This window comes from Eumetopias jubatus, unplaced genomic scaffold (assembly GCF_037043125.1).
Source record: "Eumetopias jubatus isolate StellerSeaLion01/CBP00866 unplaced genomic scaffold, mEumJub1_p1.0 scaffold_4, whole genome shotgun sequence".
Classification (NCBI taxonomy): Eukaryota; Metazoa; Chordata; class Mammalia; order Carnivora; family Otariidae; genus Eumetopias; species Eumetopias jubatus.
In genome coordinates, this window is record NW_028274810.1 from 165924266 (window position 1) to 166068444 (window position 144179).

A 144179-nucleotide genomic window follows, 5' to 3' on the forward strand; every position below is an offset into this window, starting at 1 on the left:
TATCTTTGCTTAGGAAAGAAAATTTTGCAAGGGGGAGGGGGGAATAAAACCCTGACTGATAAACACAGCTTGGAAATTTGGCAAATGTTGAGTTTCCCACTGCTGTGTGTTGGGAATGTCCAAATGTGACAAGAACACTTGAAGATTCTCACTTGCCTCCATCCCTTCACTCTTCCTACTAAGACACTCCTGTGCTGTGATGTGAAGGGGACTACATGACAAACCACAGATATGCCTATTAAGTATACAATGATACAGGGGCACAAGTGACATCTCCTGGAAAGTAACTATATACAGATTTTCTAAATGAAGAACATAGACACATAAATAACTAATTACCACATGCACTACAAGATGCCCCAAAGGGGAGTGACTCTGACTTTACCACTAGCCCCTATTCATTGCCAGTCAGTCAGGCTAGTCTTCACCATGGCTCAAAATCCCTCCATGTTAGCGCTCACCTGGCTGATCATCTGCACTTGGCAATCGTTCGACTCTAGCTTTGCTAACACGACTCTTCAGGCTTCATGCACCATGACACAAATCACATCTGTGATGGACATGGAAGCAGAAAACATAGGGGAGGCAGTGGGTTGCAAGAGCAGCGCGAGGGGGCTGCAGAGCCAGTCACCTGGGCGTGAAGCCCCGCTCAGTCAAGCTTCCATTCCTCTATAAAATCAGGATGATAGGAGTAGCCCCCTCAGGGGTTGTTGTGAGAACTAAATGAGAAAACTGTACGGAAACACAGACAGACTCAAAGGCTGAGAACAGGAGCAGAGAAATTTAACGTCACTCTAGCACATTTCCTTTGAATGAGTTGTGGTTCACCTCCAGTCTGGGCTGCTCACTCTGAGAAGGTCAATACGCAGGAGTTGTGCTCCAGATTTGGATGCTTCTGGCTGCCAGCCGGGGAACTACCTTTTCAATACCCAGAGGAGTATTTAAAGTGTACTATCAGCTGTCAGCTTGGAGAGTTTTCACCTGAAAAGTCCACACATTATAGAGCTTTTTAAATAGAAGCACCTAAAACAAGGCCTGATTCTTAGTGTTAAGAAAGTGATAGAAATATATATTATCTGTGTAGCTTTTTTGCCCTGATTTGTGTTTTTGTCTTTCCTCCCTCTTTTCGGTTGCGTATTTCTGCATTCATTTCCACTGACAGCAGAATAACAAAATGGAGACCCATTTCCACCCATTTCCTCTTAATTTTGTCCCTTTCATGGTAATTCAGGCACCTCCCGGTCTGATACAAATCTCTTTGGGGTAAATATTCAAGTCTCCATTCTCCCTCTCTCTGGTGGTGGGAGTGCACGTGGGGAATAGGTCTAATTTTCTGGTGCATTAGTATTCCCCTGACCTCAACAAAAGGGACATTGGGTTTGAGAGCCTCTGTCCTCACTGGTCTGCCCTGAAGTGTCTTGCCCCACTGGGTCTTTGGGACTTGAGCTCTGGCTTTGCCGCATGTGCTAAAGGGCTCATGTCTGAGGCCAGCACGGTCCAGCCCCAACAGCGTGTGGCCATCTACCCCTCCCCAACGCTGACTCAATCTTGGCTCTAACTGATCCTCTGGAATTCAACCACATCTTCTGTCCAGTCCCTGCTCTTAGTCCCTCATCTATCCTGTTGCAGATGGATGGGAAGACTTGCGACAACTTTGAACCGTAAAATTTAGTTGACATTCCATATATATTAACCTGATCAATTAACAACAGTTGACTCCATCATCTTCTGCCTTGTCAGGAAATGCACATTGATTTTACTGCCTGCTCTTTGCATTTGGAAAATTATACAAACGGCCCAGTTTTACAGAGTCCCCACTCAAATTTCTTTGAAAGCTGTTCTCCATGTGCATGAGGGCAGGGCTAAGCTTTCCCAGAACCCTTAATATTTTCTTCCCACACTCCAAGGGATGGGTTTGTGTACCTGCCTTAGGAGGCTAGTGCTATAAGCCTTTTTCAGCCACAAGACCCGGGAAGCAGAGACCTCTGTGTTGCCTCTTTCTGATCTTGTCTGTCCCAAGTGCCATAAGCAGGAACCATGGGGACTTGGGACCACGTCCCAGTTGGTCTCTCCTTACACTCAAATCTTAATGATCTCTCTTGACTCCACACCAAACCTTGGATTCCAATGAACCCTTATGAGACCGTTAAAAGAAACAATTCATCCTGTCCCCATGGCTCTATGAGAAGGAATGGTTTCCTCTAGAAAGTCTCTGGGAACAATCCACTCTCATTTAGAATGGTCTTCCAAACAAGTCCACATAGCCATGGGAGTTCACCCAAGTATTCTAAGGGGTCTGGTAACTCCAGAATTTCCCATGGACTATTACCTGGTTTCAGTGGCTGATCTTGTATTAAAGTTTAGGCTAAGTTTGGCACTGAGTCTTTCTACTTTAATTGTTTCTGACTAATGAGAAGAGAGGCAGACCTAATGGTAAATGAGGCATCTCCACCAAGCAATAGTCAAATAGTATGCCAGGACACTGTACAAGGAAAGGCTTCCTAACAGATCCCGTAAGGAGTCCCCAAAGGCATCAGCATGTGCTGAGTCAGGAGAAGCTATGCCTCTGTGGGAAGTGTTCTAATTTTTTAAAATGCAAGCAGTGATTTCAATTCATCGAAACATCATCTGTCACATTAAATTCAGGTTGTTAATTTCAATATTGTTTTCAATTTATATTGGCTTATGTTGTAACTCAGCTAGAAGTATACCTTGTTTTAGGGTTTATATATTTAAGCACACATATACAATGATCACACATTTAGATAAAAATAAAATTATTTAAACCCCCGTGGGAGGGAGGTCTAGATAAATTTTTATTTTCCTTCAAAAGCTATTTGTACATTTCTCAAGATTGAAAAACACTGGTCTGTTAGTAAGAGGGGGTCACATCTTGCTTCAGGGTGTGTATCACAATCCACAAGGAGGGGCTGGTGTTTGGCACCAGTTTCATATTTTCTTTCCAATACTACCCTTCTTCCTCTCTTTTTTTTTTTCTCTGCCCTACCCCCAGCTATGGGGTAAGTTATAAAATAGTCACCGTTTCTTACTGACCTCTTAGAATAAGATCACAAACAGGCCCTCCTCCCTGCCTCCTTCCCCATCAACATCTCTCACCAAGATCTTCTCCCTTGCTCAGTGAGCCTCAGCATATTGTCCCGTTTCAGTTCCTTTTATGTGCCAAGCTCTTTTCTACCTCACAGTTGTTTCCTCTTCTCCAGCTGATCTCCTACATATTTTCCAGGCTATTTCCTACTCATCCTTCAGAGCTTAGCTTAAATGTCACTTTGTTAGGGAAGTATCTGAGCAGTATCTGTTGGAGTGATGGATGGATGAGTGGGTGGGTGGATAGGGAGGCCTTTCCTGACCTTACAATCTAAATGAAAGTGTCACTTGATATTCCTTTCTATAGCATTACTTTTTGTCACTAATGACTTCATACACATTAGAAAGAATTCCATTCAGAAGGCACTCCCTAGGGCGCCTGGGTGGCTCAGATGGTTAAGCGGCTGCCTTCGGCTCAGGTCATGATCCCAGGGTCCTGGAATCGAGTCCCGCATCATGCTCCTTGCTCCTTGGGAGCCTGCTTCTCCCTCTGCTTCTCTCTCTCCCTCTCTCTCTGTCTCTCATGAATAAATAAAATCTTAAAAAAAAAAGAAGGCACTGTGTGTGTGTGTGTGTGTGTGTGTGTGTGTGTGTGTGTGTTGAGTAAATGAACAAAAGGAAAACCTGAAGATTACCTTCACATCACTAAGTAACTGTAAACATTTTAAAGTCTTTTAATTAATGGATTACATTAACATGGGACAATCCAAAGAATGATTAAATTTTGAAGAAAATGATACATTTTGGCTTTTGAGATGAAAGAGAATCTCAAGCTGAAACAGCTCTTGCATACCGCCAGCCTCCTGGGACTCTAATCAAAGACAAAATATACACTATAATCAGTATGAAAGTGACTGTAAAGGCTACAGACTTTTTAGTGAAATTCAGTTATTGCTCAGACACAATGGCTCTTAAGATATGTATGATTCAGTAGTCACCAAACCATTTTCACATAATAGTAGATTCTTTTTTTTTTCCATTTAACTGACATAATGATTAAAAAAGAAAAAATCTAAAAGAGGTGGTTCCAGGATCATCTGAACACATATTCTTCCTGTGTGTTTAACCCTAAGGCCCTCCTATTTCAACAGAGCTCTAAACCCCCAGGAGTGACAGACAGAAAAACCAGCTAATCCAGGTGCCAATAATCAGGAATGAGCAGGGGGCAGGCCCGTGTGTCCGGCCGCCACAGTGCCCAGCTAGTCCAGGGCCACAAGGAACTTGCCAGCAGTAAGGCTATAATTCTAAACTGTCTGGAAACTTCAGGAGCTGGGGCTTGGGATACTTTGCTATATGGTAACCCTCAGGCCTTCCCAGCTTAGCCCAGACCCTGTGCCCTGCTGCTTCTCCAAGACGGATGAAGGAGACAAGCCTCTCAAGGCCAGTGATCCTCGAGTCAATGCTCCAGGGATGTTGGGGAAGGAATGGAGACCTTACAAGTCCACCAACTGATTTGGTCTAGAGTTATCAGATTTTTGTTAAGGTCTAGATTTCAAGGCCACACCATTCATGCCTTGCTTTATTTTAGAAGTACTGTCTATTGTACACTTCTCCTCAGGAGACATGCTCTTACATAATACTTTTGAATTTTGCTTTTTAAAATGACAAGGAGAATATTATTTTCAATTGTCAAAGCATTCCGAAAGAGAATTCATGCAAGAAAGACAAACTAATGTTAGGATCTCTAGTGTCAGGCAACATTGAATTTATCAATTTATGGACTGTAAGGCAGTCCACGGGAAGGGATTACCCTACAATAATGTGTCTCTGAAGAACGCTATGAGTATTTATTAAAAATACAGATTCCTGAGCCCCAACACAAACCCACTAAGTCAGAATTCACCAAGGGAGAGACCTGGGCATGGGTATATTTCACAAGTATCCCCTGGTAATTGCCATGCGGGGAGTTTTGAAAATTGCCCTACAAAAATGATTTTTCATCAGAGAAATACACTGGGATCATGGGAAAGCTCTCAGAATGTGTGTGATGGGGCTTCTCTCGGAGATTTTGTGAGGGAAGGGTAGAGCCTGAACAAGCATCTTTTGAAAATGTTTACCAAGGGATTCTTACCTGCATTTTGACGAAGTATCAGTCCTAAAGGAATATTTACTATGGATCTGAGGTGTGGAAACGAGGCATAATTTAGCCTAGGCTGTTAACACTGAAGAAGAAAATGGTGGGGCATACTTCCTTTTAGAAGTAGCAAACCTTCTGGAGCAGCAAACACAGCAGGACTGACACACCAGTATACAGCTGGAGGTTTCTAAGTGTCCACTCTGCCACAGTCAGGCAGACAGCCTATGAATTATTCAATCAGCGGGTGAGTCAGAAATCACTCATGCCATCTGGATTACCCAGACAGTCTTTTTCCATTTGGGACACTGTTTTTGAGGGTCGTAAAATTCATTAGGTCCACTCAGAACTGCACATGTTACTGCGTCATATGCCAACTAGAATATGTGATTCTAGTCCATCACATATAAAGTATTGATTTTTAAGATAACATGCTAAGATGAGGTTGATTACAATTTAATTATCAATAGGTAGTACAATTTCAAGGTTCAAAATAATAGCAAATCAAAATGCTCTTCAGGGAGCACTGTCACCCCCTCCCTTTATTTTTCTCTGTATCTTTACAGGTTTTTACACACATACAAATAAAGATAAATACAGCACGTTACATACACTATTCTGTACTTTGCTTCTTTCCAGCTAATAGATCCTGGGGATTTTTCCATATCAGTTCATAGAGAACTTCCTCATTCTGTTTTAAAGACCATGAAATCTGAATCTCAATTCAATTTTAAGTTCGGAGTCAGACACTCGTCTTTCTTTGACCAAGGCCCCCCTGTAATAAGTGTGTGAGTATGTGTGTGTGCATGTGTATGTTTATTTTTAAAAGATCACTGGGATGATCAGTTCACCTGTCGGTTCAGGGCCTCTAAGAAGCAGATGCCGGGGCAGAAGTAGACATACAAGAGAATTACTGGGGGAACACACATGAAGGATAGAGGCCAAAGGAAGCCGGAGTAGGTGGGGAAAGCTTAGAGGTCACGGTGCAGGTGTGAAACGAGGGAATGGAGGAGGCTTGGGTAGAGAAGCCTCAGACCGAAGTGTAGCCCTGGAAAGTTTCGGCCATTGCTAGGGAGCAGAGGAAATGTCAGCCTGGCAGACGCCGTGTTGAGAAGGAATGTCCAGCACTAGCAATCCCATTGGTCTCAGTTATTGGCTAGTGACGGTCTAGGTGGAGCATGGCCATAGCATGAATACCGCCGGGATCCAAAGTTACAGCAGCTGGAGGCTGCTGAGCAATCTCCCTCCTTGCAGCAAGTTCTCTCGAAGGAAGATCTGGCAGTACACAGCCATGGCACTACCATCTCTCCTTGTATTGAAAAAGGTCATCTTCTCTACGCACATTTGGGGAGCTCCCTTCTTAAGGGAAAGCTTAGGGAAGGGAAGGGAAGTCAGTGTGACAAAAGATACCCTGTCACTGTGGCAGGTCTTGGGGCTGTGAACAGTTATCTTCCCTCTCTTCCTCTCACCATTCTAAACCCCCTTACCCTGAGCTACCACATCAGCAGGTTTGGGTGGTTTCCCTGGTGGCATGACCCAAAATTTTATCCCTGGAGGGTCTGAACCTTGGTAAACTATGCCCTTCTCAGACCAGGGCTGCTGAAAGCGTGCATCCATAGTTACAAGGGATCAGTGCAGCACTGGGAAGTACCCAAAGGACCACCTGTGTTCCACACATATTCCCTTCTGAATATGGGACTATAAAATATAAAATATGGGAATATAAAATATGGGAATATAAAAGCCTCCTCTCCTGACTCCTGAGAGTCAACAGGACTCTCATTTTGTCCTCTTACAAAGGTACTTCCCCACTGGAGACCCTGTGGAGACCAGAGTTACATGGGTAGGAGAAACAAAGACCCTGAATAGGTCATTGGATATGATGTTGAGTGAAGTACTCTTGCATCCACCGCTTAGCTCCCAGGCCTATGGGTTCACCCTACTGAGCATATTGTGCTACATAGGAGCTGACTGAGTGAATATACTGCATCCTGCAGGACACTACTCAATCTCTGCAGATTATTACCAGCAAACTGGAACTTGAGCTGTGCCTTTAGGAGACCATACCATCATTCTATGAGGCTGGCTCCTCACAGATAATAGAGGCATGCAGTATGTAATATGTAATGCAGCATGTAATAAGATCAATGGATCCCATCATCAGGGCTCACTTTAGGACCTCGTTCATTCTGAAGTAGATCCCCTGATCATTCGTGATGTTATGTGAAATTCCATGATGTGCATCAGGTATCCCATAAGCTCCTGGATAGTGGTGATACTGGCTGAGGTTCTGTGGGCAGAACAGGTAAACCCATACCCAGAATAGGTGTCTATCCCTAGAGAGGATAAACCACTGGCTCTTCCAGGCTGGAAAGGGCCCAATATGTAGTCACCAAGTAGATGATGGGTGTTCTCAAGGACTAGTCTCTGTTGCTGGCAGGTTGGACATTCAGAGGCAGCATTTGTTAAATTGGCCTTGATAAATGTGAGTCCTTCCTGTTGGGCCCATGTATAACCTCCATCTCTGCCACTGAGGCCACTAAGTTCACATGTCCCTTGTTCCAGGTCTAGGATGGTTGGCAAGGAAGGATGGCTGACATCAACTGGCTGAGTCCTTTTGTCTGCTCGGGTTTTCAGTGCCTCCCCAATGGAAGGTGATGACATGCAACACAAAACTCATCACATGTCATGCCCATTCCCATGCCTCTACCCTAGAGCTCCATGTCTCCAACCTTCCAGTCCTTTTCCTTCCAGGCCTCTAACTATATGGCCAGGTTGTTGGCCATTACCCAAAAATCCACATACATTTCTACCTCATGCCACTCTTCCTTCCATACAAAACAGATGACCAGGTTTACCACTCACAACCTGCCCCTCAGGAAGATTTTCCCTCTCTAGAGGCTTTCAAGACCACTCCCAAGTGCAGCTGCCATTCATTTTCAGCTTCCTCCACATACTGTGCCTGTCCATCTATAAACCAAGTGGAGGCTTCTCTTCCTTTTTCAGCTTGTTATATGGAATTTCAATCTTCCCACAGGTGAGAGCCAAGGAAGGGGTGCTTAGTGCAACACTAGGGGACACAGAGGTCTGGGCAACCTGCTCTGGTAGCTTATCATGTCCTCTGCTCCCACTCAGCTTGATTCTGGATATACCGTGTCCAACCTACAGTAGACTGCTTTGGGTCCTTGTGAATTTGTCTTGGCCGGTTCAACAAGATCCCGCTTATAATGGGAAATTCTAGATGACTGGTCAGTTGCTGTCCCATGGTCAAGCATTCCTCTTCTACCAAGGTCAAGCAACTTACCAGGACCTATTTCTCAAAAGAGAGATAGTTCTCTTTTGCAGATGATATAGCCTTGCTTCAGATCCCCCATAGACCTGTATGGTGATTCTTCCACTGGTGCTTGCCATAATCTCCCTATTGTATCTTTTCACACCACTGACACCAAACACCCACACGAAAAGATCTGCCTGATCGTATGGCCCAAGAGGCAGGGCTGTTTGCAGTGCAGCCTGAGCCTCCTGCAAAACTCTTTCCTGCTCTGAGCCCTCTCAAAGCTGGTAGCTTCCACCCATGGCTCTTATCACATAGGCTGCAGCAGTTTCTAAGCGTGATCTGTGTTGCTTCTGGGACCCAAGAGGGCTACCTCTTTTGTAGTAGAGCCACAAGATGCAGCCATTTGCCTTTTACTTTGGAGGGGGCGTCCCAGGCAGAATGTGGCCTTGTTATGGGAGGTCTCCCACAACAGACCCGAAGTTGTGGGAGCCGGAGGCTGGCTGCCAAGTACCCTCCTCACTGCAGGGCCTCTCTAAGGAGAATTGGAGCGGTGCCCTGTATGGCCACCCCATTGGAGCGGTGCCCTGTATGGTCCTACTTCTCGGTAAGCTTTACAAAGTGCTTGCCATGTGGAAGTCATAAGTAAAATGCAAAAGATGACAAAAATGCTAGGGCATGTTTAAGGAGACGACGAGGAATTGAAGTTTTATCTGGAATGCAATCAGCATCTGAGGAATCCAACAAGGCTTCGGAGGTGTGCCCGTTGAGGCAGGCTGTGGATTGGAACAACAACACTTGGCAAGGATAACACAAGTCAGAGGACAGCCTTTCCTACTGCTGGCTATTGTTCCAAATCCCATTCCAGGGCTCTTGGAACGATTCATTCACCAACTGTAACTTACTTTTCTTTTACTGCCTAATTGATTTTTTCCCCTCTCCTTCAGCTATCACGCATTTAGCTGCTACTTACCCCTTAGCTGTATTTTCCACAAATTGTGTGCCTCCCTTCTTAATTCAACTTGTTACCAAAAGGTTAGCGCATCAGTTTTCGCAACTTTTAACTTCTTAAGACCAGCACGCCCGTCAGCCCCAGGTGATGTGTGGCAGTGTTGAATCACGATATTGTACACCTGAAACTAATATTTCACTGGGTTAACTAATAGGAATTTAAATAAAAACTTGACCAAAAATACAACTCTTCCAAATACGCTTTTATATTCCTTTGCGACCCTCAATTGTGCTATTTCCAATGTTGAGTTGCCTCAGTATCTTCTCATTTTCAGAATAAAGCAGCATGACAGAGCTGCGCCCATCACCTTGTGTGCGCACGTCCCAGGAGGTCTCCTTTCCTCACAATCACAGGCATGGGTCCCCTTCATTCCCTCCCTCTGTAGGGTGGCTCTTCATGCAAACAGGTCATCCCGTGTCGACACTGGAGGGACAGCCCTTCTACCCACATGCTTCCTACAAACTATCATAGCCAACAAAACCCCTCTGTCCTCTGAGCTCCTAGGACACTTGCCACTTATTTGCAGCTTGTAGCTGTCTCCCTTGTCCCTTTATTTTCTTTTTTCATCTCCTGCCTCTTTAGAGATACTCTATACCGTTAGGAGCAAGGTCTGAGCCTTATACTTCTCTCTGTCTCCAAACGGAACCCAGGAATCATACATATATTCACACAGACGCATGCACACACGTGCACTTTATGTTTTGCTGCGGGTACTGGGGCCTCAGTACAGACCTGCAACCCACTCTGTGTCTTCAAGCTTACTGCCACTTTTAAGTCTCTCTTTTTAATCTGTTTTTATCTTTGTCATTGTGAGAACTTTCCTGAAGCCCTCCCTGAGCCTCATCATTGGACACGTAGGCTAAGTCCACGTGGATCTCTGCCCATTAGGAAGAGCAGGCAGAGCGCCACAAGGGACAAGCCATGGGAAGAAACCAAAGCACTGCCCTTGAGACTTAAAAAAGGCTCAGCTGGTGTTTTTATATCTGAATTAGACTATTTCTAAATTAGACTCTTAGCCCCTAGGGCAGGATTGCCTAGTGTAAGATAAGCCAACAAGTATCCAGCAATTATACAAAATCCTGGTACCAACAGGCTAATGCGTAGAACACAAAAGCCAGCCTCAAATTAAGGAGACCAGGAAGGGATAAGAAGAACACACAGGGAATGAGACAGCTGAAGTGACGGCAGAACAAGAGAGCGAGCAGAGGTAAAAGACATGGCTTTTTCAGAAGCTGAGGGAGAGTGCTCACAAGTTTCAAATTCACAGCTGCCACTAGTAGGATAGAAACTGAAGAGATGGGGCGCCTGGGTGGCTCAGTCGGTTAAGTGTCTGCCTTCGGCTCAGGTCATGATCCCAGGGTCCTGGGATCGAGTCCCACTTCGGGCTCCTTGCTCAGCGGGGAGCCTGCTTCTCCTTCTCCCTCTGCTGTTCCCCCTGCTCGTGCATGCACATGTGCGTGCTCTCTCTCTTTCCAACAAATAAATAAAAATCTTAAAAGCACTACCTTAAAAAAAAAAAGAAAGAAAGAAACTGAAGAGATGCCCTCATATCTGTCAGCTAGGAGGTCCCTCCTGGCTAGATAAGCTTCACCAGACTAATGAGGACAGAACCCAAATCGAGTGGCATAAGAATGAGAGGTGGGATATGTGAATGTATATGATATATATGTACGATACTTGAATATATAGATTTATGAGTGTAATACACTTTCAAGGAGGTCAGCAGTTTCGATAAGAACACACACAGAGGACATGAGGTGAAAGCACCAAGAAAATTAGGACTGTTTTGATGTGGAGGACACAAGAGCATGGTTGTTGGATGGAAAAAAAAGAAATTACAGCATATTCAAATGAGAGAAGGAATTGACCCAGAACAAGGAGAGGAAAAAGATATCTTTTCCTCTGGGATGGAGTGGGTGGGGAAAGGAAGAAAATGAGAACCATTGATAAGTTTTGTAGAAAGGAGAAAAGAGGGAGGATGTTCCTGAGTTAGCTCTCCTCCTCTTGAGGGAGAAGACAAGGCCTCTGCTCAGTAGGAGAGAGCTGGGGCTGAGCGGGGCTCAGGTGACAGGCATCTGGAAGTTGCCTGGGAAGAGATCTGCTGTGTGTGTGTGTGTGTGTGTGTGTGTGTGTGTGTGTGTGTGTGTGTGTGTGTGTGTGTGTGGAGGGATTGACCTGAGGCTTGCCCCCAGGGTTTGCAATGGCAACTGGCACATCACGTGATTGCCTCCAAAAGGGGCTTCCTAGGAGCAGGGGATGAGATTAGGGATGGGGCGGGCATCAGGAGGTCGCTATGGAAAGCACAGTGTGATATGGCCTTTAGGCAGAGGAGAACTAAGAGGCCACGTAGCATATGGAAGGCGTAGAGACTCTGGCAAGTCAATGGTTTGTTCAGTGAGTGGGAAAGACCAGAGAGTGTTGTCAAAGAGTGGGACTGTAAACTTCCAGTTTTCAAAGCTGGCCTACATCTTGGTCTAAGTAAGGTCCAGGCTGGGTCTGAGGACTTTAAGATAAAGGTCATGGCACTGGGAAAGACAATGGACTGTGAGGCAGGATGAACCTGCTCAAGACAATGACAGGGGACAGCGTGTGGGGCAAAGAGAGCATGGGCCGCCAGTCCTGGATGCACATGGGGGGAGCAACCTGGAGAAGATAGAGACAAAAGTGGACCACGGGTAGAATGAGTGCACCATGCAAGTCTCCAAAGGAGGCACTACTGAATGGCTGCCAGAGAGAAGAGAAAATCAAGGATTATTTACTTATTGACTAATTTATTTCTCGTTTTCGACCTGTGTTACCCAACTGCCTTCTGAACATCTCCTCTGGGATATATTTCTGGATCTTCTCCTTAATGAACCTAACTTCCTACCTCTCTAATTTACTCTTCTTTCTCCACTTCTTTAATTCTAGACGGTAGCATCACCATTCATCTGGCCAGCTGCTCTAAAAAAATAAGAAAAGTCCCCTTCACCAGCCCTGCCTGCTCTCTATCCAGCCTGCTTCCTTCCCCCATTTGAAAGCTCATCCTTGCTCCAATAAAGGATAGTAATAAAGAGAACCACCTGTAGAGTCAGACAGACCTGGTTTGAATCCCAGCCAGACCACTTCTACCTGGAATGATCTTGGGCACATAAATGTCTTAAACCTGATTTTATTCTTTGTAAAAAGGTTATAATTCTAGTATTAATCCCATGGGTTATTATGAGATTTAAATGAAGTAATGCTTGTAAAGAACTGAGCACAGAATCTGGCACTCAGTAATTGCCTTCAAAGTTGTGAAGACCATTAATTTTAGAATTTTCTTCCTCTTTTGACATCAAGTATTCTACAAAGCTTATAACCATATTTCTTTTGTGTTTATTGTGGATGAATTTCTTAAGTCATTACGAATGCTTTATTACAAATGTGCTAATAATAATTTTGATTTACTTAATCCAGTAATTTTAATTGTATGTGTTTTTTACACATCTTGAAGAAACACACTTTAGACAATAAACACCTACAGATTAGTTGTCATTTGTAAATTTTTATCAAGGATTTCAATAATTAACTCTAATATGTAAATAAAATGAAGTCACCGATACATTTGGCAACATGCCTTCATTAGAAAATACTAAATTCTAAACAAAACATCCTCACCAAAAAGTTGTTCTTAGACATTCTCACTCAAAACGGCTTAAGTTGTGTTACAAAATTTTGGAGAATGGAAGCCTATAATAGCTGAGTTTTGAGCATGGGGGAAAAGAAACTGCTCAAGTGGTTGTCAGCCCCTGGGTTTCAATGGCCTCCCCCATCCCACCTGTCAAACCAACGTTCACATTCTCTTCTTACTAATCCCTCCTCAAAGCTAAATTCAACTCCCCCTTATCCAGGGCAAAGGTTCAGAGCGAGAGGGAAAATAAGGACATGACTAACCCTGACTAGTGAATTGCAACATTATTCCACTGCCTACTATCTGCTCCGCCATCATCCTCAGCACCTCTTCCTCTTCCTAGTTCTCCTTCCCAGTCTTCTCCCACCATTGCTATTGAACCTGAACGCTTACATGAATGAACACATCAGTGTGATTGGGGAAACATTCCATTGTGATGGCAGCACGTAAATGGAAGCATGGCTTGCTTGCATGGTTACTTTGTCAAAAGTTCTAGAAGCTACCAAAAACTCAATACTAATTTTCTTCCATGAAGAGAGCCAATGGCAGACTCAGGTTAGGATTACGATTAGTTGAAATTTTGTATCAGATGTTTGGTGTATCAGATATCTTCTTTTAATGAAGATGCCTTCCAAGGAAGACATCTATTATGGATAGCAAGAGATAGATTAAGAGATAAATGGCCCTATCTTTTTGGCTCCCCAAATCTCCATATTCTATCCAAATATATGTGCATCATCATCCTTTGCCCACCCACCACAGATGGACTAGACATCCGTCACAGAAGCCAGAAATTTTCTCTATGCTAGTTTATTTCAGAAAATCTATCATTTGCATGAGAGCTCATTAGGAAAGGTAAAAAAAAAAAAGTTTCCACCATATTTGCAAACAAAAACTTAGCCCTGAAATATTCATATGTGGATCCTAACACATATGTGTGAAGATTAAATAAAACAACAAAAAACGGAGAGGACAAAGGTTACTTCATGAAAAACTTCAGTTTAAAAAGAGGAAAAAGATGTTGGCTTGAGCAACCACACTGTTTTTCATATCAAATAGAACACCAAAATAGATGGCAATGTGTCCATCTATGCTAGCTCCTGATCCTGGTGTATCCCATAACAGAGAAATGGAATTATGGTTCAGCAGCAAAGACCTGGGCCCTCGTTTTCCCAATGGCCTAAATCAATCCCTAGTCTAGGACAAGATGCTGAGCAAGATGCGTAATTATTTCAGGCCACTAGGGTAAGCACTATTCCTGGCAACTCTGCAGGCAGTGCCATGGATGAGGGTTTCTAATTCTCTTTGGTGATTTGGTTCTGTGTAAACTGAGATTTTTCTTTCAGTATTTCAGCCAGATAAGCAGGAAAGGCCAGCTCCAGTCCTGAGATAGAGCCAATCAAGGTCAATATTCCGTTCCTTTTTCTGCACAGTTTAGTCTATTTTTCCCCTGCTCCCTATCCTGACATCAGATCATTTTTATCTGATTATCAAATACCTACTGAGAGAAACTTTGGCAGCCTCTGGTGCTCCCCCAGTATCCAAAAGCCTCTCAGCCTAAGGAATATCATGAAATCCCTGCAAAGCACTATCCTCAAGAGGCCAGCCTCAGACCCCAGGCTATGAACCACAGAAAGGTGTCCCCATAAGTATGTTGGTGGTTGAGACCAATGTCTGCTTTCACCAGAGACAATACTGATTTAACTTGCCTACTACCAAATCTCTAATTCTTAGCTTTGCACTGCACCACAACATACTCAAGTTAGTATCTCACATAGGAAGAGAAAAACAAATCTTGTCACTCCCATTTGGCAGATGGTGAAATAGAGGTTTGCAAGTTTAAAAGAGTTGCCTAAAATGAATTCAACAAAACAGTGTTGTAGCTGGAAAGTAGATCAGCTGACACCTGTCCCCAGTTTTTTAGGTCACGGGCTTTTTGTAAGTTTAGAGCAGTGTTTTACTTACCATATTCCTCCTTGAGATCTTCTATTTACTTTGTTTAACTGTGGATACCAGTGGAGAGGTACCAGGTGTACATTCCAGACACTTACACAATATCCACAGACTGAGCCGTCTGCCTGTTGGGTACATAGCTCCTGGCTGAAGAATTTCTAAGGTTGTCAGAAGAACAAAGGAGGCATTAGGGGCTCTGATGTGAAAGGAAATTGCATATACCCCTGCAAAGACAGATTAAAAACTTCCTCTTCATTATTACCAATAAAAAGCTGACCGATTTAGTCTGTGCTTTTTCAAATTACATTGCTCTCCCCCTGTATCTTCATTAAATAAATGCAAACACATGTGCTTAGAAATGGGTAGGTGTAAAAGAACATTCTGCGCAATTATATCTAGGCTGCCAGAGATTTATATCACATGCACACATATATCTAGGAGATGTTAATTCATGATGACAGCTGAGCATGACAAATGCAACAGTACACAAGTTGGAATGCCGAGAAAAAAAAAATGCAACTACAAACCCCATGCAAACAAACACGCATACAAGAGTTTTCCCTCCACACACGTGGCCGCACTTACAGGATCTTAACCACTTTGATAAACCCCAAACACAAACACTGGAGGCTCCGCCGCCCGCGAGCTGCCCCCACACATGCAGCCGCGCCTTCGTCTACCCGCAGGGATTCTCGCGCGTCCCCGGGTACACTCGCCCTCCCACCGGCATCCCACTGCCCGAACACACGCGCGCCAACCGCTCCCCGCGCCCGCCCGCCGGGGAAGCGTTGGCTCCAGGGGCTGGGGGCAGGGCCGGGTGGGGCCGGAGCGCCGCGGGGCCGGGCCTCCGCGCCCGGGGAGGGGACGAGGGGCGGGCGCGGGGCGGCGCCCGGCTCACGTGGGCGGGCGGGAGCAGCTGAAGGTCCGTTCCGGAGCCTGGGCTGTCCTCTCGCGCGCGGCGCTGGCCCGGGCGGCGACGGGGAAGGAGGCGGAGGAGGAGGAGGAGGAGGAGGAAGGCGGCGGTGGCGGCGGCGAAAGAAGAGGGGAGGACGGGGGCGGCGTCGGACTGGAGCCGAGCGGCGGCGCGAGCTGCCCGGGGCGCTGTCGTGAGCTCGCCCGCCGGGCCCCCATCCCCGAGCTACACCCTGCCGTGCCCAGCTCTGCCCGCGTCCGTGCCCCCGCGGGGAGCGCGCCGGGGCTGCCCCCCGAATGACGGGCGGAAGGTTCGACTTCGACGATGGCGGCACCTACTGCGGCGGCTGGGAGGAGGGCAAGGCGCACGGGCATGGCATCTGCACGGGGCCCAAGGGCCAGGGCGAGTACTCGGGCTCCTGGTCGCACGGCTTCGAGGTGGCTGGAGGCTACACCTGGCCCAGCGGCAACACCTACCAGGGCTACTGGGCGCAGGGCAAGCGGCACGGGCTGGGGGTGGAGACGAAGGGCAAGTGGATGTACCGGGGGGAGTGGTCACATGGTTTCAAGGGGCGCTACGGGGTCCGGCAGAGCCTGTGCACCCCCGCTCGCTACGAGGGTACCTGGAGTAACGGGCTGCAGGACGGGTACGGCGTGGAGACCTACGGGGACGGAGGTGAGCAGCGTCGCAGGCGGCTCGGCTGCTCCCTGAGCTGGTGCGGTGGGCTTTGCCCAGGCTGCGGGGAAGCGGGGAGGACGAGAGGCGCACGTGTCCGGAAACCCGCCAAAACACCTGGGGAAGCCTCCCACCCATCTCCCGGGCCAGCGCTGAGACGCGACTGGTGCGCGGGGGTTTTGATCTGACCCGGTTCTTGGAACGGGCAGTGTGTCCACACCCGGGGGAGCAAGGCGTGAATATACCTGGCGGGCGCCAGCGCTGCACTGCCACCAGGAGGGAGCGCCGCCCGGGTGGGTTGGGCAGGAGAGAGGACGCTGTCACTTGAGCCCGTCACATTACGTTCCTGATCCCTCCCTCTCCCGGCCGGGTTTGAAAACGCCACTCGCGTGGAGTTAGAGCGAACGCCCTGGGCTTGTGAAGCTGGCGGTCGGTGCTGACCGCTCCCCGGATTGGTTTCACGTGGAGTCGTATTTCGCTTCTGGTCCTCTAGTTGCCTAAAGATAGAAGCCAGAACCCCATAACTAGGATGTAGGGGAATTGTACCTTATTTGGAGTGCATTTGGAAACATCCTAGCTATGGAAGTGAAGAGGCCACCTGATGCAGGTGGGTCTCAGAGGGTGTGGGTTTCCCTTCCCGGTTTTCATTCGGTTCCTTAAAGTAGTGGTTTTCCATCAGGGGAAACGTAGTCCTTGTTGACCTGGAGATCTCTGGGCAAGTTACTAGGAAAATGTCTTAGAAATGAACAATGAAGTCTTCGTTTTAAGAAATACATTCGAACGATACATTCCTACAGTTGCTAAGTTAGCAGCCACTTTACTCCAGAGAATGGCAATATGGAATCACCAAATTGCACTAAGGTTGTATGACCTCAGCATGCTAGCTATGAACAAAATTCACCCGATTTTAATATTTAACAATTTTGCAAAATAAATTTTGTAGAATAGGGCTGAGTTCCTCCCCCTTTTTATTTAGAAAAAGAATCCATTACTGAAACAGGTGTCAAAACCTGATGAATTTACTTGTGTAATAAGCTGAGAAGGATGAATGGCTTATGCTTTGGCAAAATACATTTTCTGATGATAAACATAATCATAGTTAATTGAAAAAGGTTAAGGGAGGCAGTGTCAACTTTTGTCATTACACAGCTTAGAGTTGAAGGGAATTAAAAGGATCCAATTAAAAGTTTCTCCAGTCCACTGCATAAAAGCTTATACAATTTGTACACTTCACTTACTCAGAACACTTGGGCTGTATTTCAAATGCAAAATGGTAGGATTCAATGGTAGAATTTGATAAAAAAAAAAAAAAAGGACATCTCTTCGTCCAACGGTATAAATAAAGGATATGGTTCTCATGGATTAAAAGAAGGGGAAAAAACTTTCTCTAATACTTTTATATGAGCTCCAGGAGTCTTGAGTTTCACTGTAGTTAATTAGGGCCCTTAAATGTTCTGAATGGGCATATAGTGACAGCCCTATGATATGTTAGCTTGTGACTGGATTTTACTGGAGGCCCTAGGTCTAATATAACTAAATTGTAGAACGCAAAATTAGTTTTTAAATGTGCGTGTTTATAACTTCTTAAGAAGGCCAAGGATAGTTCTCTTCAGTTTGGGAAGGTTAAAACTAAATTAGTCTTAAATAAATAATAAATAAAATAAGTCTTTTAAAGTTACTACTCATTAAACAAAATCTCTTGGTTTAAAGGATTCATTACACTTAGCAAATACACACACACACGCACACATATGGCACAATGAAGATCCTCTATGTATGTTGCAGAAGCTCAAATGAGTGACCAGGATGACTTTATGGATAATCTGCCATCTGGTTTAAAACTAAAAAAAAATTTTAAACCCTTAAAATTTGTCATCACTTTAGGACTGGTTTTCCTTTTCTACCAAAAAAAAAAAAAAGAAAAAGGAAATCAAATATGCTTCCAATCAGGAAGGAAAAAGAAAACCCTTAAAAATCACTTTGTCTACTATGTGCTAGTTGATTTTCTGCTTTCTTTCATAAGTCACTTCATTTAATTAGAAAGTCCCTAATCATAAAGTGGGGGTCTAAGTGGAAGTGTATTGCTATAACTTATTTTATACAAAAGTTTTGACCAAGATAGGAAATTTCACCTTCCCTATTCTTACTTAAGAATGAGTTTGTTTTTGTCTCTGCACTACCACCTGTCCATCCCTGTGCACCCTTTGTCAAACTTAGGGATAATCTGATTCCATGTATTTTGTGACAACATTAAACTAGAAGATTAAGTATTAATTCCATAAATAATTGTATCACCTGACTTAGTAGTGATTTGTGTGTGAAGTGTTGCCAAAACTGCCTGAATATTAATTAAAAATAAATTAGTATTGTACTAATGAAATCTAAATCTAGGTGCCCAGAATTTTTTGCAAAAATTCTGATCTGCTGTACCTCATTTTTTTCCCCACCAGTCATAAACTACTGAAAATATCTAGGAAGACACATTGTTTTATTAACTATGTGCATACTTGCATATACCCATTCATTGCACATGAATATAAGTTTGGCATAGCGCAGTCTACATTTGACTGGAACTCATTCTGAACTGGATGCCTTCCACTACAAGATTATGTAGTTAAAATGGCTGTATCTAGAAAACCAGCTCCCAGATGAAAAAGTCATAGAACATAATTTAAAGCAAAACCCGTAAAAATAATTTTTACACTTGTGAAATATGCATCTTTATTTGAGGAATGGAGAGGAACTAATTAGAACTTTATTTGGACAGCAGAGAGAAGTTGGAAACCACCTGCTTCATAAAAAAAAGTAGAAGCCCCTTTTTTTTTCCCCTAAGTTCATTGACTAAACCTATTTTAAATTTCAGATGAACTACTAACAGTTCGACTGTAAATTGGTTTTAGCAATTCCATGGAAGAAGTCTTCTATATACTGTGATTTAACAAAATAGGATGGGAACATGGCCAGTGCAGTTGCCCCTCATCCCTTTCCTGTTTGACAATTAAGCAGAGACCTAAACTTTCTAATTACCACTGTTGCCTTAAACTGCTTGGATTTTCAAGCAATACTTATTTGGAAATTCTAAATACTCTTCTTACTTTTGGAGATACCAGTTTAAGGAAACTACTTGTTAATTTTCCCTCAGTGTTAAACATTTACTAAGATGGTATGGTTGCATTTTCAAAGTATAAAACTTTTATCAAATAGCACCTTTGGAAACGTTCTTGCAAAATTAACGTGTCATTATGTAGAAAGGTAGGAGATGATGATAGCATTACTTGTTTATTTAAACAAAATATTTTAAAAACAAGGTTGTTTTAGTATGTGTAAGTCAGGTTGTGGAACTTTTATCCTAGAACTTGTATTTTATCTAAATAGGCAGAGGGAGAGTCAAAGTTGAAATTTCCTGATAATTTAATTCCCTTCCCTGTTAAGGTGATGGTATTTGGAAAAGGCTAATATTCAGTAGGAACCTTATTAACCTGGAATGTTCTATGTGACTACCTTATCCTTTGGGGTTTAATCCTTTTGAGAAGGCTGTGGCCCACCTACCTCCTCAGAAGTTCATAAATGTCAGGTTAAGACTTTTACATTTACCCAGAATAGGACATTCATAGTACCAGACCTACTTAGAATTTCATTGTTGACCTGCTGTTGTCCGTTTATACGACATAAATATATCAGACTAAACAGAAAGAGAAGATAGTCTTGAAATTTGTCAAAACTTTTGATTTTGGAGCCATTACAGTTTTAAATGCATTGAAATAATCAGCCCGTATTAACACAATGATATAAAACCACTAGCATAAATAGCTCAAGTATTGAAAAAGTAAACAAATCTAAAATGAAATGAGAGGTGACTGCAAGGTAGATCTATATAATCAGAAACTGAAAGAGGTCAAAAAAGACTGTAATCATGATTTATTTTCTATTGTGAGTTACGATGAATAATACAGAAGTACGTCTTAAAATCTCCACATAGCTTCTTTTGGGGGAGATACTATAATTTAAAATGTGCCTTTAATTAAAGGAAATCACCTTGATTTTGAAAATTCTAAGTTCCCTCTTATTTTTCCCCTAAATTCCCTAATTTTAATATTCAGTTTTTCATGTGATTTAAAAGGCCACACCTTTAGGTTATTTAGCTAATTTATTTAATAGAAAAACTTACCGAACACAAATGCTTTAGAGATTATCCTATTCCTAAAACAGCATAATATTCATTGAAAAAGTGATCTGGTATCAATAAAATTTTAAGGAACATGGTCAAACACACCTTTGCTCTGAGATTGAATTCTATACTGGTAGGAGTGGAAGTTTTATTCTGGCCTTAATCTCAGTTTTTCTGGGAGTAAATAGTATATTCTTTTGAGTCACCATAGCTATTTACTATGAAGTCATCAAACACCTACAGACCACAGGGCACCATAAGCCATGAGACTGGAAATTTTGTGTTTGCTTAGGAGGTAATTCCTGCCCTCAGAGTGCTTCTAGTCCAAGATGTGTTTCATTATGTAGTGTCAGAGACTAGGGGAATCTGTGAAGAGAATGGCGAGGAGAAAGCAGAAATTTGGCCAGTAGTACAGGACGAATGTTGACCGTTTCACCTGAAAGTACAAAATCTTAAATTGCCCATTTTTTTCATAATGGTCCACTATGTTCCCGATACATATAGTATTTGTCAAATCACTCTTAGCTCCAAAAATTTCTCCCAAATCTACATAACAAGCCTAAATATTAAACAGTTTTCCCTACCCTAAAAAAAATGGTAAACATGAAAGAAAAAAAAAAGTAAGATAATCTGATGGCCCACGTCCCAAGTATTAAGATCACCAATAATGTTAAGTCTTTGAGCCTGTTGGAATGTTACAGTGACAGGCCTAGAGTTTTTAAAGGTTTTCAGCTAAATGAGTAAAATTAGAATAAAATTAACAAATAGAACTCATTTCATCTTCTGTGACACTGCCTTCCTTTGGGGGATTTTGATGTGTTAATTTCAGGGGAGAAAAGTTGTCTAATGATCACTCTTTTTGTATTAGAAAGTAGTGGTTTCATCTGAAACACTCGTATAAATTTTTAAATGAAAAGCAAAGTTACCAGACTATTGGAAAATGCTATGCAATTACATTAAAACCATAGACACAAAATTACAGGGCAGGAATTCACAAATGGATGAAAAGTAGCGCTTAGAGTTGACTTGGAAATGTGTGGGATTTGACCGTGGGCCTGCCTGCTCTATGCGCCAGGCTCTCCCAGGGCGCACCCGGGTGCTTGCAGCCAAGAGGGCACCCTTTCTGCCCCCGACTCACGCTGTGCTTTCTCACGGTCTCTCGAAGGTACCTACCAGGGCCAGTGGGCCGGCGGCATGCGGCATGGCTACGGCGTGCGCCAGAGCGTGCCCTACGGCATGGCCACCGTGATCCGCTCGCCGCTGCGCACGTCCATGGCCTCGCTGCGCAGCGAGCAGAGCAATGGCAGCGTGCTCCACGACGCTGCGGCTGCTGCCGACAGTCCCGCGGGCACCCGCGGCGGCTTCGTGCTCAACTTCCATGCCGACGCGGAGCTCGCGGGCAAGAAGAAGGGCGGCCTTTTCCGAAGGGGCTCCCTTCTCGGAAGCATGAAACTTCGCAAGTCCGAATCCAAGTCTTCCATCTCCAGTAAGCGCAGCTCGGTCCGCAGCGACGCGGCCATGAGCAGAATTAGTTCCAGCGATGCCAACTCCACGATCAGCTTCGGCGATGTAGATTGTGATTTTTGCCCCGTGGAAGACCACGTAGACGCCACCACCACGGAAACCTACATGGGCGAGTGGAAGAACGACAAGCGCAATGGTTTCGGCATTAGCGAGCGCTCCAACGGCATGAAGTATGAAGGCGAGTGGGCAAATAACAAGAGGCACGGGTATGGCTGCACCGTGTTTCCTGACGGCTCCAAAGAAGAGGGAAAATACAAAAATAATATTCTGGTCCGTGGAATAAGGAAGCAGCTTATACCAATAAGAAATACAAAAACTAGGGAGAAGGTGGACAGAGCAATTGAAGGCGCGCAAAGGGCAGCTGCCATGGCAAGAACCAAAGTGGAAATAGCAAATTCGAGGTATGTAAATGCAGTGGGGGTGGTTGTGCCTGGTCGTTCACAACAGTGGGATATCAAATAGTATGTTTGTCATTTTGTTGGTAACATCACCAAAGAGCCTCTGCAATTGCCAGAACCAAAGTTAGAAAACGATGAAGTGCAATGGAATGAGTCAGAAATGTACCTGCCCTGTTCTGAAAGGCCGTCATCACAAAATGTTGAAGGCACATTGAGATGCCCTTCCTGTTGCAAATTACTTCCCTAATACTTAACGTCAGGTCACGCAGACCCTATGCACGTTGTCAGGAATCCAGAAAGTTATTTTTTTGTTTTGTTTTTTGAGAAGGCATCAAAATCTAAATATGGCAGAAATGGAAAGTTACAAGACCAAATCTTGCATGCATTCTTTAGAACAACAGAGCTCCCATCCAAGTTAAGGAGGGCACTTGTTATGGTGAGCCCTGGGTGTTGTATGTAAGTGATGAATCACTGAATTCTCCAGAAACCCCAATATTGCACTGTACGTTCACTACCTAAAATTTTAAAAATAATAATAAAATATCACTGCAAAAAAATGAAAAATAAAAAAGCTCATCTATATGGGAATGGAAGAGGGACTGAGGCTCATACAAATCGCCATGTTCTATGCAAGAATGATTAGATCACTGGTGTATTAAAAGGAAAGGGGTGGGGGGGGGGACCTGACATGGACAGATGGGACTGTCTGTGTGCCAAAGTTGGAAGAAAGTAGAGCAGTAGAGAAGGGTTGGAGTGAGTAGGAGAAAGCGGTGAATTATAGATTGAGAAGTGGGGTGTATGTGGGCACAGAAGGACTATGTGCCTGAAGTTTTACCATTAATAGCTGGGTTCAGGGATCCAGCAAGAGGGATGGAGCAATCTATTGGGAATAGAATTGTCTTATTGTAGACAAAAATGATGGTTATAAATGGAAAGTATTTTTAGGCTTATTTACATGGCCACTGACTGGCCACAGTTTTGTATGACTTGAGGCATGTATCTTCTCCTGCTTCGGTTATATTTTCTCATAGAAGTAAGCCTTCTTTCAAGGCCACAGAAATTAGCATGTCTTTAGGTTTTTATTTTTAGCATTGAATAAATGAACGCTCCTTTGCTTTGGCTGAACCATATGAAATTACTGATATTTGGACCTTTTGATGTTCAAAAAATGGCAACTTCATGGGGTTCAACGGAATACTTCCAGATTTCTGAAGTTTCTATTTAAAAAAAAAAAAAAAGATTTTATGGTTGCTGTTTACTTCTTAGTATCTGAAGCACTACTTGGTCTTATTTTTTGCATAGTATTGAGATATGTGTTAAAAGTCTTCAGGGTTTCCATCTTTATCCCAAACTCATCCTGTTTTAAAGTTAATATTGCTTGTTGATCAGCACAGACTTTCAGGAAGGGCCTCACCTCTCTTCTCTGCTCAGCATCCTTTATTTTAGACCATAGTTTTCCCAGATCACCAAGCGTTGCGTTACTTGCTTTTCAGTTTGCTTATAGTTGGGATACTTGGCACATCTAATCTTACTGGCTTCTCTGGCTCTCAGCTAACTTTTAGAGCTAGTGATGTACCTTTGGTTATGCCCCGGCCTCTAATTTTAAATGCACTCTTGGATTCTTCCATTTGTTTTCACCTTACAACCTGGAGCTCTAGTAGAGGCAGTTCGATCTCGGCAGATAGAAAGTACACCTGTGCAGGACACTCTAGCAAATGATTTTCTTATACTCACTTTAATTATTGACTTTTATGGTTTAAATTGGAGGAATCTAAATAATGAAAGGGAAACGCTTGTAATGCAAGGATCTTTGATTATGCTAGTATCATAAAACTCTTACCCAAGTCCTAGCCACATCCCCTCTGTTGAAAGTCTTTTGGGGATAGTAATATAGTTTGAGAGTACTGTATTACATAGTTGATAATCAACAAACATACTTTTAGCCAGTTAAAATACTGGCTAAAAAATACAGTTAAAATCACATATCTGCTTCATAGATATTCACTTAGCTATTTTGCAAATGCTCAAGTCACTATACTAAGTGAAATAAGCCAGTCACAGGACAAATACTGCATGATTCCACGTAAATGAGGTATCTAAAATGGCCAAACTCCTAGAAACAGAGTAAAATGGTGGTTGCCAGAGGCTGGAGGGAGGGGGAAATGGGGAGCCACTGTTCAACAGCTCTAAAGTTTCAGTTAAGCAAGATCGTAGTTAACAATACTGTATTGTGTACATGAAAATTTGTTAAGAGGGTAATCTCATGTGAAGGGTTCTAACCACAGTAAAAAATATATGTATACTGTTTAGATGATGCGATAGATAAAATACTCAATTAACCTTTTATGTCTTACTTTCACTATGTTACTCCTCTTTCCAGATCCCTTGCTTTAATAAATACTTCAGATACAGAATTTTTGCCACTTGTTTTTGTAGAAAGTAGCTGAAGGACCGACAGTCCCCTTCAGTAGCTCTGAGCTTAAAGTTCTACATTCTTTTAAAAACTTTTTGGGTCACCTGGGTGGCTCAGTTGGTGACTTGATTTCGGCTCAGGTCATGATCTTGGGGTGGCGAGACTGAGCCCCACAGCGGGCTCCGTGCTTAGCAGGAGGTCTGCTTGAGATTCTCTCTCTCTCCCCCTCTGCCCCTCCTCCCACCCCACTCTCGCTCACTTGCTCTCATAAATAAATAAATCTTTAAAAAAGTAATAAAACTTTTTTTTTAATAGAGGAAAGGTTAAGGTTTTGGAGATTGCTGGCTGGGAAACGGACTTCTTACTATATTGTCATAAACCATGGCTCTTTTTAATGCCTGAGTATCTGCTCAGTCCTTCCTGGACCCTCCAGTAGTTACCATTAATGTTTTGGTTTTAAAAAAAAAAGCAAAAGTTTAAGAACGTAGGTGACACTCGTCCCCCTGGTCCTGCCCCAATAATGGCAGAATAACAACTAGAAAGTAAGGTTCCTAGTAGCTGCAGCTCTCAAAATCACTTGTTTGCCATTAGCAACAGAGGGAGATGGTCATAGTTACTGACCATCTCAGTTTGCCACCTAGATAGTGCTCATCATTATTCTTTTGCTATTATTTCTTAGGCTGTGGAGAATTTTTGTTTCTTAAGTCTCAGGAAAATGGATCCGTCTTTATGCCATCACCCTATATTATCTTGAAGCAAAGCTTCAAGTTAGCTTTGAGAGAAAATAATGGTAACCTCAGGGAAATCAGGAGACGTGGAACCAACCACCTTCAGCCCCCAGAGATTCAAGGTCTGTGGACCTTTGCTTCTTTGAAGAGGGAGTAGTGTGTCTGCAGGAAACACACAGGCTTATTTCAGAAGGTGTATTATGGGCCCCTGTTTAATTCTTATCGATAAGGGAATGTAAGGATCACATAACAGTTAGCGGATAATAGGAATAATGCAGCAGATAGAGAACTAGTAGATACTAATCGTTTACTAGCAGGTTAGCACTTAAAGAGTGAAAACTCTAAGGGAGACTAATAATTTGCTGACTCATAACTTTTCTTCAGGTTTCTGTTCTGATCTAAAAAGTATTATGTCTATAAAATATAACAAAATGTTTTCTTCCCTTCTTGTCTTGGTCCTGTGGGTAAAAATCATCTCCTGGAATTGAGACAATGTCTCAACCTTGTTTTTAAAGAAATGTTCAAGAGGTAAAGGAGCAACTCTGAATATTTCAAGCCCCTCCCATTCAGAGGCAGAGACCACAGTCCTGCCCAAGATGACCCCACTGTTCCTGTGGTTTCAATTACAGTTCTTATTTGGTCATCCTTACTCCAGGTCACTCTTGTCTCCAGTCATCGCCTAGGAGATGTTCAAAATACTGTTCCTTGAGAAAAATATATTTTTTAAAGGTTTTAGTTATTTTTTGACAGAGAGAGACAGCAAGAGAGGGAACACAAGCAGGGGGAGTGGGAGAGGGAGAAGCAGGCTTCCCGCTGAGCAGGGGGCCAGATGCAGAGCTCGATCCCAGGACCCTGGGATCATGAGCTAAGCCAAAGGTAGACGTCTAGCTTAATGACTGAGCTACCCAGGCGCCCAAGAAAAATATTTTAAGGAAGAATTTTAAGGTGAAGCATTTGGCTGAGATAGCAAGTAAGTGGCCCTTAGAGAACCATACTTCCTTGGAAAAGAACAGATAATTTAGAAAAGGATGTAGACAAAAGAAGAGCTTTGTAGACTCTGAGCCCCAGAGGACATGATCATCATGCTAAAGGATGGAAGATGGCTGGTGACAGGGATGGGAGAGAGCTGGCCTCAAGCAATTGAGAACCACAGGCTGGCTTCATTGTATCACACAGATTCGAAGAAAGAAAATCAAGTGGGAGGGTGGAGTGGACCACCATTCTCTGACTCTGTGGCCCGCCTCACTGAAGCTAGGAGGGTGTGTGGCTGGACAGGCTTTCAAGACGACCGTGAAGTGTCAGTGACTCCTGCACCCAGTCTCCCCCAAACTTCAGGTGGTGACAGCAACACTGAGACAGGTAATGTTGGGAGGGAGCCCTGGACTGTGTCCCACCCAGCCCCAGCCCTGCTGGGCCTGGCACAAAGGTAGTCATACAGGGGTATGGAAGCACCAGATAGAATGTGGAAGCCTGAAACCCAAGGGATCTGGTGCACAGGTGAGCTTGCTGCACCTGTTTTCAGAACTAGAGATTGGATTCCATGTTGCCAATTTTGAACCTTAATATAAAAAAAAAAAGACACTTTTTTCCAAAAATCCTACATGAAAATATATTTCCCGTATTTTTCTTCTAAAAAGATACAATTCCTTACCACTCACCCTCTTTCCTCCATGGCCTGAATGATTCAGCCACAACGGCTTTCCTTCAGTTCTAAGGGAAGTCTGCTCGTCCCTTCCCTCTGCCTGGTGCCCTTGCCCCAGTTACCCCTCTGACTAGCTCCATCTTCCGGTTTAGGCATCAGGTCCCTTCACAGAAGGTTTCCCTAAGCCCACACCCTCCCCTCCCCCCCCACTGCCATCCCCCTTCCACCTAAATGCCCATTTGTCTGAGTTGTCATCGTATTTCAGTGTTATTTGTTTGGTATCTCTTTCTCCAACTAGATCGGAAAGCCAGACCCTGAAGGCAGCTTTGCTCACTTTTATGCACCCAAGCAGCTAGTTTAGATCAGGACACTTTTGTAAGGCCTCTGGTAAATATTTGATGAATTAGTGAATTAAATTCTCACTACTTAGGCTGTAAACACTCCCAGGGCTTCTAATTCTGTTTTGTTGGGCATATTTAAACCAGCTTTAAAGGAAGGAAACATAGCTCTCATAAATCATCATGCTATAATCTGGCAATAATCAAGGAAGTACAGAAAACGCAAAAGTATGTGTTACAGGTACGCTTTTCCTTAGCTATGTCTACATCATTAAAGAGTCATCACTAAGGCATGGCCGGGGAATAAGAACTTGAGGTTAAGCCAAACTCTTATCTCCATTCCTCACAGGGATGAGCTGGTCCAGTGATACATGTGAGTGCTTCCCTTAAGCAGATATGGAAACTCCAGGAAGTCAACCTATACCCACTATAAAAATATTAGCTCATCCTACCTGTTTGACATCACCAAAATATGTGATTGGTTAGAACATAAGAGCTTACTGTTTTTTAAGAATCTGCTTTCTAAATGTTTCGCTGTCTTTATTCCCTTTTGAAGGTTTTTCTTGTTTTTTTGGGGGGCGGGTCATTTTTCTTGAGCTCAAATAATAGTGTTCAATAGAACAGTTCCTTACAAGACTACTTGACTTGATTCACAGTTCACTTATAAGTAATTAGAACCCAGAGTCAACCATGAGTCAGTGCACATTGCGGATCCAAATTAAACTGCTACCAATTTTAGGGAAAAATTTCAGTCTCTACCAAGTTATTGTGAAGGGCCAGGAATTTGAAATTCTTAAATTCAGTTGGACAAATGGATTCTAGATCTCTTTTGCAAATCAAAATTCTGGTTTATTCTGTTTCTTTTCTGTAATGTTAGTAGTCCTGTCATATCTTTAAGAACAATTGTAGATTATCTTTTCTATGAATTTTTTATTTCTTCAACTGGGGCTCTGGTGAATGTTCAGTTTTTAGCATAAGTGCTTTTTGCAGGAAGGTTGAATTTTTAGTAATGTTTTGTAAGCCATTTTAATGAAGAAGCTGTTAAATACGTAAAGAACTCTGGGGGAAATCGCCTCAAATGTGGGAATTCGGTGTTGAGGAGAGCGAGCATTAATGATTTTCTCTAGTTATGCCTCCTGTGCTTGTCCATATCAGACTTTGCTGCCTGTCATGCTTTTCCACCTGTCAGCACCAGCCCTTCTGCAAACAGCTTCCAGAGGCTTGGTTAATACGCTCGGGCTGAGAAGAGTTACTGTGAATGGGGATTGAGAGTTGCCTCTTTCTTCACAGAGGGTTGCCTTAAGAGTTGAATGAGAGAGCGGGTATCACAGGGCTTTTTTGTAAACTGTGAATCACCATATCCAGTTCCTGTTTTGGAAAATGTGTCCATCATACAAGTATCATTCCCAAAAGTGACAGTTGATAGATGACCAAGAAGCCAGACCGGGATAGAGGTAAAGATGGAGGGAGGAAGGAAAAAGGAAGGGAAGGAAGCTTGGGAAGCAGCAATAGGGATAAGCAAAAGGAAAGGAATTAAATCCACCAAGTGTGACCACCTGTGTTTAGATGTGAGCGTGTATCAGGATTCACCCCATTCCCAGCCTCAGATCTGTGTGAAGTCAGTATGCTATCAACAGGCAATTATATTTTTTAAGACTGAAAAGAAACTGAGCAAGGAACTGGCATATGTATTTATATCAAGCTATGCTGGGGTAATGTTCTGAAGACACTGTAGGACAATAAAGCTTTTTATTTTCATATAGTGTAGGTATGCTAGTGGAGGTCACCATTATCTTTTGTATATTATAGTTTCTGTATTGCACATAAAAATTTTAAACACGTGTTTCTCCTTTTTACCAAAGAATGCCCATTTCCCATGGGTGAGAGTGAAGAGCCTGCTCTAATTTCCTCACATTCTTGTCCAGGCTATTTAAAAAAAGCTGTACTTCTCTGTATTGAGGGGCCTTCTTTGTGGGCCAGTCACTGAGGATTTTCTGTGTGGGTGTGCAGAGGAAAGCAGCTGAAGCCAGAAAGATACTGAGGCGTTTGCTCTGTCCAGCCCCCAGGCAAGGGGTAAAGCTTGGATAGGATGATACTCCAGAGGCATGACGGGAACATGCCCGGCTTCTCTCCTTCAGCTCTGATGTTACAGTACTTCATGCTTAGCAGGTCATTACACCTAACATGGGAACATACTGTGTTATGGGAACCTTGTAAAACTTTCTTCAGGTATCTTGTTTCTGAAGACCTTTCTTTAAAAATTATTCATCCAACCCTCCCAAGTCCAGGCCCATTCAGAAACTGAGGCCTTGGGGGAGGGAAGGGTGTGTGTTTTAATGATGAACAAGTAGGTTCAAGCACTACAAATTTAATGAAAATGGGTCTTATGCCATAATAATGAGAGGGTTACAGTTATCCAGACTTGTGGGCCATTAAAAACCTACTTTCTTAAGCCCTGGATCATGTAGGCAGGTCTCTCTCCACTTTGATTAAGCAGAGAGCATAAGGAGAAGATGCCGTCTGTATATGGTGTGAATGGGATATGAGGTAATGTTGAATTCTGCAGAAATCTACTTGGCGAAAACTGGCTACCAAGACTGGAGGGAAAAAGCAACGTGCCAGGGAGACAATAAGCTAGGTTTTTGGAACACATGTTGGCCTTGTTTTAACTATAGAAATCTGAGTTTGCTTAGACGGTACAAACTGCAGCAGGTTCAATCTCATTTATCTCCGAAGCATGACATTTTTCCTGCTTCTGTGACTATGAAGAATTAAAGCAGCAGTTACTTTCTAGTATAGCTTCCTTTGTAACGAAAGCCCCCCTACTGTGTTTCCGGAAAGCCAAAGGTGTGATAGTATTCATGTTCCATCCCGTGTGCCCCCCTACAGCTTTTAGCCTTGACCTGGAGCTACTCTGTCTTAGGGCAAGTGGCAGAGCTCTGTGTGCATGCTAACACAGCTGGGAGACTTGTCTGAGCCGCAACTGCCAGGCAGCCAAAGCGCCCCGCTCACAACTTTCCATGCTGGATTAAGCTGACTCTGCCAATCTCACTTTACTCAAGACACCAAACTGGACGCTTGCAAGACAAGTGCCTTGCAAATCTTTGAGATGCTTTTCTTATTATAGATGAAATATGAACATTGTGTTTGGGAACAGGATCCAACAAATGCCAAAGGTATTTATGTAAGTCATTCAGCTTTAGTACAACGGCCTCTTGAGAATAAAACCAAATAAGCTTTTAATAATTTTGCCCTTCTATTTCAGTTGGTGTTTCACATTTATTTGTATAATATGCTCAATTCAAGATAAGCTTCTTTATCAGGAATTTAATTAATACGTAAGGAATCAAGATCACCCCCAAAAGAGTGCAACTCTTTGAAGTCAAATCTTCTTAGGATTTCCCTGTGTGCCAAAAGAAACTTATTCAAGCCAAGTAAAATACATTAATTCATTTTCTAGCATTTTTAAAATAATTGATTATGCCAGAGATTAACAAATAACTTTGCTATATTTTTGTTAGTTTTTAAAAACTTCTGAATAAGGTTAAAATTTTGCTGAGTTTTACTGTATCAAGTCCGTCAAGTTTTGATCTCAGTTGGCTTGGTCCAGAGATCCCTCTCTGTTTAATTGTTTATGTTGGTGCGGGAGCTTTTTGAATTAGTATTTCAAGATTTCCTACATTCACTTCCATCCATTAGGGGAAAGGTTTGATATTCATGTGGGGAACCCACTAGTCAAAATGTGTTGAGGAGAAATCCCAAAGAAGCTGGAGTTTTGGGTTCAGGAGTAGGAATGGAGGAGGCATACCCACCCTCCACCAGGCCTTGTTACTCATTTCCCACCCCTCCTGCTCACCCCAGTGATTTGAGAATCAGTTGAGCTGTGACTGATAGATTACCTGGCAAAGATGCAAATGCGGTGGAAGGGTCATTAGTTAACACATTGATTAACACCCTGGTCTGGATTTGCAGAAAAGACTCTAGGTTACCAGCCCATTTTATAAGGCTTGGTTTTTATCTCCGTGAAATATTAATTTTAATTAATTAATTTTAATCACTCTTATAACATGAATTGATGACATGCTGTGTAAATGTAAAATAATGATGAGGATCCAGTCATTTCTGTCAGATCAGGGCAGTTAGGACAGGTAAAAATGCAGTAACCTCGCAGATGATTGGCCCCTTGCTCTGAGCTTAGGTAGCACATAGGAGGAGCTTAAACATAGCCTGGGGCTGGAGGCATGATTGTGCAGGTGGTATCCAGCTTGAAAACCAAAGGATGTGTGGGTGTTTTCCAAAAAAGATAGAGAAGGGTGCAAAGTATAATGGCCCACTTGTATTTGGGATACTCTAAAATGTTTGGTATGACTGGAAAATATGGCTAGAAAAGAGACTACTAGCTGGGGGTGGGCAGTGTTGAGAGATGTTGTGAAGTAAGTAGGGGCTCACTGACCTATAAGGGGGAGTTTGAACATTATCGCAAAGAACAGGGAGAGCTACTGATAGCTTTAGGCAGAAGAATTACATGATCAAATTTAGAAAGATCACTCTGGATGCAGGTGGTATAGGGGCTGGGAAGAGCAAGGAGCAATAAAACTGGAGACTGATTAAGTAGTAATCTGCTAACTAGTAATCTACGTAAGAACCTAGGGGCTGAGCTAAGCAGTGACAGTGGGATGGAAAGAGCACATGGATGGGTGACAGTCTCCCCGGCAAACTCAGTAGGACTTGATGGCTGGTTGAATGAATGTGGCAAACCTAGAAGAGGCAGAGTGAGAGTGACCCCCACGTTTCAAGCTTGGCCAACTGGAGGGATGCTAGTACTGTTTATTCAGACAGGGACCAGAGAAGAAAGTACAGGTTTAGAGAGGAAGCTGTTTGGATTTTGACTTCTTGAATTTTGAGATGCTGGCCCCAAAGACAAAAAGGAACATTGGCCTGGAATTCAGACTCGTACCACACATAAAGAGCTCAGACCTAAACCCTGAGGAACAAAGACATTTATGAGGCACACTGCAAAAGAGGAATTCCATGTACATGGTGCTGGATGCAGCTCTTTTTAAGAAGTACAAATAAAGCAATTCTCACATTCAGTAATTAGGAGGAACCTGTTGCTTTAGGACAATGGAATGCAGGTATCAGAAAGTCTGTTTCTGAATTTGTGAAATTATGCTTTCTAAGATTTATGCTCAAAGGACCTACCCAGTGAGCAAGATCTGTTGTCCTGTTTCTTTCTTGGCAACATACTGGAACAAAATATCACTCTCACAAATTATGGTGCTAAAGAAACCTCATTTAGCAAACATTTATTTAGTGCCAGCTCTGTCCAAACATGGCGCTAGGCCCTAGGAATACAAAGATGAGTAAGAAACAAAACTTGTCATTAAGAGCAAATACCCTGGGGGGTTCACAGCACTCCTGTGCAGTGGGCCAGTGCCATGAGCCAGGTGGGGCTGGGAGGTGGAGGGACGCCCCGGGAGGCACCTAACCCACCTGGGTGAGCTTGTCACTTACCTGTGCTTTTGCACAAGCAAGCCCTCTCTGCCCAGAACTCACTCACACCCAGACCCCTTTCCTTTGCCTGACCTCTGTTAGTCTTTTGTGATTGTGCGCAAGGTCCACATAGGACTGAATTAAGAAAACCAAACAGAATGTCTCTTTGTGTGGGGACTTTTATCACTGACAGTAGCAATGCTATCAACAGAATCTACATAGATAAGAGTTTTATGGTGCTAAGGAGAAGATGACTGGTGCTTTCTTAAAAAAAAAATCAAATTTTTTCAATAGCTAAAGAATTTTAATTTAAATCACATTTTAACTTAAACTAAAACTATCTCTGCATGGAGTCTATAAGATATGATTTTTGACGGTAGCAGAATCTTAGCATCATTCGGATACAGAAACATCAAAGTTAGCTATCCTGCAGTAAGATGATTTTTTTTGGCCATGTTTCCAAATAGGGAAGCAGTGTAGACAGTGCTAAACATTTCCCCCACGTATACAACACACTAGTGCAAGCACCCTTCCCCTTTGGGTCTGAGGGACAGCAATTCGGGTGATGCCTTTTGGCCACACACAAACAGAGCTGACATGGTTCAGTGGTTACCTGGTGCCTGAACCCATGCCATGAACTTGGCATCTCTCATCTCCCCTCTTCCCCATAGCTACGCTGTTAGTCAGGAGCAAACCAAGACCTAGGAAGGTCACAAAACAGGTAGATGACCTATGTAGGGCAGATTCCAGGCAGCATAGCATCAGAGCCCAAGCCTTTAATGTCCACTATATTTTGAGAATTGGGGTAGGAATTTTTTTTCCTTTTACCCATGTGCTTGCCTTAGGCTCATAAAAGATGATCCATCTGGGAGCAGTATTATTTCATCATATGCTTCATTTTGCCAGTTTCATTTAACCAGTATTATTCATTCAGTAGCCACAAATCTTGTGGCTGAGACAAACATAAACGGGTAATATCAGTACGGTGAATTCTAAGAAAAACTGAAATGCAAAAGAAGGAAGAACACTAAACACCTGTAGGGCTGAAGGGCTGAGCCTGTGCTGTGGAGAGTGGATGGAGACTTAGCAGAAAGCAAATGGTGGCAAGGATGCTCCGGACAAAAGGAATATCCGGAGGAAGACAGAGTGGGATGAAAGTGCATAGGGTAAGTTCCTAGCAGCAGTTGGACAGAGGGGCTTCTCCATCCACAGCCCCTGCAGCTGATCACAAGGGGCACTTGAAAATTTCTGGCCCCCACCCAGTGCTGGCTTCTCATGTCTTTGGGTGAGGCTCAGAAGTCTGCGTTTTACAGGCTTCCCCGGTTATCTTGAGGCACACTGAAAGTTGATAAGTGTAGGTTGTGATATGATAGGAAATGATGCCATGAAGATTTGGGAGCTGGATTGTCTACTCTTGTCGGTGTTGGGGAGTATTTGGAGGAAGTGGGGCAAGGAACCATTTGTCTCTGAGATGGATTTAAGTGGGGCCAAGACTGGAGACCTGGTCTATGGCAAGATGATAAAGACCCAGTCAAGGGCATGGATAGTAGAGAAGCAGGAGATGAAATTAGCTGGAATTGATGGATCGAAGTGGTGGGTGAGGAACAGAGGCAAATCTAGTATGTTCATGTGTGTGATATTCTAATGCTCCTAAATAAGATTAGTGAAAAGGTTCATCATTCCTGGAATGTGGGTCATTTATTTTAAACATACTAAGCAAAGTCATCTTTCTGGATCTCTCATTAATAGATGGAATGAGGGAGAAATTCATCAGTGGGGATGAGGAAGTGGGAGACAGTGGACCACACTGTCACAGAAAAGCCCAAGTCTGGGCCTCCACTGCTGTTTTGAACTTGACGTCGCCTAACTATACCAACAATTGGTAAACACAGTGAAGCATCACTGAGGTTTTACTTTTCCGCCTCCAGATTCAGAAGATGGTGGACTGAAAGGGAAAATGTCCCATTGTTATAAACTGTTAAGAACAAGATTACAGTTAGGGACATATAACCAAAATTAAAACCATTTTTGAAGTACCTGTAAGCATTCCAGGAGCTCAGCTCACATACCAGTCATTTTTTTTTTTTTTTATCATCTCAGGGGTATTGTTAAATGTTGACACACTTAGTATCGCACGAGACCTGAAGTGGGAGAAAGGTAGATGCACCTGACCCATCTACAAACTTCAGGTTGGTTGGAGAGAACTTAGACCCACAGGGAGTAGTTAAATAATAACACAAAGCAGTTCAGTCAGTCAGCTGTTTATTAATGCCTACCTCATTCCATACAGGTTTTGAAGTAGTTTATCTAAATGTCTAAATGGTCAGTCTTACAGGAATTGAAAAAAGATTGACCTGTCCATAAAGCACCTTCAAAAACTTTTCTCTTGGCCACTACAACTATTTTGAGGTCTTTTTTTTTTTTCATGTTACCATACAAACTTGAGAGTAAAAGCATTTTTCAAAATTGTTATTCTTCTTACTCCTCACTAAATCAGAATAACTTTCAACCCATTGTTGGAATGATTAAAGCCTAATTATAGAGTGAGCAGACAGTCCCTAATGTTTCATTCTGTAAGTGAAAACAAGGGAAAGAAGAGCATATGTAAGAGTTTTCATTTTTTTCTTCCTTTGGAATCTTCAGTAATGTGTTAATTTTGTGGTTTAAAGTTCAGTTACTAAACTTTACTCTTGAAAAGTTTTCTTTAAATTACAGTTGCTATATTTGTAACAGTTACAGAGCCTCCGCTGTATTCAGTGCCCGATAATAAGGGAAATTTTGAAGGAAATAGAAGGCGTAAGCCAACAAAGGAAGAAAATTAAAAACTCTCCAGCATCCCCCCTCCATAAACAGTGTCTGTATAAACATGTATGCATATGAATCTATGTAAATTCATATGTATAAGATGCTGGCCCTAAGGGAATGCTGAGTAATGAGAAAGGGGAGAAAAATTAGAGAGACAGCATAAATAAAGGGGTTCCTGAGATAATCGGCATGTCTGGTGCCAGGTGGAATTGGTCTGGAATGATTTCATAAGGAATTTGAGCCTTGAGCAATATTTTGAAGGGAAGCTAAGGCATGATTTGTCACAGAGGCAACAGAGATTTTGCCAGGTGGGAGAAGAATAGCGTGTCTGATGACTCACAGCCTGAAGAGAATGAAAAATGCTTCAAGGCAGTAAAGATCACCAGTGTTCATTATCATGGGCAATACTGGCCTTGTGGTTTGCTGGAGTGGATATTACTTCCGGCCTCAGAGCCTTATTAATCTTCTGATGTTCCGTGTTGGTATTCCCTAGTGACTCCCATGGCCAACAGAACCTGAAAACAAAGGTCTTTCATATGCAAACACTTCCCGCTCACCCTTATCCTACCACCCAGGGGGGCAAAAAAAATCCAGAAAGCTAGTAAATTGGGTGATAGCAGTAGTGGGGCTAGTCTGAAATTCCTGAAAGCTTATGCTGTTGGTTTGTAGAAAAGAATAATAATAATAGGAAGGTAGGAGGCTAGAGACACTGGATCTGACCTTTCTGTTAGATTTCCACTCTGGAGCTTCATCCTCTTTTGAGAAGTCGTAAAGTGTGTGTACAAAAAGGTACTCAAAACCCTTCTGGACTGTGCGCCCCCCTGCTGGTGTGTATAATGTAAGACGCACAGTGTTTTGCGGCGGGTCTTGTAGAGTCCAGCTGAGTCATGGTCAGAGAAGAGGACAATTAGATAAGGGTGCTGACTATTGAAGGATCTTAAAAGCACTAATCAGGCATTATGCAATACACAAGTGGAAACCGTTTCAGAGTCCTGAGGAAGTTAGTAACATGAGCAAAACAACATCTGAGGAGAATGGTTTTAGCTGTCATGCACACAGTGGCTTGGACACAGCAAAAGTTGCGACAGGACCATAGAGGACATGAACAAATCAATCCACGCATAAAGAACTGGATTCTTGAAAGTGGCAAAGGAGAACTCATCTTGTCTACCACTGGTTGTGTACAAAGAGAGTTAAAACCCTAAGGATCTTAGCATAGTCCGCTAAGAACACACATGGACCTCAAATAATGGGGGTGACACTTTAGGGAGAAGGATAATGAATCTTCGAGTCATGGACTTTCAGGGAGGAACAAAGCAAGAAGAGATTCCTGTAAGAATGGTACCTAGAAGCCTTGTGCATTTAAGAGTTCCCAGGGGAAATGAAAACATCAAAATCAAAGATTTACATAGTCACTTGTAATAGAGTCGTTAGGAAAATGAGTTAGAGAAGGCTGAGGTTGAGGAATTTATAAGGAATCATCAGAGATGGTAAACCATGTGTGGAAACGAGGGAATTATTTTCTACTAAGATAAGATAAACTTAGGCAAGATACTGACCAAGGTTCTATTGTGGTTATAACATCTCTGTCTGCATAATTCCATTGTCTGGAATCAAGTCACATTAGCAAATCCTTTTTATTTTTCTTATTTACTCTATTAATAAGGTAGCCATCGCAGTATCTAGATGGTCAGCCATATAGTAATCAGAGCTTTCATTAACTCTTTATACAGCCTGTTGTCTTTGACTAAGTCCATATAAAAGAGTGAAATTAACATCTATGATTTTCTTTGCTTTGGAAAAGGCATCTTTTATTTTTGCGTAGTTATTATGTGTACAAAATGGATCAAGAGAATAAGCACATGGCTCGGAAGATATCTGACTTACTAATTAAACAAAGTGTGAAAACTCTGCAGAGGCCAGCTTCAGGGGCTCCAAACCTTATCCCCTGGGACCTACCCCCAGAAGGACATTAGTAGGCATTTTACATACATGGAGTAAGCAGGACCAAGAACGGTAAGTTATCAGTCTTGCAAAGAGCACTTGGGTTCAGCTGAAGATCAAAATCACGGGAGAACCAGAGGTCTGTTTTGTGCTGATGATGTTCCACAGGACCGTCTATGTTTTTTTTCCGCTCCCTGGTCTCTGCTCTAACTCGTTGCAAGTTTGTTTTGTTTGACCCTTCTCTGGTTTGTAATAGAGAGTCCACCTAGCTTCCCAGAGCTGGCATATTTCAGAGCACAGTCCAGCCTTCCTGCAGATTCTCGGCAGTGGCAAGTCCCAGCTTGAAAAGGCCCCCTGCTCAGCCGGCTGTGACTGACCACCTGAGAAATACCCCCTTTCCTGCTGGAAATCAGGCAGGTGCAGGAATGCTTGATGAGTTACAGGGGTCTCTGTTGAACAGTCTGATTTTTCCATTAAGAAACTGGTTACATGTATATTCTGGTCTAGTCAACAGTTTTTCTTATTCTCATGAAACAGGAAAATATGAAAAGAAAAACTATATTTACTGAAAAATGAACACTTACTAAATAAAATATAAAATTGTAGCTCTTTCAAAAGCATGGATTACATTGAGTCATGCCTTATAATTTTTGTCTAGAGGAGGACTCTGAAAAAGCCAAGGATGTAAAAGTTTTAAGTGTTCAAGCCATGGAGATTAAGAAGGGATTTTCTTTGTAGGAAAAAAAAGTAAAACTTGTAAGCAAATAAATATATTTACAGTCCCTGTACCAAGCAGGTGTAGTGACTTTTAGGAGCTTAAAATAGGGTGTACATAACTGGCTTTTCTCATGACATTTTCAAGATTTTTTTTCTCTTAATTTTTCTGTTCTTCCTTTTCCCCATCCATTGAATTAGTATGAAATTCTGCTCACCTAAATTCTAAATAATTTTTAGAAATCTGAATTAATACTGAACTTAACGAAATGTAAAGCTATGCAGAGTTACTATAAGTTTTTCCTAATAGGCACAAATCTAAAGCTAGCTGGAATCATTTTTAGTAAGAATTACAAGAGTTAAACCCAGAATAAAATGTTTCTTACACCCAGAAAGAAAATGATAATCATGAATAAGAGGTCATTTTTAAACTTCAGTGGCCAACTTTATGTTTATTAATGTATACTGTATAGCTAATAAAAATAATTCTATCTTATACATTACATGGGACCCAGTGCAGGTATCAAGACTTGATAGGTACTCTAAATACTTGGTTTTGATTCATTTATCATTTTTCAGTTGGCTTTCTTCCTTGGAGATTTAGAATCCATTACAAAGCTAAGATCTCATCGGATTTCTGACAGTTCATTTTATCAGCTCACTACTACATAAATATATGCTGAGGTCATTGCATAAGTTAAGTTTAATGAAAATGATCATTCGTTACTGAAAGTCCTTTGTGGTTAGTGACACTGATTTCCTGGGGCTCAGTTATAACAAACACGTGAAGCCTGAGTGACAGGAGACAATCAGGTGAATGAGCTGAAGTTTGAGGTCCGATTCACTCGTCACCTGGAGACTGTATCCCTTTCCCAAACAAGCTCAGATCAGTGCCCAGGAGCAAGACCTGGGGAGACCCATTTACAGGTGGCCTGAAGAACATGCCACTCTTCCCCATGGTAATGGCCCTGCCTTATGTTTGGGGGCCAGGATGCCAGAAAGACTGTCGCAGCTTGCCAGACTGGGCTGAGGTGGGAGATTTTATTCAAATATCGTCTATGTGACCTTTTAAGCCTTAGATTACTTGTCCGAAAAAAGAGGGTGACTCGGCACCCAGCTCACAGAAGTTGGGAGAATGAAATTCGGTTAGTGTATGAGTGCCCCTTACACAGGAAGTGGCACTAAATAAACAGACACAGCCAGCCGTTGTCGAATACTTCCATACTGAGTACTGTGTAAAGACAGCCCTTGCCCTCTGAGAGCGCATGTTTCCAGGGCAGGAGATTGAGGAGAAAAGCAGCAGGTATTAAATGATGTCACACAGCAAAGGATACATAAGAAGCCAGCAGAGGGTCCCTGAACACCCGGAGGAGCTGAGAGAGACTTCAAGGGGCAACTCGTGGGCAGTCTTGGGGAGACAAAGTAGGCATTTCCAGGAACAGAACGGGGAAGAAGGGCTTTCCTAGCAGAGGGACCGCAAGGGCAAAAGCGTGGAGGGTTGAGAGCTCTTTATTTGTCCCTTCCAGCTACCATGCTATTGTTATTTATACCCCTGGAATTCCAGGGCATGGAGAGGCCATGTGTGCAGCTTGTGGTTAAGAACACGCACACTGGGCGCCTGCGGGGCTCAGTCGTTAAGCGTCTGCCTTCGGCTCAGGTCGTGATCCCAGGGTCCTGGGATCGAGCCCCGCATCGGGCTCCCTGCTCCGCGGGAAGCCTGCTTCTCCCTCTCCCGCTCCCCCTGCTTGTGTTCCTGCTCTCGCTATCTCTCTCTCTGTCAAATAAATAAATAAAATCTTTAAAAAAAAAAAAAAAACGCACACTGTGACTACAGTCTGGGTTCCCATCCTAGCACTGTCAGCGATGGGACTCAGGCCTCACATGCCTTCATCTGCACAGTGGGAAAAGAACAATAGTAGCTATTAGCAGGATTATTCTGAGGGTTAAACGAGGTAATAGATTTGAAGTGCTAAATGTTTCATGTTAGAGTAAATTTTGTAATTGCTTCAACCAGCAGTTCCAGAATATCTGCTCTGTGTAAAGCAGAAAGAGTAGGTGTCTGGGGAGAAACCAAAATGAGATGGGGCCCTATCCTCCAGGAAATGTATAACCTAGGGGCAGAGATGGATAGGTAAACAACTTGCAGTGCAGCTGGAAATTAAAGAAGAGCTACGTGGAGGTTGAAGCAATGTGTGGGAGCATCACTAGGAAAGAAATCTGTTCCAAGGAAGAGGAGGAATTCTTGGGAGAAGTGAGGTCGGTGTAGAATTTTCGCCCAGTGCTCATTTTGGCTTGCTTTGGCTCCGTTGTGTGTGACTCAGGGCAGGTCCATCCAGGCGCACTGTTGGGTCTGTTTCCTTCCCTGTGGCCAACTTTGTCTTGGCTCCTCTCCCATTTACCTGGATTGCATTCAAATGCTTCCCTTAGAACTGAAGTTGGAAGGGTAAATAAGGTAGGTTTGTATCTTCAGCCTAAAAGAGATGCAGGAAGAGCAGGAGCTGAGGGTGGTCAGGAACTGGGGACTTTACCTTACATGGGAAGAAGTCAGGTTACAGGGAAGTCCCCAGGCCCCAGGCTTTGGAGCCCAATCCCAGAATTCCCCTTCCAGCCCCTGCACTGCTCCTGTTCTGTTGCTGTTGGTTCCCACGGGCCCACCAACTCCCCACATTCAAAAGAGCTCCCTGAGACTTGCAGGACGCCACCTCCTTTGCTCCCCCAGTGCATTGTGAGGCCTGGGAAGCCAGATCTGAGAAAGCAGAAAAGTGAGAGCAGCACCCTCCCCTACACCTGCCAGGCCCTACAAGAGTCCCCATGTCCCCCAGGGGCTACCAGCTCACAGGTAGGAGCTGGGTGTCTATTGGCCTCCAGCGTCTTTCAACAGTTGGGTCCAAGCTATCCTATTTCCGGCAGAACCATCTCACGGAGGCTGGTTTGTGCCTGACTCTGCCCCACAGTTTGAGCTCTAATAACGTGCCATCCCCTCTTTTGGGCCCGTCTGATCCTGGGAAAGAGAGGCTTGTAAGTCAACTCTAACTCACTCATCTTTGCCTTTGGAAATCGAGGAAGAAGTGAATGTGAGCTGTAGCGCAGAGTTTCAGAAGGGACAAAAGAGGGAAACGATTCAAATAAATATTTAACTGACAGCCTGATTTTTGCCCAGGGTGGTTTAGGGAATTCTTTCTGCAATGTGGTATAGTAGTTAAGAGCACAGATGTCCGAGCCACAGCAACCTCAAGTCTTGGCTGTGTCACATTTTCAGCTGAGTGGCCTCAAGTAAACAACTTTACCTCTCCAACCATTAACTGCATCATCTGTGAAATGGGCATGATAATTCATAGTACCTCCTCACAGGGTTAAAATAAGTCCTCCTTGAGTTGGTATGTGCCAAGTATTTGGAACAGTGCCTGGCACCAGTAAGCATTGTGCAGGCATGAGCTGTTACTCTTGTTAAGGTGCTCATAGGGAAATTTGGGGTGAACTTGTTCTCCCGATGCCTCCTTGAGCATATCTGAGGATATAATGTCTCTGAGGCCCTATCCAAGGCTTTTATGAAGTTCAAGTAATATGCATGTTCAGTTATTGGGTTAGTGGAAGTTCAATGGCATTCATAGATAGCTGTAGAGATTCTCCCCCAAATTCTAGAATAGCATAAATGATTTTTTCCTAATACATCACATGCAAACGTGAAGACAAATCCCAGCCTGCAGTATACAGAGCCACACCTCTGTTTGAAGTGCCTGCAGGCTGCTCCAGGGTGTGTGCAAACTGTGGATATAAAGACAGATTTTTGTGATGCAGGTTTCCTTTCTGAGCCTCGGACCAGCCTGATTCATTCACCATTGTGTGCTGTGTGCTGTGAAAATTTAAACAGCTTTGAGCTGAACACCTGTGTCTTTGTCCTGGGTCTTGCCTTGCAAAACAGGATTTGATTGGACTTCTCTTTTCAACACATTTACCCACCTACATGCCTGCATTTCTGCATTCCTACCTCATAGTGTTTCAATCAACTTTTCAGAAGAAATGGCCAGACTTGAAAGTATGAGAGAATAACCTGAAAGTTAGATATAAAATCCTCTTCGTGCTATGTTTATGTTTGATTAAAAACAAAGCAGTGTGAAATGTCTACCGGAAGATGATTAAAACATCTTCATTATGTCTTTTCCGAGGCGTGTCTGTTTAGACTTTAGGGAAATAACTGAAACCAGCCTTTCCCCCCCATTTATAGTTGGGTAAATTTGCAATCTGCAAAATGACAGCAGAAGAATAGAGTAAAAAATAGGGATCTAGAAGTCAGTACTTACCCATATGCCGTAGGCCATCGTGACAAATTATGGAAGACCCAGACCACTGTCCTTTCCTACACTGAGTACTTGCTGATGCTTCCAGGGGTAAACACTGCTAGGAGTTCAGAAGTGAGTCTGAGATCATCCTGGCTCTCCAGCAGGGTGTCCTCTAGTAGTGCATTGTAAGAAATCACCATGATGTAAGGTGACCAGCAAGTGCCATGCTAGAGTCAGTTGTGTTTCTCTGAATCTTTTTGGTCTTGCATGAAATTTAGAAGAACAAAGGAATTTTTTTTTTCCACATGGGAGCATCAGGAAAGGCCTCAGGAGGAAGGGGTTAGAGTTGGATCTTGGACCTTGGGAAGGATTTCTGCAAATAGAAATGGGAGAGAGCATGTTCTAAGCAAAGAGCACAAGAGAAGAGCACAATAGCAGGTGTGGGGCAACAGGGGCACAATAGGGAACATCCTGCAAGGGACCCAGTTCCTGTGTGCTCCCGAAGCTTTGTGATTATTGTGCGTTTTTCAGTTAAATACCTTTGGGGTTATCTCCTTTTTCAAAAAAAAATCAAAGCTTTAATTACCATTATAAATCTGTTAGGCCATGTTGTTCTTGCGGGAGCTGATTTGTGTTATCATCTCTCTCTGGAGAGGGCCGTGTTGTAGCTGGTGGTATAATTGTGGTAGATACCCTCATTGCCATAAATGCAAGTATGTTAACCACGATAATCATTTATTTCCTTTTAACCCTGTAAAGAAATTGAAATCGGATCTAACTGAACTCTGGCTCCATTCTCTCAGATGAGGTTTCTATAGAAAATGTTATTTTCCCCTTTTTGACGGTTGCTTGGCCTAATGGATCTGGTGGGTTTAGTGCAGGTGTATTTCCTGGGACTGGTTGGTTGGTACCTTTCAGAGTTTACATAGCAACCTCCTTTCCAGCAGTCCAGCCACTCCCTTCACGTATGGGCGAGGCCATATTTGCCAAACAGCAGACTCTTAAGTAAAATCCTCCCTCCCTGCACAAAACAAATGCGTAGTTTAAAAGTTACTTTTAAGGCTAAGTAGCTCCACACAGCGAAAATATTTACCAGCTTTTAACAGAAACATGTGAACAAAAGATTATTCAAATAACCTAAACCTGTCATTACAACTATGTAAGTCTAGGTTTCATGGCCTCTATTTATTTAGTTTTGACTAAGGATGGTAACGACATTGATCTCTTCCAAGAAACCGTCCATGGGCTCTACTTTCTTTTTGTTTCATCCGCCTCCTAAAGCATTTCCTTGAATGTTCATGTGCGCCTTAACTTTTTCTTTCTGCCTCTTGCTCGTTCTTGTCTTTACCCGCATCTGCCCTTCTCCCTGCCAACTTTTCCCACTTCTAGACTTAACCGTCCACTGTCCTTCTGGATATCCCACTCTGCCTGGCACCTTTTGACCCTGAAGTCATTTGTAGACCCAGCTCATTTAATGGATGTTAATTGAGAGCCTCCTCTCCCCTGACATGATGCAAGTCCAAGAAATGGGTATTCAAAGGCAGCACTTGCCCTTTGGGTGCTCATAATGTCATGAGGTGAGACAGGCAAGTAAACAGCCCATTACAGGGCAGAAGTGCTGGTGCAGCTGAAATTCTGCTGGAGAGGGCAGCGGGAGGCTTAGCGACTCACAGGCGGACAGGGGAGGATGGGAAGATGAAACCTGCCCCAGCCACAGCCCCGTCTGGGGCTGCCTTCTCCAGCCCCCTCCATCTTCCTGTCTGCTCCTTGGCATTCCGTACAGACCCCTGTTTCAGTACTTCTTAGGCTATAGGTCTGTGCTTGTTTTGTCCAGCCAGTTCCTATGAGTAATTGTACACCTCGAAGTGGATAGCACGGAGGACACATCCCGTAAACTGTGACTTCCCCAGGCTTGGTCTTTTCGTCTGTAAAGTGAGAATGGAGACTTAGAATTCTTGCCAAGGTTTTTCTGGCTTAAAAATAATAATAATAATAAAACCTTATGATTATCAGCTAAAACAAGTACATATTTATATGGAAAACCATATCGATGTTTTGCCTTTATTTTGTGATGATGCAGACATGGCTTAGAAGTGGATTTCTTTAGTAGAATTAATTTCTAAGAATAAAAAGAGAAAATGTAGGGTTTTTGTCATAGTTGTGAATACGAAAGTTTGTTACCAATGCCAAAACAGTGACCTTGAAAGAAATGTATAATCGGAGGGAAATTTTACTTCATTGGATGTACTTTGACTCTTTAAAAAAGTCTCTGCTTTCTGTCTTAAAAAAGAGAAACTGAACTAATTGTTAAATTGAATATGTACACCTTTTCAAAAATCATTTTGAAGTGATTCCAAAGGTTCTAAGAAATATAAGGATTTGGGTTGTTTCTAAATTTAGTAGCCCATGATTTTTAAAGATTTTGAGTCTCGGTTTGGGTCCTCAGGACTCATCACAATTAGTAGAGAACTTAACTTCTTTAACAGCACAGGGAACAGATGCAATTTTTAATTCACAATAATTCTTACTAGACCACTTCTTACGTGTGCAAGAGCACCAAAATGTAGCTGGGTTTTCTCCCCCATCAATGCACATGGCAGCACTTGGAAATTTGGAAATTCAGGATCACTTCCTGTCAGGCCAGGCTCTACTGTGAGTTGTCATTACAGGTGGTATTTGAGTCTTCAGAAGCCTGCCTTGATTATTTTTTTTTATTTCATTTTCGTTATAAAGCCTTCCTGGGAAATGATTTTTGTTTTATAAGCTTAATTCAGTTTAGCTAGTATTTATCATTTATTTGGGCAGGCCCTGGAAGGCTCATTAGGAAGACCAAATACACACACAGTATAATGAGCTGTCAATGTAAGAAAAACTGCCAAGCAAAATGTTTAAAGCCAGATTATTTTATCACCCCTTTCATGAATTTCCAGTGTAATAGTAAAGATAGGATAAGTAAGGGAGCATGTAGCTAGCCAATACCATGAGTTTTATAGAGGGACAGATAGACCTGAAGTAACCGCAGGTGGGCTGGGCAGACAAAAGCTTCATTTAAGAAATGAATTGTAAATAGCATTTGGAAGGCAGGGGTGGCAGCATTGTAAAGACCTGGGCACACTTACATTGAGAGCCAAGAGCAGCCCAAGTTCATGGTGACTAAAGAGGACTAGTCAAGGGGATCCACTGGCAATGGGTGTAAACATTGCCTACTGAAGACTTGTTAACAGAGTGTATTTTAAACAGATCATGCTATTGATATATGCTTGTATAAGTGGTGATTTTTTTTTAATTTTAATATTCTTTTTTTTTTTGGATAAATGGTACATGTTCATGGTTCAAAATTTTAAAGTTACAAAATGGAAGACTGAGTGATAACCCTCCCTCCCATTCCTGACTCCAGCTAATCAGTTCCTTTTTCTAAAGACAACCGATGTTATTAGTATCTTCATAAAATTTTTCTGATAATTATATGCATACAAATACACATTTTCTCCCCTTTCACACAAATGGTTGCCTACCACAAGTCCATAATTGCTTTCAAGATGTTTTGGGTCCAGATATGTTTTAGAATTCAGAATTTATTGGATTTTAGAAAAGCAAAATGGCGCTTATGGCATAAATTACATAATACCTACAGGGGGTCTGAACAGCACAGAGTAATCAAACATATTAATTCTCCAGGGAAACTGAATACTCCCACCAAATGGGATAAATAAGAACCATAAATAGCCTCATGTCAGTTGCACTCAGGTGTTACTGTCAAATAAGTTTGGGCATTAAACTTGAAAATTTAGGTTTTTAAAGCTTCGTAGATGTTGGAATTACAGATAAAGGATTGTAGCCTAGAATACACACTGTTCTGTACCCTGTTGTTGTTTTTTTAATTAGTAATATATATTAGAAGTCATTCCATATCAGTACATAAAGAGCTTCCTCATCCTATAAGCAATTAGAACTGATTCATATACTAGACTTCTTGTAGAAAATAATTTAAATACATACAGTGCTTTGTGTACATATACATTTATGTGTGTATAGTCTCATATGTATTGGTGCAGATAAGAGCAGAATCGGGTCTGGATCAAACCATTTTCTCTAGGGCTCTTTACAGTAATGCCTTTTTAAAAAAAATAATAGAAATAGTAATAATACTGGTTTATGAAAAGAAAAAACAACAACACACAATTGAGCCAAACCAACAGAGCCATAATATACAACATTATAATTTGTTCCGTGTTGGGTTTAAAAAAAAAAGCCTGAGGAACTAAAATTTACTTTTCAGTATTCCTTATGAGAATTCTTTGCCAATTTAACATATGCAGGTTTGTTTGTAATATCATTATCATTATTCTTTGTAGAATAGTTGCTACCAGGAAAGGCAAGAGGCTGTTTGAATAACGGAGACACTCTTTTTAATTGGTGTGTCAGCACCAATGACTGAAAGGAGAAAGACTGGTAATAGCATGAACTGTTGTCATCATGCGCCGGTGTTTGGGCAGAGAAGTCTGACTAAATAAGGCAATGCCCAAGTGAGCCTTATCAGCGTTTGACCACAATCACGGGCAAACAGCTGATGAACGGTGCCTGTCCGCCCCGCTGCAATTCCTTAACGTCTTGGCAGATGTGCATTTATCACCTACCTCAAAAGTTCCTACCTGCAGCGCTTGGAGTTGTTGCCACCTGCATTTTATTTTCTATAAAGCTGAATGTGAAACTTAAAGTCTCTAGAGAGGATGAAAGAGAGAGCTCAGTTTACTGTTCCAAAAATGTGTTATGCATGTAAGCATACTTATTTTTAGTGATGTGTCAGTGGAGAGTTTGTTTAGGAGTTCATTCACCACTCCTGGCTCCCGACAGCTTTTCCCCAGCCACCGCAGTGCCTCCCCAGCCGGCCTCTCTGGGGCTGGGGTCCCAAGGAGGGGGATTTGCAGCCACTGCCACCCCTTGGACTCCTTGGGTGCAGGCTGCAGGCGAGGGAAAGGAAGAAGAGGAAGAGAAGAAGGGGGGAAATGAACTTTTAAACCCATCTAGTCATTAGTTTGCCTTTTTGCTTTTCATTTCTCTGGTCTCCGTTCTGCATTGTTTATACTCTGTCATTCTGTGTATTTATAAAAAAAATTTTCTTCTTATAATGGAGCCTTTTTTGTAGGAATCAATCCAGAGGTACAATTCAAATGCCAACAAGTATGATTTTCTGTTAATATTAGTATTCCAGCCTACAAACTGGGCTTCTAATCCGGGCTTGGTTGTGCAGTGCTTGGGGCTTGCGGGGGGGGGTGGGGGGGGGGGGTGACTGTGTCCGCATGGACGCGTCAAAGAGCTTCCCAAGGCTGGGAACGGTGTACTGTACCACTCTAAAACAGAGCTAAGAGATAAAAGTCACTGTGGAGACAAAGCTCTGACGTGGATTCGTAACTGGTGTCCATCTTCTGCCCACCTGCTGCTCTGTCTTCCCTCCCTCCCCAGTCTCCTCCCCTCCCCCATCCTTCCCTCTCTCCCACCCTCCTTCCTTTTGTTTTCTTAACTCTTTAGTGTAGAAGGTTAAAGTAATCACATTCCCCAGGTCCTGGCTTTCTGTAGGCAACCATTAATGGAAGGGCCCTCTCTTCTTTTCCCCCTTTCCCCTTCATCGGTTTCCCCAGGCCCATTCCCTTCTCCTCCATAACTGCCCAGTAATAAATGTTGATTATATGCCATTGATTCTGTATAAATAGAAAAGTATAGTGTTGTTTCTGGATATTTTTAGTTTATATGAATGGCACTGTGTCATACCGCTCATTTTCTTTTATTTGTAATCATTTAACATATTAATACCATTTTACATTTTTATATAATGTTAAAGTTTTGTTTTTTTGGTTTTTGGGGTTTTTTTTTTTTTTGCACCACTCAAGACTATTTTAAAGATATACACCTGGCCTCTATGCAGCCATAAGTACACCTGGGCCATAGGCTCGGACAGCTGCACAGTATTTTAAAGTATGCATGCATCCAATCTTACTTACCATTCCCCTAAGTGATGGATGCCTAGTTTACCTCTAACACCCAACTATCACAAACAGCACTGTAATAAATGTTATGTTCAACTCTCTTTTAAAAGCCAAGATGCAGTTCATTAAAGTGCCTGTAGAAAAATCCTGGTGTACCTGTTTAAATTCAAATGTATACATTCTATAGTTCTTTAATTTAAAAGTTTTTCTGTAGTTTGGAATAATGTTGGTACCCAGCACAGAATGAGTATTCTTGGCATCTCTGTCCTGATGGCACAGAAAAAAATAAAACTTTCTGATAGAGTATGGAATGCATTCTGTGGTTTGGCAGATAGCCTCTGGGTCCTCTGTTTTAGAATAAAATATTCACACATCTTCCCTAATAATAGTTTGAGTCTTTGTTAGGCAGCGCTTGGAGGAACATTCTAGACTAGTATGGGGGACTGATCTTATTCACACTCTGTAATTTAAGGTCATGAAGTGTGGGAAGAACAGATGCTTTGCAGTCAGGGAATGTCTTAACTGTACCTTGGGCAAGTTATTTAATCTCTCTTCGCCCTTGTTTCTTCATCAATAAAATTAGGATTATAGAGCCCTCCCCATAGGAACATCAAAAGGATTAAATAAGCTCATATATGAGATGGATCTTGTGTGACGCCTGACACATAGTGAGCCTCTTATAAGGGGTAACTGGAACATTAGAAAAGTCTCCTCACCTCAGATTGGATTAGACAGTTTCTCAAACATATTTCCAAGAGCCAGCTCGGTCATTTTTCTGTAGCCTCTCCGCGTCTTCTATCCATTGTAATGTCAAAGATGGCTGACGGTTGGCAGTCCTGGGAAGGGAGAGGCCACCGGTGGGCGGCACCAGTGGTTATAAGAAAAGGACAGGGTGTGGGAGGGGGAAATCCAACTGTGTTTAAGAAGATTTAGGCCATGACCTAATATCATCAAAGTATGAATGTGAGGAGGTAATTGCGGGCTGAGTGAGGTCAGGGTTGGGTAGCTCGCACAAAGCACAGTGGACAGATGAGAACGGGTCTGGCACATCGTGGGGAGCCCGGGTTGGTACTTGGATTCTGGCGATCAGAAGAACATGGAGCATCCTTTACAAACTCTCATGAAAACAGTGCATGCTTATCAAGCTTCAGTTAGAAACTTGTCCATAGACACTTGCTGCCAAAGAAGAGTGGCTTTATTTCAGTGTGTTAGATACGAAGACTGGGTCTGTTTGCCTGAAATAATTGGGTAAACACATCTGTCCACTTAGTATTTTCAGCTCTCTTAACCAGTTTGGCTCACCGAGGGATCAGTAGGGTTTTTGCTCCTACTATATTAAGGCAACCCTTAAATGCCCAAGTGACCACTGGTAACATTCTGATCTGAGGAGGACAATGGTGAGAAGAGTTGGTTTAGCAGTGAATTTCCAGCTGATTATTAGTTTTATGTGTAGCTCACAGGATTGATAAGAACCTTTATCTGAATGATCAACTTGGTGAAAGTTCATTTTATTGGGATTATATTTGACTTAAATACAAAAACCAGTATAATAAGCAAAATTACAAGTTGGCAGATTTCCCCCCATAACATTTTAATTATTTCCAGCTGATAGGCAGCATAATGTGGAAGAAAGAGCATGGACTTTTTCATTAAACTTACCTGGGTTCAGTCCTGGTTCTGCTGTGTACTTTGGATAAAACACTGCGTACCAGAGCTTGATTCCTTATACGTAATAGAATAATAACCTTGAAGGACTGTTGCAAGAGTCCAGCACAATAATTTCGTTTGTAAAGTGTTTAGCAAAGTTCCTGGAATATATATGTGCAGTAAGTGCAGGGTAGTATATATTTATATATTATCAGTGTGTGTGTTTGTACCCACACCTTATGGTAGTTCTGTAAATAGGAAAATGTTCATTTTTACATTTCTCTCAGAGACTTAAGATCATTTTTCAGTGTCAAACTTAACTCTAGGATATTTACTATGTGGTTACACTCTGCTGCATGGAACCCACAGTAGTCAGTGCATTGCCGTCTGTCTTCCCCACCTTGCTTTCCCTGTCACCTTCCTTCCTTTTGTGTGGGCTGTTCCTTCCCTGCCTCTCCTCTGTCCCATACACTTCAACACTAATGAGAAAGGTGAGTCGTGCCTGGGTGGCTCAGTCAGTTAAAGGTCCAGCTCTTGGTTTCGGCTCAGGTCATGATCTCAGGGTCCTGGGATTGAGCCCCAAGTCGGGCTCTGCACTCAGCAGCGGGGGTGGGGGATGGGGGTGGAATCTGCTTCAGATTCTCTCCCTCCCTCTGCCCCTCCCCCCACTCATGTACTCTCTCAAATAAATGTTTTTTTTTAAAGGTGAATACAATAGTGGTAGAATTAATTGAAAACATAAGTGAGAAACATCTGTCTGCTGAAAAGTAGCCCAGTTCTTGGCAGTCACACTTGAAACAGCCATCTCTGCACAGGGTACATCCTCACACAGTCCCCTGAGGATGGCAGGTCCCCTGACTTTCACCACCACATGGCTGGTGAAATGATACCTTTTGCCCAACTAGTTAGGAATATGACTACTTTGCATTCTGTATGTCTGTTATAGAGCCTCCTACCATGCCATCACCACGGGCACTGGCCTAGGGAGGCTGGGGTCACATAATACAGACCTCCCCAGTGTGTGCGTGTGCGTGTGTGTGTGTGTGTGTGTGTGTGTGCGCGCGCGCACCCGCGCACCATGTAACCATTTCCCCTCTAGGCCTGAGCTTCCTGGTCCACATAAATGAGCTGGAACTAAATGATTTCTGAGGTCTTTCTCCATTTCCAGATTCTGTAAAATATGTTGATGTAGTGATTAATAACTCCAGCTTTAATTAGCAGATTACAGGATATTTAAAGACTGTGGCCAGCATTAGAGATCCACTTATAAAAATAATCCTCCATGAATCCTTGAGGACACTTGGGCTTTGCTCATATGTATAAACACCTACTGCTAGATTTTTTGATCTATTTGTTATAAAATACATACAACTTGAGTTCTTACTTTCCGCAGATGATCTGACTGCTGCGTACAGGCCATTATTTAGAGTTCTTAATCGTTCAAATTGTAGGAAAGTTTTAGTTAGAAGGTATAGTTGCCTCTGCTACTTGAATCTGATGCCCCTAACTTTATTTACCAAAGCAAAATAATTCCTCAGATTTAGTAGGAAGACTATTATCACTTTTAAAAAAATAAGTAAATAAAAGGAGGTCTAGTTTTTACTTGTATGTGATAAGCAGATTTCTAGAAATAAGTGTAGCTGCCACAGTTACTGACTATTCAAGTTGAAGAGAACTTTAGAATGCCTTACTTTTCCCGGGTAGTTGCACACCTCAGAGATTCTCAGGTTTTATGGGGGTGCCACAGACAGGAGGCAGGGGAAAGCCGAGGAGGTGGAGATAGGCACCTGTAAGCTCTAACGTCAGCACTTTTATCCTGTTTTGTATAGGGTAGGGGAAAGTAGGTTAAGTTTAGTTATAAGGGCGAATTAAAGGGGTCAGTTAGGCATCCGCCTTCGGATCAGGTCATGATCCTGGGGTCCTGGGATCCAGCCTCGCAGTGGACTCCCTGCTCAGCGGGGAGTCTGCTTGTCCCTCTCCCTCTGCCCTTCCTACCCCCCACTCGTGTTCACTCTCTCTTAAAATAAATATATAAAATCTTTAAAAAAATAGATTGAATTAGAATTGTTCTCATTCTGACTCCTTAATTTTACAGATGAGGACACTAATATATCAGAGGGAGGTGAGAGGCCTCTGGTCATAAATAGTAAGGAATCAGCAATAGAAGCCAAATCTCTTAAACCCCATGAAAAGCTTCTCCACTACACGTGCTCAGACCCCTGAAGAAGCAACAGACCTAGCTGCAGCCAGGATCAGGAACACAAAGTGATGAAGCCCATCAGCCATGCTTTCAGGACTGAATGCATGCAGCTGCATCTGAGGAAGTGAAAACCACTAGGGCCTTCAGTATCGTCTTCTACTTGCCCTCCCAACTTACCCTCTGGTTTATTTTCAAAACTTAAGCCTCATGTCAGGTAAAAATTTTTGTTGATGAAATTTTAGATCAGCTCTCAAAGATATTGGATCCATGTTGGAAAAGTTGAACAAGGTAGATCTAAGATCCAGAGTATAGCCCATACCAGCTCTTCCTTGCTCAAGGAAAAGTAGACCTCTGTGACCTTAGGCAAGGAACCGGATTGGGCCAGCCACACACCAGGTCACAAATACTTTGTGTCTCCATATCCACACACCAGGGTTTCCAGAGTAGAAAGAGTGGCCCTGTGGGTTGTGGTAGCTTCTAACCAGTAACAACACTATGGGTGTATCTGTTTGTGTCTTCAGATTTGCATATCTCATGATATCCCCACAACTAACATGTTGACAACCAATGTGTCTCCAAGACTTTTAAGTAATCTGTTCATGGTTGCACAGCTTGCAAATGGTGGGACCAGGACGCACATACAGGTCCTCTGACTAGAGCCCTTGTCACCTCTCTGCTGCCCCTGCTTCACTTGGGTTGTCACACTCACTGTCCTTTCTCATGAGGTTAAGGATTACATGAGTTTGGCACAGTCTGATGCCTATTGCTGTCTGGTCACTGTTTTCTAGTTGCATGTCACAAAGGTACAGAAATAGTGTATATATTCCTTCCCTTTAGGTAGGAAAGGAGGAAATAGGAACTTATATTCCGGTCTTCTTGTATATACTTAAAGAAACTGCAAAAGTCATTAAAAAACAGCAACACTGGTTAGCTATGGCTAGGTTAATAACAGGGTATAAATAAGGGACAAAGTAAGCGGGAGACTTTTCCCATTATTTTTTAATATTTTATTGAACCATTTTGAATATATTACTTATTTAGCAACTTAATATATTTTTAAGTTATTCAATTAATTAAATGGATAAATATTATCTATAATGATGTTGCGTGTTCTACACCCAACTTTATCTGCATTATCTGTTCTTAGGGCCTTTATGTGTATCACCTGTGATCCTCCTAATAACTTTGCAAGGTAGGTCCTACGACTATTCTCAATTTAGAGAAGAAGAAACAGCATCATAGCAAGAGTAGGTAACTTGCCCTGGGTAACAGGCTAGTGAATGGTGAGAGCTATTTTGCATCCAGGCAGCCTGACTCTAGAACTCATGTTCGTAACCACCATAGGCAAAGATTAAACAGCAAGAAACTCAATTTTGAGTGTGTTCCAATATGATGTAAGAGATATTTTTAGTGTGGCACTTTTGAAGTCTGTGGATCCTAAATAATGTGTCCGCATCTATAGAGCAAGTCCAGGGAGACCATGAAATTTCCATTATGCTAATCTAATCCAAGGATTACATTTATGCTGTGGTTGTAACAACATGCTGTGGTTTGAGGCATTGGGTTTTCAATGCCAAACATTACAAGTGCTGAGACACCCAAGGACATGCTAAGGGCAATAGGTAGGGAAGGAGCAGTCAGAGCCTCCAGATGGCAAGAGACAGCAGGGGCCAGGATGGATGGCAAGGTGGCCTCAGGGAGACCAAGCAGGCAGAAGGCTTCCGATGCCTCTACCACGGGGGCGAAATGCCCACTGTAGGGGGTCTGATGTGTGTCACCCGTTGAAACCCCAATGAAAGACAGTAGAACCTCAACATCTTATAAAGGTCTGAGGGAGGTGTTGCAACCTGGTTAAAAAAAAAAAAATCCCATATCTTGGAGTAAAATCATTTGAAAATCTGGTGCAGCTAATAATCACTTGTTACTTGATAGCACTGATTATACTCTTATTTAAACTAAAAATTGTCCCAAAAGTTGATTCTATATAAGAACCAATTCCTGCGAAAAAAAGAAATATATATGCTAATTTAGAGCATATCTGGAAGAAAATATTTATTTTAGTAAATTTGGGTGATGAGGAAAAACAAGTAAGAAAAGATTACCGTGGGGAACGTCTACGGCTTGACTGGGATTTGGGGGTAGGAGGATGCGTACACAGTTCTTATCTTCCATTCGGATTTGCTCCCACCACCCACTAGCTCATAACGCAGGGTGGATAAAGTTCTTGGGACACATGATGCAAGTTAAACTTGGCATATAAAAAGCACTCAGGGGCGCCTGGGTGGCTCAGCCTGTTAAGCGTCTGCCTTCGGCTCAGGTCATGATCCCAGGGTCCTGGGATCGGCATCGGGAATTCCTGCTCAGCGGGGAGCCTGCTTCTCCCTCTGTTTCTCTCTCTCTCTCTCTCATGAATAAATAAATAAAATCTTTAAAAAAAATAAAATAAAATAAAAAGCACTCGGGAAATGCTAACAGCAGTATTCTCATCCCCATCAACACTCGCTTGATTAACCTACTACAAGAAATACATCCCAGGCATTTATATTTCTCCAGTGGTGATATTTTGTAGAGTACAAGTCACTGAAATGACTAGAAAGAGTCTGCCCCTGTCCTCTTGTGTCTCGCGTGGTCGGTGCTGCATGACGACCGGAGGCAGGGCTGACCTCCAGGCCACAGAGACCACAGACGACAGCTCACTGCCCTGCTCACAACTTCACAGCTCCGCGTGGCCATGTTCAGGTCGCTCAAGCCACGGGTCCATGGCTGCTGTAAACCTCTGGGTCCGGTCCCATCCATTCACCCCTGTCCACAGGCCCCCGAGCCCAGAAATGTGGCTGTGCCTCTTAGTTTTCAACTCCTCCCGCCTACCGCTTTATGGTTTGATTTGTCTGTCTAATGTCCGTTTCTCTCCCAGGCTCTTCAAGAAATATGATAGAATTTCTCTTCTCCTTTGCCACCCTTCCTTCCTAGAAATAATGACACATAAGCCCTTTGTTTATTTTAATCTTGGGACAGGTGTGGTCTGTGTATGTGTTTTAGTTGACAATACCAGAAGCACACAATATAATAAAAGTTGAACTAGTAATTAAGACGTTATTTAAAAAATGTTTTTTTTAAGTGCTAATAATCATTGAAGTTGGCTTTTTTTTTTTTAAAGCCCGAATTGGTCTCTTCCCTGCCTTGATTCTGACCTAAGATGACAACTCTCATAAAGACCTTTCTGTCCCAGAGTTCTCAGAAGAGCCCGCTTCCTATCCTTGTTATAGGAGGAAAATCCTGGGGATGGTACCGCAGTTATATTAAGGGATTTAAAGTTCCTTTAGGGACATTATGTTTCCATTATCTGTTGTGCTATTAGCCACAATTATACTCCCATTGGCACCATTTCCATGGCAGGTTCCTGATCCAGAACTTGTAATTACATGATTTATCCTAGTTATGCATGGTTGTGGCAGAAGAGTCGCTCACATTTTTTGTCATGCTGCCTGTAAGAATGAGCTTGGACAGTATTTTAGGAAAAGGAAAGATAGACTGGGAAAACCTTAGGTAATTTTCATTCCTAAAAGACTACCAAGGAGCCTGGCAATGCATTTGGGAAAGAAGATGGCATTTTTATTTACTGAAATTTGGAATTAGCTCTCCAAAAGCTTAGAGAACTAAAGGGTAATTTATTTCGGGTTGTGTTTTCATGATATTCAGAACATGATGATATTCAGTAACACTTGAGTGCCTTCTAGTAAAAAACAGGCATCTCTGTATTGATCCATTTTCTTCATCTCTGTTTTGCTACTGTGTAGATAAATGTGAAAGCACATGTAACCAAATAGTCTACTAATGGCCCTTCCTTTGTTAGAGACATTTAAAAGTGGTTTCGTATTAATTGACAAGTCTGTGTGTGTGAGTGCTTTCTTAACATAGTATTTCTGAAATGGATTTCCTGCTCATTCCAGAAAACAAAAGCCCAGTCTTATTTACTCCCTGCTTGAGTAGTAAAGTTTTTTCAGCAAAAAAAATCAAGTAGAGTCTTAGCTGACAGCACGTCGGTAAATTGGTCATTTCTAGGAGCCCAAGCAGTCAGAGTAAATACCTCTCAAGTAAATAGGCAGAAATTTGGTTTTTATACCTTCAGCTCCCTAGACTGGCTAGATGAATAGGATCATATAACTAGTCTGGATCTGAATCCCACTGCCAGCAAAACGAATAGGTCAGTACCAGCATTTGTACATTAAGGACTCAAGGCAAAAGTTCCCGGACTTGTAAAATATTTCCTTAAAAGTTAAGTGTCTTCTGGTTCTTCATCACAGATCCTGCCTTTAGGCTAGCTTTGAACTTCCGAAGTTTACAAGACCTCAGCGCAGTTCTCTAGAAAGGTGTTTTTTACATTGTATTTAACTTTTAATGATTAGTGTGCATTTCCGACCTGTTTTTCTTCTCTGAAGGAACAGCGTAACTCCAAGTAAAAACTTAACACCTCTGTGCTCGGTAGAAAGTGTACAAATTGATGGCAGTGAAGGAGGGTGGGGGTCCGTTAGGAGGGGCAGGTTAGAACCAAGTGTTTCTTCGAATGTCCACTTCTAAAAGCTCAGAAATGAGAAAGCTGGCTTTTTAAAAGGTGCATGTTATTTCTCTTAAGCCTCTCTCAATAGATGCATAATATTATACCGAATTCATATCTGGAAGTTCGTCTTTGAGAAATTATTCTGCAAATGTGCCAGTAACACTCAGCCAAGAGCTGGAGGTATCTGTATTTTTCCTTTCATCATCGTTCCTGTTTCTCAGTTTGCTCTTTAAGTTTTCGGTGACGGCTCCACGGGTTCCTGCCACAGCTCATCCCTTGCCAGTGAATGGCCCCTCACCCCACCTCATGGGTGGGAAGCACCTGGGACGTGGAGAGTGGGCGCTAAGCCGGCCTGTATAACACAGAATCTCGCACAGCTTGACTCAAAGCCAAAGCACAATTGGATTATGTCAAAAAGGGAAAAGGTGCCACGTGCATTTGCCGTGTTTCTTCACAGAGCAGGCCAACTTAAATATAGCCTACGACCACAACTTGTCCAGAATTAAAATAGCCCAGAACAAGTGGCAAATGGCAGGCAGTGGGGCTCTTTGCCAAGAGATGGCTGACAGACGGGAAAAATGGGCTTTTGAGATGGATCGTACAGGCTCGGATAACAACAGCAAATAGGACACCCCGGGATCCTTCTACTTCATAACTTAAATTTCAGGTCAATGTAAATTCCCAGAGCGTAAAAGAGAAGACTAGTGAAAACACTCAGAAGTTTGTAAGGCTATCTCAAAAACTGATTAAAATGTGCCGTATTCTTAACTTTAAACTAAAATCTGGTTACTGAATTCCAGTTTCATGATTTCTCATCCAGAGTAAAGGACAATACCATTGCAATTAGGTTTTCCAGGCATAGGAGACATTTTTAACCCATGAATTGAATTATATCATAACTGGGTAATAACGCCTTATTTTGACAAAGGAGCCTGGTGCTGTACATAATGAGATTATAATTTAAAAATATAAGCAGCCCTGACTTAACTAGTTGCCAGGGTAGTGTTAGTAGTCAGTGTAAGAGTTTTAGCTAGTGTTTTGGTTAAATTATTTATTCCTAAAATTTTTTATTTGGTTCATTGTTTTTAGTTTTTCTTAATTCCAACTCCGTTGTGTTCCCTGGGATCAATAAAACCAAAAAACGTTTTATTAGAGGACAGTAAGTACAGTTAGATATTTGCCCCAAATGAGAACAAACAAACCCTTCAGACACTCATAATAACGGTTAGCATTTGTTGGTACAGAGATACATTTCAGTCAAATATAACATCCATGTATTAAAGTGTGTGTATATTATATATTTACATATATTTGTGTATTCTTCTTCTAAAACGCACTGTCCAGTTAAACCTACCAAGCAAACCTTTGGCAGTACTTCAGAAATTTTTAGTGATACAAGAGATCCATGGTCTTACAGCATTTAAACTGATAGTTGTTAGTTACAATTGATAGTTCTAAGATTGCAAAACAGATTAAAAAAATAATGATCCTAGGTCTTTCCATTATGTCTAGAATGAAACAGATTTGCTTCAAAAATTAATTTCGGACTTCTAGAAGTAAGGTAGATGAGCTGTTTTCTGGAACTGTGCCAGCACCTTGGAAAAGATATTTTAACGTAAATTGCATGTTATTCATTGTATTAAAACATGTCACTTGTGCCAATTTTTTATATAGTGTCTCGGAGCTCAGGCTATGACAGAAGCCTCTTTCTCAGACCAGCATCAACCTTTTTCATGTCACTGTGCCATGCAAGACCACTTGTTTGAGGCACTGTTGCTGTGACATCTCAGAAAAACATTGCAGAGAAATTTCGTATTTACAATTGACTGTTGCCAGCAGTGATCATCTGCCAGGGAGAAATTTAAGGGAAAAGAAGCTTTAATTTCAGAGGGGTCAGAGCAGGATGGTGAGGTATACAATATGAATATAATAAGTAGGGAAAGAAAAGTGAGCATGATACTTAGAATTTAATTAGAACTGTATGCGCCTGGAGTAACAAATAATTTAAAAGCATTTCTAGACATTTGTAATGATGAAGTATGTTGAGGTTTTATTTGGGGGCGAAAACGTTAGGAGTTGATCATGAAATGAGGCTTTGGATTACAATGGAAAGATGTCAGGAGAGAGAAGCCAGGGGTGATTATCTTAGGGAGCCAAATCCAAAAGTGATCTGAAACCTGGAGACATGTCAATAGGAAGACGAGGAACAGCGGGACATTCTGAACATTAGTAAGAGCTCCTAACGGTGTAGATTTTAGCTGCAAGCCGCTCACCAGCCTCAGACCTCCATGCTCTGTCCCCTCCTTGTCTTGGATGGAAAGAGCTTCTTACGCTTCTTCTTACTCCATTGAACACATGCCATTTTCCAGGGCATTCTAATTCCTCCCTGGAAGAAGCCCTGTTTACAGGGCCGTGGAGTCCACACGTACTCCTAAGAGAACGGAGGTCTGTTCAGGATAGGCGTGTTTTGTGCATCATGATTGACCCTCATAGGCATCTCCTTCCTTTGATGTTCTTCATGTTTTCAGGGCAACTGATGGACCCAAAGGGACTGTATACTAAGCTATCAAAGGATTTTCTGTGTCCCCATTTCATTCCCGAACGTGAAGTATTATACTTCGTTGTGTCCATTGCGGCATTATTTGGGTCCAAAATTATAAATACGTTTTACCAGTTTTTAGCAGAATCCTACAGAGCCTCTCGGGGCTACAGGGTTCTCTGCCTTAGGTGCAAGGAGATTTTTCACATTCCTACTTCAGACAGGGCAGAGCGGCCCTCAGGCAAGAATGCGTCGTGTTGTCCCCCTAGTCTGTTGTCATTTCAGTAGATACTGTGATGGTACTGAAAAGGAAGGAAGGAAGGACTGTTTCCAGTACTCCTCCTGTGGCTAAAACTTAGCCCAATCAGGAAATCTCACTTGGAAAGTATAGCCCAGTGCTTTGAGGTGAACCTGCAGATCGGAAAGTAATAAAGCAGCAGGTAAAACTCTGGGCCTCTGTGCTAACCCTGGACAGCTCTCTGCCCCCGGGGGAGGGGGGGGCGGTGTTCAGAGTTTGGCAGGTCACTTTCCCCGTCCCTCCAGAGTTCAATCTGACTTGCCCCCAGGTGTAAGATAGCAATTAGTACATGTTGAATTGGGGACCTCACAGGAAATCCTGACTTCCATGCAAATCACATCCTAAGTTTTCCCCCGTTCTTGGGATGTGCAGTATTCCTTCTATGCCTGGAATTCTTCTTGAGATTCTTTGGACTTGATCTGAGTCTTGGATTGGTGAGCAGTAGTTCATTTGGGTTAATGCATCTGTCTCCTCAGGAATGGAGTTCTGGAAGGCAGCACGTGCATTCCCCATTGGCTGCAGCAGGGGTCCATCCATCCTCCTGACAGGCATGGCATCCCAGGCCCCAGAGTCAGTTAATTCTGAGAAGAAAAATAAAGGTTAAAAGTTCATCAAAATGTGTCTAGAGTAGGCATAGGCAGACAACAGGCTGGTGGTCGAGAATATTCCAAGCATTATAAGCACCACAAGGATGTAGGATTGAAGCAGATCGCTGATAGTCTATCAGGACCAGAAGGAAAAGATTCCTGTTATTTGAGCTAGAATATAACGTGATTTTTTTTACTTTATTTGAATCCTGCCTTGTGTTTCTACCACCATCTCTAATGAAGTATGCATTTTTATCTTGATATACATATATTCATTTTCAAAACTGCCTCTGCCCACCCCCCAAATTGTAACTTATATTGAAAGTCCAACACAGAAAACCAGTTACCCTGCCTTATATATCTGTTTCTGTCTCCATTTTTCTGTGTCCTTGGGTAAGCCATTATTTTATCTATCGGATACTGGAATGAAACATTGCTGTTCTCAGTTTAACACAGCAAATGCTGAATACAGGTAAAGTTACAACAAAAATGTTTTGAGATTCTCATGAGGATGAAGAAGAAAACTTTTTAAGAATTCCGGAAGAACTGGATGATCTTCTGATACCTCCTTTTAAAGTCGGAGGCGTTAATTACTAATTTGGTGATTTGGGGAAAGGCAACTATGAGTTGGGTGACTCTGTAGTATTTTTAACACCACCTAAAAATGTTCCTGCTAAAGAATACCCTTGATGAAAACCAAATCTTTTCTATAGTCTGTAGTGAGATGTTTTCTGAGCTGTGTTATTTTCACTTGAAAGTCAGCCAAAACGGATTTTAAAAATGTATATTTAAAGAAGAAAGCTCAAAATTCGCATTTTTCAATGGGAGACATAAATCTATTAAGTTTAAAGAATCAGATAGAGGAATAAGGAGGGCAACAGACTCAAAGAGAAAGCATGAATATAAAAATTATGGATATGAATGAAAATAGCAGAAAGAAAAGTTTATAACTAGAAGATGAAATAATTAAATAACAGAATGTTTGCTAAAGCAAAATAAAAAAGATAGTAATACAGAAACCTTTTTGCAACATAGTCACCCACTTTGCCCTAAAGATTAGGAGAGTTGGTGGGTTCTGCCTGACCCCTTCCAGTTCTCAGAAGCCCTTCCAGTGAAGAGTTGTGTTTTCTCATCTGTCTAGTAAAGTAGAACTCTCAAGAGTCACTTCCTCCAAACCAGAAGGTTAACATATATCAGAGCAAATCCTTTGTGCTTTTTATATCATTGCCCCCAGTATCTATTGGAGCAAGAGGCTGACGATTTAAAATAAAAACAGTCAAGACTCTTAGTTGAACTATCGAATGATTCCTTGTCATGAACCAGGCATGAAATAAATGGACTAACTGAATTACAAATCCTACAAGAAAGCATGAAGTGACTAAAACCAGTTTGCTGAGAGTACAACTACAGTTGACCCTTGAACAACACAGTGGACGGTTGAACTTATACACAGATTTTTTTTTTTTTTACAAATACAGTACGATATTGTAAATATATTTTATGGTTTTCTTATTAACATTTTCTTTGCTCTAGCTTACTTTATTGTAAGAATATAATGCACGTAATATTATAAAAATATGTGTTAATTGACTGTTTATGTTATCAGCAAGGCTTCTGGTCAGCAGTGGGCAGTTAGTAGTTAAGTTTTGGAGGAGTCAAGTTATACGCAGATTTTTGACCATGCAGGGAGTTGGCACCCCTCACCCCTGCATTGTTCAAGGGTCCGCTGTTTATCCCTACTATTTCAGCATTCCTCACAAAGCAGGCCTCTCATAAACTCTACAGCTTCAAAACATGCACATTTAACATGACAGAGCTCAAGATGCAGAATGGTTTGGCGTGGTTTTGCACAGTCCCAAGCCAGTTCTTGCTCATACGGTTCTGCATCAAATGTTCAGCAGAGGAATAGATCCCTTATTGTTCACTTTCCAAGCATATCTGAATAGAACAAAGTGAAATGGAAACTGGTAGATTTGGGATATTTAGGGAACCATTTTAGGTCATAGGAGATAGAAAATGAATATTTTATTACCTAAGAAAATGTGTTTCAACTGCGCATTCAAGGAAGAGTTCTAAAGCGTTTGTGATTTTTATGAGTGAATGATGTTTGCTTAATTTTTTTAATGTACCGATTTTATCTAATGGAATAGTTTGAGCACCCGGGTATACATGTAATGGGCAGTGGCAGCAGTAAGTGGAGACTAGGTCCACCTGTGAGCCAGTCACTCTGTCAGTCTGTCACTCGGCCAGATACCACCGACTTCTGTCATGTGTTTTGACCATTAGATCATCTTCAGTTGCTCTAATTCTTAGTCATACTTTAATTTATACGCATAATGGACCCCTGGTAAAGGATAAGGACCATAACAACACTGATGGAGAAACAGAAACAGCACTGACAGGCTAATTCTTGTCATTACCCAGGTCTTCGCTGTTCCAAGGGTTGCAAAGTTCTTACCAGGCACATCCAGATGTTTCTGTTACCGCACTAAATAGAAAATATAGTCATGATTGTATCTAGTTTCGTTTTATGGAACATGCCTCCATTTTAAAATAATTTGCCCCACCTCTTGTTACCAAGAGCTTGTAATTTGATTTAAAGACAGACCCTTTAGTAGTACACCAGATTTAGTCAGAATAAGGCAGTTTCTACAAATTTGCTATAGGAAAGACAGATGCCTTATTTCAATCAGTTAAAAAAGCACCTACAACTATGATAGTCTGCATTGATAGGACTTCACAGTTACCAAATCGCCTTTACATTTTTCACTTGATCCTAACTTAACCCTTGCTGTTTCCTCTGGTCCAAAGTCCACCATTGGCTGTGTGCCCTCTCTCTCTACCCAGGGTTCCATCCCCATCTTCCTCGTTCACATCCCTACCCTGCCTCAAGGCTGCCTTCTTCTGTCTGTTCTCCCAGAAGAGAGAGCCCTGACAGAGGGAGATATAGCATCATGGTGACCTGATGTCAGGTCCTCCTGGTCCTATTCAGCAACTCCAGTGGTCCTTGTCTCCATTCTGATTCCAAATCTTCACCTTTGTAAAACCACATCCCCCCCCCGATTCCTCCCACCAGCCCTAAATTTTAGCAGAAGACTAATAATGGCCATGTATTGACTATATACCCTCTCTAAGTTAGTACTAAGTACTTCACATCAATCAGTTTTGATCCAGAACAACTCTACAAGGTAATGTCCTCCCCATTTTATAGGTAAGGAAATTGAGGCTCAAGGAACACAGTCCGTGTATGATAAACTGGAGTTTGAACCCAGGTCTCTCTGGTCCCAAAGCCCACAGCACTCTCGGTCTCTTTCAAGCTTTCAAAGGATCTTTCAAGTAACCTTAAAATATTGGATGAGCCCATCACTGTTCTTATGTTTTTTCCTGTTTCCTTTCTTTTGCCTCATCTAGGACCCATCTCTAATAACTGTCATCTTCTCAAGGCTTCTTCATTTTCCCCTGTTGTCTGAGGATCTTTCTTCCCACCTCACAATAAGATCAGCTCTCATTTTCTTAAGATAAGAGCAAAATGTCTTTTCCCTTGGCCCAGCTAATCCTTCTGGTTACTGTCCACATTTCCTCCTTCCTTTCTGGGACAAAAGTCTCCAGCGTGTGGCCCACACCTGCTTCCTCTACTTCCTCTGCCCATTTCCTCACCAGCCCCCCTCGTCTGGCTTCTGCAGTGGGCTGCTTGTTAGTCCTGAACTCTCAAAGGTTCTTACCAAATCCAGCAGCCTCTCCTCTGCCCTCACCTTTCTCCAGCACAGGGCAGGAGTGACCACTCATCCATTCCTCAGATTCCAGCTGCGTTTGTTTCAGGGACTACCACATAAATCAGCCAGTCAGTGCCTCTGCCCCAGAGAAGAGACACATTCCCATCTGGCCCCACTTAACTCCTAAGAGGAGCACAGGATTTATCCAAGAACAAGAACTTGGAACCCTTATTTCTTTCTCCAAGTCCCTAGGACAGTTTTGTCTCCATCCTCAGCTCTTTGCTTTTTGTTTCTCACTTACCTGATGGGTTCGTCCATCTTTCATGAACTCATCTTCTGTGCATCACGATGCCCACCTTCCTGTGTGTAACCTTGACCTTTGCTTTGCATCGCAGCCCTGTATTTCCAACTAGAAAGGCCTGTGTCATGTAAAATCCTGCTCGTCTAAAACTGAACCTGTCATCACCTTCCAGTTGTCTCCCCTTACCACCTGCACAGTTTCTGTCTGTAGTAAGCCATTCATCCAGATACCAAGTTAGATTTCTTGGGGTTGTCTTGTATGTTTCTCTTCTTACCCACTGGATTATCCATTCTACAAGTATTCGTTGAAACGTCCTCTGTTCCAGGGTTTTTGTTAAGAGCTGGCAAAACAGATATGGAGGCTGCCCTCGTGTTTCAAAGTTCTGATAGTCCCTCCCATAAAACGTTGTGGGTTAGTCCTTCCAGCTCTTACCCTCGTTAGATACATAGCATGCCCTGGCTTGGACTAGCACAGCAGCTTCTCATCTGAGAATCTAACCTTTGGTCTTTTCTCCTCACTTCCTCAGGACACATAGGATGCTCCATAAATACTTGTACATCAGGTGATATCAGGTACAAGGTATTTTTTTTTTTATTTTTAATTGTAAAATATACGTAACATGAAATTTACCATCCTAACCATTTTTAAGTGTGCAGTTCAGTAGTGTTTAGTACATTCACTTTGTCGTGCAACCAATTTTGAGAACCTTTTTATCTTGCACAACTAAAACCTATACCTGTTAAATGACAACTCCTCGTTCCCCTTGCTTTAGCCCTGGCAACCACCCTTCTACTTTCTGTCTCTATGAATTTGACTTCTCGAGGGACCTCATATGAATGAAATCATTGGGTGTTTGTCCTTTTGTGACTGGCCCTCTTCACTTAACACAATGCCCTCAAGTTCCACCCATGTTTTATAGCATGTGTCAGAATTTCTTTTTTTTTTTTTAAGGTTGAATAATATTCTGTGTGTATGCCACATTTTTGCTTATCCATTCATTCATTGAGGGACACTTGGGTTTCTACCATTTGACCATTGTGAATAATGCTGCCGTGAACGTGAGTGTACAGATATGTATTTGAGACCCTGCTTTCATTTCTTCTGGCTATATACCCACAGGTGGAATTAGTGGATCATATGGTAATTCTATTTTTAATTTTTTGAGGAACCCCCATACTGTTTTCCACAGCAGCTGCGCCATTTTACACTCCCTCCATCCGTGCACAAGGTTTCAAATTTCTTCACATCCTCACCAACACTTGTTTCCTTTTTTTTTTTTAATAGTAGCCATCCTAAAGAGGGTGAGGTAGTATCTCATTGTGATTTTCTTGTGCATTTCCGTTATGATTAGTGATGTTGAGCATCTTGTGTGCTGTTGAGCATCTTGTGTGCTTATTGGCTATATGTAGATCTTCCTTGCAGAAATGTCTATTGAAGTCCTTTGCCCTTTTTTTAATTGGGTTTATTTGTTTATTTATTATTTATTGGTCATTGAGTTGTAGGAGTGCTTACATATTCTGGATACTGACCCACTATTAGATAAATGATCAGCAAATATATCTCCTATTCAGTGAGTTGCAGGTGATTATATTTTAAAGAAGGAGTTTTAGTCTTATTTAGTGGTAATATTTTTGAACTTTAGAATGACCCTCATTAAAAAGGACTTTTTCTAAAAATGATTTCAAGAGTAAAACATGGCTTAAATGTTTTTTTTTACATCAGATTTTTCTCAATGCATAAATTACATGAGAAGGCAAATTTTAGATAAGTTTTATAGAACTCAGAACAAAGAAGATAGCCAGTTATTTGGCCTCTTCCAACTGAGGATTACAAATGTGCTTTTGAGCTGGCTATCCAGAGAATATAGTCTTTAAGCTTATTAAATTTGATCAAATGTTAAGGAATAAAATCTGTAAAGTACCTAAGAATGAAGATTTGTGTTTCAAGCTTGAAAATGGATATAGAAAAAAACCCTGTGAAGGAAGTTGAATAATAAATAGGTTCTGCTGTCCCTAGGTTATGACCTGCGTTCCTGAGCTTTAACACACTGTGAGGGGCTAGACTTCAGAAAACTTAGTATAACAAGAGTTTATTGATCTGGTGATTTTTTTTTTTTCAATATCCTGCCAGTTTCCAAAAAGGATTTGCAGGGCATTATGATTCACACACATAATAGCATTCCTGACATTGGAGAATGTTAAAGCCATGTAGTTACAGAAGATAACCATGCACATAGATTGAGGCTACTTTGACTCCAAGATTCCTAGTAGCCTTAACAAAAAGAGAAATAATAGATTATGTAGTTCTCCTTGTATGATCCACGGAGGCACACAAATTTACCAGCAGAGACCATTTTTTTTCTGGCATTAAACTTTAAGAGGAATGTGTCACCAAGATCTTTTATAAACATAACAGGGTCGCACATAAGGGATGGCATTTTACAAAAAATATGTAAACATTCTTCATATGAAGCTTGATTCTTCCTCTCTCCCTTTGATAAAAAGCCGAGGGTATGATATGATTCTACAGAGAGATATGTATGAGAGCTAACATCATGTGGTTTGACTTTTGATCTCATAGACAAGAATCATCTGTGGCCTAGACTGGCCTCAGCCTAGTCACTGGCTCGTAATGCTTTCAAAGCCAGTATATTATCACGCCTCCGTGAAAGTTTGGGCCCTTGAAAGATCAAATACCAAACTTCAATGGGGATATAATGCCCCTTAGTTTCTATTTTATATCTAAATAATTTGACACCACTTTCAGAAAAGGAAGAGATTAACTCCTACCCGGCAAAAAGGATAACTCTTTGTTAGTGATGTAACTTGTTTTTAACCAGGACCTAAGAATTCCATCCTGAAGTTACTATGCCAGGTCCTGTCTTTTAAAAAACAAGAAAGCAGGGCGCCTGGGTGGCTCAGTTGGTTAAGCGACTGCCTTCGGCTCAGGTCATGATCCTGGAGTCCCGGGATCGAGTCCCGCATCGGGCTCCCTGCTCAGCAGGGAGTCTGCTTCTCCCTCTGACCCTCTTCCCTCTCGTGCTCTCTCTCTCTCATTCTCTCTCTCTCTCAAATAAATAAATAAAATCTTTAAAAAAAAAAATAAAAAACAAGAAAGCAACTGAGGGAGAAAATGAACACTCAAGAACTAGTAAAATGGTAAGGACTGGACTCATAACAAGTAGTCTTCCCAAACCAAATTTACTGAAAATAGAGATTTAGCAGAATCATGTAACATGTAATCATTTTCCAGATTAAAATCTTCATCAGGGGCGCCTGGGTGGCTCAGATGGTTAAGCGTCTGCCTTCGGCTCAGGTCATGATTCCAGGGTCCTGGGATCGAGTCCCACATCGGGCTCCCTGCTCCTTGGGAGCCTGCTTCTCCCTCTGCCATTCTCTCTCTCTCTCTCTCTCTCTCTCTCTCTCTCTCTCTCTCTCTCTGTCTCTCATGAATAAATAAAATCTTTTAAAAATAAATAAATAAAAAATAAAATCTTCATCAGTTTTGTCAGTCAGTAGATGTATAGAAGATTGGAAGTTAGAAGTCGAGACCGACATCTAAGGGGCCCGCTTGTACCTTATCAGGAGGAGCACATGCTGAGCCTTGCCAGACTGGGCTTATCAGAGAGCCAAATCAAGAACAGTTTCTTCTGCGTGCAGGAACTCAGAAATCTTGTCTCTGTTTTTTAGCCGAGATCTGTGCAGCCACCACTCTCTTGTTCCTGTCAAGAGTATTTCTTGCTTCACAGACTGATGTCTTCTTAAAAAGGGCCACAACTGTATGCACAAGATAATTGGCTTTCCCAAATCTGGGTCTCTCATAAATGAGTAAGGTCACACTCCAAAAGGAAGGCTAACAGGTCATATTTATTTGCATTTTCTTATTTCGGAAGGCTAACAGGTCATACTTTTTTGCATTTTCTTATCATGATGTCTTAATCCAGGAAAGAATGTTAGCTATTGTCAGGCATTTTCAGGAGAACCAGAAGGGAAACAGAATGGTCAGCAGTGACAATAGACGCGGGGAGGTCACTTCTGCCTTGCAGGAACCCTGGTGAGAAATGGTGGCAGTGTGACCAGGGCAGGCACAGCAATGCTAACAAGAACTGGCTGGATTAAAGATGTTTTGGAGGTACTGCCAGCTGGATTTGCTGACTGTGGATGTGGCGTGTGACAGAAAGGGGGGCATCAAGGATGACTCAAACGGTTTAGGCCTGAGGAACTGGAAGATGGGGTTGCCATCACCTGAGATTTGGATTCTTATGCACAACTGAGCTTATTTTTAAATTTTCCTAATAATCTTCTTTAAATATTTGGACATCAAAGCAAATCAGGTGTACAGCCCCCAAACCAAATAGATCATCCGCTCTGCTGTCAGATTTTAAATATCAGTAAACTGACTTTGATTTAATATAACAAATTTAAAAAGACATCAAAATCCACATTTTTTTAAAAGCAGTTTATTGTTGGGAAGAAAACATATAAAAACAGAAATAGCAAAATTTGTAAATATTGTATACAGTTTTACCTTTAGCAGATTTGTTGTGCATTCTAAATTAAAATCGTCATCAGCTACATCAGTGTATAGATGAGTAAAAGATTGAAGTTAGGGGCGCCCTGCGTGGCTCAGTCGGTTGAGCATCCTACTCCTCGGCTCAGGTCATGATCTCAGGGTCATGAGATTGAGCCCTGCATCGGGCCCCACGCTCAGCGGAGTCTACTTCTCCCTCTCTCTCTGCTCCCCACCCCCCTCGCTCGCTTACTCACTCTCAAATAAATAAAATATTTAAAAAAAAAAAAGATTGAAGTTAGAAATTGGGACAGACAGCTAAGAGGCCAGCTTGTTACCTTAGCAGGAGTCTATGCCAGGCATATTCAATATATTGTTGATAGACTTTTTTTTTCATAAAAGCATTACCAAATTTAAGAAAAATCAGGAAAGCCAGACTATTTTGTTCTGTCATCTCAAGATGACTTGAGAGTTCATGAAGAACTATTTCAGTTATTAAAGAATAATTTCAGGTATTCATCATCAAACTACTGATTGGAAAAATAGGTTGAAATTAAGTTGTTGTGTGCCAGGAATGCCTTGCATCCAGAAATGCTACATTTACTGTTCTGGCTGTTCACAAGTGACCTTCGCAGGACTTATGTCCGGGGGGGACTCACCCAGCTGCTTGTGTGAGCTTAGTCAACTGCTCAGGTCTCCCTGCCTCTTCTCCCACACATAGTAACTCTCTACAAGCTAAAACTCGGGTTTATTTGGGAAAAAAAAAATATATATATGGCCCTAACAGAAAGTCGACAGCTGATGCCTAACTGAAAGAAGTTGCTGTTTACTTACTTTTTACTACATTTTATGGGAGAAAGTGTATGTGATAATGGTATTTGGAGATTCGTGAGGGTCTGACCGCTTATGGACATGGGCAGTGTTCAACACACTGTCCATGTCTTGGACGCGCATGCTCCTGTGTGTGTGTGTGTGTGTGTGTGTGTGTGTGTGTGTGTGTGTGTGTGTATGTATGTTTTCCATGTGAACAGCTATAGCAGCCGGGTATCATCCACCCTGCATTGTTGCAGCTGTCCTCTCCAGACTAGCCAGAACCAACCCCCCGGCACCCCCAACCCATGAACAAAGGCATGTCTTACCACTTGGCTGAATAAAGGAGTCCTGTGTTGCTCTGGAAGTGAGCTGGGGATTTGAACACATGAATTCACTAACATGAGCCAGAGTTAAGCCCAGATTTTTTCCCCCAGGCAAAATCTAGAAATATCAGTGGCCTGACCACACAAAGCTGGTGGTGACAGCAAACTCAGATGGGTTCCCGTTCTCTTCTACTTCCTGTCATTGGGTCTAGGGCTACCAGAAGCTCTTGTGCAGACCTCTCATTTCAGGGTTTGAATGTGGTTTTGATTCATCTTGCCACCTGTGTAGGAGCACTGACACAGGGAGGGGCACTAGATGGAAAGGTTCCCCCCCTCTCCCCGGTTTGGTCTTACAGGAAAAAGCAAGTAAAAGAGTAAAGGGATTACAGCTTTACAGACACTGTTCTTCCAAAATACATTTGCAGAAATATTAAGCTGTATGTGTTTATTCTCCAGGTATTGTAAAAAGTGGTGGAGATAAATGGTATCATTTTATTTGAGTATGTAATGGTGTGTTGTGATTTTATCAGACTAAACTGTTTGTACTTGGTTTTATAAATGTATCATCGAAGGGCTAGCAGATTTTATTATAAGGCAGCATAACTGTATTCTTACGGCTTCATTAATTATGATGCCTAGACATAATTAGGCTCTATCTAAGAATAGCAGATACAATGGAAAATAATTCTGGGAAAACGAGTTGAGATTCTGAGAAACTGTGCAAGAACATAACAGAGGGCATCCATTGATTCTCAGGCACAACACAGGGACTGAAGTTTCGCCTGTCATCAGCCATGGCTCCCACGAGGGGGTTACGACGGCCTGTTGTTCATCAGCTATGGCTCCCACAAGGGGGTTACGACGGCCTGTTGCACTGTGCTCTTACCCTCTTGATTTTGTTTCCAAATCATGATAACCTTGTCATCTGAAGTATCTTCTGTGATTCAGAAATAACAATTTTGATGATTGAAAGTTGATCCATTCATTTTTAATTAATGGGCTTTATTTTTTAGAGTAGTTTTAAATTTACAGAAAAATTGAGCAGAAAGTAGAGGGTTTGTTCCCATATATACCTCCTCTCTCCACACCCACAGAGTTTCCCCCATTATGAACACTCTGCACTAGTGGGTACTTCTGGTACAATTGATGAGCCAGGATTGCTACATTAATGTTAACTGAAGTCCGTAGTTGACATTAGGGCTCACTCTGTGTGTGGTACTGTCTCATGGGTTTTGACACATGCATAATGGCATGGAGCCCCCATTACAGTGTCATAGAGTAGTTTTGCTGCTCTGAGTTTCTCCTGTGCTCCCCTATTCATCCCTCCCCCACTTTTATCCTGAACCCTTGGCAACCATCGATCTTTTTACTGGCTCTATAGTTTTGTCAGTCCGTTCACTTTTAAGGAACTCCCCAGCTGTTCCTAAGGACACATCATTCATTCCTTTATTCATAAAATGAGGCCTCAATAAATACCGGGTGCCAGGCAGTTCATACACATTGGGAATATAGCAGAGGACCAGAGATGTAAAATCCCAATCTTCATGAAGCTTACATTCTAGTACATCCAGCCTCCAGTGTTATTAGGTCCTAAGGAGGAGTGAAGGGTCCCATGAAGACACAGAGAGAGAGGAGGTAGTTGGAGAATTTGGCAATAGGACCTACTGACCCCCGTCTCAGGTCAGACCCCATCTTCCCTGCTTCCTTCCTGCAGCTAGTCCCAGGAATTTGGTCTGCCAGCCTCCTCCAGATGCCACCTGCATTTTCTCTCCTAAGAACTGCTGGGGCTCAACGTTGTTTCCCAACTTTTCCTCTTGTGCTGTTTCTGAAATAAGTGCAAGCACTTCCAGACTTTCATCAAGCTTTTACTACTAGTTATCTATAGCCGTGCCTGGTGCTAGTGAAATAGAAGAGAAAGTTAACAAAACCGTAAGAAATAGATGCCCATGGTTATCATCTAAATACTAACTGGACAAGGTCTTCTTTGGAAGCAGATGACCTAGAGTTCTCTGTCTTACCCTCTAAATCCTCTCTTCTTGGGCAGGGGGACATCAGTTTTCCTGTCTTGCCATAAGAAGACCCATTCTCTACCCAGCTGCCTTCTCCCTTACCCTAGTTCTTTGGAAAGGAAAGAGGTTTCATGAGTGAGGATGGGCCAAGGGGCAGGTGGAAGATTGAAAGACATCTGTTTCCTCCTCCCCAATTCTGTCTCCTTGTTTCACACACACAAAAAAACATACTTAAACGGACTCCTCAGAACCTTCTGAGCACGTTCCTAAGTGCAGACCCTGCGTTCTGCTTCTACAAGCTGGTGAGCCCATTGTGTGCATCTCTTCCCAACCACACATTCAGTGACATCACGCTAGTCACTTGAATTGGTCATAGAAGGCGTGTTTAACCATGGAAATCAAAGCTACAAATAAAAGAGTTTTACCACGTTTTTTCCAGAGTTACTTTCTTCAGCATGCTGCCGGGCAGACCCTTCTTAACCAAATTCTTATATAGATTCTGCCACAGGAATTAAATTCATGAACACTATATTCATAAGCTTTAACTCTACTCTCCATGGTTTACGGGGGAAGCTGCCAACCAAAGTCAGCAGGAGATTTGATCCAGGAACTTTTGAAAACCGGGCTTTGAATCAGGCCACACAAAACTTGCTGCACCCTTTCATTTCACTTGAAAGAAGGACTGAGGCAATATCCAGGTGGTTCCATCAGTGTTGTCTCCGTCGATAGCTCACAGCACTATGACCTTACAACTTGCAGTTGGAGGCACGGGGCCATGAGCGCAGTGAGCGGTTCTCTCCCCTCCCCCCCCCCCCCCCCACCGCAGACAGCGTGCCTGTCTGTGGGTAATTCACAAGGTGCCGCCCTTGCTGACTCGCCCTTTGTGCCCCGTGTAGGACTGCACACGCAAGAGCGAAAGCTGACGCTGCCGACCAGGCTGCCCAGGCGGCCCGCCAGGAGTGTGACATCGCAAGAGCTGTGGCCAGGGAGCTGTCACCTGACTTCTACCAACCAGGTGAGACTGTTGTCCAGGGATGAGAGAGGTAGGGGTGTTGCCTCTGGTCTTTTTTTTTTCCCTTTTCCTTTTCCTTAAAGGTCTGTGCTTCATGGATACCAGCAATACTACAAAACAAGTAGGTTCAAAAAGGCCTAAGTATTTGAAGTCTGAGTGTTAGTGCTGCAGATTTGGCTTATTCCCCGGTGTCTCTCCCTTCCAGCCTCCTGACTCCCAGCAACAAACTTTGAGCTGATAGCAATAAAGGAGATGGGAGTCCAAAAGAAGTATCTGATTCTAAGAAATGGTGTTAGCACGTTAGTGACTATTGCACATGTTGTAACAAACATTCCAAATTCAGAGGCACATATAACCATACCATTAGCAGTAGTAAGAGATGAACCAGTAACTACGATGACTATGTTTTTTAATCGATCTGAACTAACTGTGGTTAGATCAGGAAGTATACCACTTCAAGAAAGATTAATCTGCATATATTAACAGGAAAACCCAAGTCATGGTAGGAGAAATTAAAATAACAACCTAAAAAAAAAAAAAAAATCACTCCAGATCATTTACCTCTCAAACGTTATAAAATAGCAATACACAAATATTTGCAGTAGGTTTAAATATTTAACTGACTTCCTAGTGGTTTCTTAGTAGATTGTCTCCATCCCTTTCTATAATAGTGTAGCCACTTTTTATTTATGTTTCTTCATTGTTTTAGAAACATCTTCCCAGTGATTGAGGAATCAACAAATTTCTAGATGAAGAGATCAAAATAAATGCTCTATAAATTTCTAAATATCAAATTTAATATTTTCTCGGTAAAGAATTTTTCCACATTCGTTTCTATTAACTCAAGCTGGAAAACTAGCACCCTGTACAACATATGTGTTCAGTTGTGTTTGGTTCCAATACAGGTAATATAATCCTGGAACCCACTAAATGAACAAGGCAGGTCAAAGTGAACAGAATAGCAAGATCAATACAAAAGCTAGAAACTTGGCTGTAATAAAGGATGGAGGAAAGGAGGGCATGGTGATTTTTTTTTTTCCTACAAAGAATGAAGACAGTAAAAGACTGGGTTAAGAAGACTCTGTTTTTTAGGAGAGAGACTAGAAAGGGACCTAGTCTGGTTGCTGAGTGATAGAGCTTTCAGAGTGATTTCTGTAATAATTCAACTCCAGGAGACAACCATGATAATGGGTGTTTTCTTTCATGTGCCTCCTTTCTAAACCTCTGGTTGAGATTTCAGTCGTTTAACGTATACCTGTGAAATGAATGCCCACTTCCTGGTGCCTAAGGTCATTACCTGTTGGTGTAAGCACTGCAGATAGAGTTCAGCGACCGAGGGATTGTCCTGTTCCCTCCCCAGTGGCACTACCATGGGGCAGTGGCTCGGCAGGAGATAGTGCTGCTTCATGAGGTAGCCCTAGGCTTGAGCTGCTTTGAAAGCAAACAAACTTAGTATTGTTGTCTGCAGATGGTAATTTCTAGGTTCTGTTGTTAATTCTCTGGGGGAATGGGGTCCCTATAGATTTCTATTAGGTGTTACCAAGAGGTAAATGATACTGAAGGTCATCTCAGTTTCCCAGACTAAATGGTTTTGAAAGCCTTTTATGGCATTAAAGCATTTAAGGGAAGAAAATATTGTGGGAAAATGTAATTCCACCCTCTTAGCTAACATACCAGCTTCATACAAGCAAGTTGTCCATCAGTAATGAATACATCACAGTAGCACGAGATGACAACGGGTCTATTTAAGACAGGGCTAAGGGGAAGGCTGCAATCCGCTTTGACCGATAGCCAACTCTTCCTTCAACAACTGGATAGAAAGCCTTTTCTGTACTAAGTATTATTGATCTTCTCAAGGGAGCATAACTCAAGCTTTCCACTCTGCATTTATAGGGTGATCAAATCAGATAGACATTTCTAAAAGGGCTTTCAAGTACTTTTTTTAAAGTCAGACTGCTCATTTAATTTACATATCTTAGATATAAATATTTCCATTGTTTGAAAGGCATGTGTTGTACATAGAAGTTGTTGGCCCTAGGACAAAGGAGGTCTGTTGTACCTTACATGTTGAACACCTTTCCCAGAGCTGGCCATATTTTCAGATATTTGCCATCTTAATTAAATCTAACGCTTTTAGTTCAAAACCGCATTATTCTACAGTTCAGTTAAAAACTAAGGAAAAAAGGGGCGCCTGGGTGGCTCAGTTGGTTAAGCAACTGCCTTCGGTTCAGGTCATGATCCTGGAGTCCCAGGATCGAGTCCCACATTGGGCTCCCTGCTCGGCAGGGAGTCTGCTTCTGCCTCTGACCCTCTTCCCTCTCATGCTCTCTATCTCTCATTCTCTCTCTCTCAAATAAATAAATAAAATCTTTAAAAAAAAAAAAAACTAAGGAAAAAATATAAGCACAAAGGAAGGCTTTGTCACCCAAAGGGTTAAGTTCTAACAAATAATAGCATACAAATGGAGGGATGTGACTGTGTATGTAGATAATTACATGTCTACACACAAACCATCAGTGTCATGTGTATGGGTGACACAGCAAGTCACCCGCCAAGAGCTTAGAAATGACATTTCCCTCCAAGAGTTACATTTTCAAATGAGCCTGTGATACTGCACAAAGATCTATAAAGTGATCAGAAGTGATAGCACAGCTGTATTACAGCAAGATTTCCTTGTAACCAGATTAAGTGTATTAAAACTATCTAAACAATTGGTCACCCCAGTATAGGAAAAGAAAAAAAAGCCACAGAGGCAAAAATTGGCAGCACCCATCCAAACACTGTCCAGGGGAGAGAGAAGCCGTGGCCAAACCCTTGGAGTATTGCAGTTGAATTGGCAAGGACGTTTGTGTTATGGGGAAGGATGCAGGGAACCACAGCCAACCATGTATGGCTTTATTGGCGAGATCATCCCACTGAGGAAATGGATCCTCAGGCTAACTGAGCCTGATGCCTTTAGCTGTTTGATTCATCTCAAGCTTCTTATCCTAATTCCACGTTCACCGTAACCTTCCAATTTTGGTTGAGCTTCTCGTGGAGGCCTCCCAACAGAAACAGCATGCACCGGTGCCATGGGTGTGAGTCCCTGGCCTTTGTGATGTTTACATTGCTCATGGTGAACTAATGAATTGACCTTCTGGTGTTTGACATCAGTCTCGTGAGCTCTGGTGATGTGAGTCTGTCCCCAAGGGACGGCTCTACTTTAAAGTGCTGATGAAATCAGGTTTCTAAGCCAGGAAAGCGGAGATGAGATTTTTGGATGATCGCTAAGGAAGCAGAGGGGAGGATGATTGGGAAATGGTATGGTTCTTTGTCCCACTCTTTCAGTTTCCTTCCCATCAAAATACTTAATTTTGTTTTTAACTTCAAGTGATATTAAGTAGGGTGCAAAACTTTTGTATTTATCAATAGTGGGAGTGACCGAGCCAAAAAAAATAAAGACTGAAGAGCACTGTCCAAGAATGTGGTAAAAGTATTCACTTTGAGGACACCTGGGTGGCTCAGATGGTTAAGCGTCTGCCTTCGGCTCAGGTCATGATCCCAGGGTCCTGGGATCGAGTCCTGCATCAGGCTCCCTGCTCCTTGGGAGCCTTCTTCTCCCTCTGCCTCTCTCTCTCTCTCTCTGTCTCCCATGAATAAATAAATAAAAAGTTTTTTTAAAAAAGTATTTACTTTGAGCCCTCTTAGGAGATAGCCAGCTCACTTCCCTAGGAAATACCCTCAGCAAGCTTTGTCTGCCTGTGTTTAAGCATGTGTGTTAGCTCGGCTGCTATAACAAAGTAAAATGCTACAGACTGGGTGGCTTAAGAAACAGAAATTTATTTCTTACAGTTCTGGAGGCTGGAAGGCTGAGATCAGAGTGCCAGTGTGGTTGGGTTCTGGTAGAGAGCCATCTTCCTGGCTTGGAGATGGCCTCCTCCCAGGGTCCTCACGTGGCCTTTCCCGGGTGCACGTGTTTGGATAGAGAACAAGAGCTCTGCCGTCTCTTCCTCTTTCTGTAAGGGCATGAATGCTGTCATGAGGGTCTCACCTTCATAACCTGATCTAAACCTACCTACCATGTGATGAGCGCTGGGTGTTATATGCAACTGATAAATGATTGAACACTACATATGAAACTAAGTATGTACTGTACATGGGCTAATTGAATTTAAATAAAAATAAATAAATAAACCGACTTACCTCCCAAAGGCCCCACTTCTAAATATGAACACATTGGGGGTTAGAGCTTCAGTATGTGAGTTTGGGGGAGACACAGACATTCAGTCCATAACAGCATGTATGTGTACACACATAATACTCTGTACATTATTTAAAGTAAAAGTGAAGTATTTAGGTTATTATGGGCCAATGTTAACTAAGCTCACATTTCCGGTATGAGTTAGAAGTCTTTAGAAATCAAAGCATATTTTCATTATATAATGGTCTCTGCTCATCATTAATATGTAGTATTTTTGGTTAAGGGAGGTATCCTGGAACAGAGGACTTCGAAACTCACTTTCCAAAACCCAAAATTCAGAATACATTTTTTCCATGGAAAAGGGGAAATGAAATAATCCACTAGTTGACATGAAATTAATAATTCATGAGTTTGCTGGTTATTCCTACCACTTATTTCAGTATTTTCAGCCCCACAAATGTGTGTTGAGTGCCCGCCCTGTGCAAGACACCAGAATGGAGGTCCCCCAGCTTGCAGACAAGAGCCCTATGGCCATGTTCGTAGAAGAGGCAGTATCTTTATAGATGGGACTCTAAAGTGCTGTAGGAAAGGGGCGTTCTTTCCACGTAGACTATAAAAGTAATTGTTCTGCTGGTTGTATCACCTTTTTAGAATCTTTCAATCTGGTCCTCTTCTCCTGACTGTCAGTCTCCGTAGAAAATATCCAATTTCTATTTAATGACTTCCGATGTTACTACAAAGCGCTGCCATTAGCCCTGCCCTCGTCGACATTTGTTTTGGGGAATCTTCCTGGTGCTCCTTCTGCCCAGAGCCAGCCCACCAAGGCTCACCTAGGAGGAACTAGTCGCATCCCCTGCTGTTAACCATCTGCCATATCTGTTCAGAGCTTTCATGCCAACTGTGACAAGGAGCCTCTCAGTGTTGGTGGATGACATGTGCTGAACGTGGTTTCATGTCGTGTGGCATGCCAGTGAGCAGGTGACTTGTATCTGACTTCTTCCTAACATGAATCCCCAGGGGGAGAAGTCCCTTAGGATTCAGAGAGATGGTCTGTAAAGATGGATGAAAACGCTTCCTACAACAACCATCAACATACGTCGTCTTGCTCGCTGGCAATATTCTGACTAGTCTTTGTAGTGAACTGCTGCGTGTCATCTGTTCTGTGTTGCTGGCATGGCCCCACTGACACACAATTGTGTCAGAACAAGTAGCAAGCACATGTGCCTTCCAAGAAGAGAGTCCAGGGAAAACTTCTGTCCTCTGCATTATAGGTCTTGTTCAAAAAGCATTCAGTCATACTCTGGAATATCGAACTGTTTATTCTCCCTTAGCTGGCCCATCCCCATGTGGCCACCCCATGTTGGAACCATGCCACCTGGAATTAGGCCCACCTTTTTTTTTTTTTTTTTTTGGCATGCTTTTAAATGGCTCTAGCTGGGTACATTAGAATCACCTGGCGCATTTGTTAAACATCAAGACTTCAAGGCTTCAATTCGTACTTAAAGTCTCTGGGAATTGCACCCCAGGTGCCTCTGATAGACAGCAAATATGGAGCCTCTGCTTTAGAGTACATTTATTTTCTTATCTAGCCATTTATTAATGCACGGTAAAGCTGAGAATTTTTTTTTAGTATGAAAGTTAGTACTAGAATGTATGTCCACCATTCTAGTAAATTCCTTTTTTTTTTTAATTGAGGTATGTTTGGTATACAACATTTGTCACAGGTATGCAATACTGTGATTTGACACTTCTGTGCATTATGTAATGCTCACCTTAAGTGTATGTTACCTTACAAAGTTATTACAAAGTTACTAAAATATTGACAATATTCCCTATGCTGTACTTTTCATCCCCTTCACTTACTTAGTTTTTACCTCTTAAGCGCCTTCACCTATTTTGCCAACCCCCTTCCCTCTGGCAACCACCAGTTCTCTGTATTTATGAATCTTTTTCTGGTTTTTTGTTGTTCATTTGTTTTGTTTTTTAGATTCCACATATAAGTGAAATCATATGGTATTTGTCTTTCCAAATCTGATATATTTCACTTAGCATAATACTAGGTCTATCCATTATTGTCATAAATGGCAAGAACTCATTCTTTTTTATGGCTGAGTAATATTCCAGTGTGTGTATGCATGTGCACATGCACGCAAATGTGTATACCACATATTCTTCATATATAAGTGGACACTTACGTTGCTTCCAGATCTTGGCTGTTATAAATGCTGCAATAAGCATAGGGGTAAGTGTATCTTTTTGAATTAGTGTTTCTGCTTTCTTGCGGTAAATAGGCAGCAGTGGAAATACAGTAATGTTTGGTATTTCTATTTTTAATTTTTTGAGGAACCCCCATACTGTTTTCCAATGGCTGAACCAATTTACATTTCCACCGAAACAGTGTACAAGGGTTCCCTTTTCTCCACACCTTCAACATTCATTATTTATTGTCTTTTGCATACCAGCTAGCTATTCTGACTGGTGGGAGGTGATATCTCATTGTGGTTTTAATTTGTAGTCCCTTGATGGTTAGTGATGCTGAGTATCTTTTCAAGTGTCTGTTGGCCATCTCTATATATTCTTTGGAAAAATGTTTGTTCAGGTCCTCTGCCAATTTTTTAATCAGATTTTTTGGGTTTTTTGGTGTTGAGTTGTAGGAGTTCTTTATATATTTGATACTAACCCCTTATCAGACATATCAATTGCAAATATCTTCTCCCATATAGTAGGTTGCCTTTTCACTTTGTTGGTGGTTTCCTCTCTGTGCAAAAGCTTTTTATTTTGGTGTAGTCCCAATAGTTTATTTTTGCTTTTGTTTTCCTTGCCTGAGGAGATATATCTAGAAAAATTTTGCAAAGGCTAATGTCCAAGAGGTTATTGCCTGTTTTAGTAGTTTTACAGTTTCAGGTCTGATGTTTAGGTCTTTAATCCATTCTGAGTTTATCTTCATGTATGGTGTAAGATAGTGGTCCAGTTTCCTGGCACTACTGATTGAAGGGACTGTCTTTTCCTCATTGTATATTCTTGCCTCCTTCACCATAGATTGACTACATAAGCATGAATGTATCTCCGGGCTCTCTATTCCATTCCACTGATCTCTGTGTCTCTTTTGGGCCAGTCCCATACTGTTTTGCTTGCTCTAGCTTTGTAGTATAACTTGAAATCTGGATTGTGATACCTCTAGATTTTTTGTTCTTTTTCAAGGTTGCTTTAGCCATTTGAAGTCTTTTGTGATTCCATACAAATTTTAGGACTATTCTGGTTCTGTGAAAAATGCTCTTGGTGTTTTGGGTAGGGATCTAGAGGTTGCTTTGGGTAGTATGCATATTTTAATGCTTCTGATTCTTCCAATCCATGAGCATGGAATATCTTTACATTTGTGTCATCCTCAGTGTCCTTCATCGGTGTCTTACAGTCTTCAGAATACAGGTGTTTCACCTCCTTGGTTTATTCCTAGGTTTATTCCTAATTTTATTATTTTTGATGCAGTTGTAAATGGGATTGTTTTCTTAATTTCTCTTTCTGCCACTTCACTATTAGTGTATAGAAACAACAGATTTCTGTATATTAATTTTGTATTCTGCAACTTTACTGAATTCATTTATTCATTCTAATAATTTTTTGGTGTAGTCTTTAGGGTTTTCTGTATATATTATACAGCATGATGTTATCTGCAAATACTGACAGTTCACTGCTTCCTTACAAATTTGGATAAATCCTAAATAATGGTCTCATATTTTCAAAATGAAGCACATGGGCTCTGTGACAGCTTTATTTCTCATAGCTCAGTGACTCTGTATCTTTTCCTCACAGCTTTAAGAATGTGTAACTAATCATGTTCACCAGAGTCCATCCCCCCCCCCAGCTCTTTTCTGTATAGGTTATAGTACTTAAGTTAAATATTAGCTTTTAATGTGCCTTTATCTTTAGATTTGCAAAAATAACTTTTTTTCCTACCCCTTAGATTGAAGACATTAAAAGTACCTTGTAATTTCTGTATTCCAATAATGCTATAAAATTGAATAACAGTGAAGTACAAATAAAATCAACTCTGATGAAATTTGGGGTAGAAGGGTTAAGAGAAAAAAAAATGTAAGCAACACACTGCATCAAACTGTATCAGATACTATCTCTTATCACAGGAGGGGAGGAGGGATTTTGTGCCATAGATTCATGAGGTTCTTCTCCATGGAAGACCAGTACAAATGACCTTAAAGGGTTTTTTAAAGTAGGGCAAGTCTGTTGATGAAAGAACAGCACTTTCTGGTGCTGCTACTTCTTTCTCTTGCTGGTATGTGCTGGTCCCAACACCAACAGAGAAGTCAGAAACAGGAAAATCATCACCTTTTGAATGACTGGCAGATGCCTGTTTTCCTTTAGGGCACTGAGAAACCTTTCTTTGGGCCAGGAATTCATACTTTCAAAGAAAATAGCCAAATTTAAAAGGGGTGGTAGTATTTGGGGGAGCTTCCAAGTTCAGAAAGGCAATCGCAATTGTTGACATATGATCTTACCCTGTTTGGGTGGAAAGTGGGATAATACTGTTTGTTATGTTTTGGGCCCTGAACATAACCTATAATTATGGGTCTTTGGGAATTCTCATTTTTGGCTTAAAAGATTACATATACATGTTGTATTATATTTTATTTTAAGGATGCACAGAAGCTGTGTGATTTTTGGTTTTCAGCTACTATAGCTATTTTCACTTCAGTAAATTGGGATAATAATGCCTGCTTCCTAAGATTTTGGTGAAGCTTTAAATTGTGGAAAATACCTTGTATAAATAGCGGTCTCAGAACAATAAGTTACTACTCAGACCACCAAAGGAAGAGCAATTAAAAGTATAAATAGGCAGTATGTATTTTAACTATTAAGGATAATTGTTCTTCAGCTCCTCTGTAAATCTTCCAAGTTTGGGGTGAGGGGTGGGAGTAGGGGGCAGGAAGGAAAGTGAACAGATGCCAGTTTCTGTAAACAGATTGGTGGGGTGGTTTCTCAAGAGATGATGTCGGCTCCTGCCCATTTGCAGAGAATAGGGCCACCTGCATTGTGTGACCTTGACTTGACCTCATGAGATGAAAGTGGCTGATAGGTGGAGTGGTGGCCAAAGGATATACGTGGCCTGCTTGTAGAGGAGGAGCTGAGAGGTGAAATGCCTACAGAGAGGGCACTGCCTTGGAGTGCTGTCTTGGACAGCCCCAGGGTTTCCCACTGCCTGGACCACTGACATTCATAAACTCAAGGCCTGTACCATCTTGTGCTGCATAGTCTGGGTCGTTACTCTTCAATCCTTCAAAAATTCCCACATAACACTACAATGTACCATTTTTTTTTAATTGAAGTATACTTGATACACCAAATGTTACTTTGTTAAACTTTTTTATTTATTTTAGAGAAAGAGTGCGAGCAGGGACAGGAGGGCCCAAGGGAGAGAGAATCTTAATCAGACGCCTTGCTGAGCATGGAGCTTGACATGGGGCTCGATCTCAGGACCCTGAGATCCTGACCTGAGCCAAAATCAAGAGCCGGACGCTTAACTGGCTGAGCCACCCAGGCGCCCCACCAGATGTTACTTTAGTTTCAGGCATACAGCGTAGTGATTCCACAAGTTTATACAGTTATGCTCTGCTCACTACAAGTGTAGCGATCCTCTGTCACGCTATTACCATACCATTGACTGTAGTCCCTGTGCTGTACCTCTCACCCCCGTGCCTTATTCATTCCATAACTGGAAGCTTGTACCTTCCACTCACCTTCATCCATTTTGCCCGTCCCCTCCACCCCCCTCCCCTCTGGCAACCATCAATTCTCCATATTTATGAATATTTCTGCTTTTTGTTTATTTCTTCTGCTTTTTAGATCCTATATATAAATGAAATTATGTGGTATTTGTCTTTCTCTGACTTATTTCATTTGGGTAATACCCTTTAGGTCCATCCATGTTGTCACAAATGGCAAAAATTTCCATTTTCATTGCTGAGTAACACTCCATTGTGTGTATATACATCTTTTTTGTCCATTCATCTATCAAGGGATACCTGGGTTGCTTTCCATATCTTGGTTATTATAAGTAATCCTGCAGTAAACATAGGGGTATATAGATCTGTTCAGATTAGTATTGTCATTTTCTTTGGCTAAATACTCAATAGTGGAACACTGGATAATATGCTATTTCTGTTGTTAATTTTTTGAGGAACCTCCATGCTGTTTTCCACAGTGGCTACACCAATTTACATTTCTATCAACAGTGCACAAAGGTTCCTTTTTCTCCATATCCTCGCCAGTACTTATTTCTTGTCTAATACCAGCCATTCTGACAGATGTAAAGTGATATCTCATTGTGGGCTTGATTTGCATTTCCCTGATGATTAGTGATGCTTAGGATTTTTCCATGTGTCTGTGGGCCATCTGTATGCCTTCTTTGGGAAAATGTTCAGGTCCTCTGCCCATTTTTCAGTCAGATTGTGGGGTTTTTTTGGTGTTGAGTTGCAGTAGTTCTTGCATAATGTTTTGGATATTAACCCCTTATTGGATATATCATTTGCAAATATCTCCTCCCACTTAGTAGGTTGCCTTTTTGATTTGTTGGTTTCTTCTTTGCAAAAAGCTCTTTATTTTGGTGTAGTCTCAGTAGTTTATTTTTGCTTTTGTTTCCCTCGCCTGAGGAGACGTATCTAGAAAAATGTTGCTAGGGCTGCTGTCAAACAAGATTATTGCCTACATTTTCTTCTAGGAGCTTTATGGTTTCAGGTCTCACATTTAGGTCTTTAATCCATTTTTATTTTTGTGTATGGTGTAAGAAATCTTTTGCATGTAGGTGTCCAGTTTTCCCAACAACCATTTATTGAAGGGACTGTCTTTTCCTTATTGTATATTCTTGCCTCCTTTGTCATAGTGTAATTGACCATATAAGCATGGATTTATTTCTGGGCTCTCTATTGTGTTCCACTGATCTATTTTTGTGCCAGTGCAATACTATTTTGATTACTGTAGCTTTATAGTATATCTTGAAATCCGGAATTGTGATACCTCCAGCTTCGTTTTTCTTTTTCAAGGCTGTTTGGCTATTCAGGGTCTTTTGTAGTTCCATACAAATTTTAGGATTATTTTTGTTCTGTGAAAAATGCTATTGGTATTCTGATAGGGATTGTATTGAATCTGTAGATTGCTTTGGATAGAATGGGCATTTTAACAACATTAATTCTTCTAATCCATGCGCATGGAATGTCTTTCCATTTGTGTTATCTTCAATTTCTTTCATCAGTGTTTTTGGTGCAATTGTAAATGGGATTGTTTTCTTAATTTCTTTCTGCCACTTTGTTATTAGTGTATGGAAACACAACAGATTGCCATATATCAATTTTGTATCCTGCAACTTCCAAATTCACTTATTCTAATAGTTTCTTGGTGGAGTATTTAGGGTTTTCCTTTTTTTAAAAAGATTTTATTTTAGAGAGCTCGTGAGTGGGGGGAGGGGCAGAGGGAGAGAATCTTCAAGCAGGCTCCCTGCTGAGTGCAGAGCCCAACACAGGGCTTGATCTCATGATGCATGAGATCATGACCTGAGCCAAAACCAAGAGCCGGACATTTAACTGACTGAGCCACCCAGATTCCCCTAGGGTTGTCTATATGTAGTATCTTGTCTTTTGCAAAAAGTTTACTTTTTCCTTACCAATTTGTATGCCTTTTTTTTTTTTTTTGTCTAATTGCTGCAGCTAGAACTTCCAGAACTATGTTAAATAGAAGTGGCAAGAGTGGACATTCTTATTTCTGATGTTAGAGGAAAAGCTCTTAGTTTTTCACCACTGATTATGATGTTAGTTCTGGGCTTGTCATATGTGGCCTTTATTATGTTGAGGTATGTTCCCTCTAAACTCACTTTGTTGAGAATTTTTATCATGAGTAAATGATGAATTTTGTTAAATGCTTTTTATGCATCTATTGAGATGATCATATGATTTTTATACTTCATTTTGTTAATGTGGTGTGTCACATGGATTGATTTGCAAACATTGAACCATCCTTTGCATCCCCAAAATAAATCCCAGTTGATCATGGCGAATGGGGATTCATTTCATGTATTGTTAAATGAGGTTTGCTGATATTTTACTGGGAACTTGCACCTGTGTGCATCAGAGCTATTGGACTGTAGTTTTTTTTTATAATGTCTCTGGTTTTTGTATGAGGGTAATGCTGGCCTTGTAGAATAAATTTGGAAGCTTCCTCTTCTATTTTTTGGAATAATTTGAGGAGACTAGGTATTAACTCGTCTTTAAATGTTTGATAGAATTCACCTGTGAATCCATCTGGTCCTGAACTTCTATTTGTTGGGAGTTTTTGATTGCCAATTCAGTTTCATTAGTAGTAATTGATATGTTCAGATTTTTCTATTTTTTCCTGATCCAGTTTTGGAAGACTATGTTTTTAGGAATTTATTCATTTCTTCTATTTTTTTTTAAAGCTTTTATTTATTTATTTGAGAGAGAGAGAGAACGAGAGAGAGCACATGAGAGGGGGGAGGGTCAAGGGAGAAGCAGACTCCCTGTCGAGCAGGGAGCCTGATGCGGGACTCGATCCAGGGACTCCAGGATCATGACCTGAGCCGAAGGCAGTCGCTTAACCAACTGAGCCACCCAGGCGCCCTCATTTCTTCTAGATTATCCAATTTGTTGGCATATAATTTTTGTAGTAGTCTCTTGTATTTCTATGGTGCTGGCTGTTTTCCTTTATTTCTGATTTTTGTCATTTTTCTTAATTTTTGTTTCATTTTTTTCTATTGTGTTCTTACTCTATATTTATTTTTGCTCTAATCTTTATTATTTCCTTCCTTCTACCAACTTTGAGCTTTTTTTCTAGTTCCTGTAGGTATAAGGTTAGATTGAGATTTTTCTTGAGGTACACCCGTATTGCTGTAAATTTCCCTCGTAGATGTCCCTTTGGGGCATCCCAAAGAAGATTTGGATCACTGTGTTTTTATTTTTGTTTGTTGAGTAGCATGTTGTTTAGTCTCCACATGTGTTTTTTTCCAGTTTTTTTTTTCCTATAATTGATTTCTAGTTTCAAACTGTTGTGGTCAGAAATGATGCATGATAGGATTTCAGTCTTCTTAAATTTATTGAGACTTGTTTTGTGGCCTAACATGTGATCTAGCCTAGAGAATGTACCATGTGCGCTTGAAAAGAATGTATATTCTGCTGGTTTTGCATGGGATGTTCCGTATATAATCTGTTAAATCCATCTGGTCTAATGTATCATTCAAAGGCACTGCTCCCTTTTAAAGGGAGAAAATGACTAATCTAATAATAGTAGGAGACTTTAACACCCACTTACATCAATGGATAGCTCATCCAGGCAGAAAATAACTATCTGTTAATATTTGCTTTATTTAGGTATTCCAGTGTTGGATGCATAGCTCTTTACAGTTAGATCTTTAGATCCTCTTGTTGGATTGATCCCTTTATCATTATGTAAAGCCCTTCTTTGCGTCTTTGTTTTAAAGTCTATTTTGTCTGATGTAAGTGTTGCTTCCCCAGCTTTTTTATAAGTACATATCTATCAATAATTACTTTAAATGTAAATGGTCTAAATGCTCCAGTTGCAAGACATAGAATGAAGGAACAGATAGAAAACAAGACCTATCATATATGCCAACAAGAGACTCACTTCAGACCTCAAGAGAGAGACTGAAAATGAAGGGGTAGGAAAAGATACTCCATGCCAATGAAAACAAACAAACAAAAAGTCCATGTAGCAACACTTATATCAGGGCCCCTTTCTTTAAATGCAAATTTTTCCATTTAGAAAAATAACATGTTTGTTGTAAACAATCCTAAAGTATTTAGAAAAAAAAAAAAATCCCAGGACTAGTGTGTCAAAAGACAACTGCCTTGGCATGACTTTGATGCTTGCAGAAGCTGTTGAAGGACTCCAGGAAGTTTAAATGATATTTCGATGGGGCACCTGGGTGGCTCAAGGGGTTAAGCATCTGCCTTCAGCTCAGGTCCTGGGCTCAAGCCCCACATCAGGTTCCCTGCTCAGTGGGAAATCTTCTCCCTCTGCCCCTCCCCCCAACTCTCAAATAAATCTTTAAAAAAAATAAAAAATGATCCTTTGATGAAGTAGCATTACAAATGTCATCTGCAGATTCTATTCTTACTTACACAGTAGATGCTCTGTTGTTAATTTATTAATTTAAATATTTAATTTACTAAACATACAAGTCAGCTTATTTGAGTGTGTACTTTGTGTTTTACTTTGCAAAATTTGAATATGCAGATTAATTATGGTGTTATTACCAGTGTTCCATCAACATGAATTTCACCTCAGTGTTCTGCAAGCAGGCAGGAATGATGCAATTATTAGGAAGTCAGAACTGTTTAACCTTTATGGCTATCAAAATAGTATAAATAATGGTAAATACTAACTTTTTCTGCAACAAATAATCTTTTCCCCTTGGAAATGAAGTGTGCTCATGTTTAATCCAAGCCTTGGCAGTATTTTTTAAAAGAAAAAAAGAGGAATGGCTAATCTGACATAGCAAAAATGCATATAGATAGCCAGAAGGAACAAGCCTTTATGCCTTATCTTTATTTTATTACCTTCCCTTCTGTTGTCAATTTTTCCCCAGGCCCAGATTATATCAAACAGAGATTTCAGGAAGGTGTAGATGCTAAAGAAAATCCAGAAGAAAAAGTACCTGAAAAGCCACCTACACCAAAGGAATCTCCTCATTTTTATCGCAAAGGCACGACACCCCCCAGGTCTCCTGAAGCAAGTCCCAAACAAAGCCACTCTCCCCAGCCCTCCTCCCCCAAACCCACGAAGAAACAGAACCCCAGCTCAGGGGCAAGACTCAACCAAGACAAACGGAGTGTGGCTGATGAGCAGGTGACAGCCATCGTCAATAAGCCTTTGATGTCAAAGGCTCCCACGAAGGAGGTGGGAGCCATGGTGCCCACGTCCAAGTACTCTGGCCGCCACCACATCCCCAACCCCAGTAACGGGGAACTGCATTCTCAGTACCACGGCTACTATGTGAAACTGAATGCCCCCCAGCACCCCCCAGAAGATGTGGAGGAAGAGGAAGGATCAAGCCCGTCTTCCTCAGTGCTGGTGCACAAGCCAGCACCCAACAAATGGAGTCCCCCTAAATCTGTGACAAAACCAGTTGCCAAAGAAAGCAAAGCTGAGCCAAAAGCTAAGAAGTCTGAACTTGCTATACCAAAGAATCCAGCAAGCAATGATTCATGCCCTTCTTTGGAAAAAGAAGCCAATTCAGTAAGTTGTGCACAATGTGTTTGTTTTTTTGCTTCCTTTTGGTTCCTTCAGGTAGCAGTGTAGGGTGACTAGCATCTTGGTGACAGCTTGTCTGGCAAAAGTCCTGACGAGTATAGGACTACGTAGGATAGAGCTTAGCACATTTGTTAGCCCAAGACAGCAAAGAGCTCTTGGGGCAGAAATTTGTCCCTGTTCACTCAGTCACCCATCTTAAACATCATTCAGGTAGCCAGCTTGTTACTGAATCACGTGTTAGCAAGCCTTTCCCCGCACTTCTTGGTAAGTTTTGTGGTAGCTTAGTTTGAGCTGCTATGACAAAAAATGCCATAAACTAGGCGGCTTAAACAAAATTTCTTCTTTTTTTCTTTTAATTCTGAAGCCTGGGAGTCCCAGGATCAAGGTGCCACAGACTTGATGTCTGGCGAGAACCCAATTCCTGGTTCATAGGCCTTGCTGTACACTCCCAGGGCTGAGAGAAACAGCAAGCTCTCTCATGTCTCCTACAAGGGCACTAATCGCCTCATGAGGGCTCCACCCTCATGACCCAGGACCCCCCCCCTCCAAATACCGTCACACTGGGGATTAGGGTTTCAACATATGAATTTTGGAGGAGCACAAAGTCCATCACTGTAGCTAACTCTCTGATTGGCTAGAAAGGAATCATGGGCGCTGACAAGGGCCAGGTCCTCTCAGAACCCTGGCTGGGAAGAGAATTCCACCACCAGTTGCTAGGTTCTTAGCCGTGCTCTTGAGCCCTCACAAAAGACATAGAGTAAAGGAATGGATAGAAAACAAGACTTATTTATATCTGTGTGCCTAGAAGAGACTCAGTTCAGACCCAACGAGCCAGACTAAAAGTCGAGAAGGAAAAGATACTCCAGTCAGCATCTTTAGACAAAAGAACATTTTTTTGTAGCTATTGTGAATTATTCTCCTAAATAGTTTGGATTTTACTTAATTAGGCTTTGCCACTAGAACATTGTTTTTCTTTTCAACTGTTTAAAATTACTTTGGTCTTCTAACTTCTCAGTATAAGTGCTTCCAAAATTTTAGTTTTCTGGTAAATGCTAGTTTTTTCAATTAGTCTTGAGCATTTAAGGGTTTTAATTATTCAACCAGAAAGCTATTTATTATTGATAAGTGTCATTTGATGAGCATGTAGAGATTTATTTGAATAACATATGGAATTAATACTTTATCAAATTCTACAGAATTTATAAAATCCTGAAGCTAAGTAATTATTAATAAAAAATTGACGAACTGATCTGTTGACCTAGTCACATGTTTTTGGAACAGAGGTGTTGCATGTTAAATGCAGCTTAGGAAAGAAGCCACAGCTGACCCAATATTTACTAATTTCTGAGACATTTGCATAAAGGTGCAGATTAAGAGAGTTGTATTATATTCTCGTTGACCAACTTAAACTGGACAAAAGAAAAAAACAGGTTTAAACAGTAATAACAAACAATTGAAATGCATCTTTTTTTATTAACTTACATTTGCTGCTTCTTGGGTTTATTTTGCTAACATTTACAAACACTGGTTCTCATCTTTTTTATCATCTACCTCTAAATTAATCAGATTAACTACGTTAACTTCCTGAGAGTCATCCTCCATGGGGATAAATGGTTTTTTAAGACAAACGAAGTCAATTAGTATTAGTTTGCCTGATTTACAAGGGTGAAATTCAAACAATGCAAGGCCATATAGTTTCTACCTTGCACCCAGGAGTGGGGTTCAGTTGACCTCTAGAACTGCCTAAGAGGAAGTGAATGGCCCAGTGTCCTACACGCTGTCTATGAAATGTTACTACTGTTTGATAAATTCACAGCCTCCTTATTTAGGAAAAGTATCTTTTTTACTTATGTGCAGAACCATCTGATTCTTGGAGGTAGCCAAGCATCCTGCAGCCTGGTAGGCTGGTCTCTAGGGCTCCCTTCCACATTCCAGGAGAAAGGAGGCCTAGCCCTCTGCAGCCTCTGTGCATGACAGGAATCAGAAGTCAAGATTGCCTTGGCACCTTCATGTGAAGATTTTAACAGTTAACACAAAACTGCCTTTCACACTCCTGATGACTGTTTTCTTGACAGTTTAGAAGTGATAAAATCATCATAAAGGTAGCTAATGAACCACCTTTAGAACTAAGGAGTACTGCGTACAGTTTTGAGACAGACACTGTGTAAGTTAGAGGTTTATACATAACTTGAAAACTCAAAGGACTATTCACAACGAAGCACACACTGGAGGGAAAAACCAGACTGAAGCGGTGTTCGTTGTGGGCAACCGAGAGATCTAGTACAAGCCCGAATCGTCATTTTTAGGGTGGTTGAATACACTGGGATCTGGACTTTTAGTCGCCAGCTTATTGACTAAGACAGGATACGCTGGTGGCCAAGGCTGTGGACTCTGGTGCCAGACTTCCTAGGTTCAAATCCCAGTTGTGTTGCTTCTCAGTCGTGTGACCTTGGGCAAGTTTCCTAACTGCTCTGTGAGTTGTTTTCCTCATCTCTACCTCTATCATAGGGCTGTTTTGAAGATTAAATGAGTTAGTACTTACACAGCTCTTAGCACAGTGCATAGCACATGGTAAGTGCTCAAAAAGCAGTGGCCATTATTGTCCCAATACTGTAGTCGGTGAAGCATAAAATAGTTCATAAATATTCCAATAGATTTTGGCCCATCCTCAGGATCACCCTGAATAGCCATCTCCTAGAAAAACAGAAAACCTTCTGAGACACAGGCTAACACTTAGCAAATTGAACTACTTGATATAAGCAGTAAGAGACGAGGGGCTATGCCACGGATTACTCTATAACCCTTCTCTAGAAACGTGAGACTCCTGTGGGCCATGGTTGCACATAGACTGATATTCCATGGAAACACATTCTATGCGGTACCCACCTCTTTCTAGGATTTTGCAACATGGGTAGGATCCAGTAGAGACATCATTACAGCCTGATCATCAGACTAGCAAGGGGTCTTCTAATTCGCAATCTCGACTCCTTCTGAGACCTGCCTGCACTTTTTCTTAGCCATTACTCTCTTCCAAGTCTATTTGGAAATTAAGGCATCCCTGTCACGTCAATTTTGAACCAAGTACACACACACTAAAACCCTACAAACAGTAAATACACATAAACTTGCCTATTTATACTAAATTCAATTTTTTTCTTTTCATGTTTTTAGAGAAATTTTAGATTTAACAGACTATAGTAACTCTTCAGAAGATGCCTCTCAATTTTAAATGAGTAATAGTCTTTTGAAGAAAAAAGATACATTTCTTGAGTTAGAACTTCATATTTCCATATTTCCCCACACTTTATTTTCTAACTGCCTGAAAGTTCTTCCAATCCAGATTTGCACTTTTCCCTGCTACAGCTCCTTTTATTACACCTGTCTCAGTCAGTCTTGAAAAGCAAGACTGATTTTTTTTTTCATTTTGCTATTTTAAGCTACAACTGGCTACCACAGTCATGTTTATGAGACTTCACCTTAAAGCTTTCCACCCTGTGCTCAGCCTAGGTATCTGAAGAACACCGAGCTCACGTCTTGAGATCTGCCTATTAAACATAGCATCCCAGAATTTATTTGCCACCTGGTTGCTGTTTGAACTTTTTATTGCTGCCTTACCCTCATCTTCACTGAGTCATCTTTAAAAATAGCTTTATAAATGGAGTTGTACAGTTGGATAAATATATATACACATGTCTATATATTTATGTATATATATATACAAATATGTATATTTATAAATATGTGTGTGTGTGTGTGTGTGTGTATATATCTCCATCCAAAAATGCTAATGAATTCAAAAAGATAAACTCATGGAACCTTGTAAGGATTTATGAAATGGGAGTTAAAAGTCCAGACACAAAAAAAAAAGTCCAGACACAGCTTAGACTTTTGAAGTTAGATTCACTGAAGGCACTTTCTCTGTTTTTCTACTTTTCCTTGGTCCACTATAAGACACTGATAGTAATAGCATTTCCTTAATCTCCATGCTGAGTTATGATGTTGAAAGATTTGAGTTATTTTCTGAGTTATGTTTCCCACACTAGACATTTTAATTATTGAGTTACAGATTTGGACCCTCCTAGTACCTTAGAATGCAACTATTCTAAAAGAACAACTGGTCCTATCAAGATTTGAGTAGTTTTCTGCTACCATGAAATCAGAGGATATAGATGAAAATGCCATTTTCAAGAACTTGATTAAAAATTATTATTTTTAAACTAAGGCCTGTAGCTATATAGGGATATAGGAAAAAAAAAAACACAGCAGCTCTGAAATAGACAAAGTTTAATTTTAGTTTTGTAATTTGCTTAAACTGGATGAGTAACGTTGGGCAAGACACTTACCTTCTCGGAGCTCTGTAACTTGTAATCACCTGTGAAGAAGAAATCATGTACCCAACACTGCTTATTATCAGCCCACTGCCTGGCATATAAAGACCTGCAATAAATGTGCTTTTTCCTCCCATTTACTTGGGGTTTAGGAACTAGGGTTTTTCTTCTTCCTAGTAGTCCCCATCTCAAGGATACCCATTTTTACTTCCTTTTCTCTCCCACTCTGATTTTACTAATCACCTCGTTCTTCATTTAAGGCAGTGAATTAATAAGGTCAACAACCACATCCACAACACCTGGAAAAGTACCAGCAGAGAGCAGGTGTTCATAATGAAACCCTGGATGAGTTGGGCGACCCATATGTGCTGGGTGCACGGCGGTGAACAAAGCACAGCCCCCACCACTGTGGAACTCAGTCTAGGGCAAAGACGGAGATTAACGAGAAGTGACAAAGTGCGAGTGTTAGGAGAGACGAAGACCAGGGCACTCTGACCCATGCCAGGGAGGTTGTGGCCCCAGTTGGGAAGGAGACCTCCTATAAGGATGTGACCCAAGCTCTATACCTTGCAACATGAGCACTGGACCAATTGCAGTTCCAGTCTTTCTTACCTCCCCGCCCCCACCTCCAAAAATCACACCAGTACCACATTTGAGGACTCTGTTAGCCTGTTTCAATGTAGCCTCATTCAGTATTCAAATCTAGTACAACTGTTTCCTCATCAAAATAACAATTAAAATACTTACCCCACCCACCTCATAAGGCCATTTTAGAACACAGTTAATACTAAAAAATTAGACACTATTTTAATAGGAAATACCAAGATCGGGTCTCTGTAATAAAGATGGTCAAGCATGAGCAGCTCTTGAACGATGGGTCAATAAGGTTGGTTTTTGTTTAAACAAGTAAAGTTTGGGTACCTTGGCTAGCTGGTATTTATTACAGCCGTATTTATCAAAATAGAATTCTGCAGTTTAATAGGACTTGATTTCTGAAACGTGGTGGCTGTGAGCAAAAAAGTGAAGAATTAAGACCTATAAGATAATTCCTGCAAGTGTTCCACTTCCTGCTTGCAATTTTTACTTTAAGGATCGGGTGGAATCCAAAACTCTGACCAGGAAAAGCAAGAGTCCTAAATTTTTCCTGAGAGGCCTCAGTATCCCTAAAGATTTTAGTCTTACTTTCTAATTGCCTTCATGAGGAAATAATTCTTCCTCATCTAAATTACACCCTAACAAAAAGTGCATATCCACTCTGTTAGTCCCTCACCCAGTTATGGCGCACTCTCACCCAGACTGCTGTTGTCAGATGTTCTGAGGTGAATGAACTAGATTATTTGTTAGTCATTTTTTTTTTTTTTTAGATTTAATCAGGACTGGATTCATTTCATAGTGAAAGTGCGGAGACGGCTGCACCTAAATACGGCATTGCTATTTTTAGTTTATACCTTTTGGAGCTGCTGTCATTCACTGCAACGGGGTTGAGGTTTTTATTTATTTATGTATTTATTTTTGGGGGGGTAATTGATTTTATGAGCTAGCTTACATGTGGATATTAACGTGGAAACATTATGCTTGTTTTGTTCTGTTTCGTTTCCAGGGCCCTAATTCAGTCATGATTGTCCTCGTCATGCTGTTGAATATCGGGTTGGCCATTCTTTTTGTTCACTTTCTAACTTGATTGGAATTAGGAAAGGTAAGAATCGCCTTAATTTCTATATAAAATCACTGTCTATAACATTCTTTTCCCATTATTTGAATTTACATTTTTTTTAAACTGCGTATTGTCCTTCACTTTAATTTTGGCTGTGCCTGAATGTGATTCAACATAGTTACTTAATGCTGTAACTGTTTTGACCCTTCAGTGAAGTCATGACAACTAGTGGTGTTAGCCCACAGTTCTCTGCCGTGGCATCATCAGCCCTTTAAATGGCACACCCCAGTCAGACTCAGACTCAGGGAAGGAGGCTTGGAATTAGGATGGGATCGCGAAAGAGATGAAACTTGGAAAATTCAGCCAGAGGACCTGTTCAGTCCCCCTGGGAATGCTTTGTGGCTTTGGGGTCCTCTGGGAGCTGAAGCAAGCAGCCGTGTTGGAGAGCAAAACTTAATAATCATTCTTTCTTAAAATCTGCTGAAGCAGCCCCCATCCGGCGAAGTTCTTGGCATTGGCTACTCCATCGGTCCTAGCAGAGTGTGACTAAACTGGAAATGTATGGAGCTGCATTTTTTTTTTTTTTCCTGATGGAAGTCAACAGCTGCCTTACTATTTTACCATCTGACGTTTTTAGTAGGGAGCTGGGAAAACAAACGACTGCCCGAAGAATGCGGTCGGAGGATTGTGTTGCTGCGGCCATGGCTCCAACATTCACTCCTATCTCATTAGAAGAAATAGGTAGCAGCATCACTCACCAGTCTTATGCCATGACCTGCTGCTTTAACATCTCCTGGAATGTTCTGGGAGAGAACGTTTCGTTTGCTTGTGCACGCCTCTGTTCATTCTTGCTGTTTATTGAAGTAGAATGTATAGCCCTCTACAACGTGTGGTCCTGGCTGGAGGAAACACACTTGTTGCATCTCAAGGAAAAGAAACAACATTCTAGAGAAGATGTGTTCGTTGCAATAGCAATACATTTTTTTTTATGCCGTTTAGTCTTCCTAAACCTGTAACAGGCTGTTTAAAATTTAGCAGTGTGAAGGCATTATACCTTCCTAAGAAGTAATTTTAAATAGTTTTAATTATGCCCTTAGGAGGTGCTAAATTTTAAAAGCTGAAAGACAACAGAATTCTAAGAAGCGTAGTCAAAACGTTGCATGGATTGCATTAATCGGTGTTTAAAGGATTCAGTTTCATTGCTGACGTACTTTACAACCAAATAAAATCTTGTCAGTGACTATGTTAATTCCCATGAAAGTTAAGCAAGATGCTATTAATAACTGCTCTGGTCCTTTTTTTTTTCTTCCAACTTAAATTTTTGTTGAATACATTCAGGTAGAGCGTAAAGCTTTGTTAAACCTCTGCTTCTCAATTTTACGCCTTTACGTGTGTTTCAAAGTCCTTTCGTAATTTTATTTCACATTTTAAAGGCTTAGACATTTTTATTTAAATATTTGTATTTTGCAGTCCTTTGTTATTCTGACATAATCTGATTTTTTTTTTTGCTGTTTTATAATTCATCCTTTATTACTCAGAAGCATGCTTATTACTTAGAGACACTACGTGGTCTTTATAAAGATAGTTATTTAAAAAGAAATAAGGGGAGGAAAGGTATCTTAAATCTAAGACATTACATTGTGGAGAAGGAGCTAGCTATTCCTAAATATTTTCACGATCTGCATGGTTTAATCAGATTCTTGCTACCTTTTCAATGCAGAAGAGACCACTCACATGTTAGCACAGGTGTGAACTGAATGCTTTGTCACCTGCAGGGTAGTAACCCAGTGATGTTTTTTGCAGAAGTGCAATATGTTGAGAATCCTGGGTGTGACCAATATGGAATAAAGAAGAAAGCAGAAAGAGAGCAAATGAAAATTACAACTTGTATATTTATTTATTTTTTACATTTTGCTTTGACTTTTAAATTTAGGGAAGTACATTTTTAGCCAAGAAACGTTTAAGCTCCTGTGTCAGTCTCCGTACTCTCACTGCGCCTTCCTAACCCCATAGCTCTTGATGCTGGGAAAGCGGATTTTTTAAAAAAAAAAATAAAATATTTAATCTTACTAAGTGTTTATTTAAAACGTGTAATGCTTTGGAAATAATGGGTAACAAATAACAAAAGGATATGTTTATAAAGTGAGCATGTTGGTTCCATTTATAAATATATGTATGATTTATAAGCTTTTTTAAAAACAAAGCTCAAATTGTTGGTATTTTTCTAAAATGTGCACAGCTGTATTTTACATGAAAGGCTCTTTCTAATGGGTTGTTATACTGTGCTCTACATTTTGGACAGCACATGAAGTCTGCCAATGTACTTAATAAAACATGACCTTGTTTATTTAAAGTTTCTTGCTGTGAAAAAGAACTCCCTACCTGTGAGTTCCTTTATTTATAATCCTCGAAACCAAAATGTATAATGTACAGTTTTCACAACTGTATCCGCTCTAATAAAGAGAAAGTTGGTTATTAATAAAGTGCAGGTGTGTTTCCTTTGTGAGTCAATTACTGTCTTGAGTTATGTGGAATTTGGGGGTCGGTGGGTTGTATTAAAAGATCTGAAAAACTGACAAAAATGGGGTGCAAAATGCTCAAAGCAGCCACAGGGGAGAAGGTAGTGGACCATTATTTCTTTCTGTTTCTTTCATCCTGGGCTTTCCAACTAATTTTGTAAAATAAGATTCATTTTCCTGCTTAGGGCCTTCATTAATTGGATTAGTTCCTTAGCCAGGGTTTTAAGTCTGCCCCTGTTGTTAAGGAAAAGTCAAAGTTGGAGTAAATCCCCCTCCTGCACGGATACTTTTCAAGTAATTAAAGTTTTTGGATCATTGTGCCTCAAGTAAGTTAATATGTTGCTATGGCCCCTGTTGAGACACATTTCGGGAAGCTTAAGCACACTGTGCATAATAAACTTGCCGCCACTAGAATTTCCAGCCACTGGGCTCCCTTTGAAGCCATCGCGTACTGGCCCAGGCCGCCCTGACACCTAGCAAGCTCCCTATGAGGGATAGTGAGAGGCCCACCTCCAAAACTGCTTCCCAGGGAGCCGCCATGGTGCTTTCACATTCCCAAACAAGCCACTCCTGTGGAAGGCTAAGGTCTTGGAGACCCCTGTATAAAGAATGCATCAAGTTAGCACCTCTGAGTAGTGAAAGATGGAACAACTTGAGTGATTCACCTCCCAGTAAAATCTAAAAGAATGGAACACAGACTCTTCTGGAGCCAGTGGGAAAAAGCACAGGGTGCTAGAAAGATTATTGATTCCAGTTTCAGGTCCAAACCACAAGTTTTGATGGCTGAAGCCAAAGCTGGGGTAAAGAAAGACTTTGTGGGTGGGAAATGTGGAAAATATTCTATGTGCCCTTTTAATGCAATAACTATTTCAGGAACTATGGTAAGCAGGCTCCCCAGGCATACACTCGATGCGACACACAGCCCTCCTCCCATGCTCTGGAAACTTGCGTAGCCTCGTCTTTCCAACTCAGTATGTGGCCGCACACCTGGCTTATTCGGTCAGCACAGCATAACCAACGGCTCGTCAGGCTCAGTTTGATTAGCCTGGGTTTGGGAACTATCTACGTCCAGCATTTCCTTCTGCCCCCAAAAGTACTGACAAGTACTTCAGTGTTCTGTACTAGCCCCTACAGGAATCTCATGTATGGGAGTAGGAGGAAATAGCAAAATATCTAGAATAAAATAAATAGTCCCGAATGCAGTGAATATGGATAAAATTCTCGGCTACGGTTGTGACCGATTATGGATTTTTCTCTCATCTGTGCCCTGGTTTCCTCATCTATAAAATGGGTGTAACCAGAGCACTGATCTCACAGTGTGGTTGTGAAGGTAAAATGAGCTCGTTTATGTTAAGTGCTTAGTACAGTGCCTGGCTCATAGTAACTGTTGTGGTAGCTTTTGCCAGTTGGAGGAACTAGGGGAAAAAAATGTTAATTTCTATAAGTGTCGCACATTAAAAAATAGAGATCCCACTTTATAAAGGCCTCTTTTTAAAGGTTAATTATGTCACAGGTCATATTATGTTCTTTCTTCTTTTTTCACTGTGAAAATCAAAGGCCACCCTTCACCAGAGTTCCTTTTCTACGCTAAAATGCAATTTTTCTGTATTACTATACAGACATTTGCTTTACAAAGAATATTCACTTCAGTGACTCATTAGATTCTTATAAGATCCCTAGGGAAGAATTCCTGCATTTAAATGACTTGCCCAAGGGTAGCCAAAAAGTTATAAAAATTTGTATCTGAGTCCCACATCGGATTCCAAATGTGCTTTTTCATTTCATATATTGGTTATTATTATTCCACGCTGTCATCCTCATCAACCATAAAAAGGCAGAAAACATGATCTGATTTAGATAAACTATTAGAATTAACACAAAAGTGAGGGCCTGAGATTTGTTCAGCTAGTGATTGGTAAAGCAGCTCACTTACCACCATAAAGAGTATATCAATCTTTGAAGAGAATTCTGGAGAGATTTGGAGGGAGAGACAGACTCAGCAGAAGATTACAGTACTCATGTACAAGTCTTTCCTTTTCCCATCCTTGCCCCAAGCAAACTCATTCATGAAATATCAAGAACAACATCAAGTGTTGAATGGAATTATGATATTTGCTTAAGGGAAAGCAACAGAGGTCTTTGGTATGTATGTCACATGTCACATTCCTGCCATTTATGGCACATATTTGGAAGAAAAGAATCTGATCAATATCATGTCCCCCATGCAGTAAAAGCAGAAGCAAAGGTGAGAAGAAGCCAAAGGTCATCTAATTTTCTCATGTTCTGGGCATGTTCTAACAACAGCTTCTGACCACCAGAGCAAGCACCTAGAGTCAGGTAGCTGCTTCTGATAAAGGCCAAGAAGATGCCCAAACATAGCATTGTTGTAGAGGTAACAGGTGATGGAATCCATCACCTAAAGACTCGCATTTTTAAAAGCAGTTTTACATCAGATAATTGGGCCAAATAAAAGTGAGCAGAGGTTAGAAACATTCAGATCCACACAATATTTAAAAGGATAGACAGCTATCACTTCAGTCTGTGGTTACTTATCAGCCCACTGAAACCAAGCAAGAATTTGGAAAGTAATCTCAACACAAGAAAGCGCCAAAGAATGCACTACATCTGTGCCCAAAATAAGGTTTGATGCTATCTACATCTGTTTGGCATGATACAAGTAATGTGGGGGATTCAGCATAATTTTTCATTTCTCAATGTCCACTTTATTTCCCAATATTTACGTACTTTACAGTTTAGTTTTCTTCCATTAGGATTTTTGTGCATAGGAATCTCTTTCCATTTTTTCTAATAATCAGGTCCGTTTTTTCCTTCACAAAAGAGTATTACTAATCTCAAAGATCCTAGACCGTATTTTTGGGTTTCTGTTGGTTCAATCCAGCTATCAACAATTTACCTGTATTTGTGTTGACATTCTAAAGACTGAGTAAAGGGCGCCTGGGTGGCTCAGTTGGTTAAGCGACTGCCTTCGGCTCAGGTCATGATCCTGGAGTCCTGGGATCGAGTCCCACGTCGGGCTCCCTGCTCAGCAGGGAGTCTGCTTCTCCCTCTGACCCTCTTCCCTCTCATGCTCTCTATCTCTCATTCTCTCTCAAATAAATAAATAAAATCTTTAAAAAAAATAAAATAAAGACAGTACATTATAAAGGAAGCACTGCAAACCTATCTGCTACCCTGCTCAGAGCTCTCAGGGGTTTAATTTTTTTTTAAAGACTTTATTCATGAGAGACAGAGCGGGGGAGAGAGAGAGAGAGAGAGAAGCAGAGGGAGAAGCAGACTCCCAAGGAGCAGGGAGCCCGATGTGGGACTCGATCCCAGGACCCCGGGATCATGACCTGAGCCGAAGGCAGATGCTTAACCATCTGAGCCACCCAGGTGCCTTAATTTTTTTTTTTTTTTTTAAGTAATCTCTACATCCAATGTGCGGTTCCAACTTACAACCCCAGGATCAAGAGTCACACGCTCTACCCACTGAGCCAGCCAGGGACCGCCCCCCCCTTTTTTTTTAAAGATGAGCTTTCAGGAATTTTAATGTGGCCTGTGTGTTCAGTACCCTGCCTGACCCCTTCGTGCCCTGCAAAACCCGAGCTCTCCATTGCGCTGAATCATGGCTCCCTGTCAGTCTCCCCACAGCAGCAGAATGCTTAGAGACACACAATTTACTGGTGCAGTTTGACAAACATGTCAGCCTAATTGAAGACAGTAATTCAAACAGAGAAGTATAAAAAGGCTTCAATTCAGGATGCCACTTTCTCAGATGCCAGTTTATAGAACCAGCCACACACTTCCTTTTGAGTTGTCCCCCTATTCATTGGCTGTGCCAACACCAAACATTACGTGTCCATTTTGGTATACTCTAAAGACAGTTTTGGGGTCCGTAAAATGAGAACAATAATATCTGCCTCATACTGTTTGATTTTTTTTTTTTTTAAGATTTCTTTTGAGACCGAGAACATGAGAGCAAGTTGGGGAAGGCAGAGGGAGAGAAAGAATCTCAAGCAGGCTCCACCGCCAGCGCAGAGCCTGACTCAGAGCTCCATCTCACAACCCTAAGATCATGACCTGAGCCAAAACCAAGAGTCAGACACTTAACCTGAGCCACCCAGGAGCCCCTGTAGTGTTTTTATAAGAATCAACTCCCTAACACATAGTAGGCTCTCAACATATAGTAGGTACTACTACACTTAATTGTCTCAACTTTATCAGCAATTTTTACTTATTCCTTCATCAAACATTTGTTACGTACTGTTGAAATAACTTTCTAGGCCCAAGATGGAGCGGCCCTCGCCTGGGGTGCCTTATCAGCAAACCAGAACTCAGATAACTTTTGGGTCCCTGTAAATGCTCCATTTGACCAGAAACACAATATATCCCGTCAGCCAATCCCCAAACCCCAAGCCAACTCGATTGCTCACCCCAAACAAGTGTTGTGGCCCCAATCAGATATTTCTATTTTTTTTCTTTCTTTTTCTTCATTCTTTAACCTATAAAAGCTCCCTGCCTTCTACCCCATTTTGCAGTTCTCCAAAAGGAGACTGTTCACTTTGTGAAGTGTTAAATAGTTTGTTCATAATACCTAAATTGTTTTCTTGAATATTTTTAATAGCATTTCATTGATTTTTCTTTAAATTCACTGAAATGAAATTCTTTGGTCATTAAGCATCAGGTCCTCCTGCACTAAAGGATGCATTCTGCATAGAGAACCAGCTGTACTTTGAATAGTTAAATGAGTTCCTTCTCAAAAGCAAAGGACAGACAATAAAAATCAAAGCTCTTACTGATCATCAGAAGACACACTAGTGAGTATTGGTGCATTTCTCATTAGAAGCTTAGGAATACTTAATATGGAACACTCATACTAGTAAAACTATTCATTAATGTCTATTACTCACAAAAACTGCATGATAAAAAGATACAATTAAGGTGTATGAGAAATGAGCCCGACAAAGGCTTGCCACAATGATTATACTCTTAGTTATAGGAACAAACTTCCTGAGGCAGGTAGAGCATCAAGATGTTCACTGATATGCAGAAAAGTGTTAATGGGCTCAGCTATTATGTTTAATCACCATGGTTATGAACATAGGCAAATGGCTCTGGCTTTAAAGAAAATTAAAATACATTTAATCAGAAATAATAGCATGGCAAAATATCATAATGTCAGATCTTCCAGAGCTGAGTAGTGTAGCATCCATTAGTTTATAAGTTCATCATTAATATTTATAGAGAAAGAACAGAAAAGAGGCTAAGGAGTTACCTGCTCAGTTCAATGTAGACATTCTGATAGCTTATCTCAAATCCTGCATTAAGCTGAACTTGAGTGCTTTTCTTCAGTAGGAAACAGGAAACAATTCTCCTGCTCAAACATATTTCATTCACTATTTTAAGGAAAACCTGACATTAGAAGAAAGTCACCTCCTGGGACTTTAAATAGCTTTTATATCATTAAAACACACACTTCCCCCGCCCCCCCACCAAATCTCATTCTGTATCAACCACAACAGGAAGGAGACTATTTCAGTGGTTTTCAAACCGCCATGAGCATTAGAATCACCTGAAGGTAAAACATTGCTGAGCCCCACCCAGTCAGTTTCTGATTTAATAATTCTGGGAATTTGCATCTCTAACGGTTCCTAAGTGATGCTGGTGCTGCTGGCCAGGGGACCAATCTTTGAGAACCGCTGCATTATATAATCAAGCAGTGTGCAAGTATGAGGCACCAACTACAGTTGCCTGGCTCTGTGTGTGGCAAAGAGTAGAAAAGAATACATACATACAGACTAACATCCGTTATCACAACATTATTTGATCCTTAGACTAGATCAGAGAATTTAGATAACTTTGGAACTTAGAACTTAAGATAACTTCCTCATTTTGCAATGAGAAACCCAAGGTCAAGAGGGGTGGAGAGAACTGTTTAACAAAACACAGCTGATTAACAGAAACAAGACTCCCACCCAGGCGCCTCTGACTCCAAGTCCTGGGTGCTCTTTCTCCTACATCTCAGCAGCTCTGAGTCTGTCCTCCGGCCACCAAAAGGTTAGAACAGGGGCCATTGCAAAGTTGTTCTGACTGCTGTCACGCAAAACATAAAAGACTGACTCCCGGGGTTCACTGAAACAAAACATTGATATCTAAGGTTGAAGATAGTGCATTGTCCATCACTTGAAGGAGAGTCATTCTCCAATCCATGCAGTGGTTTATCTGTAGCCGTTTCTCTCAAACCACATATGACATTGGACCTCATTCTTTTAAGATTTGCACACTCAAATACTTCCGTTTTGTCAGGCGTGCTCATGTTTGCAAGCCTACACATAACTCTGTCCATCTGTGTAGACTTTCTTCTCTAGTTTTGACAGGAAGAAAAAAAAAACCTATGTCATTAAAGATGACAACAGTATCTGCACATACAGATTCCATCACGTCCTGCTGACCTACCTCAGCAATCACAAGCCTCCAAGAGGAAGCCTGATTATCAAAGAAGAGAGAAGGCAGAGACTGCCAGGAAGCAAGGGGGCTTTTAGGAAAACATCCTGGTCCTTACTTTTGTCAAGAGACGAGTGTGGAATTTAGGAAATTAATCCCTCAAAGAGCATCAGACAAGTTCCCTATCTGCCTCAGAGAGTCTATCTTCAACATAGAGATTTTCCACAAATGGCAAGAACAGACAAGACACAGAAGAGAAATACACAATGGTCAATAAACATGAAATACGGATTAAAATAATGAGATTTTCAAAATCCAGTGCCTGCCACATTAACTACATTCTTAGTTGAGATGGAAAAGGAGCTTGATTTGGAGTCAGCACTAGATCACAACTCCAGAGCGTCTTCACTTTCTCATTCTGGGAAACTTTCCCAGGCTCCAAGGAATGTCCCTCCTCAGTTACTCCAAACCACCTTCCTTGATTTTTAGCACTTTACTGCATGAACCATTTGGTTTTCAAATCTGTCTCTACTCCTTGCTGTGCACTCCTTGCAGGTGGGGATTCTGTCTCGTGTCTCCACTCACCAGTGCCTGGCACATACATATGTCCAACAAGACTGACGAGTGAATTCATAAAACTGAAATAACTTTGGGGCGCCTGGGTGGCTCAGTTGGTTGAGTGTCTGCCTTCCACTCAGGTCATGATCCTGGAGTCCCAGGATCGAGTCCCGGGATCGAGTCACGCATGGGGCTCCCTGCTCAGTGGGGAGTCTGCTTCTCCCTCTGCCCCTCACCCTGCTCATGCACGCTGTCTCTCTCTCTCTCAAATAAAATCTTAAAAAAAAAAAAAAACCTGAAATAACCTTGCCCACTTGGACAGCTCACTCACTGTTGAAAGAAAGCCATCTTCTGCAACATGCTCTGAGGACATGACCTCCAATTCTTTTGTCTTACTGTATTAATATTACTCTGCTAAATGTGTGTGGGGGAACGGTGAATACTTATGGAAGAGTAAAAAGTTTTAAGCATATGTAGAAATCCTATTCAGTTATCACTCACTTCTGTTTGGCAAAAATTATGACTGAGAGCCTTGGTAAAAGCAATTTGATAATATATCTGAGAAGGTCAACAGATGATCTATCTTGATTAAGAAGATGATTTCTAATAAACAAGAAAAGTTTCAGTAAAACAAGATGAATAAGTCTAGAGATCTGCTGTACAACATCATGCCTGTAGATAACAGTATTGTACTGAGCCCTCAAAAATCTTTTAAGAGGGGCCCCTGGGTGGCCCACTTGGTTAAGCGTCTGACTCTTGGTTTTGGCTCAGGTCAAGATTTCACGGATCCTGAGATGGAGTAGCATGTCGAGCTCCACGCTCAGCAGGGAGTCTGTTTGAAGACTCTCTCCATCTGCCCCTTCCCCCACTCACGTGCTCTTGTTCTCTCAAATAAATCTTTTTTTAAAAAAATCTTTTAAGGGGCGCCTAGGTGGCTCAGTCATTAAGCGTCTGCCTTCGGCTCGGGTCTAGCCGGGGTCCTGGGATCGAGCCCCGCATCGGGCTCCCTGCTCGGCGGGAAGCCTGCTTCTCCCTCTCCCACTCCCCCTGCTTGTGTTCCTGCTCTCACTAACTCTCTCTCTGTCAAATAAATAAATAAAACCTTTAAAAAAGTCTTTTAAAAGGGTAAATCTCATGTTGTGTTCTTACCACAATAAAAATTTTAATTACTTCTTAACACCTTGAAATGTTTTCAGGCATTTAGGATTACATGGATGGTGAATGGATGCCAGGAGCTCATTCAGAGTTGAGAGTTCCTGGTTCTTTATTTGCCTCAGAGTGGCAACTATGGAGGGGAAGAAAAATGGACAGATTAGAGCAACACTGAGGAGACAGAATTAACAGAAAGTGGTGATTTAGTGTGGAGAATAACGGAAAACTCGAATTCCAGAATGATGCCAAGTTCAGGCTTGAGCCGCTGAGTGCCTGTTAAGAGTCCTTAACAGGGGAGATGGGAGGAGGTGTGCACAGGAGGCCCAAAGACACAGAAAACTAAAAACTAAAATTTGAGACACACTGGACCTGAGGAGTTTGTGAGATGGGTTCAGAGGAGAGAATGCCATTGGGTATGTGGGCCCAAAGTCCCAGAGAACTCTGTGATCAGGTTGTGTACCAAGCATATGGTGAAGGAAAAAAACCCACTGGTGTGTACGGATTTTTCTCTTTACAAATTTTCTATCCATTCATTAGAGCAGGTCTCTCGACAAGACTACATTCAGTAGATTTCTTTTATCATGGTAAAATATGTATAAATTTACCATTTTAACCAGTTTTAAGTGTACAGTTCAGTGCATTCGATACATTCTTACTGTTGTGCAACCATCACCACCATCCATCTTCAGACTCTTGTAATTGATATTTTGTAATTGCCTCTCTTCACAAAAGTTAACTATTTTGTGATTAATTTTACTAATTCAGGCTTAATTATTGCAGAGGTATTATAATAACTTCTTTTATCCCTGAGTCTGAGGTCACCGAGTATCACATCAAATGTACAATTTTTCTAATTCATTGTATAACAAAGAATTTGACGGTTAAACTACCGTATATATCTGTGAACGCTCAAGCAATCTTCAGCTGAATCACGAAGGGTCAAGAAAGTGTTCCTTCACAAGGAGGAGGAGCCCAGGCCTGGCCATCTGGCCTGAGGGCAGAAGAGAGCAGCTGCTAATCACTACTGCACAAGCCCCTTCCTGCAGGAGGTGGGACTGGCTTCTTCATCCTCCTTCCTGTTGGTTCGGCTTCCCCTGCAATTGAGCCTACCACTGAACTCCTAGATAAATTTAAGAACAAAGTTTGATCTTGAAGTTCACCAGTATTTTTTAGTTATTATCTGGATGGAAAGATCCACTATTTGTTTACTGAAATAAAAAAAGGGGGGGTATTTAAAAAACATTAAAGCTTCTGTAGGGGGGTGCCTGGGTGGCTCAGTCGTTAAGTGTCTGCCTTCAGCTCAGGTCATGATCCCAGGGTCCTGGGACCGAGCCCCACATTGGGCTCCCCGGTCCGCAGGAAGCCTGCTTCTCCCTCTCCTGCTCCCCCTGCTTGTGTTCCCTCTCTCGCTGTGTGTCTGTCAAATAAACAAAATCTTTAAAATAAATAAAGCTTCTGTAGGTCCTTGGAACCAAAAAGGCAAATAGATCTCTTCTACTAAAATGGTCTTTCAGGGGCACCTGGGTGGCTCAGTTGGTTAAGCGACTGCCTTCAGCTCAGGTCATGATCCTGGAGTCCCGGGATCGAGTCCCACATCGGGCTCCCTACTCAGGGGGGAGTCTGCTTCTCCCTCTGACCCTCTTCCCTCCGGTGCTCTCTCTCTCTCTCATTCTCTTTCTCTCAAATAAATAAAATCTTAAAATGGTCTTTCAGTTCTCCTACCTCCTAGAAAACAGAGATTACCTACTCATCCATGAAAATGTCCACTGATCTACAGTTAAATGGTAAGTCCCTGGATAAACCAGAACTCCTTAAATTTGCCAGAATCTTATGCTGAAATCTCAGCTACCTAAAAATCTACCTCTAGGGCAGGGAATCGTTATCAGGCAATCTCATTCCTCTGCCAGTTTTTTGCTTTCTCAGACTCTTTTAATCCTTGGCAGTGACCATGTGACCTAATTCTGGCCAGTAAAACTTTGCTGAGTCTTCCAGAAAGGTTTTTATTTTCCTGATAAAAGGGATAGGTAGCAGAGAACTCAGTGTTGCCCCACATTCCTCTTTTTTTCGGATTTGAATGTAGGTGTGATGTCTTGTGCTGTGGCAACAATATTGAAACCATGAGGCAACAAGCATAAGAACAAAGACTTAACAAGAATGGGGAAGCAGAAAGTTGGAAAAAGTTTGGATCCTTAATAACATTCTTGAAATTCTCTTAATAAATGTCATTATGGTTTAATCCCCCTTTAAAAAAATTCTCAGCTGCTAAAAAGGTAATAAAAGGAGGGAAATGATTCCAACATTGTGTAAATATAAAAGATTATCAACAGTATTCATGCTTGTTGTTTGCATCTACCCTAAAAAGAAGAGACAATTTTATAAACCAATTTATTTCTGTGCTTGAGAGAATTGGACTTCTAAAACATTGAAGACCTGTTCCTTAAAAAGTTAAAAATAGAACTACCCTATGATCCAGCAATTGCACTAGGTATTTATCCAAAGGATACAAAAATACAGATTCAAAGGGGTACATGCACCCCAATGTTAATAGCAGCTTTATCAACAATAGCCAAATTATGGAGAGAGCCAAAATGTCCATCGACTGATGAATGGATAAAGAAGATGTGGTGGGTGGGTGTGTGTATATATAATGGAATATTACTCAGCCATCAAAAAGAATGAAATCATGCCATTTGCAACAGTGTGGATGGAGCTAGAGTATATTATGCTAAGTGAAATAAGTCAGTCAGAGAAAGATAAAAACCATATGATCTCACTCCTATGTTGAATTTAAGAAACAATACAGATGAACATATGAGAAGGGGAAAAGAAAAAAAGGAGGGGGAAAAAAGCCACAAGTGACTCTTAATGACAGAGAACAAACTGAGGGTTGAGGAAGGGAGGTGGTGGGGGATGGGCTAGTTGAGTGATGGGTAGTAAGGAGGGCACTTGTTGTGATGGGCACTGGGTATTGTATATAAGTGATGAGTCACTGAATTCTACCCCAGAAACCAATATTGCACTGCATGTTCACTAACAATAAATAAATAATAAACAAACAAACAAACAAATAAAACCTTGAAGACCTGAAGAGACATCAGCACGAACTCTTGACTCCTCTGTGGGTCTTCCCTGAACAACTCAACCAGAACCGTTTGCTCTCCTCTGCAGGTCCATCCTGCCCACCCACGCCCCCAAGCTCCTAAATTGCACTAATCAGTCTCTCCCCAGGCACTGCCATTTGAGTGCTGTGTACTGGCCTGTTGTAAATCTGTTGTAAATGCTTCACGACGTTTTCTCATTAAATTCATTCTTTACAATAAATAAGTGTAGGAAGCAGTCATCGTCATCCCAGATTTACAAGTTAAAAACAACAAATTGGGCTCCAAGAGGTAATGTATATCCAGCGGCACCCTCACAACTAGTAGTAGCAGAGCTAGAATTTGAAACCAGGTCTATTTTTGAAGTCTGTCTCATAGGGTTTGTGAGAACTGACTTCCCAGTTTGTTTTAATGGCATTATCTGCCACTGTTCCATCACGTCTGACTTCTCTTTGTGGAAGTCCCTGTTACCTCCCACACATCCTGCCTCCAGTGTCTCTCGAATGACCCCCTCTTTTCCAGTCCCCTCGCCACCATTCTAATTTGGCTCCAGGCAGCGGATCACGGGAGCATCCAAACTGGTCTCCCTGCCCCCAGTCTGCCCTTTCTATTGCTCCTGCTAGGACTTGCCAGAGAGACAAAGCCAAATATTTCTAGAACATAGCTCCAAACCTGTGACCTCCTTATTATAGAATGTACACTCACTTCTTCACTGTCCTAAAAATGAGAAGAACCAGGGGAATGACCCCCACACATTCACGGGACCAGGCCAGACCCTTTCCAGTACAGGTCCTCAGGTCTGAAGAAGGATGATCAGAGGCTCTCCCCTAGTGAGATCCAGTGCCCTGCCAAGTCTTGATTTTCCAACTGGCCAGCACTTGGCCAGAGAACTCAGCCAGGAGAGGGGCAGAGCGCCACACAGAAAACTCACTGGGAGTTTGAGTGTTAAGTTTGCACAACCACAGGTCAGCCAGGTGTGCACCTTCCTGTCACTGGGGTGCAAGGACAGTTCCTGGGGTCCCTGAGTTCCAGGAGCAGCTCAGCAAAGGACCCCCACAGCCCTGGCCAGCCAGATTTTCCAGGTTCACATTGACACAGCCTGCTGTTTTAATACTAAGACAGTGCTTCCAGTTGGGGGGGCGGTGTGGAGGGGTCTCAGTTTTTAAAATTACAATTTTATATACATAAAGTGGAATAAAGAATAACTTGTTGCTTTCATCACCAAAACTTAGAAAGTACATCCCAGTGGAACTCCTCCAGTAGAGGTTTGCAGGTGTTGGGTTCTCCATTCTGCACATCAGCAATCTTTTCCTATTGGAAAGGATCTCAAAAGACTGAGGTCATTAACACGCCCTTCCTGGAATCTGATTCTCCCTCCTGCTCCATGTGGCACCTCATTCCCAGCCACGCCCTCCCACCTTTCCTTTCCCATGCTCTGTACCCCTCCGCATTGCACAGAGTAGCTTCAGGGGCATTTGGAAGAGGAGTGCCTCCACTCAAACTCCTCCCTGCTCCTGACCCCTGCTGCAACTCACAGCCCCACCCCCCACCCCACCCCCCCACACACACACACTCTCTCTCTGCCCACCCCACCAGGCATCAAGGAGAATGTCCGTCGCAGGAAAGAATTTTAAGGGGGTAGACCCAGACAGGCTGCAGGTCCTGTAAGAGAGTACCCTAGGGGGCTCTTGGGCATCGTCCATGTGGATCTCTGTCCTCTCATCACCAGCACCTAGGGAGGGGTCTGAATCTTGCAGATGCAACTGCAGTCCAAAGCGACAGGTTATTATCTGAATCTGAACAGCACAAGTGGGGATCCCCCAGGAAGCAGAATGAGACAGGGATTAGCTTGCCGATGTCCAATGTCCGACAGGGAGCACTCTCAGGTCAGTACCTGTGGCAGGCTGCGGGGAAGCAGCGGGAGAGGGAGGAGAGAGAAGCTGAGCTGTGATGCAGCCCCAAGGAGGGCCTCAGCTGAGCGAGGCTGGGGGTGCGGGGACTTGAGGCTGAGGCACGCTTCCAGGTCATTCCAGGTTGGGTGAGAGGACCAGGCCTGTCGCCCTGCTTTGCATCTTGGGCAGCACTCACAGCACATACCACCCTGGAATTCCCTTTCTTCAGCGAAATCCAGGGGGGCCCCCAGCCCCCTGGCCTCTCACAGGGACTCCACCTCCTCTGAGCCCCACCAGCACCACAAGCCTGTTTCACAGTCCAACCTCCCGTGTTAGAAGGGTCGGATGGTCAGCTCCTTGAGGGCAGTGACACGCGCCGTGACATCTTACCCGTCCCCATGTTGGTTCCCTCTCCATGAAGCAGTATATTTCGAAGGGAAGAATGTGGGCTCTGGGCTGGAATCCAGACCAGAATTTTTACTTTTGCTCGGGCAGGTTAGATAGCTATTTTAAACTCTTTCAACCTCAAACATTCCAGCTATAAAATGAAGGTAACATACCCATGCCTCGGGGCGCCTGGGTGGCTCAGTCGATGAAGCGTCTGCCTTCGGCTCAGGTCATGATCCCAGGGTCCTGGGATCGAGCCCCGGGTCAGGCTCCCTGCTCAGCGGGGGAGCCTGCTTCTCCCTCTGCTGCTCCCCCTGCTTGTGCTCTCTCTCTCTGACAAATAAATGACAAAAACAAAGCAACAAAAAAACATACCCATGCCTCTCTCTGAGTTTATTCAGGCAGCTGACCTATACCAAGAGGCCATGACCTACCAAACACCCTTTACATACGTTATTCCTAGTTCTTCCAGCATTTCTCTTTTTACGTTAGCAACGCCATTACAGAAGGGCAAACTGCAAGACGCCAGGGTCACACAGCTGTGAGGGATATAATAGGCCTTTAAGCCTAAGTACACCTGACGCCAACACATGAAGCCTAAGTACACCTGATGCCAACATCTAGGTCCCTCATGCTGCTTCCACACCTGGGCAGCCCCTCAGGTGGCTGGCATTTTGCACTGTTCCTGTATCACCACAGTCCTCAAGTTTCTTACCACAGCCATCAAGACCCTCTTCTATTTGACTCCAAGCCGCTTTCCAACTTCGTCTCCCGCGACGTCCCTCCAGCCTTCCTGGGCTGCCCCCCAAGCCCAGCAGTCAGCGCCCCGCTGGCCCTCCCCGCACACTCCCCAGCTGACACAGCACGCCCTCCGGGAGGCCACTCTCCTCTGCCGCTTCCAACTAATGGCTCCTTCTACGCACAAAACCACTTTCTCCTGCTTCACATGAGCTCGGCTGTCATCCTCCTTTCTCCACATCTAGTTGTTTTAGTCTCTTTTCTTCAGCAGATTATGAACTCCTTGAGAAAAGGGCAATCTCAGTCGTCATCATACTCCTCAAAACACTCAGCAGAAGGTTTTTTACAGGAATAAGTGCTCAAAATGCATCTATTGAATTTCTTCAAAAAACGTAATTCTTTTAGTTCCATAAAACCGTCTTAAAGCTCTAGTTTCATCCCCTTAAGAATTTTCCTGATTTGGGTGGGCTTTTTGTTTGTTGTTGTTAAAATGTCTTTCTTACCTTATCTGTGGAAGGAGTTTGCTTTGGAGAGAGTCACCTGGACCCGATATCCCACTTGGCTTTTGTATCCAGCGGCTGTGGTTCTTTCCTTGTTCATGAATTTGTGTCCCACGCCCTGACCCCAGCCATGCAAGCAGAGGAGTCAGGCTGATGGGGGCCCTGGCATAGGAGCAAACTAATAAAGGGTTGAAGGTGAGCCTTTGGTGAGCGAGCCAGAAGTCAGTACCATTCGCCTGAATATTGGGGAGGGGCGTTTCCTCCAGAGTCATCAGGGTCACCAAGCCAAAGTCATGTTCTCCAGCTTCAGCCTTGTGGGCAACCATGAAATGTCAGTGTGTGCCCCAGGCCCCACGGAGAGGCCAGCTCACTCCAATTCAGCTGGTCCCTCAGCCATCTCCAGACACCAAGGAGAAGGAAATCCTGTGTGTGCTCTCTTGAGAGAGATCCTGGGAAAGTGGCAGCCTGAACACCTGCTCCAAGCCCCATCAGCTCACCTGAGAATGGGCGGGGGAAAGGGAAAGGCAATGATGCAGCCAAGCTCCACCTTCCCAGAACAAGGCCACTTAGGTAAGTCGACTTGAACTACCCGAGGCAAGGTGCTTTGGGAAACACAGAAGTAAATTCCACTCCCCTGTCCTCAGAAAGCTTGCACTCTAGCAAAGGAGACAGACACGCCTTGACTCTCTGACTCCCCTGAGTTTCCTGGGCCTGAAGATGAGGTACATGTGCCCAGCACTGTGCTGCTGAAAACACTGGGTCACAGCAAAGGAAAAGCAGCAGCAGAAAGCTGGCTCAGTCACCACTCCGATAGCCCCACTGACCAAGCAGTACATTAGTTAGAGCTTCTCAGATGACATATGCAATTGGACTGCCTTCAGCCATCAGCGCTTGTAGAGCTCAGATCAATGTGTTTCTAACTCCTAAAGAACAGATCCTGTGTGCTGGGAACCACAGCTGCACAGAGGCAAAGATGCAGTCTATGGCAGCTTGTTTTCAGAGCAGCATTGGCAGACGAAAGAAAGCATGCCAATTATCCACATTTCCTATCCTAACAACAGCCTTTCCTCCTTGTGAGGCATCTGCTGGTTCCATGCAGTGCTCGCACCAAGGGAACCAGCCAGAAAGTGAATTCCTCTGTATCCACTGGGTTCTGGTGAGTTTTCCAACACAGAGAGGAACCACAGCACAGGGAGGGAGTGGGGAAATGCAGCGATGGATAGAAAGTCCTGGGTTCTTTCTTGTCCTGGGCTGCCACGGGCTGGTTCAACACAAATAAAAAAATATATATATATTGGAGGGAAATGAGAGAGGATGGAGGAAGGGGAGAGAAGAGAGGAAGGGAGAGGAATACAAGCCCAATACAGGGATGTGTCAGCAACAGTATAAGAAACTCCATATTTAAGAGGTCAAATGGAAAAACCGCATTAGACTTTGAAGGGAGAAGGGAACACTTAAACCACCTTCCCTGGAGCCTTTTGGAAGCTCTGGACCGGGCTCAAGTTTACTCAAAAGGTGGTAGGTGTTTACAAACTGAACTGATCATTCCCATACTGTCCCCCCCGCAGAACCCCGAAGCTGTAATCCTAGGTACTTCCTCCTTTTCATTGGCCAAATGTAATTAATCACCAACTTGCATCTATTCAATGTCACTAAATATTCTTTGAACCTACCTCCCACTTCATTTCCACTGCCTCTGTGTTAATTGGGCCCCTCATAACTTCTCATCTGTATTATAACAAAGGCCTCCAGGAACAGGGTCTGCTCACCTTTGGTTTTTGCTACCAGAACTGTAATAACAGATCCCCAAAGTGATACTTCACATGGTAACAACCTCAAGGCGCACCTGTGAGTGCACCGTGCTTCCTCTAGTGTCTTTGACTTTCTTTACCTGTGCTTTCACCCACTTAGAATGTCATCCCCTTCCCCCCACACTCGTCCAATGCTTAATTGAGTCCATCGTTATTTCTCCAGAGAAACATTCCCCTGACCTCCTCAGAACGAAGTGCCCTTCTAATTGCCGTAGCAACCGGTACTTGTTAGTTACCTTGCCTTTTTTCCTTCTCCACTGTTGGCTCATTGGACATAGAGACTACTCCTTATCCCCCTTGACATTCTACACTTGAGTTGGGCACAAGGAAGTCACTCAATAAATACTTGCTGAATGAGTGAATGCATGAACAAATCTCTCCTGAAGGAAAATGAGCTAGAACTACAGGAAGATGTATGGGGCTTAAATAGAATGAAAAACTTCTTGTTTTATGAAAACAGTTTTAAAAATGTTTCACCTCAACCTCACATATATAAAATTGATTCAAAATGCGAGCCATACATGCAATGGAATACTATTCAGCCATATAAAAGAAATGGAACTTTCATATATGCCACAAAACGGGTAAACCTTGAAAACGTTATGCTTTGTGAAATCAGCTAGACATGGAAGGGCAAATGTGGTATGATTCCATTTATATGGGGTGCCTAGAATAAGCAATAAGACAGAAAGTTGAACAGAGGTTACCAGGGGCTGGGGGACGTAGGGAGGGATAGTTAATGGGCATAGAATCTGCATGGGGAGGATAAAAATGTTTTGGGTATAGATGGTGGTGATGGGTTGACAACACTATGAATAGATTTAATGCTACTGAATTGTATGCTCACAAATTATTAAAATGATAAATATTGCTATGTATATCTTGCCAAAAATAAAATAAAGAACAAAGTATTGATACCCACTACATCATGGATGAACTTTGAAAACATTGTGCCAAGCGAAAGAAGCCAGGGACAAAAGGCCAATATTGGATGATTCCATTTATGTGCCATGTCCAAAATAGACAAATGGGCAAATCCACAGAAACAGAAAGTAGACTAGGTGATTGCCAAGGACTGTGGGGAGAGAGGGAACAAGGAGAGCTGTTAACGGCTAACAGGGCTTCTTCGGAGGCTGAAGAAAATGTTCTAAAATTAGAGAGTAGTGATGGTTGCACAACTCCGTGCGTATACTAAAAACCACTGAACTGAACACTTTAAAAGGATGATTCTTATGGTTCGTGAATCATATATCAATAAAGCTGTTATTTAAAAAAAAACTTTTTAATTCTTAATCTACTAGTGTGGATTCCAATTTGAGAATTAAATCTTTCTTGCTGAATCTTGAAGAGTATTCTAAATACTCATTGATCTAAACTGGTTTAGGGCCAGGAAACAAGTAGAATTGATGGCTTTCTATGATCACCTAAGAAGCTCATGAAGCAATTAGCGAAATTCGACAGTCAGAATACCATTTTTACCTACCAAGTTGGAGGAAGTTATAAAGTTTGATGATACAGTGTTATCTGTGTTCTCTTCACAGCGCTTCCTGGAAGAAAATAAGCACTCTCGTATACTGTGAAGTAACGTCAATTAATGTCAAGACTTTGGAAAGCCATCTGACAATATGTAGTAAAAGGTAAAATACAGTTATCCTTCTGACCCAGCCATTTCTCATTTGTAAATTTATCCTGGAGATATATATTTGAATAATGACTAAATACATATATACAAGGATGTTAACTGCAGTGCTGTTTATAGTAGCCAAAATACTGGAAATAATTTAAATATCTACCCACAAAGGACATGTTAAGTAGATTTTAGTATTTCCACACACTAGAATGCAATGCAGGTATTCAAATCGTTGAAGTCTATATACGTGACAATAAACATTAAATTTTAAAAAGGTATTGAATTTGTGTAAAATGAAGCTGCTGGTTGTCTACCCAGCATTCATTCTTTCCTTAATTCTTATTAAATGAACGCTGTCTTTATTCTGGGCTGCAAAGTACCTGTCAAAACCCCTTATTTCCCAGCCTCACTCACTTCTGAAGATGGTCATGAGCCATAAGTGGAAACTGCTGGGGAAGGCCACTGACAAAACTGCTTAAGTGAAGCTAATTCAGCCAGGAGAGCACACCCTTTTCATCTTTCTTTGTAATTTTTGGCCTGGTACAAGGATGTGACGGCTGGAGCTTCCAGTAACTATTCTAGAACAGAAAGCATCTTTGAGGAAGAAGCCATACTAGATTGATGGAGCAGAATGATAATCAGGAAGCTACCATTTGTCTGCCTTCCTCCTGCCTTCCTCTGGCTCTTGATAATGGAGAACAATAAATCTCTGTCTTTTTGAAGCCACAGATTCAGGGTTTCTACTACAAGCAGCAAAAGCTTATCCTGAGACGATCTTACCAAAATAGATGACTATTTGGTATACATGGGATGTTGTGACAAACTATAGACAATGACTTGAAGGTCTGTGGTAGAAGGAAAATGTATTTATTAGATACTCTTTTGTACTGCTTGAATGTCTACTATGTCTACATCGACGTATCTTAGGGGCTCCCCGATTCTATAGCTTCAGCTCTCTCCTAGCCCTGCGGCTTGCTCTGTTCACCTGCTGCCACTGTGACTCACTGCTTCCACCACGTAAGCCACGGGGCCAGTGTCTCTGGCCCTCCCCCGCTTCAGATGAAACACCACACGGTAGGGTCTGACCTCCACCGCAGCTAAGGCATCAGGTGATGCAACCAGGGAGAGGGAAGGGGCGATCACACCCGTGGGGTGAACTGCCACTTGTGGAAGCACAGGAGGTAGAAGAAAGCCAGCAAATAAATTTCTTCCTCATTCTTCCCCTGATGGACTGCTCCGGGGTATGGTGCTTCCTTGCATCTCGTCCAGTGCCGCCCCCGCCCCCCCCCACGAGACTGAGAAGCTGTCTAGATTCGTTTGTGAAGTAGCAGCCCACCACCTGAGTGTATGTGAAGTACCACAGCACCTTCTATGTGCTTCCCGTCTTTCCCCACCTCCACACCTCTTGCCTCGCTCTGGCCACCGTGTCATTGTGCCTCCCAGCTAACCAATAGCACTTAAGCATTTCTTCAAGCTCTGTTTCCTAGGCTAAGGCAATATGCATATATTTCTTTTTCAATTAAAAAGAGAGAGAGAGAACTAGTTCATTTTTTAGAAACCCAACGAGCAAAACAAATGAGAGCACTGGACCCCGGCCAGTGGATTCGGAGCTATTCTATTCCACAAACTCTTTTACTGCTGCCATTAAACCAAAAAATTAAATGTAAGCCCTTTTTTTCCTAACACAACCCAACCTCCTTTTTTTTCCCCTAGTGCATCTTATTAGGCCTTTTACATAGTCTGGCAAGCAGTAAAAACAGAGAGTTTAAAACCACAATACATAAAAGGATCTGAATATTTACTGAATGATTGAAACCCAAAGGGACAGATCCCAAAACCAAGGACATATGAGAGCACCTGCCTGTGCTGACCTCGTCTGACTTTGTCTGAAACTCAGAGACAGTCAAAATCCCATCATCCTGGAATCCGATAGCACAGACTGCAGGATCAACGTGACAGACTCCAAGGCCATGCAGTGGTTTCTATGTTGACAGGGACTCTAACATTCACTGGCAGCCAGTATCAAAACTGCAGGCCTTGGGAGCCATGTCTTTGGAGCTAGATGACCTAAGTGAGAATCCTTATGATTGCATTTCTCAGAAGTTGGAGTAATGGCCCCATTCCTCAGACATTCTTCTTCTGGAACACAGCTTCAAAGTCCTGAGCTTCTGTTTCTCCAACAGGGAGCCAGCACTGAGACCATAAGGTTATCAGCCAGACACATACAGCACTTATAGTACCGGGGGATGGAACAAGACACCAGCCTCTGCCTCTCTTCAGCAAAGCGAAGTGCCCCTTCATGCAGTCGGCCATACCATGTTGGGCATATTGCAATCCCGGAACAGAGAGAGAGAAATTCATTTGCACGAATGTATGTCATGCCCACACACACCAATGTCACCCTCCCCGTGTTCTCTCTGTCCCTTAGAGTCCTTCTATGCAAAGTGAGGAGATGGCAACATACTGCAAACATTCTCACGGCTGTGCCAGGGACCAGTTGTTGTGTCTAGGCACCGAAAAGGCATTTTCAGTATTCCAAGCAGGCCGCAGGTCCCAGCACTGCACTGCCCCAGAGAAACAGAGTCGTCCACTCCAGAGGTGAGCCAGGTGTCCTGGGTTAACAAAATGTGCTCTATCCATACAGCAGAATATTATTCAGCTTTAAAAAAAGGAAGGAAATTCTGACATGTGCTACTACGTGGATGAACCTTGGAAACATTATGCCACGTGAAACAAGCCGAACACTGAAGGACAAATGCTATATGATTCCACTTACATATACCAAAAAAGGCAAATTCAGAGAGATGGAAGGTAGAACAGAGTTCACCAGGGGCTGGAAGGAGGGGGGAGATAGGGAGTTGTTGTTTAACAGGTATGGGATTTCTGCTTGAGATGATGAAAACTTTCTGGAAATAGATGGTGGTGATGGCCAAGCAACAACATGTATGGACAGAGTGACACTGAATTGTACACTAACATTGGTTAAAATGGTAAGTTTTATGTTATATAATAACACAGTTAAGTTTTTTACAATCAAGATAACAATGTCATTCTGTGAAAAGAAGTATTAAAAATAAGCTATGCCCTTAACACACATTCATTAAGTAACTATTGTATGCTCAGCTTTGAACTAGGTCTCTTGGGGGATGCTAAGCCTCATAAGTGGTCAATGCCCAGAAACAGTTAACAAGAAATAAGTATGGGAAAAATAATAACACTTATGCATGTATAATAAAGTTTAAAATAATTAAAATTTATATTATGGTTACTTAAGAATCTCTTATTTCACTTACCCCAAACTACATGGCACCTGAGCCAACCTAGGTGCTCCAAAAAATGTTAGAAGTTGATACTGTTACGTTTGTTATTATTATTATTATTTACAGATGAGGAAATGGAGACACAGAAATTAATAATTTGCCCAACAGTTATTATGTGGCAATGCTAAAATAGTCTTCAATATCAATGTCTGAGCTTATTTCATGAAATTACAACTACCTTATCATAGTGTATAGAGGTGTCCATCACTACCAGAGGACAAAAATACCCTTTCAGACTGGATTAGTTAGAATAAAGCTGCTATAACAAATGCCAAAATAACAGAGGCCCAAGCAAAATAGGATATATTTCTCCCTTATGTAGCAAGCAATGTGGAAGCAGTCCATTACTAATAATGACATCCCTTGGGGATTACTTAAAAATAAAATCTTTTAAAAAATAACAATAATGACGTCTCTGTGGTGCTGGGAACACAGGCACTTTTGATCTTGTTCTGCCATTCTTGGTAGGCATTGTGCAGTCTAAAATGGCTGCCATGGCTCCAGCCATCATGTCAACACTCTGGCCTAGAGAAAGGCGAGAAGACTGAGCAAAGACTTCATCCCTTTATGTCCACAACCCAGAAGTTGTACACATCACGTCTATGCCCATCACAGAACTCAGTTGTGTAGGCACACCTAGGTATAATGGAGTTTAGCCGTCAAAATAGGGCTCTCTGCCTAAAGGAAGAAGGGAGGTTGTTATGAATAGAAATGCACAGTCTTGGTACACTCACCTCCTCTATCTGGACAAAGTCAAGGGCCCTCTGGCTGGGCCAGGCCACTCTGGGGGGCTTCTCCTCCCCACCAGTAATTCATGCCAGCAATCCACTCTGCACTGTGCTTCTGTACTGTGCCATCAGCCATGGACAAACAAATGCTGCTATTACGAAAATCTACAGTAGGAGACTGAGGGTTTGCAAGGGAGGAAAGGAGATAGTCCCTTAAATCAACTCAGTCTACCTCTGCGTAACATTAACTGTGGGAAGTGAGGGAAATAGGAAACTATGTGGCCTGCAGCAACTAGAACACTCAGCTCAAAGGTAGCCTGGCCCCATGGGCTTCAAGAAAGCAGTGTTCTTAAGGCCAGGACGGTGCCCTCTTCATTTTCATATTCCCAGCAACCAGGACAGCATAAAGCCTACCAGAAGCAAACTAACATTTGCTTGGCACTTTGCCACTGGCAAGTCGTTATCAAAATGTACCAAAACCCCAGCAAATAGTTATCATAATTGTGCCCATTTCATAGATGGTGGAACTGCAGGTCAGGGAGCCAGATGAACCACCCTCCAAGAATACACGATCAGGAAAGTCAGGGCTGGGACTCAAATAGTTTCAGGGGAACACTGAATGTCAAGATTTTCTATCATGGCCAAGTCTTCTTTCCTTCTGAAACTATCAGTGCTTAACCTAACTTCTAAAATCTAACGCCAGTCATACTTATGGAACTATTTGCTACTTATCCTTCAATACTGCAAAGCATAACAACTATGGTGCTTGTCACTAGGTGTATGTCAGATTTGCTGACATCCCTACATCCTGTCCATGCATGCTCAGTGTTCCTACCGATGCTCTCCTCTTCTCCTTGACGCTGCTGACCTTGATGCTGCATGGGATAAGGTGTAGAGTCAGAGACTTTTTTTTTTTAACAGGATGGCAGTAGCCAACCTCATGGGCTTTTCCCTCCATTTCTGTCTCCTGGCTCCCCACCAAAGCCACTTTGCACTGCCTGCTGATGGCAAGCACAAGAGTGAGGAGAGAAGCAGATATAATGATGGGACAAGGACTGAAGAATGGCTGGGGTGGACTGTGGTGACTGCAAACGCACTGGACTTGGACTCAGATCTAATAGGTCTGACCCTCCTCTGGTGCTAGCTGCTAAGCAGCTTTGGACAAGTGACTCAATGGCTCTGGTCAGTTTCTTCATCTATACATAAAAGACAACACCAGTCCCACAAAGAATTAAGTGAAAAAATGAAATCGAATGAGCTATCACAAAGGTGACCAGGACATAGTAGACCCCCAGTATATGGTCTACAGCTCGAGACCATTTGCTCCAAGACTTTTGTTTCATAAATGAAGGACCTGAGGCTCAGAGAGGTGAAGTAGAGTTCCCAAGGTGACCCAGCTGGGCAGTACAGAGCTAAGAATGGATACCAGCTCTCTTCACTCCTGGACTAGGTGGGCTCTGTGCCCTATACCATGCTGCTCTGACTTGCCCTAGGAGAGTTGTGGAAATCCCAATGAGTCTGCATGCTTCAGGAGCAGATTCAGAGAGCTGCAAATCTTAGAGCTGGATGCATGCACGCAGACACACGTGCACACACACACATGCCAGAACTCTCCTTGAGCCAAGGACTTTGTGTCTCATGGACTACTAAATCTTCAGTGCCTAAACACTGCCTGGCAAAGAGTAGATCCTAGCCAATGTTTCTGGCTGACTGACACACATGCACACACAGTTCTGTAAGGCAGAGCATTCACGGGAACTCCATGCCTAGTCTGTAGACAGAGTCAGTCCTAGAATTTAAACCAGATGACTTGTGCCTCAGAACCTTCTATCATCTGCTAGCACTTCTTCTGCCCAGCGTCCAGTACCTTCAACTCCCTAAAGGCTTTTAGGTTCTAAACAGCTTCTCTATCTCTACCAACAAAAATTAGCTTTTTCTCATTCCATTGCCTCCGGGCCCTGACCCCCAAACAACCTATATGGCAATCGGTGGGATTTGATTAATTAAATTAACCAATGGACAGATTGGCAAGAATAAAATCCTCAGTAATCTAAACAGTATAAGGCACGGTAGTAAGATATAGCAAAAGATCAATGAAAAGTTACCATGGGACTTTCCTAGAGAACAAAAAAGTTGTAATTCACCCGTTTCCCTTGATACCCAGAAAGGAACATTGAGGGAACATACAGGATCCTTGACCTAAATTCTATCTGCTGTTTTCCTCTTTCCTTGAGGCTCTTGACAATAAGGGGTTGTTATAAGGCACGCTGACCCCATTCTTGAGAACAAGCATCTAAGGAAAATCTCTGTACACCCCAGCTTGCTAACAACCAAGATGTAGGATTCTGAGGATGGAGAATATAATTCAAGAAAGCCAGAAAAGAAAAGTTCTGTAGAACAGAAGGGAAATGAAAGTGTCCAAAAGCTGATAAGTAGAAAAACAGATATGGAAGTAAAAAAAGGCATCTAAAAGAGGAAGTAGGCTTCATTCATGTGTTTGTTGATCCATGTATTTACTCAACTATGATAACTACTAATACCTACTGAATACCAACTATCTACAAGCCCTGTGCTTGGCACTTTGGAAACCGTAAGAGCAAAAAAGATGCAGATGCTGTCTACCGAGATTATGCTCCAAGGGAAGAGACACATTTCAATCAAAGAATCACACACATAAATGCAAAAGTTTTACTTGGGCAATTCTATGAAGAGGAGGCCCTGACTGTAGCATCCCCTGTGGGTGTCCCACCCGGACCTCTGGAATACCTTTTACTTGTTTGGTCACTGAGCCCGTCCCCCCAGCCACTGCGGCCAGTTTTTGCCTAAAGCCTCAAACTGCAACCTTCTCCAGAGAATTGTCCATTGACATCTCCTATAGGAAGTGCTTGGAAATTAACCCACCCAGCAGCTCATGGCCAATCACTGACTTGGGTGGGAGTACAGATGCCTCCATGTTTGCCTCAATGCAGGACAGACTGCAGTTCAATTTACCCTACAGATTCCCCCTCCGGATCGGGCTGAATCAAGATTTTGCCCAAAACCACATTCTTGTGCACCATCCTTCCCTATCTTGCTTCCTTCTCTCCCTTCCAGTTTTCCTAAGGGCACTCCCTCAAAAAATTATAAGCATACACATTCCCACCTCAGGCTCTGTTTTTAGAGAACCTAATCTAAGACAATGATATTCTGAAAGTATATAACTGGGACATTTCACCAAGTCAGAGGGGATAGGGAAAGCTTTCCCCAGAAAATGACTGAGCTGACGTGAAAGAAAGAGTCAAAATTCACAAAGTGGATTGGAAGAGAGAAGAGAGAGGCAGAGAAAACTGCATGAGCAAAGGTCCTGTGCCAGCAGAAAGCATAGCTTTTTTGATCCCCTACTAGGAGCCCTCAGAGTGGGGGGAGCCTGGTGTGAGACGAGACAAGGAGATGGATGCAAAAAAGAGGGGCCCAGTTTGTCTAGTTCCAAGTGGAGAGTTACAGGGAGGCAGATTTCAGCTTAATTATTTGGCAGCAATAGAGAGCTCTCACAAAGCAATGGTTGTCTTGAGAAGCCATGAGTTCCTGTGAATGAGAATATACAAGTAGAAAGATAGTTGGTATCTATCAGGGAACTTACATGTGACCTGGGATGGGATGTTGGGAGAGAAGAACCTTAACCTTTCAGATTTTGAAGTTCAATGATAGAATACTTGGCCTATTAAGTAAGACTTCAGTAAATAAAGCTATTCCCCCAAATTCTGAGCTGGACATAGAGCAGAGTTAGCCCCAAGTACAAGTGAGGGGTAAAAGAGGTTGTTTCCACCCTGCCCCACATCCCTTTCCCCCCAAGAGTGCCACAGGGCCCTGAACCGGCCTTCCCCACAGGAACCACTCTCTCCCTGAGAAAACTTTCCTACGGGACATTCCAGTTCACAGGTGTCTGTTCTCATCCAATTATATATCTTAGTCCAATGTATTGTTGGACACAGGGATTTGGACATTAAGCTGCCTGATTTCAAGTCCTGTCTCTATATTTCCTGCTAATGTGACCTCAACTTGTCTTTATTTTCTTCGTCTGTAAATGCTAATGCTAATGATACCTACCCTATTGGGTTTTATTCACAATAAATGGAATAATAGACAAAAATCACTTCGTGTGGTGCCTGGAACACCACAAATATTCACTAAAGATTGACTGCTAGAATTTACATTAAGGAACTAATTGTTAATAAAGCTCAATGCTGCTCTTTCTAGAATAGAATAGTGATTAATAGTATGAATTTGGAGCCAGTCTGCCTGGACTCAAATCTTGTCTCTACCACTTTCTAGTTATGTGACCTGCTTTGGACAAGTTACTTAACTGCTCTGTGCTTCTATTTCCTCATGTGGAAAATGGGGATAATAAAAATACTGACCTCATTAGGTTGCTATGAGAATTAAATGAGTTAATAGTTATAAAACCCTTACACCAGAGTTTCATGGAGGAAATATCAGTAGGTGTTAGCTATTACTAGTATTTGCAGAATTATTCACATTTCAAATGATCACTCGTTGAGAGTCTGCAGGAATGAATTTGTAATAGGGGAAGTACAGGTGGTACAAGTCTCTCTTCTAAGTGGGAGGGGCTTTGGTGTCTATCAAATAGAACCATATGTGTGAACAAGAATTCTCTCGGGCTGCTCAAAGCTCAGACCATACCAGCAGTTCTGCCTCCGGGAGAACGTCTGGGAGGCAGCCAGGCCACCATGGTGTAGAGATGGAGGAACAGGTGTCCTGTCACTCACAGTTATTGGGAACGGGCTGCAGAGAGAGGGGCCCAGGCCAGGCTTCCTCACACAGCCTATCCCAGAGCGGCCTTGGTCCCTTTCTGCAGTGCTTCATGGTGTTCAGCCATTGAGGGAAGGGCGACATCTCCTTGGGGATGTCCTTTCCTACAGACCCTAGTGATGGCCAAACTCCTTCTCCAACGTCTTCCCCTGTAAGCACAAGCCATTTCTGATTCATCTTTGTATCTCCAGAGCTTGTGAGTGGGCCTGACACACACTGGTTACTCGGTAAGTCTTTTCAAACATACTGGTCTGTCCATAGATGGCTCCATTCCTGCTCTGGCCTCCTGCCCCCCAGTTCATTTCTGTCGCCGTTAAGCCAGACAACCTCTGGGGGTTTATGTTGGGAACATTCTTTGGGGCTTCCTGGATTTCTAAATTGCAGCAGTAACATCTTCATCGGTGATTGCCAATGGTTTCAGAAGAGGGCATCAACAGAATGTACCAGGACAACGCCCTGAACTCGTCTAGCACAGAGCTCAGAGAGACCCAGCAAGGCAGACACATCCCAGTCTTCACAGCTCCACCCCAGGAAATTCCATTTCAGCTTGTCCAGGTTTCAAAAAAAGAGATTCTTAGACCACTTCTCTGAGAGTCTTCTGGTATGTTCTGAATGTTCTGGGTTATTTAAGGACTGCATTATTTCCTCACGACTTCACCCATGATTTTTGATACAGTCTCTCCTCATTCAAAATAGCTATACCAGACAGCCATGTGGCATGTGTCCCTCTTTGTTTCAAGACGACATAAAATGTAGAAATATGTGACATACCACCCTAATGATACTGCCTTGCATTTGGTGCTTTCACGTACTTTAATTCTCACAAATGTTTAGAAGAATATCCTTCCACTTTACAGGGGAGAGAAGTGACGCTCATGGAGGCAAGGTGACTTGTGCAAGCCGCATAGTGGCAGATGTGGAACGTGACTTTGGGTCTCCTAGTTTCTATTCCCACTAGAAGTAATTGTGACAGATGAGAGTTTGAGAGGAATTTGCAGATGAACTAGTCCAATGTACCCCTTCAAATCTGATTTCAGGAGAAAAACTGAGCTAATTCTAAAAAACAAAAACAAAAGCCGAAGTGTAAAGGAAGTCTAGAACCAGGGCACATGTGATATGTGATAGGGAAACAGTGGTTGAGGAGTTGGGCAAAGCTGAATTTATCAACGGGTTTCATGTTCTAAAGGATGAGCTAGACCACTGCCGGTTTGCTCTACTACAATAAGCACTAACCCCACCATTCACGCAGCAGGCCATTCTTCACTGAGAGCCAGGCACTGTGCCACGTGTGGGGGCAGCAGAGGTAAATGCCTCAGCAACATCCCAGCCTGCAGGACCACAGGAGAAACAGGAGACTCGAGGGGTTACAGTGGAGCATGCTAAGTCTCACAATAAGAGTATGTGGGAGTGGAGGGACTCCACAGGCAGGTACATCCAGCTTGAGAGGTCCACAAAGCTTCAAAGAGAAGGTGATGTTTAAAGTGAGTACTGTGAGGCTGAGCAGAATTTGCCAACTGGATACGGGGAAGATGAGTGTGTTCCAGGCAACGGGAACAGCTAAAGGCAGAGGCAGGGGGAGCTTGTGATTGCACCGCATGTTGGGGCAACTGCAAGTGTGTCTGAGAAGGGGCCGATTCATGAAAAGTCATCTGTCATGCTAAAGAGTTTGAACATGATCTTAAAGGTGACAGGTAATAATCAGGGACTTCATTTTTAAATGGAAGTGATGTATCTCATTTCCATTTTAGAAAGTTTACAGGGAGGATTATTTAGAAAAGAGGGTACACTGAATGGGAAGACTAGTTAAAAACAATGACAGCCAAGTAGGTGAGAAATGGTTAGAGTTAGAATGAAGAAAGGAGCGCATAGGGTGAACATTCCGAAAGGATATTTAGAAACTAGAAATTATTGGGCTTAATGATATAGGGAAAGTGAAAATTGACACAAATTTCCAATGGGCAACTGGGAAGAAGGCTGGGGGAGGAGGGGCGTTAATGAGTTGGGATAAAACATGTTGAGTTGGAGGCACCAGTGGGACACCTGGTGGAGAGGTGATAGGAGGTGGGAGACAGGAGTTTGGAGCCCAGGAAAGAGGACAGGAAGGGACCTGTGGACTACGGAATCATTGACCTACAGATGGTAGCTGGGGTCACAGGTATGGATGAGATGACCCAGGCAGCACACAGCAGCAGACAAGGAGACCAAGGCTAAGGACAGCTCTGGGGAACAATCGTTCCAGGGGTGGGAGAAACATAAGGAAAAGTACAAGGGAAACAAAGTAGTAACTAGAGCTAAGAAAGAAGACAGAGGAACACAGAAGCATAAAAGGGAAGAAAGCAATGGAGTGAACCTTGATTGAGTTCTGATTCTGTCCCCAACCCTGTACCAGGAGTTTTACATATGTTCTCTCACTTAATGCTCCTGGAAAAATCCCATGAGTGAGTATTAGTTTCCTAATTTAACTAAAATGGAAATTGTATCCCAGAGAGGAGAAATAACTTGCCCAGGATTACATAGCTACCAGTGGGGAAATGGGAGTAAAGCCAAACCTATCTGGCTCCAAAGTTTGTAATACTCCTTTCATAGCATAAATTGCTTCAGAAAGGTCAAGTCAAATAAAGCTGAAAATGGCTGGATGAATGTATGGAGTTATTGTTCAGGCAAGGAAGAAGCTTCATTGCCATGGACTGATGCATGAACAGAGGTGAGCACACAGAGACTGTGAAGCTACAGTTGTTTTTGTTTCTGATTTTTTTTTTTTTTTTTTAGAAAACCACCCCTACCCATGCAACAAGTATTCCAAAATATTTTTGACTGTTCCTGTTATGCACCACACACTGTTCTAGGCACTGGGGATACCAAGTAGCTGCTCTTGAGGAGCTTGCATTTTGGTGACGAGAGAGAGGCACTTGGCATATTATATCAAACACAACATATATCAGATGCAAGGAAGTGCCAGGAAATGAAGTAAATGTAGGTAGAGAGTGAGAGGTGATGTGGAGAGGAGGAACGGTAGTACTTCAGGCAGGGTGGTGTCTGATGAGACACCTGAACAGCCACTTGGATGAAGCGCTTGAAAGAGTTAGGCTTGCAAACAAACCCAAGTAGAACAGCGACACAAATGCTCAGAGAGAGGATTACACCAGTCATGTTCCAGGATCAGCAAAGAAGCCAGCAGAGTTGACATGAATTAAGTAATGAAGGCAATGGCAAAAGGGAGATCTGCAGGGGCGAGAGCAGCCAGGGCCCCAGAAGCCATGGCAAGAAATCGGGGTTTTAGAGTGAGATGGGAATCCTCTGGAGGCAAGAGGTGCTGTCCTTCATCATTCCTCTCAGGGGAGAGGTTATTGGATCAGGGCTCCCAGGAAAATGGTGCTCCTATCCTCACCTCCTTTCTGGTTGAAGCAGCCCGGAGGGGGCCTAGAGCGGTAGCAAAGCGCTAATGAGCAGGAAAGCTGGTAGACCAGGGGCAAGCCCAGAGCAGGACACTAAGTCACCTCCCTAGCCACTGCTTCAATCATCAAGGCACCTGGGTCGGGCATTCATCAAAGCTGCCATGTGTAGAGCAACCCTGGGTACCCCCGATATCTCGGCCCACCCCTGCCAAACAGATGTACTAGACAAAAGGAACCAAAACAGGAATGGAACTCTGAAATAGCCAGCACCTTGAACAACCTGAGAGAGATGCTGTGTCCCCCAATGTGGCTTCAAAGAACTAAAAGCTGTTCCCCTAATCAGAAACCAAGGTTCCCTGGGTATGTGAGTACCAGCTCTGCTCTGCCAGCTCTTAACGCAGGGAGAAGGCACACACTCCCCAACACAGGGATTACCAAGTGCATCCTGTAGCAGGCCCTGCAGCTGCCCTCACTCAGCCTTCCTCACATCCCCGTAAGATTCCAGGTAAGGGAAGCCATCAGCTGGGGGGCAGCCTTGGCCCAGGGGGCACATCAGCTCTAGAAAAGAGTTGTGGAGCTTGTCTTCCAGCAGAGGACCATTTACTGTGACATTACTGGTACTCTTTGTATTCTTTCTTCTAAGCCTGTTGGTCACATGGAAATATCAGTTGAGGCCATTAATATTGGGTGTAGCCTCCCTTCCAACTCTTTAGGGGAAACAGAAGCCAGATTGAAAAGGAGGTCCCTCACTCTGGGGGATTTTGGTGGACCAGCTCACAAGGAAGGGCTCTGGCACACACTGAAGAGCAACCAAGCATGAGGGGCAGTAAGGGTCCTGATAACTGGTGTGACCCTCTGTGTTAGGCTGTTTGGGCTGCTATAACAAAATGCTACCCTGAGTAGCATATAGACACAGAAATTTATTTCTCATAATTCTGGAGGCTGGAAGTCCAAGATCAAGGTGCCAGTATGGTCACATTCTTGTGAGAGCTTTCTTCCCTATTCATAGCCCGTGCCTTCCTGCCATATCCTCACATGGGAAGGGGCAAGGGACCTTTTATAAGGGCACTAATTCCATTCATGAAGGCTCCACCTTCATGACCTAAGTACCTTCCAAAGGCCCCACCTTTCATCTAATACCATCATTTTTAGGGATTTGGATTTCCACATATGAACTTTGAGGGGACACATTGATTCCCACAGCACCCCAGTCATTGGCATACACTGACATGTCCCTCTTTCCCTTCTTAATTATGTCTTCATTTGAACATCTGAATGGGTTTTCTTTTCCATCCAAATCCAAGGGCTTCACCCAAATCAGAGGGAACTGTTATAGAGACACTGTTTCTCTACTCAGTTTTCTGCCACCTTGGGTACACTTTCACCTTATCTAGTGTGCAATTCTATAGAATGTCCCCAAAGCACAGGACCACATTGTGGATGATGAATGTATGGATGAATAGAGAGATGGACACTTTACAATGAAAACATCAAAATATTAGCAAGTGTGGTTTTCTTCATCCTCTTATGACCTAGAAAAGTCCTGTGTTTGGTGGGGGAAATTTTAAAAGACAATGCAGTTATTTCAAAAATCGTGTCTGCCAATCATTCCAGGAACAAAGTAAAAAGGAACAAAAATATCCTAAAACACTCTTGGCCTTAAAACATGGGGGAATGGAGTCTGACCCAAACATCAGAACAGTCAAGGAGCAGATAAATACTTTCACAGGGGATATAAACAGTATTCGTCATCTTTGTAAAAATCACTGTAGAGCCATTTACCATACAAACACACACATGCTCACTTTTTTATGTATCTTTGTCTAATTACAAAGGTAACACAGTGTGTGCAGAAGTAAAATGTACAAACAAAATACAAGAGCCTCCAGGTTTCCAAAGGTAATCATGGTTTTCTTTTTAGTTATGTCCAATTCATATTTGATATGAGGCTTTAGTAAAGGAACTTTAAAAAAAAAAAAAGAAACTCATTCTTATATGTGCATTTCCATTCATTCATTAAACAAGAGTGCCAGCTCCACGAGGGCAGGAATCTTTATATGTCTTGTTCGCTGCAGTATCCCTAGCTCCAAGAGAAGCACCTGGTACATAGCAGATGCTCTGTGAATAATTGTTATGTGAGTAACACCCACGATGAACACCAGCGATATGCCACCCTCTGTCCTGGGTAGATTCAGCAGTGGAAATGTTGGGTGAAGTCTGGCTTTCATGGACTTAGAGGATTGGCGTGACTACCCCATCCAACCCTGTTTGTGAGAAGCCCAGAGACCCCCACCCTGGACCTTATTCTTCTCTTCCCACCTCTACCTGCCCCTCCCTTCCCCACCCCCAAACCGCCAGGAAGATTACCCAGATCTACTCCAACCACACTGCCACCTGGGTTAGGTTCCCATTCCTTGTACTTACTCGTACTTTTCTCCAGCAAAGCCCTTGTCACACTAAAATGTCATTGTTTTGAACTGAATGTTTGTGTCCCCCCAAAATTCATATACTGAAGCCCTAACTCCCAGTGTGATGGTATTTGGAGGTGGGGCCTTTGGGGGATGATTAAGTCCAGATGAGGTTATGAGGATGAGCCCCTCATGATGGGATTAGTGTCCTTATAGAAGAGGAAGACATACTAGAGCTCACTCGCTCTCTCTTCCTCCCTCCCTTTCTCTGCCACACGAAGACACGGCCAGGAAGAGAGGCCTCACCCGGAGCAGAATCTGCCAACACCTTGATCTGCCTCCAGAACTGTGAGAAATAAATAATCTGTTGTTTAAGCCACCCAGTCTGTGGTATCTTGATATGGCAGCCCAAACTGACTCAGACAGACATCATTTGTTTTCTTATCTCCTTCTCTACTTCACTAGACTATGAACTTCCTAAGATAGGAAACAACTCTTTATTTTTCTGACATCTTTACATTTCCAGAATAATTCATGAGTCATAGGAAATGTTGAATCAATGAGCTGAATGAATCGATATGTTGTCACACACAGGAATGGGATCGTTCAACAGAGAAAGATTTAATTTGAATGCGTGGCTCTCCTGGTAGGAATTTCAGGCTTGGGGCAAGTGTGAATCTCTGGTCCCTTCTTATATCCTGGAAAGGCAGCTGCTTCTTTGGCTATCCCTGGGTGAGCCCTAAAAATATTGGTTCTCCTTTCTATTCCTCTCCTCACTCCCTCTTAATTAGGTCTTAAACTGAGCACCAGGTTTATGCTTCCCACAAATCCCTGGGCTTGAGAAGCTTTTTCTACATAGAGATTCTGTTCCATCATTCACTTTTCTACTCTGGGCTTTATTCCTGCTACACCTGATGTGCAGTTTGGATGAAAATCACTAAATGCACTGATCTCTGAGGCTACGATAAACTGCAATAAAATGATCTGGAGCATCATATGATTTCCTTGTATAAACATTTCAAATCATCCAAGCTGCAAGTAGAAACTCAAAATTCCCTTATGTAGGAAATGCTGTTTTCTCCATTCACTTAAAGCTAGACAGAATCTCCTTCTTTAAATTGGTTACAAATTTTGTTTTCTTTTGTCTTCCACATTTTTTTTCCAAGAGAAACACTCACTTTTCTAGCTACCTTGTAGAGTTGCGCTGGAAAGTGAGATGAATCGTCAAGTTTCCACAGCAGCTATAGGGAACCTGAGCTGGGCAATTGGACACTTGTGTATAGAGGACGTGTAACACCCATTTTCCCCAGATGGAGCTCACTTATTTTCCGTAGCATTTTAAAACTGGGCCTGGCACCACAATTCATCCTATTTATAGTTTAACATGTAACATAATATTTACTCCAGGCTCCAATAGGAATGCTTCTTATAAATGTCAGTGGATTATTTACTATGGTAAACTAATTAGTTACATAAATGCTTCCCTTTTCAGGGTGGGTGAAGAGGAGACTGCTAATGCTTCTTGGATTAACCTAGTATTATTATCATTTGAAGTTTTTTTACATTTGAGATAGTTATTACAAGACTGCAAAACTCTGCATGGGTAGTACATCTGTTGCTTAAGTGACGTGAAGCGTTTTCATTTTAACTCACATGGTGAAATCAAACAACGGAATGCAAATACCAAACAGCCTGAGTTAAGAAAGAAATCACTGCAGTCTGAACATGGTGGGGGAGGCAGTCAACATTCTATTTAGTGGCACTTTTAATTCACATTACTTTCACGACAATTATATCAAATATGCAAAATGGTTATAAGTGAAAGAAGCACTGAAAGTCCATGAACCCTAAGGAATTATTACAGTGGTTGAAGGCAGTTTTGTTCTTGGACTTCTCAGGGATTCAGATCACTGGTGAGAAAAAATAGCAAACGAGATCTGTTTGGAGAATTGTCATGTACAGGCATGTTTCTCTTGGGGAGAGGGAGGACATGTTTTTCCCAGTCCCAATCACAAGGAGATTATCAACATGAAAAAAAATTTCAGTGGAGCTTTAAGTATAGTTAGTGAGAGGGGAGAAAAATGTTCAAAAAAGGAAAACAGCAGTATGTGAGTTTTGAATACTTTTTGCCCCAGGCTTAATTTTTCCATAACAAGATTTTAAGTAGAGGGTGAATTTCTGACCAAGGAAGTGGCACAAAATTAAATCCTGTACATGAGTAACATCATAGATCAAAAATAATCATAATCAACTTCTGTATTTAAAAATAATGCTAATGACTTTTGAGTGTTATCTGTACCAGGCCCGGCTTTAAGTTGTATCACATCAACTCCTCAAGGTAAGCATTTTAAAAATGAGGGAATCCAGGCACAGAAAAGTTCAATGACTCACCAAGCGTGGAGTAGTGAAGCTGGAATATGTTAAGGAAAAGGTTGTCAAACTTTGTTTTGGGAACCCTTGGGGACCTAAGACTTTTACGAGAGTCCTTGAGGGGGGGTCCTTGAGGTCAAAACTGTTTTGTAATAATGCTAACCTGTTATTTGCTCTTTTTACTCATACTCTATCACAGATATAAAACGAAGTTTTCCAGATGTTACATGATCTATGACACTGCAACACTTTGAATGCAGAAGCAGACAGAAGAATTCAGCTGGTTTCTATTATGCCAGGCATCAAAGAGATAAGCCAAAAGTGCAACAAATTTTGCAAAAAGGCACTCAATTTTGTTTTTGTTTTGAAAAACATCTTCATAAACTATGTTTATGTTACTATATAGTGGGTTCTTATTTTTAAATGATTTAATAAATATTTCTTAGATTTAATTCTTAATGTAACAAATATCTACACATGTAGCCCATATAAGCAAAAACTCTTTAGGATGCTCAGGGCGCCTGGGTGGCTCATTCGGTTAAGCATCTGCCTTTGGCTCAGGTCACGATCTCAGGGTCCTGGGATCGAGCCCCGTGTCATGTCAGGCTCCCTGCTCCGTGGGGAGCCTGCTTCTCCCTCTCCCTCTCCCCCTCCTCCCCACTCCTGTGCTCGCTCGCTCACTCTCTCAGATAAATAAATAAAATCTTAAAAAAAAAAAAAAACTCTTTGGAATCCTCACTAATATTTTAAGAGTATAAAATGGTTCTAAGATGAAAAAGCTTGAGAATGACCATAGTACGGTCTTTCATGGCCTGTAAAAGGAACACTAACATATCGCATGCACTGATGACGAAAGAGACCGTGATAACGTAGCAGGATCTATATGCTGTCAAAAATCTCGATGGAAACAAACAAACAAACAAAAATCAGTCCAAGATCCAAAAGTTTTCAACCCCTGAATATTTTGACACCTGACTTAGGAACTGAGATGGAAATTTTTAATCTAAATGGTTTTTTGGCTTTTAAGAAGTCCCCGCCTAGTGAAATAAGTCAAGCAGAGAAAGTCAATTATCATATGGTTTCACTTATTTGTGGAACCTAAGGAATAGCGTGGAGGACATTAGGAGAAGGAAGGGAAAAATGAAGGGGGGGAGTCGGAGGGAGAGATGAAGCATGAGAGACGATGGACTCCGAGAAACAAACTGAGGGTTTTAGAGGGGAGGGTGTGGGGGGATGGGTTAGCCTGGTGATGGGTATTAAGGAGGGCACGTACTGCATGGAGCACTGGGTGTTATAGGCAAACAACGAATCGTGGAACACTACATCAAAAACTAATGATGTGATGTATGGTGATTAACAAAATAAAATAAAAAGAAGAAAGAAAGACCCCACCTAGTGTTCTTTTTGCCTGGAATGTCCCCAGATAGCCAGAGGCCACTTGTTCACTTCGTTCAGATCTCTATTCAGATGACCTGGTCATCCTATTTAATCAGCAATCTTCCCCCATTCTCTCCATTATTCCCTACCCCTTGACCTGCCTTATTTTTCTTTATTAACAGTTATCACTTTTTTTTTTTTCTGTACCCTCCACCGCATGAATTGCAAGCTGTTTAAAGGCAGGAATGTTTATCTTTTTGTTCACTGTGCAACCCCAGTACTCAGAACAGTGCCAGAAACATAGCAGGTACTTGATGAGTAAGTATTTGAATAAATGAATGAATGCTTTATGTCAAATGAACTAGTATAATGGAAAAGCAAGAACAAAAATAAAATAGGTGTTTTAAGCATAAATTATCCAAACAGAACACCAATACTGAGCAACTACTTGAGTACATAACTATAGAGATAGCACAATATATTTGCTTTTTTTTTTTCCCCCACTTCTGGGCACACAATTCCAGCTTCCCTTGCAGTTGGGGTTGCGGGACTGAGGTGTGGCCAGTGCTTCTCAAACCTGAATGTTTATACAAATCACATTGCAATCTTATAAACCTGTAGATATTAATTCAGGGGGTCTGGGGCCTATGACTATATATTTATTTTTTTTGAAGATTTTATTTATTTATTTGACAGAGAGAGTGAAAGAGCACAAGCAGGGGGAACAGCACAGGGAGAGGAAGAAGCAGGCCCCCTTCCGAGCAGAGAGCCTGATGCGGGACTCGATCCCAGGACCCTGGGATCATGATCTGAGCCAAAGGCAGATGCTTAACCATCTGAGCCACCCAGGCACCCTATGACTATATATTTCTAATAAGCCCTCAAGTGAAAATGATGCTTCTAGTCTGTGAACCACACTTTGAAGCTACTTCCACACCTAGCCCTTAAAAAACGTGCCACATAGAAGCAATAACACCCAGCAGCAAGGAGCACCTAACCTCCAAATCGTGGTTTCTCCTGTAAAAGGAACCACGACTCCTAGGCAAAATGGCTGATTCTAGGACTGGGGCAGAAAATATGAGCTTGAAGGATCTTGTTCTGCCAAAAAGTAAAGAAGTGCTTACTTAAGCCAGAGGGATCTAGGAGCCAATTGAAACAGTCCCAATGGCCAAGGCTGGAACAATTTGAGTCGCAAAATAAATTAGAAAGTTTTGGATTATAATCCCAAGTATAAAATAAATATACAAGAGTCTAAACTCACATAAATAATTGAATAAATTAATAAATGGAAGAGAAGAGACAAGCCCCTTGTGCAGAAGAATTCAAAATAATTTATATAGATAGTCTGTCCTCAAGGAGGAGGAACACAAATCACCACTCCTTAGGTGTAGGCTATGCATAGTGACTTTTTCCCCAAAGACTGTAATACTGAAGGAGGGGGAAAGGACTAATTTTACAGTGGAGACACATGGCATACACTACCTCAGCTAAGTGATCAAGGTCAACATCAACAGTGATAAGTCATGTTGATAGTATGTCGATATGATATAATGACAATGGCATCTTACCTCTGTGGTCTTTCTCCCAAAAACACATAAACCCAGTCTAACCATAAGAAAAAATCCAACAGAGGGGCATTCTACAAAACACCTGACCAATATTTCTCAAAACTATCAGTTCATCAAAAACAAGAAAAGTCTGAGAAATTGTTACAGCCAAAAGAAGCCTAAAGAGACATGACAACTAAATGTATTGTGGTACCCTAGATGGGATCCAGCAGAGTGGATCCACAGAAATACACCCCACTAAACAAAATGAATCCCCAACTTCCCCTTAGGCAGGTTCTAAAAATGTTCACAGCCCCTCCAAAGCCACCTGACATAAGGGAAAATGAGATCAAGGAGTCAGTGAAAAAGACAGCAGTCATAATGAATTGCAGTTAAAATATTTCACTTCTGCAAATTTTACAAAAAACACATAAGTACACTCCTAGGGCCTTCCCAGAGCCTCAAAAGAAGCCTAAGCAGAAGAGCATCCCAGAGACTTAAACTTGAATAGCTTCATGGCAAATCCACCTTTGCGCATAGGTTGCCTTTAAAATCAAACATTGCATAGTTTATAATACGGACTCTGGAGGCAAGCGGCCCACAAATAGAATCCTAGCTCCACAGTTTAGTAGCCACAAGATGTTGGGCAAGGTTCTTAACCTCTGTGGTTTGCTTTGCTCACCTGTAAAATGGAGATCATAGGAGTAACCTACCTCATAGTGTTATAAGGGTTCAGTGATTGGCACACTGTGTAAATATTCAATAAATATTAGTTGTTGTCCCTTTTTCTTAATAGTAGGGGTGCAAGGGGCAGCAATTTGTCTTTTAATTTTAAATGGAATATACTGCCATGCCCCATCTGCTGTTTTGCAAGCAGCAAACTCTGCTGTTTGCTCTTGGATAGGGCCTCTCCAACTTCCTCATCTTGCCAATGAAATCAAAGGTCCCATTTCAATCAACATCTCTTCAAGCAATTCTGGCCTTCAGGTAACAGTCACTAATGAACTTTTCAAAGATCCAGGACTCCCCTCATCAATGTATTTCTCAAGGAATTGCAAAGGGAGGGTCCTCTGTGTCTTCCTGAGGGCGTATAATTAGCTGGTGGTTGGAAGACTGCACATGATAAAGTCACTCCAGGATTCCTAGCTCTTTGAATTCTTTCCTCTACCTGCTTACACACATCAGTTTCATTTGATGGGAGCTGCTAATTGAAGCCACTTTTTTTTTTCTTTTTGGTCAACTAATCAAGCTAAAAATTGGAATGATTTTCAGCTGCTAAACCTATTGCGCCGATCCCAGAATCTCTGGTAAGCCCAGCCTTAACAATAAACTCAGTCTGATTTATTTTTTTTTAAAGATTTTATTTATTTATTTGAGAGAGAGAGAGAACGAGAGATAGAAAGCACGAGAGGGAAGAGGGTCAGAGGGAGAAGCAGACTCCCTGCTGAGCAGGAAGCCCGATGTGGGACTCGATCCCGGGACTCCAGGATCATGACCTGAGCCGAAGGCAGTCGCTTAACCAACTGAGCCACCCAGGCGCCCCAAACTCAGTCTGATTTAAAATTAGATTTCTTCCTCCTTGGTTGGGAAGCATCCCATCAGAATTTACTTCCATATACATTCTCCAGTATTCTGGTGACAGAAATTAATAGTCCTATAATTCTTTGTTATGGCGGCCTCCTCTTCCCAACTTAACTGTTTTATCAGGCTCCTGGGACATGCTGAGGTCCGACACTGGTTACAGGTTTAGAAATACGGACAGGTGGGGTTGAGGGGGGTAGATGGGGGTGAGTGGGTAAGGTCTGAGAAGAACTGGTTTCATACTGGGAGGGAGTTGCCGAGTATTCAAGTGAGGATATGTCTCCTGCCCACACAACATGGGAAACTGGGCTGCTCTGACTGACAAGGCTCACTGGAGTCCGGGGATCCAGCCCTCTCTCTGAGTCCTTCACATTCACCCACACTTCCTCATTCTAATTCTTCCTAAAACACAGTGTTTTCAATTTGGTTGGTTGTAAGCAGGATTTTTAAGATAGAATAAAAATAGCAGAGCACTTTGCTTATAATAAAGGTAAACATTATTTCATGACACCTTTGCTTCAGTTGTATCAAGCGGTGTGTGCGTGCGAGCATGCTGGATCATGATGTAAGATAAGTGTCTTATAACGGCTGTGGTCAAAAACATTCAAAGCTACTTGTGTAAAAGGCCTGACAAAGCTGTAGCTCTGATTAATGTAATTCAGCAACTTACATAAACTTTGAGTTTGGTTTTGGGCTACATCAACCATGCAGCTTTAAGTGGTAAGATTGTTTTTTTTTTTTTTAGTAGGGTCATAGAAAGTCAAGGAGCGCAATCTCTGCCTTCAGCTGAGGATTTATGTATTTGGGTTTATCTAGAAGATATGTAGATTTATGTATTTATGTATTTGGGTTTTCTAGAAGAATCCATTCCACCCACTACACTTGAGTCCTCATACCTTCATATTCTGTGTCCACAGTAATGTGGTCCCCCAAATCTTGCCTTCAATGAGTGCTTCATTATAGGTAACAATGGACAATAATTTAATTAGTATTTGCCACTTCATATTGTTGGAGAGGAAAAAAAAAATTTCCTCTTTCAAGATTCTTCTAGCTAGACTAAGAATTAAATTGACATGAGACAGGTTAACAGGAGAAAAAATTTTTAACTTCGAACATGGGGAAACCACACAGAAAATTCCAAAGACAGACAAAATGAGGCATATGTCATCCTGAACTAAGTACAAAGGGGTAGGGGCCCAGGACTTCAAACGGAAGGAATACAGTTTTGGTAAACAAATGTTTGCTGGACCATTCAGAAACAATGGGCTATAAAGAGGACTTTGATCAAACAGGCCGTGCAGGATTCCTCCCCGTCTCCCATACCTAGTTCATACTCTAATGTAGTTATCTGTGGCAACAGCTCTCTTCCTAGAGCAGACCCTCTTCTAATTCTTTCAGGGAGTTGGGGGTGGGGAGAGAGGTCAAAGTTCCTTCCCGATTCTTTCGGGCTCTGATTGTTTTCAGCCCCGCATGCCAAAGTGGCCCATCTTGGGGCCATCTGCCCTCAGACACCTATAATATTAAGAGTTGCCAGAATCCCATGATTAACTAATACTAATGGAATTTTTACTGTCCTCCTCCCAATTTTAATTTTTCTTCTCTTTCTCTCTCTGAGGATCTGTTGTCTGCATCACACTCCTCATTATTAATGTCTGTATCGAAGTTATTTTAAGCATTAAAAAAAGACTGAATAACTTAAGGAGAAAATAAATATATATTGGAAGATATTGAGTACCTATGATGAGACAAAAAACTCTTTAGAGGCCTGAGATATAAGAGAAGCAATTTAGATATCTTTCTAAGTCAGCATGACTGCACATAAACTTGGTTTAAACAGAAAGCCTGATTTATGGCCCACCAAGCATACATTAGGCACCTGCTTTGTAAATGAGTAGCCTAAAGGAAAACCATCTTGTCCTTAAGATACCATCAATGCTCCTACTTCCTGCATTCTTTGACATTAAAACTTGTGATTCCTGCCTATATGCTAATTTATAATCTTTTGAGATTTTACAAGATGTAAAAAAGTATATAACCCTTTAAAGAGCACTTTCTTCCCTATGAAGAATGTCTTTCCTGGCAACTGTCCCAATGTGGGCTCAAATAAAACTCTCTGACTTTTAGAGATTCTAAAGGTTTTTTCATTCTGTGTGAACACCTGGAGGTCTAGCGAACCCTAGTAGATAGGCTAGAACCAAATGCACATTCTGCACTCAGCGCTGAGGCCACCACCTTAAAAACATTTATCAGTAGTTCCTGTATCTTTATCTCTTTCCACTACTATTCAAAATCCTAGGCAGGAGCCTTAGATTGCCTGAGCATGGCCACATGCCTGCATCTTTCCTGCTGGGGACATGAGAGAATTTCTATAGTTTATATGAGGGGAAGGAAGGCCTTGCCTGGCATGAAGATGCAGTCTATTGCAGATCCTCAAGAACAGAAGGAGGTCTGGATGTTGGGTAAACAAAAAATAGTCAAATGTCTGCCAAAAGTTTCTGTCCCATTCTACTGAAACTCAATGGGTACTGTCCCTCTTTCTCACTAAACTGTGAGCTACTTCAGCAATTATCTTGATTTTGTTTGCATGCCTCAAACCAAGTACCACAGCCCTGGATTAAAGTAAGTAATCAAGAAAAGTGTTGGGTTGTTATTGCTGTTTTTTTTATTTTGTTTAAATAAGAGAACTTCCTTGAGCTCTTGAGAACCACAAATCAGAGAATTAAGCTGAGGGACTTTACAAAGAAAAGATCAAGAATAGTTCAACCTTCCTGGACTCAGCAGCAGGGTCACCCAGAATCCATAAGAGACAAAAAGCCGGGCAGATAAGACTAGCATCCACCCCAGGCTGGCCTATACAAAGGAAAAGGATCCAGGAAGAAAAATCCAGAAATTGTGCCAACTAAGCAAATCTCTGGTTAAGTCAGGATTGAATCCTAGAATCTATAAATTCAGGGGCTCCTTGATGGCTCAGTCCGTTAAGCATTTGACTCTTGATTTTGGCTCAGGTCATGATCTCAGGGTTTTGAGATTGAGCCCCATGTCAGTCTCCATACTCTGCGTGGAATCTACTGGAGATTCTCTCCCTCCCCCTCTACCCCTTCCCCCACTCACACATACTCTCTCTTGCTCTTACTCTCTCTCAAATAAATAAAATCTTTAGAATCTATAAATTATTTTTTTAAAAAATCTTATCCTCTTCTTATTTTTTAAATAAAAGTTCCTTCTGTGGGGCACCTGGGTGGCTCAGTCGGTTAAGTGACTGCCTTCGGCTCAGGTCATGATCCCAGGGTCCTGGGATCGAGTCCCACATCAGGCTCCCTGCTCAACAGGGAGCCTGCTTCTCCCTCTTCTGCTCCCCCTCCTTGTGCTCTCTTTCTCTCTCTCTCTGTCAAATAAATAAAATCTTAAAAAAGAAAAAAAGTTCCCTCTGAATTACTGAATTTTCTCAAATCCAGGGAAAAGATCTCAGCTGGCATAACTACCAGGAGAGAAAAGGCAAAGCTGAGTTGTCCCATGGAGACCCAGCAGAACTAAGACGACCAAGGGGTCAATGAGGCTTGATGGAGAAGCCCACAACAAGAAACTAGAGGCTTCTTTTTAACTTGGGATGGCTCACCTAGGGGTGGGAGGAGGAAGAAGAGCCAGGGAGGGAAGCAGAAAAGGTGGTATCAGTAGCAGGTGGAGAGAGTAGTAGTTGGAGGCAAACTGGAGAGACAGATGTCAGGACAGCCATCTCCAGGAAAAAGAAGCGTGTACTCAGCTGAAGGCCATGTTTTAAATTGCACTAAGGGAAACAGACAAGAAAACTTCAGCACAGTGAGATTGTAGGGCTAGGCAATCCAAAACTGGGATGGGTAACTCCTAAAGGACAGATGTCTGCAAATTCCCTTCAAACAGTTAAACATTTGTGGTTCCTTTTAATATGTCAGAATTAGGCCCACTAATAATTACAACACTCCCTTTGTCTCAACTCTTCTCAGTTCTCCATGTTCCTGAGGTAGGTAATATTAGAATCATCATTTCAGAGAGAGTGATTTGGGATCCCGAGAAGCCATCCTAGCCAGAGTCATACCACAAACCCTTAGGGCTTCCAAGTTTAGAACTCAGGCTGCGGCTGCTGCTTCTTGGTTTGTTGATTAAAATGCATGAATGATAGCTTTTTATAGATTTTATGACTCCTTCATAAGTACCAGTCATTTTAAATTCAAAAAATCCTTTCTAATTTTGGTAGTCAACTGAATGCCTTGGACATTCTTGCCGGGGAATTAGTACCTCTTGGTGGATGGCCTTCACACCAGACTGTTACATCTATTAATAGTCATGCATATCTTTTTCTGGCCAGAAACAAGTAAATGTTCCAGGTTTAATTTAATTTGCAATTTGCAAGAATGGATACCTGTTCATTTGGACACTAAAATATTTTTAGTATTTTGAAACTTTGAGACTTTTACCCAAATAAGGACAATCTTTAATATCTTCAGTGACCTACTATTTCTTATCCTTCGGGATGCCTTATAAACAATTTTACTGAGTCCTAGAAAACAGGCCCTAAAGCTGGATGGCTAGAGATACCAGAGTATGAATTAGAATCCAAGACTTACCATTTATTGAGTTCTTCAGAGGCTTAAAAACTTCTGGGAATTGGGTCATGTCTTAAAGAAGAGTGGCTTAAATCAATGTTTATAGTGTTTCTTTGTGTGTATGAATTTAATCCTCAGAACCACCAATATTTTGTAGTTGGATTCCCCTTATGATTATGTCATGTGCTCAGTGTCATTTTATATCATTGACTCTTCCCTTGCCTATTTCAACCTGACACATGCCTCCTTTCCCAGTTACATTACAAACTTCTAAATGGCAGAGACTATAACAAACTTCTCTTTATTCCCCTACGATATCTTCTCTAGTATCTTGCATCAAGTAGGTGCTAGAAAGATATATGATCAATGACCAACCAGCAGAAACTGGAAATGTGGAGTTGACCAAGTAATGGGAGAGATGAACAGACCCATGAGCCCCGCACTCAGAAGCTGCCAGCACATTGGCTACAAATCATCAGTCACACCAAAGAGAGGGTGACCCTAGTTCCCCACTTGAAGAAAATGACTTGGTCCTGGCCATTTGGAGCTTCTCTCCCATCCCTTCTAATTTCATTCGAGAGACCTGGTTGGGTATTGTACTATTGTTCCCCTCACCCCCTCCTCCTGCCTCTTCCCTTCCATTCCTGGTCTAACAGAGTTGCAAAGTAACTAAAAGGAAGTATACAAACATTGTTAACACACATGCAATAGGCATTACTTTCAGAAAGGGCATATGGAATCCAAAGGGGCACCCACACTAGAGCCCGTACTGATGCCCAAGATAGTCAAAACATTGATGCTCTTTTCTGAATTAGGGCTTAGACAAGAAAAACCTGAGGGAGCCCGGTCCTTTCAAGGATGCCCTAAGAGCTAAAGGCCTATCCCGTATTCAGCCTGATTTATAAAGGTTTGAACAAGAAATTAGGTTCAAAGCTAACCCAAGATTTAATTCTATCACAGAGTTAGAGCAGTGAACCTAGTTTTGGTCTAATATTCCCAGCTGCACCCAGCAGAATTAATTGGTGTAAAACATGTATTCAAGAACCTCTCTGTCCAAAGCATGAATGAACTGGATACAAAGAGGACAGACACACTCAGATGCTGTCCCGTGGAGATCAAACACATTCCTTGTAAATTATAAGACACCATAAAATGCGGCTAAGGCCATAGAAGAGAGGCATGAGGAAAGTTCTGTGAGAATTCAGAAGTAGAGTTTTCTTCTATCTGGTGACAATCAGGAAAAGTTTCAAGCCAGCATATCATAGAAATGGGTGGGTTTGGGCCAGAGCTAAACCTGAGTGAAAACAGACAGTGGGATAGGAGGCTGAAAAGGAATCTTATGGGTCTTTAAGTTCTTCAAGGAACTATAGGGGACCTTACATTCTTTTTTTTTTTTAACTTTTAGAAACTGTTTATTTTCCATCAACCTTATTTCCATTTTGCTTGCCTTTGTGGAAAAGCAGCTTAAGACCACTCAGTGGTTGTTCCTACCCCTTCAGTGGCCTGAGCAGTGAGAGCTGAAGACCAGTCTTCAGTGGCCAGCTGGGCACTCCAGGCTTCAGGAGGGAACTGCTGAATGGGCACAGAGGGCACCTGCACGCCTTCACACCATTCTGTGACTTCAGGCTGAGTAGCAGTGAACTCAGGAGCTGGAGCAGTCCATTCACCCTGAAATCCCTTCTGGGTCACAGCCTTTCCAGCAGCAGCCTGCTCTTTTTTTTTCAATCTCTTCAGGATCTCTGTAGAAGTAGAGATCAGCCATGACCTCCCATGGGTGTTCACGGGAAATGGTGCCACGCATGCACAAAACTTCCCCGGCTAGCATCCACCACATCAGACCCACTGAGTGAGTTCCCTTGTTGTTGCAAGGGATGGCAATGTCCAAATAGCACAGAGGAGAGTCTGTATTACACAGAGCGATGGTAGGCAGGTTAACATACGATGCCTCTGTGACAGGCTGGTGGGCAGCCCTGGGATCAGAAACCACCAGAAGTCTCAGCTGCCAGAGGCTGCCTGGATCTGGTTAGTGACGTCTACAGGAACGAAGCAGCCAGCAACAGAAGCAGCTCCAGTATCCCTGGATGATATGACATTGACAGGAGCCAGGTTTTCAATGGAAACAATGGTACCAAGCTGCCAGCAGAATCTTCTCCCAGGTTCTTTTCAGATTTATGATATAGATGCCATCACATTTCCTTTTGTAGATGCACTGTTCTGTTTGGAAGTCAAGGTTGGTGCCCCCTACATGAGATCCTGCTGCAAGGCATTTGAGGACATCCTTCTCCT

The 144179-nt window shown here is 42.1% G+C and overlaps 1 protein-coding gene across 2 annotated transcripts; it reads left to right on the forward strand.

The window, feature by feature from the left end:
- Nucleotides 1-16228: 16228 nt before the first annotated feature.
- JPH1 (junctophilin 1) lies at nt 16229-97515 on the forward strand. 2 transcript variants are annotated; one of them, XM_028108481.2, is made up of 6 exons: nt 16229-16658; nt 21992-22751; nt 73483-73601; nt 88403-89052; nt 94996-95091; nt 95539-97515. In XM_028108481.2, the coding sequence occupies exons 1-5, from the start codon at nt 16280-16282 to the stop codon at nt 95074-95076; spliced, it is 1989 nt and encodes a 662-aa protein (XP_027964282.1). In that variant the 5' UTR covers nt 16229-16279; the 3' UTR covers nt 95077-95091; nt 95539-97515. The 2 variants fall into 2 exon arrangements, with proteins under 2 accessions (XP_027964282.1, XP_027964291.1); XM_028108490.2 differs by having other exon boundaries at nt 96853-97515.
- The last annotated feature ends 46664 nt before the right edge of the window (nt 97516-144179 follow it).

Excerpts from the sequence above, each read along its gene's own strand:
- JPH1 (XM_028108481.2), top strand. The coding sequence starts at position 16,280 with ATGACGGGCGGAAGGTTCGACTTCGACGATGGCGGCACCTACTGCGGC. Across the intron at positions 22,752-73,482 it reads GTGGAAATAGCAAATTCGAG|GACTGCACACGCAAGAGCGA; the intron begins GTATGTAAATGC and ends TGCCCCGTGTAG. Across the intron at positions 73,602-88,402 it reads ACCTGACTTCTACCAACCAG|GCCCAGATTATATCAAACAG; the intron begins GTGAGACTGTTG and ends ATTTTTCCCCAG.